Consider the following 132804-nt stretch of genomic DNA (forward strand, 5'->3'; position numbering starts at 1 on the left):
GCCCCAGCCTCTGGCCTGCTCCATCCTGAAACCGGATGCTGGGGCACAGGCTGGAGGGACGAGGCTGGGCAACCCTTGCCTCCCCGCTCCGCCCCGCCCCACCCCCCACTGCAGCCTCCAGGGACTCCCAGGCAGGCGTCGAGGGTGCCCCATGGGGCGGCTGGCGCTCCCGCCCGGCCCAGCCCCCAGCCCCATTTCCTCTCCGGGCCTGGGCGGCGCCCTTGGCAGAGAGGCTGCGATTGTTCTACGCTGGCGCTTCCCGCAGCAGCCTGCAGAAGGTCGGGCAGTCACCAGCCCAGCCCTGGAGCGCAGCTGCCAGAAACGCCCTAGGCGCATCCTGGGCCGGGGCTGGGAGTGCTGAGACCCGAAGGAGAGGAGGTGTGATGCAGAGACGCCAAGACCCCGGGAGAGCCCAGGGTCGGAGCGGGGCACACCCAGGCCCTGACACCCGCACACAGACACAGACGAGAGAGGGCAGCCCAAGCGGGCACCAGATGAGGGACCAGGGAGGCCTCAGTGCCCAGAGTAGGTGGGGTCTGCAACTGGGAGCCCGCTGCGTGCCGAGGGACCTAGGGGTGGTGAGGAGGCCCGGTCCAGAGGTGGCCACTGCCCCAGAGAGGCCTAGGGGTTCTGAGCCCCCAGACCCCTTCTGGGCCCCACCTCCTCCCCAGCCTGGCCAAGCCTCCTGGCCTCAGGTGCTATCTAGAGGCCTGGGCAGGCTCAGGGAAGCGCCCCTGGGGCCTGGAAGATGGGGCAGGCTCCTAGCTGCTTAGCAGCGCACACCCGGGTGGGCACACTGGCTTGGTGGGCCGCAGGCCCGTGCAGGGTGGCCGGGGCTTCTTCCCCCATCCTGGCCGGAGCCAAACCTTGACGGTCCCCAGAGCGGGGACAGCCTGCACACTGCCCGGCCCCTAGTTCCCGCCGCAGACAGGAGCGGGGGCTGCTGGGGTGGTGGCCAGAGGGACCTTTCCAGGGGAAGAGGGGGGCTGCTGCCAGGGCCGCCCTGGTCTCCAGCTCCCCTCGCCTCCCTCTGCCCGCGCCCCGCCTGGGGAGAGCGCCCAGCTGTGCTGGGGATTCCTCGCCCCGCAGCAGGTACCCTGGGACTCAGCTCCACCAGCACCGGCCGGGTAACCAGCTTGCACCTGTGACACCAGCAGGCAGGAGGGTGGCCGGTCCAGCCTCGGGGGTGCCTGCAGCCCTCGAAGCCTTCCTGAGCTCACTGCCCTGTCCAGCCACATGAGGGGCAACCCAGAGTCGGCCCCAGAGCCTGGGCCCCGTGCTCGGGCACAGCCCTCTCACCCCAGGACGCTGGCCTGAGGTCATGTTGTATGAAGACGCTACGCAGGGCCACTTCCAGCAGGAGGGCAGCCACGGAGCAGAGGGGAAGGGATGCACTTCCTCAAGGCCACAGGGGCCCAGAGCCACCCTGGGCGGTCACCTGTGACCACGGACTGGGCAGCATGCCACATCATGCCACGCATCTGCCATGCCACGTTACCTGCCACATCATGGCACAAAGTGCCACATCACTCTGCCAGCCAGGCCGCCCAGGGCTTGACACGGTGACAGAGCCTTGTCCCGGGGTGCCTGGCAGGAAGGGCCTTTCCTCTGGGCCTGCACCCTGTCCCGACTGCTCTGTGGTCTCTTCTCAAGTCCCACCCTGGAGGACTGTCCTTTCCAAAAAAAAGACCCCACCGTGCTGCCCCTCCCTGCGAGGGGGCAGGGACTCATTCTCACGACCAGAAGGCCAGGGTTCCCACCCGGGCCCCCGCTCAGCTTGGCCCGTGGGGTCTCCACCGGGAAGTCCCTCCGCGCAGGGCAGCCCACATTCCCTGTCAGAAGGGAGACGCCTCAAGAACTCCCAGTGACTCAAAGGTCCCCCCAGATAGGGTTCTGCCCCATGAACTACTCTTGGTTTTGAATCTTGGTAGAACACACCTAACGTGAAACTTACCGCTAAACCCTTTGGAAGTATACAGTTCGCGGCATTGAGTACGTTCACCTCACTGTGCAGCCACCACCTGCATCCGGCTCCAGAGCATCTTCATCACCTCAAAAGGAAACCCCGCCCCCATTAGGCAGTCACTCCCCATTCCCTCCCCTCAGCCCCGGCAACCACGAATCTGCTTTTTATCTCCAAGGATTTACCTGCCGTATGTACTTCGTCCAAGCAGAATCATACAGCATGTGTCCTTCTGGGTGCGGTTTCTCTCACTGAGCATCGTGTTCTCAAGGCTCATGCATGTTGCAGCAGGTGTCAGCACTTCATTCCTTTTTATGGCGGATAGTCCATTGTGTGTATACACCACCATTTGTTTATCCACTCATCCACTGACGGACAGTCGGGCTGTTTCTCCTTTTGGCTATTGTGAATAGCGCTGCTGTGAGCATTCGTGTACACGTTTTTGTTTGAACACCTGTTTTCAATTCTTCTGGGTATTTACCTGGGAGTGGGATTGCAGGGTCATACAGTGACTCTATGTTTAACCTGCAGAACCACCAAACTGCCTTCCACAGCCGCTGAGCTAGTTTACATTCCCACCGGCAGTGCTCAAGGCCTCCAGGAGCTCCATACCCACACCAAGGCTTGTCACTATCTGCCTGTTTGACTCTCGCCATCCTAGTGGGTGTGAAGTGGTATCTCATTGTGGTTTGATTTGCATTTCCCTGGTGACCAGGGACATCGAGCATCTCTTTATTTAAATTTTATTATTATTATTTTTAGCGTCTTTATTGGAGTATAATTGCTTTACACTGTTGTGTTAGTTGCTGTATAACAAAGTGAATCAGCTACACGTACACATATATCCCCACATCCCCTCCCGAGCATCTCTTCTTGCGCTAACTGGCCGTGTGTATGTCTTCTGTGGAGAAATGTCTATTCAAGTCCTCTGCCCTTTTTTGAACTTGTTTTTTGTTGTGGTGGTGGTGGTGGTTTTGAGTTGTAAGAGTTCTCTATATAATCTGGACATGAGACACTTATCAGATATGCAATTTTGCAAATATTTTCTCCCATTCTGTCAGTTGTTTTTTCACTCTGTTGTTAGTGTCCTTTGATGCACAAAAGTTTTTAATTTTAGTGAAGTCCAATTTATTTCTTTTTCCTTTCTTGCTTCTTTGTTGCTTGTGTTTTTGACATTGTATCTAAAAAGCTAGGGCTTCCCTGGTGGCGCAGTGGTTGAGAGTCCGTCTGCTGGTGCGGGCATGCGGGTTTGGGCCCTGGTTCGGGAGGATCCCACATGCTGCGGAGCGGCTGGACCTGTGCGCCACGGCTGCTGGGCCTGCGTTCTGGAGCCCGCGTGCCACGGCTGCTGAGCCCGTGCTCCTGGAGCCCGTGCTCCACGGCAGGAGTGGCCACTGCCCTGAGAAGCCCGCGCGCCACTGCAAGGAGTGGCCCCCGCTCACCGGGGCTGGAGAGGGCTCATGTGCAGTGGCGAGGACCCAGTGCAGCCAAAAATAAATAAATAAATATGTTTTAAAATGCAAAAATAAAAAAAAAAAACCCAAAACCAAAACAAAAAATAAAAAGCTATTGCCAAATCTATGTTATTGAAGATTTACTCCTATGATTTCTTCTAAGAGTTTTTAAGTTTTTTTGTTTGTTTGTTTTGGGTTTTGTTTTTTTTTTTTGCGGTACGCGGACCTCTCACTGTTGTGGCCTCTCCCGTTGCGGAGCACAGGCTCTGGTTGCGCAGGTTCAGCGGCCATGGCTCACGGGCCTAGCCGCTCCACGGCATGTGGGATCTTCCCGGACCAGGGCACGAACCCGTGTCCCCTGCATCGGCAGGTGGACTCTCAACCACTGCGCCACCAGGGAAGCCCAGTTTTATAGTTTAACCTTTAAATTTAGGTCTTATCCATTTTGAGTTGATATTTGTATATGGTGTGAGGTAGGTGGTTCAAATTCATTCTTTTTCATGTGAATATCCAGTTTTCCCAGTGCCATTTGTTGAAAAAGCTGTCCTTTCCGCACCAAATGGTCTTGACACCCTTGTTGAAAATCATCTGACCCTAAGTGTGAGGGTTTATTTCTGAGCTCTCTATTCTATTCCATTGGTGCATGTCTGTTTTTATACCAGTACCACGCTGTTTTGATCACTGTAACTTTGTAATAAGTTTTAAATTGGGAGTTTGAGTCCTCTGACTCTGGTCTTATTTTTTAAGATCGTTTTGACTATTCAGAGTCCTTTGCAATTCCGTATGAATTTGAGGAATGAATTTTCCTCAATGGCAAAAAAAAAAGGCCATTGGCATTTATCAGCTACTTCTTAAAAATGTAAGTTCTGGGAGGAGACTGTGGTGGTGGCTCAGTCCTTCTTACCTGGGCAGTGGTCAGCTTGCTCAGGTCCTGTGGCAGTGAGGAGGGCAGGTCCTGTTGGGAGGTGATGGGGACCACTGGGGGGTCTGAGCAGGGGTGAGACCCCCTCTGGTTGCCTGAGGGCGGGTGAGCCTGTGGAGGGCAGCGCAGTGCTGGCAGGCCTGACAGGGCCAGCTATCTGGAGTGATGGGGCTTGTGTTGGTTCAGGGGAGAAGGCACAGAGGAGTCAGGGGTGACATCAGGGTGTCTGTCCACACAGCTGAACTGTGAGCAAGCCGGGAGGATGGGAGGGGCAGCTGGGGAGGGCAGTTCCGGTGGGGTAGGGGGAGAATGTGCTGTGTCCTGGACCTTTCTAACCCAAGACGCTTGTAGATGCTGGCCGGGAAGCAGGCCTGCAATGGGCGTGGAGAGCCATGGGCCAGTGAGGGGCCATGGGGGAGCATGGGTAGCTGAGGATGTGCCCCCACTGGGGAAAGGGGTGAGGAGAGAGCGGCAGGAGAACCCCAGACAGAGGTGGGAACTTTGTAGACAACAGGTTTGTGTGGCCAGGGTGGCAGGGACCAGCATGGGGTGGGATCCCAGGCGGGGACCAAGGCACCTACAGGGTCCCAGAGGTGGCCTGGGGAATGGTACATGTGAAACAGCCAGGAGGCAGGAGAGGGCTACAGTGAAGGGGGAGGCCTTGACTGCTGGGCCTGGGGGCGCCTCAGAAGGATGGGGGCCCTTCCTGGCGCTGCCCCCCACCCCCACCCTCTCTTCCACTTCTTGACAGCACATTCTTATTTACTGGTTTTTCCCGGGCAGCAGAGGGCCCTCCTCAGCCAGGGCAGAGCCTGGAGCTGGCGGGAAGAAAGGCAGCACAGCCAGCAGTCAGCAGAATGGGCGGGGCTCTGGTTCCCTGGAGGCCCCCTTACTCCCATTGGGCACCTGGGGACACTGTTCAGCCTGGAGGGGGGCCCACCCCCATCCGGTCTCCCCTTCCTCCCCTTCCCATCCTCCTTCCCACAGAGTCTGGCTTCGCCTGGGCCAGCTGCCCCTTGCCCCAGGCATGAGTCCAGCCCGTCAGGCCGACGGAACTGCCAGGGAACAGCTTGCTGGGACCCAGGGGCATCTCCAGCACCTAGAGCCCCCAAGCTGACTTCTGAAGTGGTGGTGGGCCCCCGGGTGTCTGTGGGGGCAGCTCGGTGTGGACTGGGCCAGCAGGGACGGCAAGGGGGGTCACTGGGCCCTGTGCTTACACTCAGGCTGGGCACCACTGCTCGTGCCCAGGGGCAGGCACAGGGTGGGGGGATGGCATGCACCCTCTGCAGGGCCACCCAGGTCCCCGCGCCCCCTGCAGCACCCCACCTCCAGGCCCCCCGGCGTCTCAGTCCTGCAGTCCTCAGCCATGGGACCTTGATCCTGAGGACGCAGCTCTCCTCCCCTGGGGAGGGGCCCTGCCTGAGGGCTGTTTGTGAAGAGTCCTGTCCCTGAGGCCCAGCCCACCAGCCACCCGGGAGGTGATGCAAGTGGTGCCTGGAAGGGGCAATGAGAGGCAGGTACGAGGCCAGTGGGCCTGGAGCCGGTGGAGTCCCAGGGCGCGGTCTTGGAGGCTCGAAGGCTTGGGGTCAAGGAGGGGGAAGAGGAAGTGGTGCGCTGGGACCCCAGGCAGCAGGGGTGCAGGCCAAGCACGGAGCATGTGCTGGCCCCCAGCTGTCCCTCCTGGGGCAGCCAGGCCGGCAGGCACTGGGTGTTTTGGAAACCAGCAGGCCTGGCTGGGCACGTGGAGGGGTGCTGCCTGGAGCTGGGGCCCTGGAGCTCTCGCTGTGAGGTCCATCTGGGCCCCGCTGGGCCCCGATACATTCCCCTGGGCAGATGCCCCGCGCTCATGCCCAGGCCTGCTCTGGGGTTCCCGGGGGGTGGCTCAGCCTGCGAATCAGACTTCTAAGGGCCTGTCTGTCCTGTCCTATTGTCCCTCCAGCAGCCCCTGGGCACTGAGGTGTCCAGACCTTTGAGACAGATCATGGGGAGGAAGCCCCCACAGTCTGTGAGTATGAGGTGCCGTGGGTCAACCTCACTGGGCACCACTGTGGGCACTGCTGAGGCCAGGGCCATACGTGCCCCGCCCCTGCCCCGCCCCCAAACGGCCCTGTGCGAAGCCCATGGGTGCTGCCCCCAAGGCCAAGCTCTGCGGAGAGGCCAGCCAGGGGCGGGCTCAACTTCTCCAGTCTGTCCCCTTGGTGCAGGACAGACCTCCAGGCTCCTGCCGCCCTCTGGCTGCTGGGCCCACTGGAACCAGAGGGGTCTGAGGTCCTTGCTGCATCTTCGAAACCTCTTTTAGCTTTTGGACAAAATGACCTTGCTGGTGTCACATTCAAACAAGCCTGAAGAGGACAAGGGAGGAGGAGCCCCTGAGCCCTGCAGGGGAGCAGGGGGTTCAGGGATGCCAGGGTCAGCCTGGGGCCTGGCAGAGCAGGGGTCACACTGGGTCACACGGCAGCAGAGCAGAGCAGTGGGCCCGAGCTCCTGAGCACGGCTGGCCGGGGTCTCAGGACGACGAGGTTCAGGGCCCACATCTGCCCTTGTGTGTAAAGGCGGGGTGGGGGTCTGCCTGGTGCAAAGGGCTGCCTGGGGACGGGGGTGCTTCTCCGGGGGTCTGAACTCTCGGTCAGGGGTCGGCCCAAGGCGAGCGGTGGCTCCACTTTTCCCGGTCGGCACCCTGCCCCCCGCTCCCCTCCCCGCTACCCCTCGGCAGGCTGGCCCTTCGCCGCCTTACAGGTGAATACTTATGCCTATTTTTGTTCTAACAATTGAGGGAACCCAAGAATGAGGCTTCGAGGGCAGGGTTTTGAAAGGCGGGATGGAGAGTGGCCGGGCAGGAGGCTTGGGAAGACGACCCTGCCCAGCTCCAAGCCCAGGAGGGCCGCCCTCCAACGCTTGTGCCCATCCAGCAGCGATCCCCGTCTGAGCTCCGCGCGGCCCGCGAGCGCCGCCTGGTGCACACGCGCGGAGTGGCCGCCCGAAGCGGTGCTTCCGGGCCGGGGATGGGGCGGGGCCTAGGGCAGAGCTACGTGACGGTGAAGGGGCGGGGTCAAGTATCGGGGGCGGGGCCTGGAGATAGGCAGGGGCGGGGCCTAGTGGCTGGCCGGGGGCGGGACCGAGGGCAGAGCCGTGGGACAGGGCGGGGGCGGGGCCGAGCGTCGGGAACTGGGCCGGGGCTTGAGAGGCTCAGCTCCGGACTCCGCCCAACCGGGTGGGCGGGCGGGCTGGCACTCCGCACGAAGACCCCGGAGGGCCACGGCGACCTGTTCCCAGACAGGCTTGTGATTTTGCTAAAATCCATAGTTTTCAGGGCTGGTAACTCGCAGTACATCCCGCCCGCTCTTCGCGGAAACAAGCCTTTTCAGTTCTTAGTTGTTTCCTCTGGTCTTGATTTAGAAATTAATCGAAATCTCGGTAGTTGGAGAATGTGGTCAGTTTGAGGCTGATCTTTAGTGTTGAGATTTCTTTGTGGATCAATACATGATCTATTTTTAGAGCAATGCAGGGTTGCTAGAAAAGGATGTTCTGAGGCTGCTACCCCAGACCCAGCGAGCGCGTGGGGCGCTGGGCGCAGGGGGGCGGGGCTTCCGGGACGCGCCCGGCGTGGGGCTCAGGGGACCGGGAGGGCCAGCCTTTCTGTAGGCTGTGTCTGTGGACCGGGAGCGCCTGGACTTTGTTTTTATCCGTTTAGGCAATTCAATCGCTTTTAAAGTGGCGATTGTTTTAAATGGCATAATTTCGATTACTGGTGTATTTGGATTTCTTCTTCTTTTTAAAAAAATATTTATTTATTTATTTAGGCTGCGCTGGGTCTTAGTTGCAGCATGTGGGATCTAGTTCCCCGACCAGGGAACCCAGTCCCCCTGCATTGGAGGCGCGGAGTCTTAACCAATGGACCGCCAGGGAAGTCCCTGGATTTCTTTTTTAAAATAAACTTTATTTTTAGAATCGCTGTAGATTTTCAGAGAAATTGCTGCGACTTCCGGAGAGTTCCCATGCACTTCACTTCACGGTCGATTTCCTCTATTATGAGGAACTACGTTAGTACAGTACACTTGCTACAATTAATAACCCAATATTGACACATTATTAACTACAGTCCACACTTTATTCAGATCTACTTAGTTTTTACCTAACATCCTCTTTCTGTTCCAGGATCCCACAGTAAGTTTAATTGTTCTCCCTGGGCGCCTCCTGGCTGCGGCAGTTTCTCAGACTTTCCTTGTCTTCGGTGACCTTGATGGTTTTGAGTGCTGGTCAGGACATCCTGTAGCCTGTTCCTCTGTTGGGATTTGTCTGGTGGGGTTGTGGGTTTCAGAGAGGTACAGTGCCCTTCTCGTTGCAAGTGTCAAGGGTGAATGCCCTCAACATGGCTCACCACTGTGACCCTGGCCCTGATCACTGGGCGGTGAGCCTTTCCATTCTCTGCCCATTGGAAGGAAGTCAGCATTGGCCAACCACGATTAAGAAGTGGGGGGTTGTGCCCCCTTCCTTGAGGGTAAAACATCTACATAAATTATTTGGAATTCTTCTGTATGGAATATTTGACTCTTCCATTTATTTATTTATTCTGTCACTTGTATCAATATGGAGTCATGGGTACATATTTATTTTTATTGTGGTTATACACATAACATAAAATTTACCATTTTAATTGTTTTAAGTGCACAGCTCAGTGACATTAAGCACATTCACATTGTTGTGCAACCATCACTACTATCTGTCTCCAGAACTTTCTCATCTTGCAAAACTGAAACTCTGTCCCCATTAAACACTAACTCCCCACCCCCTACCCCAGCCCCTGGCAACAGCCATTCTACTTTCTGTCTCTATTAATTTGACTACTTTAGGGATGGTACATAAATGGAATCATTCGGTATTTGTCTTTTTATAACTGGCTTATTTCACTGAGCACGATGTCCTCAAGGTTCATCCATGTTGTATTAGGTGTTAGAATTTCCTTCCTTTTTAAGGCTGGCGAATAATAATTCTATTGTATATTGTATTAGGGTTCTCCAGAGAAATCAATTATATATATAATATAAAAAATGTATGTAGGGCTTCCCTGGTGGCACAGTGGTTAAGAATCCGCCTGCCAATGCAGGGGACACAGGTTCGATCCCTGGTCCGGGAAGATCCCACACGCCACAGAGCAACTAAGCCTGTGCACCACAACTACTGAGCCTGCGCTCTAGAGCCTGGAAGCCACAACTACTGAAGCCTGCACGCCCTAGGGACTGTGCTCTGCAACAAGAGAAGCCACCGCAATGAGAAGCCCGCGCACCGCAATGAAAAGTAGCCCCTGCTCGCTGCAACTAGAGAAAGCCTGCTCTCAACAACAAAGACCCAACTCAGCCAAAAATAAATAAATTAAAAAATATATATATGTAAAATATATAGAGATGAGGTTTTAATTATTTATTTATTTATTTATTGAGGTATAAGATGGGGAGTTTTTTTTTTTTTTTACAGTACACGGGCCTCTCACTGCTGTGGCCTCTCCCATTGCGGAGCACAGGCTCCGGACACGCAGGCTCATGGGCCCAGCTGCTCCGTGGCATGTGGGATCTTCCCGGACCGGGGTACCCGGCAGGCGGACCCTCAACCGCTGCGCCACCAGGGAAGCCCAAGATGGGGAGATTTATTATAGAAATTGACATGTGATTATGAAGGAGGAGGAGATCTGCCATCTGCAAGCTGCAGGCCCAGGAAGCCTGTGCTGTAATTCAGTCTGAGCGTGAAGGCTGAGAACCAGGAACGCTGATGTCCGAGGGTAGGAAAGGATGGATGTCCCAGGTCAGGCAAAGAGACAGCTTGTCCTCTACCTTTTTGTCCTGCCTGGGCCCTCAACAGATGGGATGATGCCCACCTGCATTGGGGAGGGCAACCTTTCTTACTTGTGTTCAGATTCAACACCAGTCTCCTCCAGACACACTATCCCAGTCACACCCAGCTGTCTGGGTGCCCTTAGCCTAGCCAAGTGGACACATAATATTAACCATCACACACACACACACACACACACACACACACACACACCATGTTTTGTTTATCCAACTCCGTCCATTGACGGACATTTGTTTATTTTTCCTACTTTTTAACACCTCTGAATAACACTGCTATGAACACGGGTATGCAAACACGTGTTTGAGGCCCTGTTTTCAATTCTTTGGGGAATAGGCCCAGAACTGCAGTTGCTGGGTCACATGGTAATTCTATGCCTACTTTTTCTAGGAAGCTCTGTGCTGTCTTCCACCAGCGTCTACATTCCCACCAGCAGTGCACGAGGGTTCCAATGTCTCCACATCCTCACCAACACTTCTTTTTTAAAAATATGGGATGCTTCACAAATTTGTGTGTCATCCTTGCGCAGGGGCCATGCTAATTTTCTCTGTATTGTTCCAATTTTAGTATCTGTGCTGCTGAAGTGAGCACTCACCAACACTTCTTGTTTTCTGTTTTGTTTTTTTTTTTTTTTTGCGGTATGTGGCCCTCTCACTGCTGTGGCCTCTCCCGTTGTGGAGCACAGGCTCCGGACGTGCAGGCTCAGCGGCCATGGCTCACGGGCCCAGCCGCTCCGCGGCATGTGGGATCTTCCCGGACCGGGGCACAAACCCGTGTCCCCTGCATCGGCAGGCGGACTCTCAACCACTGCGCCACCAGGGAAGCCCTGGTTTCTGTTTTTTGGTAGTGGCCATCCTGATGGGTGTGAGGTGGTGTCTCGCTGTGCTGTTGACTCGCACTCCCTGATGATCAGTGATGCTGAGCATCTTGTCATGTGCTTGTTGGCCATGTGCGTGTCTTCTCTGGAGAAAGGTCTATCAAGTTCCTTGCCCAGTTTTTGAATTAGGTTGTTTATTTATTTAAATAAACAAATTATTTATTTATTTATATTTTTGGCTGCGTTGCGTCTTTGTTTCTGTGCGAGGGCTTTCTCTAGTTGGGGCAAACGGGGGCCACTCTTCATCGCGGTGCGCGGGCCTCTCACTATCGCGGCCTCTCTTGTTGCGGAGCACAGGCTCCAGACGCGCAGGCTCAGTAGTTGTGGCTCACGGGCCTAGTTTCTCCGCGGCATGTGGGATCTTCCCAGACCAGGGCTCGAAGCCGTGTCCCCTGCATTGGCAGGCAGATTCTCAACCACTGCGCCACCAGGGAAGCCCTGGGTTGTTTATTTTTGGTGTTGAGTTGTAGGAGTTCTTTACATTTTCTGGGTATTAATCGCTTATCAGATATAAGATTTGCAAATATCTTCTCCCATCCTGTGGGTTGTTGATGGTGTGCTTTAATGCACAATGATATTTACCTTATACTTTGGTTATAACCCAATACGACTTGATTTATTTTCTTTTTCACATTGTTCCAGCTTTGGCTCCTGGAAACTCTGTCAGGTGGCTGGGTTTACTTTCTTTATTCTTCTCATTTTATTGAGGTATAACTCACATACAGCACTGTATAAGTTTAAGGTGTACAGCATAATGACTTGACGTACATACATCATGAACATGAACCACAAGTTTGGTGAACATCCATCATCTCATATAGGTACAAAATTAAAGAAATAGAAAAAAAAATTTTTCCTTGTGATGGGAACTCAGGATTTACCCTCTTAACGACTTTCATGTATAACATACAGTGTTAATTACATTTATCATGTTGTGCCTTACATCCATAGTACTTATTTTTCTTATAACTGGAAGTTTCTACCCTTTGACTGCCTTCCTCCAATTCCTCCTCCCCCTACCTGGGTTTACCTTTATTTTTTTTTTAATTAACAAAAAATTTATTGATTTATTTGGTTGCACTGGAGCTAAGGCTCCTTAGTTGCAGCTCGCCTGCTCGTTAGTTGTGGCATGTGGGCTCCTTAGTTGCGGCATGCAGACTTCTTAGTTGCAGCATGCATGTGGGATCTAGTTCCCTGACCAGGGATCCAACCAGGGCCCCCTGCATTGGGAGCGTGGAGTCTTAGTCACTGCACCACCAGGGAAGTCCCGGGTTTACCTTTATTATGTTACTTTCTGCTTCCTAGTTATGCTGCTTTATTTTAGTTTTTATTTTTAATTTTTGGCTGCACCATGCAGCTTGCTGGACCTTAGTTCCCTGACCAGGGATTGAACCCATGCCCTTGGCAGTGAGAGCACAGAGTCTTAACCACTGGACCTCCAGGGAATGCCCCCCTATGCTGCCTTTCTTATACTTCCTTCTCCCTTCCTATATTCTATTAGGTTCATTACGTTTTCTTTAGTCTTTTTTCCTTCCATAGATGTGGAAGTTATACAACCTATTTCTAGTCTTTTAGTGGTTATCTTAAGAGTTTCACATTACTTTTTTTAAAAAATAAATTTATTTAGTTATTTATTTGTGGCCGCGTTGGGTCTTCGTTGCTGCGCATGGGCTTTTTTCTCTAGTTGCGGCGAGCAGGGGCTACTCTTCGTTGCGGTGCGCAGGCTTCTCATTGCGGTGGCTTCTCTTGTTGAGGACCTCGGGCTCTAGGCGCTCAGGCTTCAGTAGTTGCAGCACGCGGGCTCAGTAGTTGTGACTTGCGGGCTCTAGAGCGCAGGCTCAGTAGCTGTGGCACATGGGCTTAGTTGCTCTGCGGCACGTGGGATCTTCCCCAGACCAGGGCTCGAACCCATGTCCCCTGCATTGGCAGGTGGATTCTTAACCACTGCGCCACCAGGGAAGCCCCCACATTACATTTTAATCTCAATCACTAGCCCTGGCCATTTCCTGAACACTACCGGATCTTACACTTGCATCCCTCCCCTCTTGCATGGTTGGTGGTCCAGGGTTTGGGTTTCTTTGACACCCCTTGTCCAGGGTAAGCTGCCCCCAAGCAAGCCCTGTGACAACGGCTCAAGATGGGGGCACGCAGCCTTTCTGTGGGCACAGGAAGTAAGACGGGACAGAAGGGGGCAGTCCCAGAGCTGGGCAGGGGGCTTTGGGCAGGGGGCTCAGTCCACCGGGACCTGGGAAGACTGTGTCACGTGCAGCCCTGTCACCCGCCAGCGAGGAGGCTGGGGGGCTGCGGCATAGCCCAGGTGCCAGCCCCCACGTGGCTGCCCCAGCTGGCCGAGTGAACCTCAGGCGGAGGCTGTGGAAAGAAGGGAGGGGTCTGAGAAGCTCCGTGCCTAGCCACCCCCCGCCCCGCTTTGCTCCAGCCCCTCGAGGGAGCCCCCGGCCCAGCCGTGCCTGCCTGATTCCTGCCAGCACTGCCACCAGGTCCCTCTGTCCACCCAAGTGAGGCTCAGCTTCATCTCAGCTGGGTCAGCTGCAGCCCTCCTGGGTTGTTGGCCTAGTGGCCACGTGGGAGGGGGGCCTGAGGGGGACAAATATTGGCTCCAGTTGGGGCGTGGCCTGTGCACTGTGCTCCCCTGGGGTGGCAGTTCTGAGCCCAGCCCTTCACAGGGAGAGCCGAGCAGGACCTGAAGGCCAGAATTCCAGAGGAGGGGGTGTCACCCACCCTGACGTCCCGCCTACATGTCAAGGCCCCTGCTGTCCCACCAGGGCTCGACTTTGATGGGCAACAGGTGTCATTGAAGGTCAGCCACTCTGACACTCAAGTCCTGGGCTTGGGACTGCGGTTCTCTGCCCTCCCTCCACTGCCTGGGGGAGCAGAGATCCGTAGGCAGCCAGAGACCCAGCGCTCAGCACAATGACAGCCGGCATTCACACCCACACCCACACCCGCTCCCACGTTCACACCCATGTTCACACCCACATGCAAGCTCACACCCACACCCAGGTTCACACTCACACCAATGTCCACACCCACACCCATGCTAACACCCACACCCACACCTGCACTCACGCTCACTCACACCCTCACTCACACCCACGCCCACGCTCACACCCACACTCACACCCACGCCCATGCTCACACCTACATTCACACCCGCACTCACACCCACACCCACGCTCACACCCGCACCCACACCCACGCCCACGCCCACACCCACACTCACGCTCACCCCGGCTTTCAAGTCCCCACTCCTGACCCACCCTCCACCTTGGTGACTGTGTGGAGTTTCATGTGTGGGCACCAGCCACTGGGCCTCTCATCCCCTTCCAGTGTGACCCACTGCAGGGACAATCCCCACGCCTGGCGCCTTGTGGCATCTGGGCAGCGAGGGACCCATCTCCAGAGCCCATCTGGTTGCACCCTGGGTTGTCCGGAAGCAGCCCCCAAGGTGGGGTGTGGGGTACAGGCCATGGGCTAGGGGTAAAGTCCCGCTGTCCTGCAGGAAGCCTCGGGCCAGCCAACAGGCTCTGGAATGAGCGCCCTTCAGAGTGTCCCACATGGGGCCACAGTGGTCGGTGAGCTGGGTCTGCACCTGAGGCCCCCCCGGAGGTGTGGGGCTTGCAGTGTCTTCTTACTGGGGACCCCCAGTGGCAGTGTCTGTGGGTCTCTTCTCTTCTCTGGGAGAGGATGACTGGTCTGCACCGTGTGTGTGTGGGGGCACTGAGGGAGGGGCTAGGGCCCCCCTGCTGCGCACATGAACTTTCCTCTCCCCCTGGCCTGGGGTTTCAGTCTGCGAGTTCAGCCGTTCTCTTAGGGGAGCCCATGGTTCCGTCCAGATCCGCCCAGAGAACACACCGTGTGCCCTGCCGTGGGGTAGGGTGGCCTTGGGGGCCTGTGCACAGATGCCCAGGTGCTGGGAGCACACTGCTCTGGCCTCCCTGGGTCCCCGCCCTTGGTCACCCTCTGACCTGATTATGTCTCTGCAGAGAAACAGACCAATGGGAGAGAGCGGGAGGGAGGGAGACAGACTTATTTTAAGGAACTGGCTCACGTGGTTGTGGCTTGTCCAGCAGCTAGAGACCCAGGGAGGAGCTGAGGCTGCAGCTCAGGGCCAGAGGTTGTGTACAGCAGGACTCCTTCTTCCGGGCGACCTCAGGCTTTTCTCTTAAGGCCTTCCACTCTTCGGATGAGACCCACCCACATTATCGGGGTCATCTGCTTTACTCAAATCTACAGATTTCCATGTTGATCACATGGAAAAAACCCTTCATGACCCCCACGTTCACTGCAGCATTATTCACAGTAGCCAAGAGGTGGAAGCAACCTGAATGTCCATAGATTGACGGATAAACAAAATGTGGTCTATTCATCCAATGAAATATTATTCAACCTTAAGAAAGAAATTCTGACACCTGCTAAAACGTGGATGCTCCTAGAGGACATGATGCTGAGTGAAATAAGCCAGACGCAGAAGGACAAATACCGTCTGATGCCGCTCATACGACGTCCCTAGGGGAGTCAAGTCCGTAGACAGAAAAGCAGGAGGGTGGGTGTCGGGCTGGGGCGTGAGTGTTTACTGGCGACAGAGTTTCGGTTTGGGAAGACGGAAAGTTCTGGAGATCTACTGCCTAACAAGGCCCGTATAGTTTACGCTACTGAACTGCACACTTAAAAATGGTTAAGATGGTTAATTTTATGTTTTGTGCTTTGTACCACAAACAATACAAAAAAGACCAAACGAAAAGATTGTGGTTCATGACAGAGGTTCAGTATATGTTAGTTCCCTTTTCTGAGTAATATTTTATGCTAATTTCACCACTGTAATCAATACATATATGAAAAAACACACCTTCACAGCAACACCTAGACTAGTGTTTGGGCAAACATCTGGGCTTGTAGCCTGGCCAACGGGATGCAAAACTGACCCTCACGCCCTCCTTCTCCGCAGGCCCTTGCTCTCCCCGCACCCCCTGCCCCACTGCCGTCGTGCGGCAGCCCCCACCAGCCTTCTTCTCCTCCAGCTGTGGTCCGGGTGTAGAGATGTGACTAGTTTCCTTGAAATGGTCTGGGGATTTTTGAGGGAAGGGGTGGGAAAATCTTTTCTCACCGTCAGGAAAATCTTTTCTCACCGTCACAAAGCCTGAAGCCACAGCCCGGAGCAGCCAGGACAAAGGTAGGGCGCCCAGAGCCGGCTTCTTCTTCCATCCTGGCCCGGGGCCGCTGGCCCGGTGCCCGCTGGAGCCATTTTGTCCCCGTCAGCACAGATCTTGCGGCCTCAGCAGCTGTCCTGGGCCTCAGCAGGAAATGGCCCTGTGGCTTCCATATTTTGGCCCGCGGAGGGCCAGCCAGGCCGGTGGGGTACAGGGCATACCTCGCCTGCTAGATTCGTCAGGTGGCCATGGGGCCGAGGCAGATGTGTGTCGGCGTGCGTGACCCTGGGGGCCATGCACGGGGGTGAAGGGAACTAGTGGGGGCCTGTCTGTGACCATCGCTGGGGGCAGGAGCTGGAGGGGGGATGGGAGGAGCCCCCTCAGCCCCAGCTTGTACTCACAGACCTCCGAGCGCCGTGGCCAGGCCAGCAGGTCACTGCCCGGACAGGAGCACAGGGACCTGGGCCCGGGGTCGGGAGCCAGAGCCACCACCCCACGTTGGGGTGGCGGCGGGTGTGTGTCCAAGGGCTGAGCGCACACAGGCAGGGGTGTGTGTGCTGCTGTGGCGTCTCGTTACTAAACAGCCAGGCCACGGGGCTCCCTCGGGAGCCAGCTTTGCTCTTCTGAGCGGAAGGGGGTCAGGTTTCCCTGAGAATAGCCCCGACCACCCAGAGGCACCTGGCTTGGCCTCCCCGTGGCCAGTCCAGCCCCCTGGCCCCATCCGCTCTGCATCCTCTCGCCCCTAGTTCGTGGCCAGCTGTCTTCTCCTGGGACTGTGGACCCCCAGCCCCTCCTGCACAGGGTGACCCGAGGGGGACCCCAGTGCATGTTTATTGAACCTGTCTTTAGAGGGTGTCTGCAAAGTGCTGGCACCGTGCTGGGCCCTGGGTCCTTGGGGATGTGAGGGCGACACCTGGCCAGGGAGGGCCGTCAACAAGAACCCTCACCAAGAAGTGATGACAGCCCGTGGGGCCTCCCGCTGCACAGTGGGGGGAAGGGGCTCACTGGGGAGAAGGGAACAGCCCCTCTCCTGCCCTGGCCCACGATGTCCATCCTTGCCGTGGCCCAGGGGGGCCTTGGCTGGGACCCAGGGTCAGAGAGGGAGCTCTGGGGTGAGGGGCTGCTCAGGCCAGGAAGGGCCACGTGGGGAAGGGCCAACCTGTCCCAAAATAGGGCTGACAGGATCTCCTGGCCATAAAAGGCTCTTGGAATCTGGACCCCAGGGACCCCGGGCAGCTGGATCCGCTAAAACTCAGCCGCCCCCTCTGCCCCTTGCACTCTGCCCACAGCAGCTCCAGCGCCACCGTGCAGTGTCCCCTCAGCCAGCCACAGACATGGTAAGGCTGCTCCCGGCACCCGGCAGAGCCCCCGGCGGGCTGGGCTGGGTGGTCCAGCAGGAGCTGGGCAGTGCCTGGGCGAGAGAGGACGGCGGGCAGGCCTCTGCACACACGGGGATCAGGCTGGGGCCGTGACCAAAGGTGGGAGGGTCTCTGGGGACCTGAGGAAGACGTCCAATAAGGCTGGGGGGAGAGCGCGGAGTGGGGGGCCCGAGGCCGGGCCCTGCCGGCCACTGGCGCTGCTCTTGCTCTGGGGCCCAGGCCGGAGCAGCCCTTTCGGAAAGCGGCCGGGGCGGTGGCAGGCAGGGTGGCCCGGCCCTGGACTATCACTCTGGGATGCCAGAACAGGCTGGGGCCTTCACCCTGGCCCCCAGGCCAGGCTCCTCCCCACGCTGGCCATGGTGTCCCTCCCCTGGCCTCACTGGCTGTCCAGCGCTGCCCCACTGCACTCTCACGTGGCTGTCCTGCCCCTGCCTCGAGCGCCGTCCCCCCTGAGTGGCCTCGCGGAGCCTTGCTCTCCCTTCAAGACCCATCCCTGTGCCGCCTGGCCTCAAGCCTGCTCTGGGCTGGGGCCTCCAGCCTCCCCTGGACCGAGGGGTGGAGGGGCTCCTGGCGAGCCTGGGCCCGTGTCCCCACAGACGGAGCGCCTGACGGCGGAGCAGATCGAGGAGTACAAGGGGGTCTTTGAGATGTTTGATGAGGAGGGCAACGGGGCGGTGAAGACGGACGAGCTGGAGCGGCTCATGAGTCTGATGGGCATCAACCCCACCAAGGGCGAGCTGGCCTCCATGGCCAAGGACGTGGACAGAGACAGTGAGGCCGCCAGGGGCAGCGGGAGGGGCGTCACCGGGGTGTGAGTGGGGAGGGGCTCGCCGCTCTCACTCGGGCACCTGCTGCTTGCTCCCGCAGAGAAAGGGTTCTTCAACTGCGACAGCTTCCTGGCGCTGATGGGGGTGTACTGGGAGAAGGCCCAGAACCAGGAGAGTGAGCTCAGGGCGGCCTTCCGCATCTTCGACAAGGAGGGCAAGGGCTACATTGACTGGGACACGCTCAAGTAGGGCCCCGGGCCGGCGCGGGGGCGGGGCCGGGGGGAGGGCCCGCTGGCTGCCGCTCAGCGCAGGCTCCTGCAGGTACGTGCTCATGAATGCGGGCGAGCCCCTCAGCGAGCTGGAGGCCGAGCAGATGATGAAGGAAGCCGACAAGGACGGGGACGGGACCATCGACTACGAGGGTGAGTGGGGGATGGGCCCCGGGAGCCCGGCGGCCGGGTCAGGCCAGGCTGCCTACTTGTCCCTCTGCTCTCAGAGTTCGTGGCCATGATGACTGGGGAGTCCTTCAAGCTGGTCCAGTAGGAGCAGCCACTGCGGCCGTGGGAAGCCCGCTGCCTGCTGCCATCACCCTGCCGCCCACCCTGTCATCCACCCCACGCCGGCTCCGTGGCCAATAAACACTCCAGCCAGACTCGTGTGTGCTTCACTGTCCCAAGGCTGGAAAAAGGGGCTGCAAAGCTGCGGGTCTGGAGGAGGGAGAGGGTTCTCCTGAGCTGCCCATCACACTTGGGCCATCACTTCTGTGGGACACCCGACACTGCCTACAGCCCAGCTCTGGGCTCCGGACACCAGCCGGAAGGCCAGGCTGGGCATAGGTTGAGGACCACGTACTCACGCTGCCTGCCTGCCCTGCGAGGCTGCTGCCCGAGGGCCCCTCCCGGAGCTCTTTCCTCCATATGGAGATCACTTAGATAGAAACTTTATTCTTTCTCTCTCCAAAAAGCTGCAGACATCACAGCAGGCTCTGAGTCCTGAGGCTTAGGTTTGTGGGGCCTCATCTGGACTGAGGGCCTGCTGGGCCTGAGCCAGGGGCCAGGGCTGAACGAGGCAGCGTGTGTGTGTGTGTGTGTGTGTGTGTGTGTGTGTGTGTGTGTGGCCAACACAGGGCCGGCTGGCTCAGATGCCCAGCGTTACATAGCAACGAGGCCAGGGCTGCAGCAATGTGCCGGACGGCTGGCCTTCCCGGGCGGGAAGGATGGTGAGGGTGGGCTGGGGTGCCCTTGCACAGTCCCCTGTGAGCACAGAGTGGCTGGTGGCATCGGGAGGCTCGGGAGAGCTTTCCTGCCCCCTCCGGGGGGGCACCAGGGCTACAGCCAGGGGTGTTGGGCATTGCGGCCCCACCCCTGGGGCCCTGGAGGGGTCTCTAGGCATGAGGCCTCAGGGAGGGGGCTGGGCTACTGGGAGGGGGGTGGCTCTTCCTGTCTGGTTTTAGCCATCTTGACGGCCTCATCGTAGGAGGGCGGCAGCTCAGGGGCATACAGGCTGTAGGCGGGAGGGGTCACAGAGTCGAGGTCCAGCTCCCCCAAGGGCAGGGGCAGCCGCATGCCCAGCGGGTACTGCACAGAGCTGTAGGCTGCAGGGAACCAGAATGGGTTTGTGGCGACGGGTGGCTCTGGCCCTCACCAGTCCCCTGCCGCCCCTCAGGCAGGTGGGCCGCCGGGCGAGGTCTGCCGGCACTCACATGACACAGTGCTGTGCATGGGGCTGTCGCTGTCCGCGGGGATGGCTGTCAGGTCGCAGGACTCAGGTGCTGATGGCAGGTGTGGCTGGGCGTGCGCCCGCTTCCGGAGACAGCAGAAGCGGACACAGCTGGCCGTGGCCCCACACAGCAGCAGCAGGAGCACAGCAAGCAGGAGGAGCCTGGGCGGGGGGGGCGACATCTGCCGCTGGACCGACCCCTGGCCGCTGGGCGCCTGCTCTCTGGGGGCAGTCACAGCCCGGTTGCCCAAGACAAGGCGACGGATAGGGTAAAAGACAACCAGGGACTCTGTCTCCAGGCCAGAGACCTCCTCCCAGCCCGGCCTGGCCTCCTGCTGCGGGCCTGCCCTGGCTGTCTCTCCAGGGCTGGCCACAACTGGCCTTGGGCTTACTCCCAGGACACGCTGTCCCAGACCGACTGCACAGTCCTGTGCCCAGACCAATGACCATGTTCACAGGGGCCTCCCACAGGGGCGGGGAGCGAGGGAGTGGGAGGTGGGCAAGCAGGCTACAAGGGAAGTCCTGCCCAGGGCCCCGGGGGTGTCCCTAGCCATGGGGGACTCAGGCAGGACCCACGCAGGAGGTCACCCCTGGTGCTGGGGGAGGAGGCTGGGGTCAGCATGCCAGGCTCTGAGGGCCCCAGCGCCGTCCCGCCAGCGGCCCAGGAGGGGGACAGTGCTGGCGACGCCTCGGCCGTGGAGTCAGGCGGGGTGGGGGTCTGGTGGGCCTGGCCCGGGGGAGAACCGTCGCACCCGGCTGCGCGCCGCGGCCTCCACTTACCCCACGTGCCACAGGCTGCTCCAGCGGGCCTGGGGCGGGCACCTGCGGGGACGGAGGCACTTGGAGCAGGCGAGGCAGGGCCCGGCCGACCGCCCTGCCCGAGCCTCCCCCAGGGTGGGGCCACCCCAGCTCCCTCCCCCCCGCCCCCACTTACTGATCCGAGGGGTCGCAGCTGCCTTCCGCGAAGCCCAGCGCCACCTGTGGGGACAGGGGTGAGCCCGGGCCAGGGCGCGCCGAGCGCAGACCCGCCCCGCGGTGCACGAGCCGAGCGCCCCGCTACCCACCTGAGGCAGCTGCAGGAGCGGCGGCAGCAGCAGGAGCCCGCGGTCAGCTAGGGCGCCAGCGAACATGCTCAGCGCCGACGGGAAGCGCGAGCCCACTAGCCTCGAGGCTTTATGGAGGCCCCGCCCCTAGGCCACCGCCCAGCGCAAACCCCGCCCCCCGAGACCGCGTCCATTGGAGGGCTCGCCCTGTAGCCGCGCACATGTGCCTCGCCCCTACCCTCCGCCCAAGGTTAGCCGCGCCCTTTAGCGGCCCCCACCCCCCCGCAGGCTCTGGGCAGGCCCTAGATTCCCCCGCTCCAGGGCCCCGCCCACACAAGCCACGCCCACAAGCCCCACCTCTTGGCCCTCCCATCAGGTCCGTTTTCTCTGTGTTTCCTCAGCCTAGGATCGCGGGGCGGGGGGCGGTCTCGCCCCGTTGGCTTCTTGCAGTCGGGCTTGGGGTGGACCGGGGCGCACCCTGAACAGCTGTGGCCCGGTCTGCACAGGGTGTGGCCTCGGAGGGTGGCGGCCAGGACACACGTGGCCACGCCTCGCACACACCCCGGTGCTCAAGGTAAGGGTTGCAGCAGTCAAGACGCTGGGGCGTTCCTAGCGCGCTGTTCAACTACATTTAGTGTGCCCGCTCGCTGCGGGCGCTCGCTGCCCCTCTGCCTTCCGCTCCGCCATCCGGGCGCTCAGGCTGAGGGAGGTGGTCAGCACGGCAAGGTGCAGGGTGGTGTGTCTTGTCTGGGGAGGGTGGGAGGAGAAGCTACCCTGCCGTGTTTTTCTTCATTGCACTCAGGACGTACTCCACAAGCATCTCCCCACTGGAGGGGAAGTGACTGCAGCTCCTTGAGGGCAGGGCCTCCTCGGCTTGGCTCTCTCATGCCTAGATCTGCCAGCTACCTGCTCCATGATCTCTGTCCTGCCTCTGTCCTGCAGCTGTCCAGCACCTCCTGGCTGTACCATGGCCCCCAAGGCCCCTCCTGACTACCCTCTTCCTCCATTCTGCTTCGGAGGCCCGGCTCAGGAGTGGGAGGGAGGGGGATGGGCACTGGTCCAGCCGGCAGGCAGGAGTGCAGGCAGGGCCTTGGGCTGTGAGTACCAGGGTCCGCTGGTTCTAAACCCTGAGAGCCAGGCCAGGGTTTAAAGGAGAGTGGCCTGCCCCTCCCACAGGCCAGCCTGAGGGGGAGGCAGGGGTAGTGCTCTGCAGGGAGGACCTCCTCCTGGGGCCTGGCCTGGGCTGCAGGACCCTGGCTTCTCTTCTCACCTAGTGAGAAAGCAGCCCCTGTGAGGGCTAGGAAAGGACCTGGGTCTGCCCACCAGACTGAAGTCCTGCAAAATGCTGCTCTGTGGACACCGTCACTGGCTCAAGGTTAGGGAGATGGCAGACTTTCAGGCACCGAGGAAGTGGGGTGAGGGCTCCAGGCTGGTGTCCTGAAGCCTGTGCCCAGGGAATTCCCCGGGTGCACCTTGCCCTCCACTCCTGCCAGGGAAGGCTGCGAGTGCTCGCCTGGGGGAGGCACGCGGGTGGCGTGGGCGGGCTGGGCGTGCTGGGGTGTACACAGGGGGCCCGGATGCGGGGGCTCTGTGGGGACAGTGTCTAACCTGCCACTCTCCAGAAGGCAGGGGCTGGGTGCAGGCACTATTCTGGGCTCCCAACAGGGTCTCATGGGCTGGGTGTCCCCCGGACCCTGGCTGGGCCGTGAGGGAGGACACAGTGAGGGCGTGTCCCCGACATTTGCTCGCTCCTTGCTTGGGGGCATCAGGGACCCTGGAACTTGGGAGGAGCAGGGAGGTCTAAGGGGCCGCCTGGGCTTTGGAGCCTGTCGCCCCCCTCCCTCCCCGCCGGCCTCTCTGGGTGTGGCGCCCCGCAAGCCGCCCCCCCCCCACGCCCAGCTGTTCCCCCAGGGCTCAGTCTTCCAGGCCGAGTTCACTGTTTTATGGACTGACTTGTGAGTGAGGGTGGGAAGCAGGGGCTGCCCCCCTGGGACTCTGTCCGCATCTCTCCTTCACAGCTCACCGCAGGGCTCACCGCAGGGCTCACCGTGGCCCACACTGCAGGCCTGGATGCACAGGTTCACACAGGGTTTATTGACACGTGGGCGGGCGCAGCTCTTCCCCCCACCAGGACCTTGAAAGGCTGTGCGGGTGCTGGTGGGGCTGGGGGCTCCGAGGGGCTCAGGCTGGGAGCAGGTTGTGGTCAGGACTGGCCTCATTGCTGGTTCTGAGTGTGGGGCTGGGACAGGAGCTCTTGGCCCCGGGCTCACTGGATACAGGGCAGCAGGAGGTGGCCGTGCCTGTGGAGCTGGGGTGCCCCGGCCATGGGGCCATGTGGGGGGCCACCCTTTTGAAGCTACCCAGCAGGGATGTCCAGGTCCCAGGCCCCTGGCTGGCTCTGCTGGGTCCACAGACCGGGAGAGGGCTTCAAATGCGGCAGGAAGATCCGAGGGGGCTCTGTGGAGAGACTCCTGTGGCCTCAGGGGCCCGTCACCACCCGCGCTACGAAGAGGACCTTGTAGGTCTCCTTCACATCCCCCCTGAGCTGCAGCAGCGCTGACACCATGAGTGGGTGGTCCGGCTGGAAGGGGACAGGTGGGGAAGGAGGGGGACCCTCGGTCAGCTGGCACAGCGGGCAGATGTTTTCTGGCCGCGGCGCTGCCCACCTCACCCGCCCAGGGCCCCCCTGCAGCCCCCTCCCTGGGCGGGGGCAGGGCTGTCATCCTGCCCAGGCTGTGGCTTTCGAAGGCTCCCTGGCCGCCGTCCGAGGCACCTACATCAAAGTCGATGGGTGGCATCCAGGAGATGCTGATGGTCTTGGTCTGGCCGCGCTCCACAGAGCCCTTGGAGGGCTCGATGGTGAAGCCCTTGTGCTGCAGGGACGCGATGCTGTCCAGGCTGAACTCGACAGTCTGCAGGCATTGGTGCTGTCAGCAGGTGGGCGGGCACAGCTCCCGGGAAGTGGCGGGACTGGGGATGAGGGAGCCCAGCACCTGCCCTCTCAGCCCTGACCAGCAGGCTGCCCACCCCACACCTATCGAGGGGCAAGGCCAGGAGGGGCCTGGGTTGCCCAGGCAGTGGTGGATGCAGAGGTGCCAGGCAAGCCAGGGAAGTGCTGTGGTCACCTTCTTTGGGGACGGCTGGGTGGTCCGGATGCAGCCCACCTGCAGTTCTCGGGTGGCAGGTGGGGCCGGCGTGTCCGTGTCCAACTGGACATAAGCCAGGGTTACCAGGATGGGCTTCAGCTCCTCAGCTTCTGGAGAGGGAGGGCCTGGCTGGGGGCTCAGGGCAGGGGGGGTACCACCAAGGGAGTGTGGGAGCTGGGTCCGGCAAGGGTAGTGGGCGGGGCTGGGTGAGGACAGCCGGCTTTGGGGGCTGGGCCGGGAATGCCGGCCCTACACGCAGGCCTCCGGTGCCAAGGGTGCGGTCAGAACAGGCCTGGTCCTCCTACTGCCGCCCCGGCCCTGTTGGGGCTCCCAGCACCTCAGAGGGCTCACCCTCTGTGCGCTCGGGGTCCAAGGCAGGGATCACGGTCAGGGACTCCACAGGCACATCCAGGGGGTCTCCGCCTTCCACAAACATCATGTGCTTGCGGGCCGAGCCCTTCAGGAGGATCTGGTGGGAGATTTTCTGGGGGCAGGAGCACAGCAGACTCGGTCCGTGACCCGCGAATGGGGCTCCGGGAGTAGGCAGTGCTGGGGTGCAGGCCTGTGGGACTCAGGACTCTGGTCTCTCCACCGCATGACCCCCAACCTGACGCAGAGCCCCCAGGCAACAGGACTCCAATGTGGGGCCGTTTGGGGGAGGGCGAGGGCCTCAGACACGCGGACGCGGGCGGGTTGGGTCCGGGCTGGGCTCCTGGAGCCGCACCTTTTCGAAGAGCACGACCTGAAGCCGGTCGGAGAAGTACAGGCTCTCATGGTCCGGGCTGAAGGTCACGGTGAAGTCCTGCGCCCTGCCCGGCTCCATGACGCCCTCCACCGGGACCACGCTGAACACGCTCTGGCCGCTGTAGTTCTGCGTGCCTGGGGGTAGGGTGGCCTGGCAGGTCCGGCTCCCCCCGCAGTGCCCAGCGCCCCCCAACCCCGCACCCCCACGCCCCGCACAGTCCCCTGCCAGCAGCGGTCACCCCCCCAGCCGGCCAAGCTCACCCACGACTTCCGTCCTCTGGGCCGGGGAGGCCAGGAACTGCGGCAGCCGGTGCTCGTCTCCGCTCCCGGTGGAGAGGCTGTCCAACTGCATGGAGAACTTGATGGGCAGCGGGGAATCGTTTTGCAGCTGCAAGGAGCAGGGCTCAGTCACTGGACCAGCTGGACTGGCCAACCGATGGACGGGCTGCTGCAACCAGGTTTCAGCTCCCTCTGCTGCCCCTGGGCCACACCCTGGGCAGTCAGGCTCAGGCTGGCCTTCAGCCGAACCAGCATCCCTGCCCAGGCTCTTCTCTGCCCTCACCCTCTTCCACTGAGAGCACCCCATCCCCCCAAAAAACACTCCCTGGAATCCCTGGCCTGGGCTGTGCTGTCAGGACCTGGACTAAACCGGGCAGGGAAGCAGGTGTCCTGTGGGCGGCTCCATCCTAAGGTTGCCACGTCCCTCAGGCCCTGGGGAGCAGCAAGAGGCAGGCGCGCCTCCCTGCCCGGGCTGCGGAGCCCACATGGCCCCTCCCCTGAGCCGCCCCTCAGCTGAGCTGCCCCCAATCCCAGGTGGGGCAGCCCACGCAAAAGCCCTGAGGCGGGAGGCCCGGGCAGCAGAGGCACCAGGGAGGTGGGGGAGGGGGGTGTGCATCCTCAGCTTCTCCTGCTAGAGAGGGCCGTGGAGGCGCTGCTGGCGGGTGGGGTGGGAGCGGCCTGCACACGCACCGGCTCCCTGACCAAGGCAGGGCTGACCCCCTCCTGAGGCACGACCCCTCCCAGGAGGCGGGGCAGGCGCCGTGTCCCTGCCACGCGCTTTACCTTGAAGCCCGCGGAGGTGGATTCTCCGGCGATCACGTAGCCCATGTTGAGGACGCCTCCTTCAATGGAGCACGTGGTCATGGACACCACGCCTGTGCCCACGAGGGCCAGGGAGAGCGTGCCTCTCTTGGTGATGACCTCCAGCATTTCCCGGGCCTGGGGAGACCACGTCCCTTAGCGTGGAGCAGACACGTGTCAGAGACAGGTGTGGGAGCTCCGTCTCGGAGCAGCTGACTCAGGATGTGCGGGACCTAAGATGGCTTGGAGCTCCCTGGCCTTCTCCTTCTCCTTCCAGCAAGAAGCCAGGGCCCAGGAGGGCCAGCGGCTCCCCAGGCCTGGCTGGACGACTACGGGCCTGGGCACTTGGCGGGTGTGCAGAGTGGAGACTGGGGCCGTGGAGCCCCAGGGCTGCAGCCCGGCTCAGGGTGGGCCTAGGACTCACCAGGACGCTCTCACGGGGGGAGAAGGACAGCTCCAGGACCTGGGTCTCTCCAGACACCAGCTTGCCGATGTGATTCAGCAGGACAAAGGGGCCGTTGGGGTTCAGCACGGAGTACTCCAGCTGATGGCCCAGTGTCAAGGATGGGTGACAAGTACGGGGCCGCAGCCCTTCACCAGACGCCCCTGTCCCCCTGCAGCAGGCTGCCTGGGCCGGGTATGGACAAGGATACGTCGAGACGCTCGGGGGAGATGTTCTGGATGGAGACTTTCTTTATGCCGCGTTGTCCTGAAACGGGGGAGTCAGGTCACTGCCCAGGCCTGGGGGTGGGGCATGGGAGCCCAGGCGGTGATGGGGTGCCTGGGTCCCTATGGGTGGGGGATGGCCGTGGGGGGCTGGGCCCGATCAGGACACACCTACAGCGATGTCGCCGAAGTCAGCGATGGTCTTGCCTTTGTCGGACGTCACCACGATGGATGGTGCTACCGCTGGACACCACAGCTCCAGGTACACGGTGCTGTGGGCACTGAGGTGGCGGGGAGCTGCTGAGGGCGGAGTGGGCGCCGCATGCCCCGCCCTCTCAGCCTGACCCCATGCCGGCCCCGCCCAGATCTGGGGGCTGCAGAGCCGGGACGGTGACTTCTTGGCCGACCATGCCCCACCCTGCCCAGAGCACCGCACCTGAAGCTCAGGGGTTCCGTCCCCTTCCTGTCTTTGGTGTCACCACTGGCAACAACACAGGGGACCACAAACTTGTCAAACTTGCCCTGGAAAGATCTGGTCAGGGTGGCCTGCGCAGCCTGGTACTCCTGGGAGCTGCAGTGGAACCGGCAAGGTGCTCTCACACCCCTATCCCTAGGCTGCCCCCAGCGGCCCAAGAGGCCCCGCGCTGCCCTCCATGGAGGGGTCCATAAGGCCATGCCTGCTCCCCAGGGCCCTGGGCTAGAGGGTATGAGGTGGCAGCCTTGGGGGGCCACGTTGTGGCCCAGGCTGTGGCTGTCCCAGTTTTGTCTGACCAGCTGGTTTTCTCACCCCTTCCCTGGTTGCTGTGGCGGCCTCCCCGCTCCCCCGGGGTCTGGTCAGGCACCTAAGCAGAACGCCATGTTCCTGGAGCCACAGGCAAGGGTCCAGGGCTGGCGAGTGGCTCAAGCCCATTGCAGTTCTCTGGGGAGGCTGGGGCTGCTGAGCTGGGAACATGGGAGTCAGGGGCTCAGCATCTCCCCAGCCGCTGGCCTGATGCTGTTCACAGGGACCCTGGGCCCTAGGGCCCCAGGGGAGGGAGGTGAGCAGGTGCCCAGGAAGGCAGAGCCTGAGGGGACTCTTGGTTCCAGCTGTATCTGAAGCCAGCCCCACCCTGGCCTTCCAGCCACAAGGTTCCAAACAGCTCTGCTCCAGGTAGAGGAAGTCTCTGTGGGGGGCAGCCTTCTCTCGGGCCCACCTGGACGTGAGGTCCTCTTTCTGCAGCTCCAGGGGCTGGGAGGCAGAGGCCTGGGACAGCCGGTCTCGGTTCTGCAGCCGCAGTATGGAGGACTGTCTCTGCTGGTCCTTCCTCTGGGTGGCCGTGTCCTTTTGGGAGCGTGAGGTGGGAGGCCAATTGTGGGGCTGCGCCGGGGACTCTGCTCCCGGCAGACCGCCCAGGGCAGGAGCCCAGGGGCCCAAACTCCAAGCGGCTCCCTGGGGGACACCGTCGGCAGGTGCGGAGACCCCAGTGTCTGTCTTTACCATCGGGGAGACCGAGGCCCGGGGTGGGGCAGGGCGGAGGGCTGGCCGAACTGGGGGTCCTGCTCCCTGTGCCCTGCCCCCAGCCTCACTGCCCTGCCAGCGGGCTGCAGGCCCTGCCCCTCCTCCTGCGCTTGCTGTGACAGCACGGGTGCTCAAGATCAGGCCCCAGAGGCCGCGGGGAGTCGCGGGGTCTCTGCGTCCCCGGGGCAGCAGCAGGCAGGCCCTGGGCTGTGACTGCCCAGCTCTGTTGGACGCCCTTTCCTGGCAGGAGCCCGGCGGTGGCTGCCTCTCCAGGCCTGAACTTGCTAGGATGCACAGGCCCCTTTGAGGTTCATCTGTTCCCCCTCCATTGTAAGGGCAAGCCCCCTGCTAACCAGTGCACAGGGGCCCGGCCCACCCTCCCAGGACCACCGTCTGGGGCTCCACCTCGCCTAGCGATGCTTTCAAGAGGGGAGGGAGGAGCCTTGCCGAGGAAAAGTGTTAACCTCTTGAAACAGTTCCACACACACGAGGCTGCAGAAAAGTCTGCCCAGGGCTCCTGACCCCCGGCCCCCCAGCCTCAAGGCCGGTGGGGCCTGTTCCCAAGCCTTTGTGCAGCGGCCTGGTGCACAGTGGGCAGCACCCCCGTCTCCCGCCCCAGGCTCCCCCCCCTGCCCCCCCATGTACCGATTTGGCCTCAGCTTCTTTGGTCAGGGCCTGTAAGGCTTCCTGGTGGATCAGCTCGCGGGTCAGCACGGGCCGGAAGGCCACCCGGACCAGGCACCTCTGTGAGGAGAGAGGCCGGAGGGCAGAGGGGCCCCTGTGGGTGCCCCCAGCACCCCGCTGCCGCCACCGCCAGGATTCCCTGGTCACGCTCTTGGACATCCTGGGGTGATACCCCATCTCTGCTTTGGGGTCTCAGCTTAGACGAGCCCTTCTGGAAGGTCCTTCCTGACCTTTGCCCCCGGAAGTTGGGGTGGCTGCAGACATGATCACCAAGCCCCTCTCACCACGCGGGGGGGCGGTCCTGAGATGGACCATCCCACTGCCCACGGGGCACGAGTGAGAAGGGGACGTTTGTGTTCAGCCACTGAGACTTGGGGGTGAGTCCCTGCACCCTCACCTGTCCCCCTTTCTGAAGCACGTCCACCTTGCAGTCCACCCCCTGGGACAGCCCCGGGTCCCAAAGGGGGTTCACTCATCACGGCCTGCCCCGTGCTCAGTGCAGCAAGGGAGCAGGGTGGGTAACGGCTGCAGTAACCCCCTTGGAGAGGGGAACCATGACTTAAGCTGAATTTGCTCAGTTTACTAAAATGCATTTCAATAATCACTGAGACACTGCCAGGGTCCAGGGCCTGCATGTGCCCCTTCCCACTGAGTCCCCTCACAGTGGCTGTCACCCCTGACTCGTCAAGGTAAGGAATTCAGCTCGGAGGGGCTGTGATGGCCCCAGGGAGTCTCTGCCTCCAGGCCCGGGCTCTTTCTGCTTTATCAGCAAAAGCAGTGGTGGGGAAACCTTTCGCCAATCAGCCGGTGGGCAGGCACCCTGTGCTCCTGGTGACCAGGCGCTGTGTGGTCTCTGTGCCCATCTGCTGTGAGATCCAAGGGCTGCACACCCTCCCTCCAGCCAGGGGCCCGTGGGGTCAGCTGCCCGTGGGTGCCCCGCCTCTGGGGCCAAGTTGGGCTGGCGGAGGGCACCGTGGCCTGCTTGGGTCTGATAAGAATCCAGGTTGATCTCCACGTCTGCTGTCTGGTTGAATCGCTGCGGTCCAGGGAGAGTAGAGACCGGCCCCTTGGGCTGGCCCCGCCCCAGCCCACCCGTGGGGCCCACACCCACCTTTCCTGGCCACACGGTGCCCACCGAGGGTGAGATGGTGATGGGGGAGTCTGGGGGCAGCAGGAACTCGAAAGATGTGGGCCCCACAGGGGATGTGTCCTCCAAGCCGATGCGGGGTACCAAGGGCGTCGGCGGGTTCATGCTCAGGCGGGAGTTGATGACGTACAGGGTGGCCACCGACGTGTTGTACAAGGAGGTGGCCGCAAACTTGACCTGGTAGTGGGACAGCTCCAGGAGCGGGTGGACACCCACAGCCCGGCACGTCAGCTTGAAGCACCTGGAAGTGACAGCGTGGGCAGTTCAGCTCAAAATTTTAGTAAATTTTGAAAATACTTTGTGCCCCTGTGCACATTTTAATAAGATAGTTAAAAATTTAATCACAAGTTTAAACATTTGCAAAGCAGGTGATTTCTGGCTTATTTCCTTAAATATTCACTGACATTTAAAAAATAAAACTGATAGGGGACTTCCCTGGTGGTCCAGTGGTTAAGACTCTGCGCTCCCAATGCAGGGGGCCTGGGTTTGATCCCTGGTCAGGGAACTAGATCCCACATGTTGCAACTAAAGTTCCTGCATGCCGCAACTAAGACCCGACACAGCCAAATACATAAATATTTTAAAAAACCTGATAACTTACTCCTTAAATATAAACATGGGAATCTATATACCATAGTGAATTGATTCTTTTTTTTTTTTTTTGGCTGTGTTGGGTCTTTGTTGCTGCACGCGGCTTTCTCTACTTTCGGCTAGCGGGAGCTACTCTTCGTTGTGGTGTTCAGGCTTCTCATTGTGGTGGCTTCTCTTATTGCGGAGCAAGGGCTCTAGGTGCGCAGGCTTCAGTAGTTGTGGCTTGTGGGCTCTAGAGCAGGCTCAGTAGTTGTGGTGCACGGGCTTAGTTACTCCGCAGCATGTGGGATCTTCCAGGACCAGGGCTCGAACCCATGTCCCCTGCATTGGCAGGCGGATTCCCAACCACTGCGCCACCAGGGAAACCCCGTGAATTGATTCTTGCCACCATCCGGTTTTAAGAAAAAAGAACAGATATTTGGGATTTTAACCAGTGGAAAATTTACAGTCCATGTTGCTTTGAACTCCTATTTCCATTGCACTCCTGCCATTGGATTTTATCCTAATTACATATGTTTTAATGCTTTATGAGGTGATGTCGATGGCCCTGTCATACTTGTCCGTAACAAAAATGTGTTCATAGGTTGAAATATTTCAATGTATATTTTTGTGTCCTGTGACCACAGGCTCTAAATGTTAAAAAAATTCCTTCTGGGTGGAGATGTCATTGAGGTTATTGTTACAAGTTAATTAGTTGAAATAGCACAAATGTATGGAATGTGATAATCATTACATATAAAAAGTAAGAGCTGCTTGGAGTCACTTCAGGAAGGTGATGGAGCTGTTTCCCAGCTGGTTCAAGGGACTGTGAGGGACGCGGCCTGTGGCCTTGCTCCGTTGACCTGGGAACTGGGGGTGGGGGGCCCACCCAAGTCCCCTCCAGCCCCTTCCTTTCCATTCTTGTGACCATGTGTCTTCCGATGTCCCTCTGAGGAGCCCCCCGTGGCTCTCTCAGGTCCTGCTCCACTTTGCTGCAGGGAAAGACCATCAGGTCCCATCACCCAGGCCCAGGCAGATGCTGCGACCTGCAGGCAGCGGGTTCACCCAGGACACCCAGGGCCACGTTTGCTGAAAAAATGCTTTTATCTCCGTGCACGCTATACATGTTTCTCTCCCCCTCAAAAACCACCGAGGTGAGATGAGCCCATCGGCGTGTGGGGAATGTTCTCCTGACCTCAGAGGCAAACATGCAACATGCCTGGCCTCCGTGCCTAGCTACGTGCGAGCCTCCAGCTTCTTTTATCTGGTCACACAGGCAGCTGGTGCCCGTCACAGGGGCCAGGCCAAGGGTACAATCAGCCCTGCTCTGGGGGTATGCCTGACCTCTGGAATGTCATCACCATCATCATCATCACCATCACCAGCATCATCATCATCACCATCATCACCATCACCACTATCATCATCACCATCATCACCACCATCATCACCATCATCACCGTCATCACCATCATCACCACCACCACCATCATCACCATCATCACCATCATCACCGTCATCACCGTTATCACCACCATCATCACCATCATCACCACCATCACCACCGTCATCACCATCACCACCGTCACCACCGTCATCACCATCACCATCACCATCATCACCATCATCACCACCATCTCACCATCATCATCACCATCATCATCACCGTCATCACCACCATCATCATCACCGTCATCACCACCATCATCATCACCATCACCACCATCATCACCATCACCATAATCACCGTCATCACCACCACCATCAACACCATCACCGTCATCACCGTCATCACCATCGTCATCACCATCATCATCACCATCACCATCATCATCACCACCATCATCATCATCACCATCATCATTGTCACCATCACCATCATAATCATCACCATCATCGTTACCATCACCACCATCATCATCGTCACCACCATCATCATCATCACCATCATCATAATCACCGTCGTCATTATCAACATCACCGTCATCACCACCTCCATCTCCATCAACATCATCATTATCATCATCATCACCATCAGCAGCAGCAGCAGTACTGGGCTGAGGGCAGCAAGATTTCCCATCTTCTCCTGTTCTCTCTGGAAAATTTGTGTCAAATTGGCATCATTTTTTCTTTAAATGTTTGGAAGAACTCATCAGTGAAGCCATCTGCCTCTTTCATTTTGGGAAGCTTTTAAACTTAAAAAAATTTTTTGCATTTAAAAATATATTTATTGGGCCCCACAGGGCCCCTTGGCTTGATCGGAAGCTCGGGAATCTCTCTCCATGCCAGCCTCCTTCAGGAGAGCGGAGGGTTGGAGGATATCTCTGAGTCCAGATCGCCACGGACTCCCTGCCACAGGGCTGTGTCTGACTTGGCTGCGGAACTCCGAGGCTGCGGTGGAGAACTGGGGAGAGGCTGACCTAGCGGCTGCGGAGGCTTCTTTTGCCTCAAGGACACCTTCTCTTCTCTTGCCCGTGCCGGCCTGGACTTCCACTCCGAGGAAACACTAAATATTGGAGGACCAGAAAGAGGGTGTACGGAAGTCGCGACGCACCCGTCAGCACCTACAAGCCTGGAAACTGTTGGGTCCCCAGCAGCTTTATCAGGTAAATTAGGAAGGCTACCTCACTAACAGGTACAGAAATCGCAAGGTATTTTCGGGAACTTGAAAAGGGAGGAATTCCCCTAGATCTGATCAGATGCCCCACGACCTACAACCAGGGCATTATGTACATACTGGAAAAGACGTAATTTAAAGGACTATCTCCAAACTGGATGGAAGGACGCTTATCAGATTACAATAGGTTTACATCAAGATAATGATGATGCAAAGATTCCAGCCATTTCTCAGAACAGATCCTGCCAAAACAACAGCAGAAGTCACCCTGGGGCCCTTAATTAGACAGGGTGAGAGCTCCGTGACCCCAGCTAAGCAGGGTCTACGAGCCCCTTGCCAGCCTGAAGAAGCTACAGAAGACAGGCCGTCATCCCTCATCCTCCCAATAAAGATTTCCTGGGGTTCATGTCTCTCGGCGGGGGGGAGGGGGATTGTAAATTGGAGATAGATGGGCCCCTGGGCCGCACAGCTGGTGTTTGTCAAGTGGAGCAAGACTGAAGTTTTGTCCTCGGCCAGACAAGAACGACGCCCGTTTCCCTTCCTCCATTGATACGGAGAGAATGAACTAGCAGTGGGGAATTAGTTTGCAGCAAAAATAGAAATGAAGTTTTCCCTCTCCTGAGAACAAGGAAAATAAAGGGAACAGCGAACAGGCTAGAGAAGAAACATAACCTGGCCTGAAAGAGTTCTTCACTCCCTGTTTTTTTTTAACTGTCACTAATCTGTAGTGTCTGTAACTAGATTTGTGCTTCACAAAGCTGACCTATTACTCTAAAACACTATGTGAGTTACATCCTGCACCCCCTTGTAGCAGATCACCCCTTGTAGCATTTGCATTTCAGAAAAGAAGTCGCAGGCCAATAACGCAGAGACAAAAAGACCCAATTATGGGGGCTGCCTGATGCCAGCTGTGACTGTTTTGCGAAGGAAGGGGGACACTGTTCTTGAGGCGCTAGCCTGCTGTGTCTTCCCTTCTGCCTGGCAGAAAAATAAAGCCTTCCTAGGGAAAAAAAAAAAGAAAGAAAAAAAATATTTATTTATTTATTGCCCATTTTTCTTTCCTTTTCTGTCATGTTTAAAAAAATTTGGGGGGGGGGCTTCCCTGGTGGCGCAGTGGTTGAGAGTCTGCCTGCCGATGCAGGGGACACGGGTTCGTGCCCCGGTCCGGGAAGAGCCCACATGCCGCGGAGCGGCTGGGCCCGTGAGCCATGGCCGCTGAGCCTGCGCGTCCGGAGCCTGTGCTCCGCAACGGGAGAGCCCACAGCAGTGAGAGGCCCGCGTACCGCAAAAAAAAAAATAAAAAATTGCCTAAATATTTATTTATTTATTTATCTATCTCCTCTGGGCTCCGCACGCCCTGCTTTAACCCCTGAGGTCTCACAGTTCGAGCTTTCCTATCCTCCCCAAGACGGCTCCTGGCTGAGTTTGGCAGTTTCAATTTATACGTAGATAGTTCTTGAAGAAACACTAAACGCACATTCAATCAGCAAACATCTACGGAGCTTCTACCATAGGTCCTGAGCACTGAGGTTATCTCACAATCCCCTCTTTTCCTGGGGTTTGTTTTCCAGAGGCTGAGAGCGTTGTGAACAAGCCCAGAAGGGTCCCAGCCCACGGACGGGTCACTAAGTCCGAGGGGAGGGGCGGGCAGTGGGACGCAGCAGGGTGGCAGAGTCTGGTGCCTGGTTTCCTCCACGGGTTCTAACTGCACTCTGCTCCCAAAGATCACGACCGTGAACCCCTTCCTGCTTTCCCTCAGGTGTGTCAGATCCTGGGCCCGCCTGTCCCGCCATGGCCACATGCCCGGCTGGAGGAGGGCATCAGCCCGACCTTACCCAGGGCTGCCCAGGCCCCCAGCCAGGACCAGACAGCAGCTCGGGCTGGATTGTGGGTGGGGACTGGAGAGGAAGGGAAGGAGAGGGGCAGGAGGGCTGGTTCCACGGGGGCGGGATGCCCACCACATTCCAGACCAGAGGCTGACGATCCCAAGTAGCGAGAGCCGGCCCTTGTGCCAGACCCCCTCCACGTCCAGTCCACTTCTCCCTCCCCAGCACCTTCTTAGCCCCAGTTCTCAGCGTAGACACGGAGGCCAGGGAGGTCCAGCGACTGGGCCATCACACGGTGCATGAGGGCAAGCGGGGCTCGTGCCCAGGGGATGCTCTGCACACTCACACACGCCCACAGGTGCACTCACACATGTGCATAGCACACACGCCTGCAAGGCAGCCTGGATCCCAAGCGTACGGACCTGGGTCTAAGCTTCCTGAGGCCGGCACTGTTGCCCAGCCCTGTGGTCAGCCTGGACGGCCAGGGGCGGCTCCTCCCAAGCTGGCTGCCAGGGCCCTCCATGCGCCCCCCTCCTGCCAAGCTTACCGGTTAATCTCTGACTTGCAGACGAGCTCGAAGTTGTACTCTTTGGCCTTGGTGGGCTGAAAGATTACGTCGAGTTGCAGAGTTTCCAGCGGCAGGATTGTCCCGAACCCATCATTGGGCTGGATGTCCACAAACTGGCAAACGGAAGACCATGGATGCCAAAGCGAAAACTCAGTGACCTGCTGGGGAGGGCTGCAGGGAGCCGGCACGGACATGCGTGTGGCCGGGGCGCGGCAGTGTGTGAGCGAGTGTGGACGTGTGTGTGGCTACATGCATGTAAGATGCATGTAAGTGCGCTACATGGGTGTGAGCCCCTGCGTATGTGATCATGTGTGCAGATGAGTGTGTGTGAGAGGGTGGTGTGCGTGCATGTCTGTGTGTGTCTGCCTGCATGTGAGCACTTGTGTGTATGTGAGTGTATGTGCGAGTGTGCGTCTGCAGGCACGTGAGCACGTGTGTGTGTGTGTCTGTGTGTGTGACTGTGTCCGCATATATGTGAGCGGGCAGCGGGGGCCCTGGAGGAGTGAGGACAGCCAGGCCTGGGCCTCGTCTTGGCCGCCCTGCAGGGCCAGGCCGTCAAGAGTCCTGGAAGGAAGGGTGGGGAGAGGACTCTGGATCCTGAGGGTGCAGCGGGCGGACAGAGGGCAAGAGAGGCAGCGTGAGGTGGGGATGGGGCCGCGGGCATGAGGAGAGGGACGGCCAGAGAGACGCCCCGGCCGAGGTGCCTGGAGGTGAGTGTGGAGTCCGGGAGTGGATCAGGCGCCTGGACCCTGGGCAGCAGCCCATGCCCCAAACCTCCCGCTCTGACCACACGAGGCACCTTGGGGAGCCTGACGAACCCAAACTCCTGGGGCAGGAGGGAGTGGTTGCAGAGGCTGACTTGGGTCCTGATGGCCTCGTAGATGGTGCAGTAGCCGAAGTCCACCCCCGAGGGGCTGAGCTCCAGGTCCGAGGTGGTGACTATGGCGTGGACAGTAAACCCCACGGGTTTGATCTGAAGTGCGGAGGGCAAGCGCATCCGGTCACCGAGGTCAGTTTACGCAAGTGTTTCCAAAAATGAGAACAGCACCATCCCGGCTGTGAGCTGATGGCCGACGGTGCACCTTTCAGGGACACAACCCCTTCCCTGTTGGCCCCTGGCTTGGGACGGGCAGCACGGGCGGGCAGGTGCAGGAGTGCACATGGGCACACACGTGTGCACCTGTGCGTCTACGTGTGCGGTGCATTGTGTGCTCACATGTGGCGTGTGTACGGAGGATGTGCACACTCCTGGGCACCTGGATCTGCGTGTGGGGTGGACTGTACACATGTGTGTGTTTGGGTGCCCTGGGGACAGCCCTGCCGGCCCTGGGCAGCACTCGGGGCCTCTCTCCGATCCACAAAGACCCTCCCTCCGTCTCCCCCGTGCCTTCTGCTCCCCAAGGGCGCCCGCGCTCCCAGAAGTACCCCACACAGACCTGGTCAGCCACCCAGATAGTCATCGGGGCCTCCAGGACTCTGCTTTCCTTGTCAAAATACTTCCCGGCATCTTCTGGGAGGGAGCGTCTGAAAGAGACAGGAGGCACTCGAATGTTCTTTTCTTCTTTATATTTGCGAAACGACAAAATGCTGAACTATGAGTGTGTTTTGAATTCAGACGAGAGCTAAAAATTACATAAAAGGTAAGAAACACAGGGCCACGACGTGGGCGTCGAGCCAGCTTCCGGCTCTCACCTAGAGTCCCCCCCACCGGGCGGAGGGACCCCGCCACGCCACGCACCTGGGCAGGAACTTGAGCCGCACCGAGTAGGACGACAGGGCCTGGATGCAGGCGGTCTTGGGCAGGAGCTCCAGGTGGCCCTGCAGCCCCTTGCACACCTCGAAGTGCAGGCGCAGGGCGGTCTTCGACCTGCAGCGCCCGAGGGCCGGGCGGGCGACGCCGCGTTTGGTCCCTGCGGGTTGGCCTGTACCCACCCCCCAGGGCCCAGGGCACACCCTCCCAGATGCCCCCCACCCCCCACTGTCGGGGAGTCTTCAGAGCCCTGCTCGCCAAGGGCAGGTTTTCCTGAAGTGACATCTGCTGAGGAATCCTTACAAATAAAAACATCGCAACTGAAAGGCGCCCAGTCGGTTCTCAGAAACCTAGTGTTTTCTGGGAAGACCCTCGCCGGGCAGGTGCTGGGTGCAGGGACCTGGGGCGTGGGCGCCGGCCCTCCCAGAGTCTTGCCCTCCCCGCCCAGGCGTGGGCACGTGCCAGCACGAGCCCTGCAGGACGCTCGGGAGGTCCCCAGACGGCCAGGCCTTGGCCAGTGACCGCAGTTTCCCCAATTTTTGTCCCTGTTTTCAACTCAGGGCCAGCCAGAGAAGCCAGATGTGCCCCCAACCAGCCACGTGGGGCGCCCCATCCTAGCCACCCCAGGCCACAGCCCCCATCGGTGCGCTGCCCCTCCCCTCCTGTCCAGTCTCCAGGAAGAAAGGTGATGGTCAAGCTGCCCCAGGCCTTCCTGGGCTGCCCGGGAACCCTGGGCCGTGGTCCAGAGCCTCCCAGGCCTTCCAGCCCCTCCTTAACTGCCTGGGGTGATTGTTGCCTGCCTCGTGGCTGCTGGGGCCTCACCCTGAGGGCTGAGCCCCTCTACAAGGAGAGCCCGCAGCCAGACAGAGACCCCTGGGAGATCCACGGGCTCCTGGGTGCTCCTGGCCGAGGAGGAGTAAAAGGGGGCCCTTTTGACCTCTGACCCCCAGTGTCACCAAGCCCCTCCCTTCAGTGACCTCTGGCCCCAGTGTCACCCAGCACTGGGTGTCCCCTGCCACGGAATGTGCCCAGACTGGCCCTCCCGCCCTCGGCAGGCAGCAGCCCCGCCCAGGTTCCCGTGCTGGCTGGGCTCCTCCTTGAGCAGCTGTTCATGTGACCAGGGTCATTGCGAACGAGCTCCTTTGCTACACCTGTGTCCGTAATCCCGGTAAATTAAACAAGTGAGTAATGCTGAATTCTAGAATCACTCAACAGGGACTTCCCTGGTGGTCCAGTGGTTAAGACTTTGCCTTCCAGCACAAGGGGTGAGGGTTTGATCCCTGGTCGGGGAGCTAGGATCCCACGTGCCTCGCAGCCAAAAAACCAAAACATTAAACAGAAGCAATATTGTAACAAATTCAATAAAGACTTTAAAGATGGTCCACGTCAAAAAAAATCTTAAAAAAAATATAATAAAATCACTCAACAAATGTACGCCGTCGAGCCTGTGCCTTGGGGAGGGGCTGAGAAAGCACAACTCCCCCCTGCCAGCTCCCCGTCACCACCCTGCCCGGGAGTGGACACGCTCTGTGTCCCGAGGTAAACTGGCCAGAGCCCTGCAAAACCTAGTTTCCTGAACAAATCCACCTGAGTCCTGTCCCGAGTTCCCAGCTCCCCGGTGAGAACAGGCCCCCTGACGTTTGCAGTGCTGAGGCCCAGGGACCCAGCGGCTGGCGCACGTGCCAGTCCGTTTCCACCCAGGCCGCCCATCGCCCCCCCCCCCCCGCCCCCAGGCTGGAAGCGGGGCCCCGTGTGTCAGCAGCCTGCCAGGTACGCAGGTGTGTTTGGTTAATGAAAACCCATTAAGCTCTAACTGTAGAATTTGCCTGCTTTTCTCCATGTAATTGAATTTCACTAAAAATTAAAAAGAGCGTAAAAAAGAAATGACAACTGTGGTGTCCGGACGCCCTTGCAAAACACTGCGAATGAAACATGCTTCTTGTCTCGGGGCTCCGTCCATGGTCCTTCAGAGGACACGCCTCCTTCCCTGTCTGTGTCCGAGAGGGGCCTGGCCCGGCCGTGTTGGGGGCGAGCTCCCCAGAGACGCAGGGGTGGCAACGCTGCCTTACTCTCGCGGTTCTGGAGGTCAGGACCGGACACAGTCTCCCGGGGCGGAGGCCCAGCCGCGGGCAGGGCTGGTCCCCTGGGAGGCTCCGTGGGGAACCGTTTCCTGGCTTTTCCAGCTTCTGGAGGCACCGTGTCCCTTGGCTCGTGGCCCCTGTCCCATCTTCAAGGCCAGCAGCCTAGCATCTGCCAACCTCTGTCTGACTCTGGCCCTCCAGCCTCCCTCCTGTGACAGCCCTGGGATTCCAGTGGGCCCTTGGGGTAACCCCAGGTGACCCCCACCCCGAGGACCGTGACCTCACCCCCGCCGAGGGCTCACCGTGTGTGGACGAGGATGGAGTCCTGATACAGCCGGTCGTACATGCAGATCTTCAGGTCTACGTTGGGCTTTGCCACCCAGACTGGCACGTCGATAGCAACACCGACGACTTTGAAACATAACTGAATTTGAACATGAAAATCCGACAACACGTATTTCCATCAGCAGAGCAGGCGGTGACCGTGAGTACTAACGCAGAGCTCAGCGGCAGTGTTTTGTGACTCTTACAAAAACTGGAAGGTTAATACTCAAACTGGCCATGTTTTGGGGATCATGGCACTTTTTACATCATATAATTTAAACAATCCTTCTTATTTTCAAATTTTTTAAACATAAAAAGATAGAATGGTACGATGGATTGTCACGTACCCACCACGCAGCTTCACAAATATCAACATTTTTAGCTGTTTAAAAAAACCTGGACTTCCCTGGTGGTGCAGTGGTTAAGAGTCCGCCTGCCAATGCCGGGGACATGGGTTCGAGCCCTGGTCCGGGAAGATCCCACATGCCGCGGAGCAACTAAGCCCGTGCGCCCCAACTACTGAGCCTGTGCTCTAGGGTCCGCGAGCCACAACTACTGAAGCCCTCACGCCTAGAGCCCGCGCACTGCAACGAAGAGTAGCTCCCGCTCGCCGCAACTAGAGGAAGCCGTGTGCAGCAACGAAGACCCAAAAATACGGCCAAAAATAAAAAAACAAATAAATTTATCGAAAAAACCAACAGCCGTTTTACTGCAGACTCATCATCACACAGGCAGTACACGCAGCTGATACAAACGGAAGCTCAGGGCTCGCGAAGGGCCCAGTAGGCACGTGCTTCTCCCCACCTCGGACCCTGGCGTCGGCTTCCTGCGGTCAGACCAGGATGTCCTGCAGAGAGAGCCTGTGCACAGCAGCCCCCCTCAGGCAGGAACAGTGACCACCAGCCCACACAACTGGGTGGAGGGCTTCCCTTTCTACCACCTGCAGGACTGTGACCTTAGAACACACCAGCGCCAGATCCGAGGCCACAGGGTCACTGAAACATACAACCCACCTCCAGGGCCAGAGACAAGATGGACGGAATAAAAGGAAAGCGCGGCCAGAGAGACGGGGCAGCCGGGAGAGGCCAGAGAGACGGAGCAGCCGGGAGAGGCCAGAGAGACGGAGCAGCCGGGAGAGGCCAGAGAGACGGAGCAGCCGGGAGAGTCAGGAGGGGGTCTGAGGAGAAGCACGGCCACCCCACTCAAAGGCAGTGGTGACAGCAGGTGAACGGTGGTCCACCGAGGGGGGCGGGGGGGCTGCTGCCGAGAGGCGCTGAGGCCCGGAGCAGCGTCCTGACCTCACGGCCAGGCAGGTCACAAAGACACTGGTCCCGCCGGCACCTGAATCAGGGCCAGGCGAGCAGGCGGACACGTGCGGTGACACGTGACACACAAGGCCGGGGGACAGGCGTCCGTGAAGCAGACGGGGTGGTCGGCACAGGAAGGCCCCGTCTACGGAGGAGCCAGCCAGGGAGGGTAAGAAAGGCACAGACACGGAAACGAAAGGCCAGCCTGCGCTGGGACCATCCTCACGCGGAGACAGTGGGCAGCGTCCTCACACCCCTGGAAGGGAGGGGTCCACAGGCCGGCAGAACCCAGCACATGTCACGAGGGACCCACCTCAGGAAAGCAGGCGGGCAGGATGGGAATCCAGACCCCGTTCACCCCTGGAGGCCGGGAGCCACCCCAGGGGCTGCGTGTGTACCACACCCGGGTGAGGAGGTGGGGTATAGGAGAGTGGTCAGGGCGTTCACTGCCCCGGCTCGCCTGGCAGGGCCCCCGTGGGCTGGAGCGTCCTTGACCCGAGGTCACAGCCCCAGCCAGGCCATCCTCTCCAAGTGCTCAGTTACCCAGGTCTGGTCCCTGTTCCTTCCTGACACCACAGCAGGGGCTCTGTGGGGACCTATGGGGCTACCGCGGGGAACTGTGGGACTCCATGGTTACTGTGGACATGTGGGAACAGTGTGAGTATTATGGTACATTGTGGGGTATTGTAGGGTATGGCCTATTCCTTGGGGTTTCCGTTACAAATAAATGAATACTGTGTCTCAAATCCCTGGCCCCTGACAGACTCATTCCTATATGGAAAACACACCAGAGCAGAGACTCCTGATGGCGAGAGGAGAGGAGAGTGTGGTGAGCACAGAATCATCAAACGGTCACACCTGGACATGGCCACCTGCCTGGAATCGTGGACCACGGAGTTGGGTCAGAACTCCTGAGGCAGTGGGGGCAGAGTCGGAGGAGATGCTAATAATTCTAATGACAGTTAAGTGAAACCGAGACATCGAGGGCCAAGAAAGAGGATAAATAAAAGGGACCCAAAATCGTGTCTTATTTTGGCCATAAGGAAGTGGTGGTGGAGTGAACTATCCGTCTTGGAGGATGGTCCTCTTGCACTTAAAAAATAGAAAGTCAGGGCTTCCCTGGTGGCACAGGGGTTAAGAATTTGCCTGCCTGCAGGGGACATGGGTTTGAGTCCTGGTCTGGGAAGATCCCACATGCCATGGATCAACTAAGCCCGTGTGCCACAACTACTGAGCCTGCACTCTAGAGCCCGTGAGCCACAGTTACTGAGCCTGTGTGCCACAACTGCTGAAGCCTGCACGCCTAGAGCCCGTGCTCCACAACAAGAGAAGCCACTGCAATGAGAAGCCCACGCACCGCAACAAAGAGTAGCCTCCGCTCGCCACAACTAGAGAAAGCCCGCAAAAGACCCAATGCAGCCAAAAAAAAAAAAAAAAATTATAAAAAAGAAATAGAAAGTCATGTGGGATTTAAGGGCTGGGAAAGGGGAGGGGACCGTTCATTGAATGAAAGTAGAATTTCCAAATAACAGGGAAAAAAGGAATAAGTAGCAACTTGATCAAACCAATGAAAACAAGAAAACTGAAAGTGAGGAAACAGTATGATAAAATGAATAGTAGACAAATCTAATGGAAGTAGTAAAACAAAGTGTGTCAATATTATGCTGCAAATGCACTGGATTCTCCCCCTAAAGGCAGACAACATTAGTCTGGGTCCACAGACAAAACCTGGCTCCTTAAAAGACACATGAAGTCATTAAAAAAGGATAAATAGCGGCCGGGGCCGGGGGGAGGACAAAGGGATATGAGGAGAAGGTGAAGCAGAGGAAAGCAGGAGTGGCCCTGTCGTTATTGTGGGATCAGCTGGAAATAGAGGTGCCAGGAGCAGCAGGATGAAGGGGGATGTTTGGTTCTGGTGAAAGGCACAATTCACGATAAGAAAACGACGATAAACCCTCATGCGTGAAACAATAAAGCAGCTGAACAGAGCCCTCTGTTAGAAGTGTAAGGAGCCCTCTCGCACGGCTGGTGGGAATGGGAATTGGTACAGCCACTATGGAGAACAGTATGGAGGTTCCTTAAAAAACTACAAAGAGAACTACCATACGACCCAGCAATCCCACTACTGGGCACATACCCTGAGAAAACCATAATTCAAAAAGAGCCATGTACCAAGATGTTCATTGCAGCTCTACTAACAATAGCCAGGAAATGGAAACAACCTAAGAGTCCATTGTCGGATGTATGCATAAAGATGATGCGGCACATGTATACAATGGAATATTACTCAGCCATAAAAAGGAACAAAACTGAGTTATTTGTAGTGAGGTGGATGGACCTAGAGACTGTCATACAGAGTGAATTAAGTCAGAAAGAGAAAAACAAATATCGTATGCTAACACATATTTATGGAATCTAAAAAAAAAAAAGGAAAGAAATGGATCTGAAGAACCTAGGGGCAGGACAGGAATAAAGACGCAGACTTAGAGAATGGACTTGAGGACACGGGGAGGGGGAAGGGTAAGCTAGGACGAAGTGAGAGAGTTGCATGGACATATATACACTACCAAATGTAAAATAGATAGCTAGTGGGAAGCAGCTGCATAGCACAGGGAGATCAGCTCGGTGCTTTGTGACTACCTAGAGGGGTGGGATAGGGAGGGTGGGAGGGAGACACAAGAGGGAGGAGATATGGGGATATATGTGTATGTATAGCTGATTCACTTTGTTATGAAGCAGAAACTAACACACCATTGTAAAGCAGTTATACTCCAATAAAGATGTTAAAAAAAAAAAAGTGTAAGGAGAACTTGTCAAAGATCGGGTCATAAGGGAAGATAGATGTGTGGAAGGAAAATGGAGGGAAGCCAAAGCATCTTGACAAAGAAGAACAAAGCTGGGGGAATCATCCTCCCTGAACTCCAGACTATACTGCAAAGCTACAAGCATCAAAACTGCATGGTACTGGCACAAAAACAGACACATAGATCAATGAAACAGGAAAGAGAGCCCAGAGATAAACCCATGCACTTATGGTTACCTAATCTATGACAAAGGATGAAAGAACATACAATGGAGAAAAGACAATCTCTTCAACAAGTGGTGCTGGGAAAACTGGACAGTTACATGTAAAAGAATGAAATTAGAACATTCTCTAACACCATACACAAAAATACACTCAAAATGTATTGAAGACCTAAATGTAAGACCGGAAGCTATAAAGCTCTTAGAAGAAAGTGTAGGCAGGACACTCTGTGACATAAATTGTAGCAGTATTTTTTTGGATCTGTCTCCCAAGGCAAAGGAAACAAAAGCAAAAATAAACAAATGGGACCTAATTAAACATAAAAGCTTTTGTGCAGCGAAAGAAACCACTGACAAAATTGAAAAGACAACCTACTGAATGGGAGAAAATATTTGCAAATGATATGAATGATAAGGGATTAATATCCAAAATATATATAACAGCTCATACAACCCAATATCAAAAAACAAACGACCTAATTAAAAAATGAGCAGAAGGGAATTCCCTGGTGCTCCAGTGGTTAGGAATCCACGCTTCCACTGCAGGGAGCCCGGGTTTGATCCCTGGTCAGGGAACTAAGATCCCGCATGCTGTGTGGCATGGCCAAAAAAATAAAAAATAAACAAGTTTAAAAAAATGAGTAGAAGACCTGAATAGACATGTTTCCAAAGAGGACATGCACATGGTCAACAGGCACATAAAAAGATCCTCAGCATTGACAACCATCAGGGAAATCCAAATCAAAGCCACAGTGAGATATCACCTCACACCTGTCAGAATGGCTTTCATCAAAAAGTCTACAAATAACAAGCATTGGAGAGGATGTGGAGAAAAGGGAGCCCTCAGGCACTGCTGGTGGGAATATAAACTGGTGCAACCACTGTGTAAAACAGCATGGAAATTCCTCAAAAAGCTAAAAATATAACTACCATATGACCCAGCAATTCCACTCTTGGGTATACATCTGCAAGAAACAAAAACACTAATTTGAAAAGATACATGCACCCCAATGTTCATGGCAGCATTATTTACAATAGCTAAGATATGGAAGCAACCTAGGTGTCCATCAACAGAGGAATGGATGAAGAAGACATGGTGCATATATACAACAGAATACTACTCAGCCATGAAAAGAATGAAACCCTGACGTTTGCAGCCACATGGATGGACCTAGAGGGTATCATGCTTAGTGAAGTAAGTCAGACAGAGAAAGACAAACACTGTATGTTATCACTTATATGTGGAATCTAGAAAATAAAACAACTGAATGAATATAACAAAACAGAAACAGACACACAGATATAAAGGACAAACTAGTGGGTACCAGTGGGGAGAAGGGTCGGGGAGGGGCAAGATAGGCGTACAGGATTAAGGGACACAAACTACTATGTATAAAATAGATAAGCTACAGGGACTTCCCTGGTGGTCCAGTGGCTAAGACTCTGCCCTCCCAATGCAGGGGGCCCAGATTCGATCCCTGGTCTGAGAACTAGATCCCGCATGCCGCAACTAAAAGATCCCGCACGGCACAACTAAGACCCGGCGCAGCCAAATAAATAAATAAATAAATATTTTAAAACATAGATAAGCTGCAAGGATATACGGGACAGCACGGGGACTATAACTGAACTGCATAACGATTTTCTTTTTTTTTGGCTGCGCTGCACGGCTTGGGGGATCTTAGTTCCCCGACCAGGGATTGAACCCAGGCCCACAGCAGTGAAAGTGCTGAGCCGTACCCTGGACCACCGGGGAACTCCCTATAATGGCTTTAAATGGAATATACTCTATAGAATTTTTGAATCACTATGCTGTACACCTGTAACTAAAAAAAATACCTCCACAAACTCAGAATCCTAGTAAGAAACAAAATACAATAGAAAAATTGGCAAATGACTTGGAAAAAAAAAAACCCACGGAGGGGTATGAATCATGTGACTAATCCAGCTAGTAAATCTGTTTACAGACACTAAATACACTTTCTTCATACGCACATTTCATACTTATAAAATCAATCTTGCCCTTGGTCACAAAGAAAACTAACAAATTAAAAAAAAGACTTTGCAGATTATATTGTCTGAGCATAATTCAACTTAATAAACTTATAAATAAATAAATCTAAAAAGTAATGATGACAAATTTTAATTACTGGGAAATTAAGAAAGACATCCCTAGTGATTAAGTGCAAGGTGTGTGTGTCTGTGTGTGTGTGTGTGTGTGTGTGTGTTCACAGGTGTGCATGTGTTGGCTATGTTGTTAGCCATGTGTGTCACTGACTAGCCATGCAAGCGTGGGCAGTGCGGGCAGCAGCCTCACGTGGTCGTGGTGGAGGGACGCAGAGGGCGGGGACCCCGTGCCCAGGGAGCAGCAGGATACTCACAGTTGGGCACTGCTGATTCTTAAACACGACCTTGAACCTGGTGGAGACCGTTCCTGGGACAATCGGGGTGAAGATGACGGGCACTTTGATGGTGCTGAAGGGGCCAATCTCCCCCTCTGTTATCTGCACGGCAAGAGAGGTAGGCAGGGCCGCTCAGCCTTCACGTTCCCGTCATGGTGTCTCCCGTGGCCTCACCACAGCCGGGTCACTGCGGGGGCGAGTGGTGGCAGCCCCCACGTGTGCACTCGCTCTCCTGATGACACGGTCCTTGCACACACATGCACAGCCCCCACGCTCTGGCTGGGAAGGCCCTGCATTGGTGTCTCCTCTGAGCTGGACTAGGGGTACCCAGGGCCCTGCCTCTGCGGCTCTGGACCCGCCCGGCCCCAGTCTGAGACGGGGCAGCCGGACACCGGCTGAGACAGCTAACTGCCCAGAGGAGGCGAGTCCAGCGGCCAGACTAGTCTAGTCCGGCTCTGGTCAGATGGACAGACCACCCTGGGGGCCGGAAGAAGGTGGGCCTGACCTCTCCCAGTGAGAACTCCGTCTGCTCCTCGTTGGGAGGTACAGTCACGATGGTGGTCGAGGTCACTCCCTCTGATTCTGGAAGAGAAAGGTCCAGGTGTGAGGCTGGCCAGGCATGGCTGGGCAGTTCCGCCACCCCCGGGGCGTGGCCACCCCCAACCTGGCCTCCCAGGGCCGTGAGGCCCGAGGGGGAGCTGGGGCGCTAGGGCACCATCCGGCCCCCTCCCTCGCCCAGACCAGGTGCTGTTCTGGGGCTCGTGGGGGCCACCCCAGCCCTCCTGCGCAGACAGCTCCTCCTGACAATACCATCTCCAGCAACCCCACCCTTTCCCAGGGCTAGGGGCCACAGGAGGCTATCATTGTGGCCCCAGGTTTGCATGGATGTGCCCCCGCAGACCCCCTCCCCCCGTGGCCATCTCCTGGTCAGGGACCTCGGGAACTCGGGGACCCCCAGCTCAAGCCCCAGGCCACTTGGACAGTGGGCACTGCGACCTCTGGAGCAGGAGGCTGGGGTGGCAGAGGGTCCCTAGTTGCCCGAAGCCCCAGCGCAGGGAAGGGGGTGGGGGAAGGATGCTGGCCCCAGGGCGGCCCGGTGGGTGCAGTGGCCTGAGAGCAGCGCACTGGAGAGGGGACGGCCGAGAAGTGGACCATCTGGGGCTTCACTTCAAAGCAGGAGGAGTGGAAAGTGGGCTCAAGGGGGTTTGTATGAAGAGGAGGAAACAGCAGGGTGCTGTGTCAGGGCTGGGCCAGGGTGGGGCGTGGGGAGGGGGTCAGCCATTTCCCAGGGACCCACCGGAGCCCGAGGGGCTGCTGGGCCCTGGAAATGTAACACAGTGTCCACTTTCAGGTGATGATAACATGTTCGCAGCCTCATTTTCACACTCATTTAGCCTTGTCTGTGTGCACGTTGCCTGCATGTTTTGAACATCTCTTCCCCACTGGTGGGCCATGGATCCCGGCCCGCCCCTCGGGATTTGGGGGGGCACCCCAAGAATGGCAGGCCATCCATCAGGAAGGGTAGACCCTGTTTCCTCTCATCTGAGAAGGTCTTCCTGTTGACTTTGCAAGTGAACAGACCCAGTTTGATAGGAGAGGTGAAGGTCAGCGTCCTTTCTGAGTCCTTCCCCAGCTGGGCTGCCAGCCTGGCCCTGTGGAGACCCCAGGTGCACTGCTGTGGCCTGCCCCAGGCTACCACAGGGCGGTATGCACCATTTCTGGGGCCTGGGGTCGTAAAGGCAGAGGCCCCCAGTTCTGGCTCCTCCAGTGTGGCAGACTTCTCATGCAGCCAGCAGCTGTGGCTGTCACCAGGTTGGGTGGGGGCGAGTGGGTCAGCTGGCTCCCACCACCCCACTGTTTACGTCCTTGTCTGCTTCAGGAGTTACCTCGGTGAGAGCCCAGACATGGGCCCACGGGGTCCTTCCCTACGCCCTGCGTCCAGGCCAGACCCTGGGGTCAGCTGCTTCATCTTGCATGGATGCTGGCTGGGGTCCCTTGGTGACCCAGGGTGGAATCGTGTTGGTCAGTTTGCTGGGAATATGGTGCGCTTCCACTAATTCTAGAATCAGGCTTGTTAACGATTAGGAAGACTTTCATTAATCATGTGTGCAGTGTATCTGCTCCACACGTCCATTCTGTTCTGTCAGTCACAGAGTGGATATTTACTCACTTCCTGGAGTTAGAGGCATTTCGACATTTTAGAACATTCTCAGCAAGTAGCTCTTTAAATACTGTCTTTTCCAGATTCCAACGGACAAGTCGCTCCTTACTCATCCTCAACAGTACACGTGTTGTACTGCTTCTTTCATGTTTCCATCTCTATCTTCTAGTTCCCTAATTGTCTCTTCAGCAGTGTCTAATCCACAGTTTAACCCAGTGATTGGGGTTTTGTTTGTTTTCAGTGATCATATTCTTACTGCTAGAAGTTTTATTTGGTTCATTTTCTTTATTTTTTTTAAAAAATAAACTTATTTATTTTGGGTTGTGTTGGGTCTTCGCTGCTGCGCGGGGGCTTTCTTTAGTTGTGGCAAGCAGGGCTACTCTTTGCTGCGGTGCGCGGGCATCTCATTGCGGTGGCTTCTCTTGTTGCAGAGCACAGGCTCTAGAGCACAGGCTCACTAGTTGTGGCGCACGGGCTTAGTTGCTCCGCGGCATGTGGGATCCTCCCGGACCAGGTCTCGAACCCATGTCCCCTGCATTGGCAGGCAGATTCTTAACCACTGCGCCACCAGGGAAGTCCCTCATTTCAATTCTATTTGATCTTATTCCTTTGTGATATTTTTCAAAGTATTAAGTGTGCTTGTTTTATTTTCAGTGTCTGATCATATATCTGAAGCATGCAAGATCGTAATGCTCTCTGTCGTTTGTGTTGAGGGATTTCTCTCCCATTTCTTTTTTTTAGTGTAAACTTCTGAAAGCTTTGACAAATGCATACAGGGTGTATCCCCCACCACAATCAAGATACAGAACGTTTCCATCACCTCCCAGCCCAGCTCTCCCTGTGCCCCTTAGTAGTCAATCCCTCCCTGGCTCCTGGCAACCACTGGTCCGTGTTCTGTCCCTACAGTTTTGCCTTTTCCAGAATGACACATAAATGGAATCACATGGTTTGCAGTTTTCTGCGTCTGACGTTTTTCATTAGTGTGATGTCGTGAGGTGCATCCGTGTTGCGTGTGGGTCCCCAGTTCATTCCTTTTCATTGCTGAGTAGCGCTGCAGAGCAGAGGGGTGCCAGGTTGTTTATCCACTCACCAGTCAGCAGACGTCGGCAATCCCAAAGAATTCACATGCAGGTTTCTGTTCGAATTTAGTTTTCATTTCTTTGGGTAAGTACCTAGGAGTGGGGTTTCTGGGTTGTACGGGGTTTGTTCGACTTTATAAGAAATTGCTGAACTGCTCTCCACAGTGGCTACACCGCTGCGCACTCCCAGCAGCAACGGACGAGAGTCACGGCAGCCCCTCACCAGCACTTGCTTCTGTCAGGGGCTGGGGTTTAATCTCGCCCTTCTAACAGGCGTGTAGTGACGGCCCATCGTGGTTCTAATTTGTTTTTCCGTCTGTCTACTGTTGTCGCGTCTTTTCATGTGCTTACTTGCCATCTACACATCTTCTTTGGTCAAGTGTCTGTTCAAGTCATTTGCCCATTTGAAAACTGGGTTATTTGTTTTCTAATTGAGGTTTCAAAGTTCTTTATACATTTTGGATCTGTTCTTTTTTTTTTTTTTTTTACATCTTTATTGGAGTATACTTGCTTTACGATGTGTGTTAGTTTCTGCTTTATAGCAAAGTGAATCAGTTATACATATACATATGTTCCCATATCCCCTCCCTCTTGCATCTCCCTCCCTCCCACCCTCCTTATCCCACCCCTCCAGGCGGTCACAAAGCACCGAGCTGATCTCCCTGTGCCATGCGACTGCTTCCCACTAGCTATCTACCTTACGTTTGGTAGTGTGTATATGTCCATGCCTCTCTCTCGCTTTGTCACAGCTTACCCTTCCCCCTCCCCATATCCTCAAGTCCATTCTCTAGTAGGTCTGTGTCTTTATTCCTGTCTTACCCTTAGGTTCTTCATGACATTTTTTTTTCTTAAATTCCGTATATGTGTGTCAGCATACAGTATTTGTCTTTCTCTTTCTGACTTACTTGGATCTGTTCTTTATCAGGTCAGTGATTTGCTAATATTTTCTGACAGTCAGCGGCTTATCTTTTTCTTTTTTTGCGGTACGCGGGCCTCTCACTGCTGTGGCCTCTCCCGTTGCAGAGCACAGGCTCCGGAAGCGCAGGCCCAGAGGCCATGGCTCACAGTCCCAGCCGCTCCGTGGCATGTGGGATCTTCCCAGACCGGGGCACGAACCCGTGTCCCCTGCATCAGCAGGCAGACTCTCAACCACTGCGCCACCAGGGAAGCCCTCAGTGGCTTGTCTTTCATTCTCTTAACAGTCTGTTTAGAAGAGCAGATAGTTTTAGCTTTGATGAAGTCCAGAGGTTTTTTTTTTTTTTTTTGGATGTACAGTTTATAGTTTAAACCGTACAGTTTAAAGAATGGCTCATGCTTTTGATGTCATACCTAAGAAATCTTTGCCCAAACCAAGGTTACACAGATTTTCTCCTGTGTTTCTTTTAGAAGTTTTATAATTTTAGGTTTTACATTTAGATCTATGATTTTGAGCAGTTTTTGTTTACAGCGAGAGGAATGGATGGAGGTTAATTTGGGAGCATATGTTTATCTAATTGTTAAGGTCTCATTTGAGGACAAGACTTTCTTTCTCCAAGGAATTACCTTTGCATATTTGTGTGGGTCTATTTTTGGACCCTTTATCCTGTCCCACTGAAACCCTGTGTCTCTCCCTCTGCCAATATCACGCTATGTGTTACTCCAGCTTTAGAGGAAGTCTTGAAATCAGGTAGTCTGAGTCTTCTAGCTTTGTTCTTTTTCAAAATTGTTTGTTATTTTAGGTCCTTTAGATTTCTATATAAATTTTATTTGTTTAAAAATTTTTATTTATTATTTATTTTGGCTGCACTGGGTCTTAGTTGCAGCACACAGGATCTTTAGTTGCGGCATGCATGCGGGATCTAGTTCCCCGACCAGGGATCGAACCCAGGCCCCCTGCATTGGGAGCTTGGAGTCTTACCCACTGGACCACCAGGGAAGTCCCTCCATATAAATTTTAGAATCAGCTTGTCAATTCCCATAAAAAGCCCTGCTAGATTTTGATTAGAATTGCATTCATCTATAGCCAGTTTTGGGAGAACCGACCTCTTAACAATATTGAGTCTTTCCATCCACAAGCTCCATGGATCTCCCAATTTATTGAGGCCTTTGATTTCTTTCATCAGAGTTTTGTAGTTTTCAGCATACAGACCCTGAACATTTTTTCTTAGCTTTATAACTTACTAGTTCATGTTTTCGGTGCTATTATAAATGATACTTATAAAAATTTAATTTCCAGTTGTTAATTTCTATCTAGAAATGTGCTTGATTTTTGTATATTGTATCCTGTGACCTTGCTAAACGCACTAGTTCTGTAACTTTTGGGGGATTCTTTGAGATATTCTAGATAGACAGTCATGTTGTCTGTGAATAAAGCTGATTTTATTTTTTTCTTTTCAAATTTTATTTCTTTTATTTCCTTTTCTTGCCTTATTGCACTGAATAGCTATGAGTGAATGAGCATCTTTGCTGTACTCCCAACCTTCAGGAGAAGCATTCAATCTTTCATCAAGTATGATGGTAACTGTTAGGTTTTTTTTTTTTTTTTTTTTTTGTGGTACGCGGGCCTCTCACTGTTGTGGCCTCTCCCATCGCGGAGCACAGGCTCCGGACGCGTAGGCTATGCGGCCATGGCTCACGGGCCCAGCCGCTCCGCGGCATGTGGGATCTTCCCGGACCGGGGCATGAACCCGTGTCCCCTGCATCGGCAGGCGGACTCTCAACCACTGTGCCACCAGGGAAGCCCAGGTTTAGTTTTTGTTTCTTGTTTTTCAAAGATGCCCATCATCAGGTTGAGGAAATTTTCTTCTACTCCTAGTTCACTGAGATCTTCCATCACAAATGGATGTGGAATTTTGTCAAAAGCTTTTTCTCCATCTGTTAAGACGATCATAATGTTTTTTCTTCTTTCTTCTGTTGATATGGTGAATAATATTGGATGATTTTTCTTTTTTTTTTTGCGGAGCACAGGCTCCAGACGCGCAGGCTCAGCGGCCATGGCTCACGGGCCCAGCCGCTCCGCGGCATGTGGGATCTTCCCGGACCGGGGCATGAACCCGTGTCCCCTGTATCGGCAGGCGGCCTCGCAACCACTGCGCCACCAGGGAAGCCCAATATTGGATGGTTTTTGAATGCTGAACCAGCCTTGTGTTCGGAGGACAGACCCCGCTTGCTTATGATGTATTATCCTTTCTCACATCCTGCTGGATCCATCTGCTAGTATCGTAATGAAGAGGCAGAGGAGGTTTTGACTGTGAGCACGTGCTTCCTGGCACTTTACCTGTGGAGCTCCTTGAGTTCTGAGCTGAAGCTGCACTTCTCCAGAGAGGGTTGGCCTTTGTGTGGCTGGGCCCCGAAGCTCTTCCAACCTGGGACCACTTTCCCCTAAAGTCTCGGCTGGAGACAGCACGGGGTCACAGGTCCAGGCTGCAGACCCACACGGAACTGGCTGATGGTTTTCTTCTCTTTTTTTAAAAAAATAAATTGATTTATTTATTTATTTTTGGCTGCACTGGGTCTTTGTTGCTGCGCGCGGGCTTTCTCTAGTTGCATCGAGTGGGGGCTACTCTTTGTTGCAGTGCGCGGGCTTCTCATTGCGGTGGCTTCTCTTGTTGCCGAGAACGGGATCTAGGCACGTGGGCTTCAGTAGTTGTGGCATGCAGGCTCAGTAGTTGTGGCTCGCTGGCTCTAGAGCGCAGGCTCAGTACTTGTGGCCCACAGGCTTAGTTGCTCTGTGGCATGTGGGATCTTCCCGGACCAGGGCTCGTACCCGTGTCCCCTGCACTGGCAGGCGGATTCTTAGCCGCTGCGCCACCAGGGACGTCCTGGCTGATGGTTTTCAACCAACAAGGTGACCCCCTCGCCACCTTTAAAGGGCAAGGGGCCCACGCTGCTGCTTCCTTGCTGCTCTGCTCTGGGGCAGCTCATACTCGTGATGTACTTGTCCGCCACGTGTGCAGCCCTCTGAGGCAGACCCTTTGCCCTGAGCACTCCTGCCACGCCCCATGCTGCAGCCGTGGGGAAGGTTCTGGGCCAGCAGGTCTCAGGGGCCCACGCTGGGAGCTGCACAGCTGATGTGAGGACCCCCACGAACCTCCCGTGGGGGGTGGCCCAAACTCCACTCGGAAGGTGGCCCCTCCTGACGTGTGGTGCTGGGGGTCAAGGCCAGCTGACCCCCTGAGCCAGCACAGGAGGCAGAGGAGGTGAGGAGGGAGCCCTACCCACTCACCCTCTGTCCCCCTGGGAACAGAACCATCTGTGTGCACCCCAGCGTCTCTCCTCTCTCCACGTTTTGTAATCTCTGTTCTGATCCGCTGATCCATGTGTCCTTATCTGGACCACACTGTCCTGATTACTGTAGATTTAAAGTACGTCTTGAAGCCACGTGTGAGTTTACAAAAACGGTCTTTTGAAAGATGCTTTCCTGGAGTATTAGAAAAATACCGAGGCAGGGGTCCCATGCACCCCTGCATCCCACGTTCACACCAACGTTTATCAACAGCCCCCCAGGGGCTTCCCTGGTGGCGCAGTGGTTAAGAATCCGCCTGCCAATGCAGGGGGACACGGGTTCAAGCCCTGGTCTGGGAAGATCCCACATGCCGCGGAGCAACTAAGCCTGCAAGCCACGACTGCTGAGCCCGAGTGCCACAACTACTGGAGCCTGCATGCCTAGAGCCCATGCTCTGCAACAAGAGAAGCCACTGCAATGAGAAGCCCGCACACTGCAACAAAGAGTAGCCCCCGCTCGACGCAACTAGAGAAAGCCCGCACGCAGCAACGAAGACCCAACGCAGCCGAAAATAAATTAAAAATAAAATAAACAAATTTATACATAAAGAAAACATATGGAAATGCAAGTACCTAAAATATCCAAAGCAAATACCTTGCCAAAAAAAAGAGCAAAGTTGGGTGACTTAACACTACGTGGCTTCAAGGCTAACCCTAGAGCTACAGTAATCCAGGTGGACAGTGCTGGTCAGGAGCGGTAAATGGGTCAACCGATCGCATACAGAGTCCAGAAGTACACCCACACTTTCAATCCATTTGCAACAAAGATAACAAATCAATCCACCAGGGAAAGGAAAGTATTTTCAACCTGTTTTGCAGGAACAATGGGACATACACGTGGGAAAAAGAAGAGCCTTGGCATCTACCTCACATCACACACAGAAATTAGCTGGACCACAGACCCAAACGTAAGAGCCATGTCTTATGTCCTTGGGATAGGGGAAAAGTTGCTATAAAGGCATAAAGCGCACACCTCAAAAGAAATGATGGGTAGATTTGCAAACATTAAAATTAAGAACTTCGGGACTTCCGGGACTTCCCCGGTGGTCCAGCGGTTAAGACTCTTTGCTCCCAATGCACGGGGCCTGGGTTCAATCCCTGGTCAGGGAACTAGATCCCGCACGCATGCCACAACTAAGAGTTAGCATGACGCAACTAAAGATCCCTCATGCCGCAACGAAGATCCTGCGTGCCGCACCTAAGACCCGGCGCAGCCAAATAAATAAATAAGTAGAACTTTGGGACTTCCCTGGCAGTCCAGCGGTTAACGCTCTGCACTTCCAATGCGAGGGGTGCGGGTTTGATCCCTGGTTGGGGAACTAAGATCCCACATGCCACGTGGCACGGCCAAAAAAATAAATAAATGAAAAATAAAATAAAATTAAGAACTCTGACTTAAGAAAAGAGATCATAAAGGGAGTAAAAGGACGAGCCACGACTTCGACTTGGAGGCAATCTTTGCAACCTCCTAACTGACAAAGGCTAAGTATACAGGATCTGGAAAGAACTCCTATGAATAAATAAGAAAGGACAAACAACCCCGTAGAAAAGTGGGTGAAAAGCTTGAACAGGCATTTCATACAAAAGAAAATACAAATGGTAAACAGGCACCTGGAAAGACAGGCAACCTCACCGGCGGCGTGAGCAGTGCAGACGGGAGCCTCCCTTCCCAGGCCTCCAGACCGACCCCGCGGAGCTGCCCAGTGGGACCCAGCCATGGGCCGCGGGTGGCTGTGAGCTCTTGAAATGTGGCTCCTGGGAAGGAGGAACGAAATTCTCCTATTACTTAATTTTGGTTAATTTAAATCTGAATAGCCAGATGTGACTAGCGGCAGCTGCACTGGGTAGTGCAGTCCCAGCTGCAGCCACGCGGGACAAGAACAGACGCAGTAATAAGAGTGAGGCCGCGCGTCCCCCGCGATGCGGCAAAGACACGCCCCAGGGAGACTCACACACTTGGAGACGCCGCCTGAGCCCCTGCGCGCACGGCCCGCGCCGTGAAGTCCCCCTGATGTGAGCCGGTGGGGGTGGCCTGTGACCGAGGCATGTTCGTGAGAGGAGCCGCTACGCAGAGGACCCCCGCCCAGTCCACGTGGACGCCCCACAGAGCTCAACGCTACACAGCCAGACAACTCAGGATGTGCTCCCGCGGCTCCGACGCTGGGGAAATGCAGCCCTTTCTGACCGTGAGCGGGGAGGGAAAAGGCAAAGGGAGGCAAGGGAACGCTGAAGACAACGCCAGAGGGACGCCCCTGGGGAGGCGGTGTGTCCGGTGAGCGCGGCCGCCTGGGCCCTCGTCCTCCTCAAGCTCCACCTGGGCTCGGGCTGCCGACTTCCTGGCTCTTCTTTAAACTGTCCTCACATGTTACATGCACTTGACTTCCAGACGGAGCCAGCCTGGGGCCTTCAGCGACCCCATCAGCAGAGCCCCCGGCCCCTTCCCCATCCCCTCCCTGCCTCCACCAGGCAGGGCTCCTCAGATGTCCCAACAAGGGCCACCAAGGGCAGGGAGGAGGGCAGTTCCCCTTGTGGCCAGCCTGGTGGTCCAAAGCTGTGCATTTCCTTTAAGCCTTCTGTTAGCTTAAATATGGATGCAAATTTTAATCCACTCCATAACCAGTATGTAGTTGAATACATAAATGCATATGAATATCTTCTTACTCACTTAAAACCGGAGCCTGGAAAAACTCTGCACCGCCCAGCCCCCGGTACCACACTGGCACAACCGGCCTTCGCCGGACGCAACCGTGCTTGGAGTGGCTCCCGGAATCTGTCCCTCTGGGGCCCTCCGACCCGGCCTGCCAGCCCCTCTGCCTGTCAAACGGCTGGGGCTCGGGGCCCTGCGGCCAAGGTGGCCCAGGGCTGCGTGCTGAGCGCAGGTCGCGGGCCCGGCTCACCTACGGGGCGCCCCTCCTCCTTCTCCTTTATGTCCAGTTTTCCAGACTCCTTCTGGCTCGGCACATCTGCGGGCACGGACTCATTGCCCGCCGTCAGCTGCTTGGAAAAACTGGTGGCGACGTTACTGTCAAAACCCTTGTCTTCATATGTGAAGTTACTGCTCTGAAAAAGAGAACGTGACACCTTTACTGGCAGTTTCCACTTGCCTTTCCCATCAACCGTCCGCACCCGCCATCTGGGGAGGGCCACGTTGAGAGCCTGGCCGTATCCGGGCTGGGGGCCGCGGGCTCCCACAGCACCCCTCAACCGCTCTCTGGCGACCCGTGCCGGGCTCGTCCGGGGCTCAGGGCCCCTCTCGCCCAGGCGGGCTCCGCCTTGGCCCTGTCCCAGAGCCTGCTGCATGCGTGCACGCAGCCGAGTTCCTCCAGGACACCTGCTCCTCCCCCACATGGGCTTGGCCCCCACAGGCTCCAGCCCCGAGCTCTCCTGGCTTCAGCTCAGATCCCAGCAGGCTGAGAGCGGCCCAACCCCACCTCTGCTCCTTTCCCAGAGGTCACTGGCCCCCAGTCCTTTCCCCTGGGCTCACAACAGACCAACGGAGTGCCTGCCGCGTGCAACTCAGGGGCCACGGGGGGACACACAGGGCACTGCCTGGGTGGAGCTGCCGTCCAGCCGGACAGACACCCACCAGGAGAGGGCTGGTGCCCGCGGGGAGCCCTGAGGGCCCAGGCAGTTGTCCTCACCCCCAAATAATCCCCCCCAGTGTCCATTGGCTGTGCTGGAAGTTGTCTCCACTGATGGGGTCCCACCTGTTTCCGCTTCCTCAGCAGCACACGTGCACAGCCTTCCCGTGAGAGGACCAGGGCCCCCCTCGCACCTTTGGGAGAGGTGCAGGTGCGGGGCAGGGTTTGCTGTGCTTTTCAGCCTGGGGTGTCTGGGCTGGACCGCCCGTCCCCACAGGCTGGGACTTTAGGGCCTGGAGCGCCTGGCCACCACCTTGCCAACACGTATGACGGGACAGCATCCTGCTGCCCTAGGTGCACTCCTTACGGAGACAGATCTCTTCTACCTAGACTGACCGGAGGCCGTCCTGCTTCTGGGCCTTCTCCCGCCCACATCGGCGTGGCCCCCTTTACACTCGTGGGACTGTGTCTCGGGGCGGGAGATGCCACATGCTGCCCTTGGCCGGGCAGTCACGGCACTGACCAGGAGCAGCAGCACACTCACCGTGCTGAAGACCGACGGGGACGTGTCCATCTCACAGCACTCTGATGCCAGGAGAAACCTGAACCCGGTGCCCAAGCCCCCGAGGTTGGTCAGCGTGACGGTCCGGGATGCAGTCTCACCCACCACGCAGCTGCCGAAGTCGATGAGCTCCTTGTCGAGGGACAGCTGCCCAAGGACCCCGAGTGAGCCAGGGTGACCACGCCAGGCTCACAGCAAGCTCTCCTCTCCCACCTGTCACCCTGCACCCCTGAGGGGACACAGGAGCGCCGGCTGCCTCTGGCTCATGGGGGGAGGCAGGGCCTCTGCACAGCCCAGGACACAGTCCACATCCCAGAAATCATAGACTGTGTACTGATCATAGCAGTTTGGGAGCGCCTGGGTGCAAGTTTTGAAAAGTCAGAGACTTCCCTGGCGGCGCAGGGGTTAACAATCTGTCTGCCAGTGCAGGAGACACGGGTTCGAGCCCTGGTCCAGGAAGATCCCACATGCTGAGGAGCAACTAAGCCTGCGTGGCACAACTACTGAGCCTGCGCTCTAGAGCCCACACGCCACAACTACTGAAGCCCGTGCTCCACAGCAAGAGAAGCCACCGCAATGAGAAGCCCGCGCACCGCAACGAAGAGTAGCCCCCGCTCAGCGCAACTAGAGAAAGCCTGTGCAGAGCAACGAAGACCCAACGTGGCCAAAAATAAATTAAATAAATAAATTTATTAAAGAAAAAACTGACATTACATTACATTACATTACACAGCTTACGTTAAAAAACAAGACAGGGAGTTCCCTGGCGGTCCAGCGGTTGGGACTCTGAACTTTCACTGTGGAGGGCCAGGGTTTGACTGCTGGTCGGGGAACTAGGATCCCGCGAGCCGCATGGTGCAGCCAAAAAACCAAAACCAAAACCAAAACCAAACATAAAACAAGACAGATCTCAAGTCAACAACTTATGTTCGCTACTGAAGAAATCAGGAAAAGAACAAACTAAATCCAAAACTAGCAGACAGAAGAAAATAATAAAGATCAGAGCAGAGACAAACAAAAGAGAGAATAGAAAAATAAAGAAAATCAATGAAATCAAAAGTTGGTTCTTCAAAAGATCAACAAAATTGACAAACTTCTGCTACATGGACTAAGAAAAGAAAGACTCAAATTACTAAAATCAGAAATGAAAGTGGGGACATTAATACTGATTCTACAGAAGTAAAAAGCATTGTAAGTGAGTACTATAAACACTCATACCAACAACCTGCAACAAACCCAGATGAAATGTACAAATTCCTAGAAAACAAAAACCTACCAACACTGAACCAGAAAGAAATCAGACAATTTGAAGAGACCTGTGACTAGTAAGAACATTGAATGTATCATAAAAAATCTCCTGACAAAGAAGAGCCCTGAACCTGATGGCGTCACTGATGAATTCTACCAAACAGTTAAAGAATACCAACCCTTCTCAAACTTTCCAAAAAACTGAAGAGGTAGAAACACTTCATAACTCATCTAGGAGGCTGGCATAACCCTGATACCAAAGCCAGATACCACAACAAAAGAAAAGTACAGACCAAAATGCCTTATGAATATTGATGCAAAAACCCTAAACAAAATATTAGCAAACAGAATATACACAATGACCAAGTGGAATTTATTCCTGGAATGTAAGGATGGTTGAATGTAAAAATATCAATCAATGAAGTATGTGACATCAGCAAAATGAAGGGGAAAAACCCACATGATTATCTCAATTGATGAAGAAAAAGCATCTGACAAAATTCAACACGCTTTTATAATAAAAGCACTCAACAAAATAGGAATAGAAAGAAACTACCTTAATATAATAAAAACCAAATATGAAAGCAACATAACATAATATTGCAATAAAACATAACATAATATTCAATGGTGAAAGACTGAAAGCTTTTACTTTAAGATGAGGAATGAGGGAAGGATGCCTGCTTTCCCCACTTCTATTCGACATAGTACTAGAAATTCTAGCCACAGCAATTAGTCAAGAAAAAAACGGTATCCAAGTTGGAAAGGAAGAAGTAAAATTATCTCTGTTTGCACATTACATGATCTTATATGCAGAAAATCCTAAAGACTCCACAAGAAAGCTGTTAGATCTAATAAACAAATTCAGCAAAGTAGCAAGATACAAAGTAAACACACAAGAATCAGTTGCATTTCTGTACATGAACAGTGAACAATCTGAAAAGGAAATTACAAAAACAAATCCATTTACAATGACATAAAAAAAGAATAAAATTTTTAGGAGTTATCTTAGCCAAGGAGGTGAAAGGCTTGTACCATAAAACTACAAAACATTGTTGAAAGAAGACATAAATAAATGGAAACACATCCCACATTCATGGACTGTAAGACTTACTATTGTTAAGAAATCAATATTACCCAAAGCAATCTACAGATTCAATGCAATCCCTATCAAAATTCAAATGACATTTTTTAAGGCAACAGGAAAATCCATTCTAATATTCATATGGAATCACAAGGGACCCAGAATAGCCCAAACAATCTTGAAAAGGAAGAACAAAACTGGAGGAGTCATTCTTCCTCATTTCAAAACTTACTGCAAAGCTACAGTGATCAAAACAGTGTGGCACTAGCATAAAGACAGACATACAGACCAATGGAGTAGAACAGAGAGCCTAGAAATAAACCCTCACATATATGGTCAAATAACTTTTGACAAGGGTGCCAAGACCATTCAATGGGGGAAAAGACAGTCTTTTCAACAAATGGCCCTGGGAAAAGTGGATGTCCACATGCAAAAGAATTACCTAATTCCATACACAAAAATTAACTTAAAATGGATCAAGGGCCTAAATATAAGACCTAAAACAATAAAACCCTTAGAAGAAAACAAAGGGTAAAATCTTCACAACACTGAATTTGGCAATAATTTCTTAGATACGACACCAAAGGTGCAGGCAATGAAAGAAAAAATGGACAAACTGGACTTCATGAAAGTTGAAAAAATTTTTATATCAAAAGACATTTTCTATAGAGTAAAATGACAGCCCAGAGAATGGGAGAAAATATTTGCAACTCATATATCTGATAAGGGGTTAATACCCAGAACGCACAGAGAACTCCTAAAACTCAACAACAACAAAACAAATGACAACCAAATTCAAAATGAGTAAAGGACTTGAATAGACATTTTTCCGAGGAAGACATACCCATGGCCAACAAGCACATGAAAAGATGCTCAACATCACTGATCATCAGGGAAATGCAAATCAAAGCTACAATGAGACACCACCTCACACCAATCAGGATGGCTCCTGTCAAAAAACCCCAGAAAACAACAAGTGCTGGTGAAGACGTGGAGAAATTGGAACTCTTGTGCACTGTTTGTGGGAAGGTAAGATGGTGCAGCTACGTAGAAAACAGTGTGGAGGTTCCTCAAATAGAACTACCATAGTTGCTGCTCCTGTCCCATTGTCACATGCCCCTCCCCCTCTCCTGAAGTGACTCCAGGGGACTTAAAGGGCCAGCACACTTTCTTTCCTCCCCTCCTTCATTTTTCTCTTTTTCCTCATTTGTGAGTCAGATATTAAAGTTTAGGACAGGGAAAACCAGGAAGTGACCAGGCACGCCTAGGGAAAGGCTCAGAAGAGACCTGGGAAGACAGTAAGGTTACATCTCAGGCTGACCCTCAGCACAGAGAGAGCTGACAGCAGTCAAAAGGCAAAGAAACAGAAACAATAACAAAACACAGCAAACCCTGGAAAAGGGGAAAACCTGATTTCCAGAGTTACCACATTATTAGATTCAAATGTCCAGTGCTCCACAATCATACAAGGAAACAGAAAGTATGATTCATTCAAAGAAAAAATAAATCAACAGAAACTGTCCCTGAAAAGGACTTGATGGCAGGTCTACTTGAGCAGGACTTTGACACAACTGTCTTAAAGATGCTCAAAGAGGGAAAGGAGGTAAAGGAAGGTGTGAAGGGAGTCAAGAAAATGATGTGTGAACAAAATGGAAATGCCAACGTTTCTAAAAAGAAACAACAACAAAAATCTGGAGCTGAAAAGTACCAGAACTGAAGTGAAAACTCAGTAGCAGGATTCAGAGGTGGATCTGATCAGGGAGAAGACAGGATCCGGGAACCTGGAGACGGGACAATGGGGTCATCGAGGCTGAGGAAGAGGAAGAAAAAAGGCTGAAGAAAAGTGAACAGAGCCTGAGGGGTCTGTGGGACACCATCAAGGGGCCACTATACGCATTGTGGGGTCCTAGGAGGAGGAGAGAAAAGGGCAGAGAGAGAATACTTCAAAAAATAATGGCCGAAAGGTTCCGGCATTCGATGAAAGGTATGATATAAACATCCAAGAAGTTCAACAAACCCCAAGTAGGATGAACTCAAAGAGACTCGTGTTGAGACACCTTCTAATCGGACTGTTAAAGGCCAGAGAAAGAGAGAAAATCTTGACAGCAGCAAGAGAGAAATGACCCGTCACACACAAGGAGCCTGAGGAACATCATGGGCAGGTTTCTCATCAGACTCTTTGGAGGCGAGGGCGCCGTGAGCCCATTTATTCAAAGTGCTCAAGGAAGAAAAATGTCAGTCGAGCATCCTACAACCTTTAAAAGTGAGGAAGAAATCAAGACAGTCCCGGATAGACAAAAGCTGCGGGAGTTCCTCACCACAGACTCGCCTGCAGGAAATGCCCCAGCGAGCCCCGCAGGTGAGAGGAAAGGGCCCCAGACAGTAACTCCAAGCTCTGCAGAGGGAAACACGTGGGCAATTATGGAAGCTGGTGTCACTGTCGCAATGGTTTGTAACTGCACTTTTAGTTCCTACATGGTTTAAAACACTAATACATTATTTTAAAAAGCAATTATTAGTCTAAAAGCTAGTGTTACCGTAACTTTGGTTTGTAACTCCACATTCTGTTTTCTATATAACTTAAGAAACTAATGCATTTAAAAATTTTAGTTCATGTTACTGGACACGCAAGTTATACAAATGTAATTCTGTGACATCAGTGACTGCGCAGAGTAGGAGCAAAGTTGTAAAGCAGCAGGGTTTTCGTAAGCTGTCGAAGTCGGCTAATACAAACCCAAGTCAGACTGTTATAACTCTAGGATGTTCAATGTAATCTCACGGGAACCGCAAAGAAAATACGTGAAAGGAGATGAGAAAGGAATTTAAACACTTCACTGCATAAAATCAACTAAACATAAAGAAGACAGTCGCGCAGGAAATGAGGGACAAAAGAGCTATGCGGCCATGAAAACAAACAGCAAAAGGACAGAAGCAAAGCCCTCCACAGCAATCAGCCTGAAAAGGGTGGACCTTGAGGGCACTGTGCTCAGTGAAACAAGCCAGTCACAAAGGGGACAATACTTGTGATTCCACTTGTAGAAGGCACTTAGCGTCATCGTGTTTGTAGAGACAGAAAGCAGAACGGAGGTCGCCAGGGGCTGGAGGGAGCGCTTAGTGGGGACAGAGCTTCGGTTTGGCAAAATGAAGAGCTCTGGTGAGGGCTGCGCAACAGCGTGAAATGCTTAGCACCCCTGCTGTGCACTAGAAATGGTTACGGCGGTATAAAAGAGAGACTTAAGAACCTAATAATCCCATGCAGTGTGTGAGCCTGACTGTACCCCAGCTTAAAAAATCACAGCTATAAAAGCTGGTTTGGGGACATCTCAGTACATTGGAATGTGCACTGGTGACAGGCGATAGCTAGGAGTGTGGTTAATTTTATTCTAGATGCTGACATTTTATAAGGGTGGGCGCTGAGTGCTGTGATATCGCTAAGTCACTTGGAAGTGGGCCAGCAAACACAGACAGGTGGACAGCTGAGGCAAGTGGGGCACATGCTGACAATGACTGGACTCTGGAAGTGGGTACATGGACATACATTGTACTCTTCTCTCTGCTCTTCATTACTTTGAAACTTTTCTTAATTAAAAGAAAAAATCCATTCTGCACAGCAAAGGAAATCACCAACAAAATGAAAAGGCAACCTATGGAATGGGAGAAATTATTTACAAATCACATACCTGATAAAGGGTTAATATCCAAAATATATGAAGAACTCACACAACTGAATAGCAAAAACAAACAAACAAAAAAACAAACAATCTGATTTACAAATGGGCAGAGGAACTGAGTAGATATTTTTCCAAAGAAGACATCCAAATGGCCAGCAGGTACATGAAAGGTGGTCAGTATCACTAGTCATCAGAGAAATGCAAAGCAAAACCACAGTGGGACATCACCTTATACTGCTGGAATAGCTATTATCAAAAAGAAAGAAATAACAAGTGTTGGAGAGGACGTGGAGAAAAGGGAACCCTCGTGCACTGTTGGTGGGAATGAAATTAGTGCAACCACTACGGAAAACAGTATGGGGGTTCCTCAAAAAATTAAAAGTAGAATTACCATATGATCCAGCAATTCCACTTCTGGGTATTTATCCAAAGGCAGGAAATTGGTATCATCAGAAGAGTTGTGTGCATGCCCATGTTCACTGAAGCACCATTTACAAAAGTCAAGACATGGAAGCAACCTAAGCGGCCATCGATGGATGGATGGATAAAGAAGATGTGGTGCATATGAAATGGAACGTTATTCAGCCATTAAAAAGGAAACCTTGCTATTTGCGACAACCTGGATGATACTGAGCTAAGTGAAATAAGTCAGGCAGAAAAGACAGATACTGTATGATCGCACTTATATGTGGAATCTAAAAAATGTGGAACTCACAGATACAAAAACAGATGGTGGTTCCCAGAGGCAGGGGTGGAGGTGGGCAAAATGGGTGAAGGGGTCCAAAGGCACAAACTTCAGTTATAAGGTCTGGGGATGTAAGATGCAGCGTGGCGACTATAGCTCAAAAAAAGAAAGGAATCAAAGGGACCCCACGGAGCTTTCAGGAGGAGCAGGGTCTCCTCTGACCCGGGGTTCCTGCAATCTGGGCTCCACCCAGCACAGGACTCGCCTGGACGTTTCCAGCGTTGCCACGGGTGCCCACCTCCCAGGCTGGACGCCTCAGGCCCCGGCCGCCCACCCTCCCAACCCGGACGCTTGGTGAGAACTCACGGAGCATTTCTTCGCTGAACATTTCAGTGGCACGGAAAACCTGCCCGTCTGAGCCAGAAACGAGACGTTTCCTTCCAGATCTTTGTTTACCTAGAAAGTAAAACCACCCAACCACGCACATGCTCGCAGCCCTCCGCGGGGACATGCGCTGTCCGCACAGGCACAGCCACCACCCCCCGCCCGAGGGAGGGGTCCATCCGCGGGGACATGCGCTGTCCACACAGGCATGGCCACCACCCCCGCCCGAGGGAGGGGTCCACGGAGCGCGCCCCCTCGGACCCGCTAGCATGAGTGCTCACACCTGGCAGCCAGCGGCACAGAGGAGCCGCCTTGTCACCCTGCTGGCATTGAGGGACATTCCAATACGTTTTGGGCATAAAACAGCCTAACGGGGGCCCGCGTGACCCCTTCTGAGGTGTGTCCCTCCTCCGTCACAGCACTCTGTGGAGACTGGGGGGCAGCGGAGACCCCGATTCCACCCACCACCCTCTTGCGACAGGGTGAGAAAACCCCCTTTTCCACGGCTTGGCCTCAACACTCACCGTGGGCTTGAAGGTGACAAGCACTTCACAGGACATGCCGGCTGGCATGGGACCAGGGGGGTCAAAGCTGCAGGTGCAATGAAGGCGGGAGGTGAGCGCCCTGTGCTCGTGCAGAAGCCACTGTCCAAACAGCTGGCGCCCCAGAGGGGCTTTGGGGCCCCCCTCTCGCCTGTCCTGGGTGCTGAGCCCCTGCTGCCTCGCCAGGACTCAATTCACAGGAGATGCTCGAGGAACACCTGAGAGTCAGTTGTGTGCGTGAAGGGCTGAGGGAAGGAAGGAAGGAAGCGGGGAGGGGAGGGGGGGAGGGAGGGAGGAGGAAGGGGGGAGGGAAGGGGGAGGAGGGAGGGAGGGAGGGAGGGAGGGAGGGGGAAGGAGGGGGGAGGGAAGGAGGGAGGGAAGGAGGGAGGGGGAGGGGGGAGGGAGGAAGGAGGCAAGTCCCCAGGGGCCAACTCCAGAGGGACAGATGCTCTGGGGTGAGCAGTGGTCACAGTCCCCCCAAGAACATGTGCGAGGCCTGAACCAAGGATCTAGGGTTTTAGGATCAAGGTCAGGTGTGTGAGACAGGTAGGGAGCTGGGACTGTGGGCCCTGCATTCAGCTGGAGCCCTCTGAGCTCCACTTTCAGTGAAAGACCCAGAAAAACAGCCCCACCTTCCTGGGGACACTTGGAGGGACTTGGTCTGGATCTGGGTGAGAAAAAGAAGCCCCTCACAAAGTTTCTAACACAAAGTCCATTTTCACAAGGTTGGATGTTACCTACTGTACTTTGTACAGAAATAACACAAGCTAAAAATTTAATATAAAAATCTGTCCCTGGCTGGCAGCATCCCAGTGGCAGCAGGAAGAAGCAAATCCAAACCTCCTCGGATCGGGAGGGAAGCATTGTGATGTCAGACTAACAGAGGCCCGAGGGTGGAGCCTCAGCCGTGGGAAGATTCGAACCCAGATTTCAACGTCCGCGCAGAGACCGGCACGAAACACGGCGAGGGGCAGGGCCAGACTCCAAGGATGTCAGGCAGTAGAAAGACGCAGAGAATTACAGACGTGAGAAAAGAACAAGAAATACCAGCTGATCTGAAAAAGAACTTAGAATTTTCAGAAATGAGAAATACGGCAACTGAAATTAGACACATAACAAGCAATTTCAACAGCCGATTAGATACGACCAAGGAGAGAAGTACTCAACGAGGGACGGACCCCGGGAAACACTGAGAAACCTGCTCAGGGAGATGACGGGGCCGGCGGGGTGGATGTGAGACAGGCGTCAGGAGGTGTGGGGGGCACAGAACAGACAGGGTTCAAATCGGAACACGGGGGCAGGTCTGTGAGGATGGGAGGCAGGCGACATCTGAAGGGACAGGGCGGAGAAATGCCCACAGCTGTTCAAAGAGCTGAATCCTCCCATCGGGAAGCACAGGGAGTTCTAAGCAGCCCTAGGAAAGGTCAGTCCACACCAGACACACTGCCGTAGACATGCAGGACCCCAAGGGGAGAGCAAGCTCACGGCAACCTGAGGAAAGAGCTCGATAACCTACAAAGACAGGGGATCGGACGGAACAGTAACAGCAGAAAACAGGAGACGGGGGAGTAAGATCCTCCGAGCGTGGAGAGGAAATGCTGCCAATAAAGAATTCTTGCTCCAGGCTTGGGGAGGGCGCCTCAGGGTGGCCTAGGTGACAGCGACCACCCGACTCTGGGCCTCTGCCGACTCCTCCAGAAACCCACAGCTCAACAGGAAGAACTAGCAACACAGGAAAGCCCCCGCCGTCAGCATGCCTGGAAGGCGGAGGACACGCGGGCGATAAACACGTGAGCCTCTGCAGACCCCGCGCCCGGCCACAGTTGGCACAGAACGGACAGCGCGTCCTTCGCGGGGAGGCTGACCAGAGCTGTGGACTCAGGGAGCAGCCCCAGGAAGCCCCTGGGGGCAGAGGGCAGGGCCTTGGAGGCTGCAGCACTCACAGCAGGAGCCCCCGGCACCTCCAAACCGAGGACAGAAGCTGGAGAAACCAGGGCGGGGAGGAGAAAAAACTTAACGGCAAAGGCAAAATGCTCAAGGAGCAGAAGAGAAGAGGGTCCCGCAGAAGACACAGCAACGGTGGTTACAAGAAAAACGAGGGGAAAGCAAAACAGGAAAGAAGCAAGGATTACAGGGACCAGAAAGAAAATCAGACACAAAAGAGGACCCAAGTCAGGTATCAGTGGGGTCTCAAAGGAAGAAACCTGAAACCCTGCAACAGAGGAAAAATTTAAATACATTGGACCCACCTCCTAGAGTAATGAAAATAACAGAAATAAACAAATGGGACCTAATGAAACTTCAAAGCTTTTGCACAGCAAAGGAAACCATAAACAAGACGACAAGACAACCCTCAGAATGGGAGAAAATATTTGCAAAGGAAGCAACGGACAAAGGATTCATCTCCAAAATATTCAAACAGCTCGTGGAGCTCAATACCAAAAAATACAAACAACCCAAATAAAAAATGGGTGGAAGACCTAAATAGACATTTCACCGAAGAAGACGTAACAGATGGCCAAGAGGTACATGAAAAGATTCTCAACATCACTAATTATTAGAGAAATGCAAATCAAAACTACAATGAGGTATCACCTCACACCAGTCAGAAGGGGCATCATCAGAAAATCTACAAACAACAAATGCTGGAGAGGGTGAGGAGAAAAGGGAACCCTATTGCACTGTCGGTGGGAATGTAAATTGATACAGCCACTATGGAAAACAGTATGGAAGTTTCTTAAAAAACTAAAAATAGAATTACCATATGACCTAGCAATCCCACTGCTGGGCATATATCCTGAGAAAACCATAATTCAAAAAGACACATGCACCCCAATGTTCATCGCAGCTCTATTTACAATAGCCAGGACATGGAACCAACCTAAATGTCCATAGACAGATGAATGGATAAAGAAGATGTGGTACATATATACAATGGAATATTACCCAGCCATAAAAAGGAACGAAATTGGGTCATTTGTAGAGATGTGGATGGACCTAGAGTCTGTCATACAGAGTGAAGCAAGTCAGAAAGAGAAAAACAAATACCGTATATTAACGCATATATGTGGAACCTAGAAAAATGGTACAGGTGAACCTATTTACACGGCAGGAATAGAGACGCAGACGTAGAGAACGGACATGTGGACACAGTGGAGGGAAGGGGAGGGTGGGACGAATTGGGATATTAGGTTTGACATAAGTACACTACCACGTGTAAAACAGATAGCTAGTGGGAACCTGCTGCGTAGCACAGGGAGCTCAGCTCGGCGCTCTGTGATGACCTAGATGGGTGGGATGGTGGGGGGTGGGAGGGAGGCTCAAGAGGGAGGGGATGTATGTAGACAAACGGCTGATTCACTAGAAACTAACACAACCTTGTAAAGCAATTTTACTCCAACAAAAAAAGGAATTATTGGATACAATTGGAAGAAAAGAAAAAAGTTTAAATACAGAGTTCAGTACACAGTCCCGAAATAAAGATGGCTTTTTTCTTCACCTTGAAAAGGCACAAGGCCCTCCAGGGAAATCTTACCCAGAGTGGTCAACCTCAAAACACAACGAAGGGGAAAACATCAAGCCATTTATCAGGGAAAACTGGGCTGGTCTCAGGAAGGCGGAGGAGCCACTTTACAAAATGCCCACGGGGACCCAAGCTGAAGGTTTTGTGCCCAAAATGTGGGTCAAATAAAAAGGCTCTGATAGCAGTTGCAGGGACTGAAGCACCCGCCCCGCACGCCGCCCGCCTCCCCCCACTGCCACCCGCGCGCCGCCCGCCTCCCCCCACTGCCACCCGCGCGCCGCCCGCCTCCCCCCCCACCCCCTAGTACTCGATGTGGATGAAGTCCCCGAGGCGCTCCTCCACGCCCACCAGCTTGCAGTAGTTAATCGTGTAGGTGGCGTTAATCAGCGTGATCTTTTTCTTGTACACTTTGCCGATATCAAAGTCCTAGGAAAAGCAGATAAAAAGTTACTGCTCCGAGTTTTCTGGCGGATGCTTCTCGGCACCTGACATTCCCGCCTGGGAGATGGGGACACCCTCCATGGTCTCGTAGGATCCCCGCCTCAGGCAGGAAGCGGCCTCCTGGGGACCAGCGGGTGGGGGTCCGCCAGCAAAGGGTCGGGTGGTGCCTGGGTCCTCCAGAGGGACCAGGAAGGTGTGACGTGCCAGCCCCCCAGGACAATCGCCCTCCTGGGGCTGGTGTCTGACCCCTCGTGTGAGACCGGGCCCTGTCCCCTCAGCCCCAGGCGAGGACCCTGGGCTCACCTTGAAGTGGACGAGCTTGGGCTTGCTGTGGAAGGGACACCCTCTGAACTCGCGCCTGGATGCCACCTGCTTGTGGGTCACCCCGCGGCACAGCTGCTGCGCAGTGCGTGCCAGGATGTCCTTGTCGGTCTTCGTTCCGCCCACGGACTTCTGGTCCACATCCTCCTTGGGCACCTGGGGTTTTGTGGGGACAGTGGTCAGCTCGGGAGCCCCCCCAGGGCTCCCTGAGGTCAGCTGGGGAGTAAAGGAAATGGACAGCCCGGAGCCGGGGGCCACCACGGCCGCATGGGGCCGGGGTGGGGTGGGCACCAGCAAGGCGGGGGAGGGGGTATGGCAGGGTCAGGGGAGAAACAAGGGGTCGAGCAGGGCCATCCAGGATCCGGCGGATTTCCAGGAAATAATGGCAGAGGGGTATTTTCTAGATTTTAAAATCAGGCCAAGAGAAAGTTCTTGAAAAACTCTACCGGAAGCAACATTTTTTCAGTGGCACAAATAAAGATGCCTCCCTGACCGGCTTAGTGACTTGAAGAAGGACCCTCTGGGGGCCTGGTTCCCGGTGCCCCTGCTGGCCCAGGGGCTGGCATCCTCCTGCCTCGCTCTCCTGGGTGGGAGCCGGCCTGCTGACCGGTGGTGCCCAGGGAGTGGCCGGGCCCGAGCAGAGCAGCGGCAGGCCTCCTCAGAACCAGCGGAACCAAAATGGCTTTGCCCTCAGAGCGATGGGAACCAACTTGTACACAGACCAAGGCCGGGCGATGTCCTCCAGGTGGCCGCGGGCCTCCGCTGGCCAGTGCAGAGACAGGGCCAGAGCCTGTGTCCTGTTGCGTGCAGTGGACACTCGCTAGCTTCTCAGCTCCCAGAGCTGTGCCTGCCCTTTTAGAGCCAGCACGACCCGTGCTCCTCGGCTCCCAGAGCCTGTGTCCTGCTGCGTGCAGTGGACACTCGCTAGCTTCTCGGCTCCCAGAGCTGTGCCTGCCCTCTTAGAGCCAGGACGATCAGTGCTCTGGATAGCATGTGTTCTGTGACAAGAGGCCGTCAAAGCAAGTGTGAGCTCATGCCTTTTTCTAGCGACACATTTCCCCAGTAGTAAGCTGGAGAGTTAGGACTCGGCCCCACCCCTCGAGCCCTCTGCCTCATCCCTCCACGTGTGGCCACCACCGGCCCTGTGGTTGTTTGGGAGGGAGGTGGCTGGGGGGGACCACAGAGCAGCCCCCGCGAGGGGGGCCGCCACGGTCGCCAGGACAGGGTGGAGACGTGGGAGACGGATGAAAAGATGTGGCCGCGTGTCCAAGGGGCTACCTGGTACGGCTTGCAGTCCTCCTTCCAGAGCCCGGGGATCTCCGGCTGAGCCAGCGTCCCCGCCTCCCGGCCAAGGCTCTCCCTGTCCGCCTGGACGGACTCGCTGGATGCAGCCTTCACCAGCAGAGAGGCTTGGGGTAACGCAGACCTGCCCTCCTGGAGTTGGGGAGAGGAACGCGACAGCCTATTCTAGAAAACAGAGATTGTACTGACCGGGAGGAAGAAAGTGCAAACCCTCGGGACTCCAGGGCCTTGGCAGACGACCCAGCCCCGCTCTGCACTCAGAGACCAGAGCACACATGGGTTTGCAACTTCTGTTTACAGCATGAGTGTCTTTACACATCGTGAAAGCCTGGTCTCCAACGCCCAGAAGAGCCACAAAACTCTAACTTATGGACACCCCGGAACCCCCTTCACGGACCCTCAGCTGCTCTAGGGCCAGACGGGGCCTCCCTCCAGGGACCTCAGGCTGGCACAGGGACAAGAATGGAGGGCGATGTTGCTGGAGGCGTGAGAAAGGCCCCACGTGGAGAAGGGCAGGAGCACGGCTGGGGGCGAGAGGACAGAGAGGCACAGCTTTGGGGGGCACCCACGAAGCAGCCTGGGGGTTCCGGCTGGCAGCGCTTTGCTGGAGCCAGTGACCTGGGCCTTCAGGCTGGGGGCACACAGAGCAGAAGCAGAAGGGCTGCCGGGCTCAGGATGGGGTCCCGACGTCCCTACCCCACACCCTCAGGGACAGGTAAGCAGGTCACCTGTGGGGTGACCGGCACAGGGCCGGCCCTCTATGTGAGGACTGAGTGCGGGAATGGAGGGAAGCGGCCCGGCTCCGGGGCGAACATGCGTGGGGGGTGGACGGGGGCACACGTCTCCCCTGGGCCGTGATGGGCCTTTGGTCACCAGCCTGGCTCTGGCATCTGGGGACGGGTAAGGTGGCCCAAGACAATCCTGTTCAGGGGACATGTGGCGATGGGGGTCTGCTTCCCCAGGCGGGCCAGGCGCCGGAGACCGGGGGGGGGGGGGGGGGGGGGGGAGCCGCGAGGGACATGGAACACGTGCACCAGGGCTGGGGCCGCCTGGCGACCGGAGGCTGTGCCTGCATCCGGCGAAGGGGCAGGAGCGCTCTCCGCGGTCCTGATCGGAGCTGGCCGGTGCGGTCCAGGGTAGCAGGGGCGTCCGCTCACCGGGGGGCAGCAGGGCGGCTCCGCCGGGCCCTTCCCGTCATGGAAAGCGGCCACGTAGCTCCAGGTCTGGTCCCTCAGGATCGGCCGGCCCGCGGGTCTGGCGGGCGAGGGCCGCTGCTTCCTCCTGGCCTCCTCGGCCTCCTCCTTCAAGATCCGACTCACAATCTCGTGCTTCCTGAGCTTCTGCTCCTCCTCGAAGGCGCTGTGGGGAAAACGCTAGCTGCACCCAGACCCCGAGAGGCTCGGCCCGCAGGAGCCGACGGAGGGAGCCCAGAAGGGCGGCCGGGCCAGAGACCTGGGACGCGAACCTCCGGCCCAGCGCCGTCCCCGCCACAAGCCTCGACCCCGTGAGCTGTTGCGTCCCCCACTCCGGGTTCCCAGGCGCCACTGGGCGCCCTGAGGCTCAGACCAGGGCAGTCTCAGGGCTGGAGGCCGGTCACTCAGTCAGTCATTCCCGCTGCTCCTTGCTGGTGCCTCCCACCTGCCAGGACTAAGGGCTCCGAGGCAGGAGGAGCTGCCCCCGGGACCCCTGCAGGCAGGCGATGACCCAACGCCGGGGCTGGCACCCAGGGCACCGCGACTCCCCAGTGACAGGACCGGGTGGCCACACCTGGGCAGGTGCTGACAGTGACCACGATGGGCGGGGCTGCTTGTGGGGGAAGGGACAGGCCCTCCAGGATGAAGAGGAAGTGACAGAACCTTGTGTGCAAGGCTGGGCTGAGGCAGGAGAGTTGGCCACCTCACCCTTGCATCTTGGGAAGCCCCCGGGCGGACCCCTGTGTCTCAGGTCGGGTGCAGCCTGGGGAGCTGAGAATGGGGGACTTGCAGGCCGAGGGGTTCTTAGGGGATGACGGTGCAGCGTGGACTGAGGCAGCACTGAGCCCCGGTTTGGGGGAGCCCAGAAAGTGAGCCCCGGCTGCCCGCAGCCTTTGGGAGGGAGGAGGCCATGGGCGGGGGATGCCCGGGGCAGCAGGGGCAGTGGGGGCTGTGCCTGAGGCCCAGGAGACATCCTGCCTGCTGGGGGCTGGAGAGCAGGATGCGGGGGGTGGGGGGGTGGGAGGGGGAGGCCCAGGGAGAGAGGCAGCCTCGCCGCAGGTTGTGACAGACACACCCGCCCACCACTCTGGGATGCCGCCCCACCAGGCCCTCACCGGTTCTGGGCCTCCAGCTCCTGGCGCCGGCGTTGATGGCAAAAGTGCTTGAAAGCGTCCCCACCTTGGGCCAGAATCACCTCCTTCTCGGCCTGGGCCCTCTGTTCCGCCAGCTCTGCCTTGGCCTGGCCCCATGCTTGAAATTTCCGGAGCGTCTCCTTGGGAATAGAGAACATGGACGTGCCGGCATCCCAGGTGTGCGCGTGCGCAGTGGGGCTTTCTGTGGGCTGGGTGCCCTCAAGTCGTACCCGAGGCGCTGGAGGCCAACGTTTGTGGAAATCACCGCTGCTCCCGCCTGCACGCGCCTCCTGAAGCTGCCCCCCCAAATCCTCAGGGGCTTCCCGAGGCCAGAGCCCCGCTGTCTCCACTGGACTGGCGGCTCACTGTGCATCCCTCCCCGCTTCCCTGGTCTAACTGCCCCCCAGGCCCCGGGGGGTATCACTTCCCCTGGGAAGGCCCGGGGCTCCAGCACTCCCCTCGCCGAGCCCGGGTCCCCCTGGAGCGCGGGAGCCTGTCCAAGGGCAGGTGAGCGCATCCTGAGGGCGTCGGGAGGTGGGGCCAGTCCTACCCGGTTGGCGGAGATGCTGTTCTTCAGGGCCAGCACTGCGTCCATGCGCCTGCGCGCGTGCTCGCGGCTCTCCAGCTCCTCTCTCTGCTCCTGCTTGCGGATCCTGGCGGGGAGGACCTGCTCATGGCGCAGTGGCCACCGGGGGGAGGAGCCCCAAGGAAGCAGCCAAGCGCCATGATGTTAAAGGCAAGTGGGAAAGAGCTGGGCTGCGCGTGGACCATGAGGAAACGTCAAAGCCGTTTCTCTAGACTGGAGTCCTCGTCTGAAACTAACGGCCGTCAGCTCAAAGCTGGAAACACACACTTATTCTTTCTGGGTGATGAGGTGACGGCTCAATGATAAAATCGGAGGATTTCAAAACGAAGGCAATTGATCCCCTTTCTCAGGCTTCCCTGTGTGGGCGGGGGTGGGGTGAGGGGAGGGACAGGAGGAGAGGCGCGGAGAGAAGAGAGCCGCAGTACCTCCCCAGGGAGGCCTTCAGGAACTTCACGGCCTTCCGATGGTTCTTCTGGGCGTCTTCCACCAGCTTCTGGTGCCTGAGCCCGTGCTCCTTCTGCAGGTACACGGACCTCCTGCAGGGACACGGGGCAGCGGGAACAGGGACACGTCCTGTGCAGGCTTGGCCGCAGAGGGCCCGGGACCAGGGCCAAGTGCATGAGGCGGGAGGTCCCTGCGCTGTGCCTGGTAGGGGGCGGGGCCGTGGGGACCCTGTGGGTGTCCACAGGCTCGGATCCCACGGAAGCAGCAGGAAGATCTGGCAACGGGCTGGACAAGGTGGGGGGTGGGAGAGCCGGAGGACCTGTGAGGACCCCGTGCCGGGGCGAGGGCGGGGGGCCCCTGGGGGGGGCTGCGTCCCCCGGCCTGCAGCACACCTACTCCACTGGCCCCACCCTCAGAAGCAGCTGCCCGCGGGGCACGGGCAGTGTCGGGGCCTCAGGAGGACGGGCCACAAGGAGTGGCCAGGGCCGGGAAGAGGGTAGGGCGTCCAGGAGGGAGGCAGCCATCAGGTCAGGGAGCGAGCGTGGCCCAAGTCACTCTGCCCAGGCTGGGGCTGGGTGGGCAGGGGCGCAGGCGTGGGGCGGGGGGGGGGGGCGCGCAGGCCTGGGCCTGTGGGGAGGTTGCAGGTGTGGGGCGGGGGGGGGGCGCAGGCCTGGGCCGGGGGTGGGTCGCAGGCGTGGGCCGGGGGCGGTTGCAGGCGTGGGCAGGGGGGCCGCAGGCGTGGGCCGGGGGGGGTCACAGGCGTGGGCAGGGTGGCTGCAGGCGTGGGCAAGGGGGCCGCAGGCGTGGGCCGGAGGGGTGTTGCAGGCGTGGGGCGGGGGGGGGGGGGCGCAGGCGTGGGCCGGGGGGGCACAGGCGTGGGCCTGGTGAGGGGCACAGGCATGGGCCTGGCGGGGGGCACAGGCGTGGGCCTGGGGGGGTGCGCCCCAGGCCTGGACCTACCGCACCCGCAGCAGCCGGTTCCGCTCTGCCTTCCCCGAGGCCCCCCTCTCCCGGAGGCATTTCCTGGCAGCCGGGGCCTCCGCTTGGGCCGACTCGCGGGCGTCCTCCAGCTGCCTCTCCTGGATCTCCATGTGCCACACGGCGCTCCTTGCAAACAGGAGGCGCTTCTGTTTACGCTGGCAAAGGGGTTTGAGAGCCGGGCCACGCCCCCCGCACAGCGTCCACTCCAGGGCTCCGCCACCGAGTCTGACCAACACCCAGGCCCCTTGTCTCCTGCAACACCGCCCTGCTCTGTCCCTGAAGCCCTGCTCTCTGGGCCCAGGGACGCAGCGACCGTGCCACGTGGCACCGCCGCGAGCTTCTTGCTTTGCTTATGTGCCTCTCATTCCCGTGAAAGCAGGCAGGGACTCCAAGTGTTTTCCTCACTGCTGACCCTACGTGCTTACGTCGGGGTCTGACACTCAGCAGGTGCTCAGTGACCGTGAGTGACGCCGTCTAGGCCACGAGCCCCAAGTTCACACGTGCCCCTGAAGGAAGCCCTTGGGGACAGCAGACACCTGCTGCGTGGGCTGCCTGCCCTCAGCCCACACTTGGGGGGACTCATCAACGTCCCTGCGGCCTGGGGTGCCCTTGAGCCTGGGCACACAGACCGGCAGCAACACAGGAGGGCCCTGAAGTCACGTCCCCCCAAGAATAGGTTCAAGGGGTCACTACGTGGTCCAAGGGGATGCTGACCAGGAAGGGAAACCAGGTGGGCTTCCAACGGGAGCCCTGCTCAGTGGTGAAGCAGACAGCAGTGGACTCTACGGCCATGAAGGGACACACCGGCCATGCACGAGGACATGAATGCCTCTCATGGCTGCTGTGTGGCATGGAGGAGACGGGCACGGGGAGTAGACACTGCAGGGTCTCACCCACTTAACACTAAGGGGCAGAGGACACCCGCGGTCACCTGGGGTCAGCACTGCTGACGGACAGGATGCACAAGGGACGTTTGACGTACATTTGCCTGCATATAAATTAGACCTAAATAAAGCTGATTAAAAAGAAAGGAAATGGGCAGCAGCCACGCCCACATGAGGAGGGGCAGGCAGGTGGGCTATGGGGGGTCAGGGCCAGCCACAGCGGGGCAGGGTCAGCAGACTGGTACTTGGTGGGAGGAGAAGTGAGCAAAAACACTGAAGGTAATGACAGACAGGTTCCATCTGTCAGAGAAGAAGTGTCCCATCAGACAGGGGAGATGAGGGCGCACCTCTGGTTCTGTTGGAGCTGGAATCACGGGTGTCAACTCCTGGTTCTAACGCAGACACACAGAGACATGCACATGCTTCCCAGTGGGGCCACCTGGTGCCCAGCCCTAGGTCCCTAAACACCACTCCCCCCTGTGAGAAAGCCCAAGGCTCTGGCTTGGTCCGGACAACCGGCTAGGTCTAGGACTAGGGCGGACAGGAAACAAGTGGGCTACGAACATGTCGTTACCCCAGAAAGCACTCGAAGAACGACAGGGAGCCTGCTTGAAAGAGGTGCTAACTGGCCCAACTGGGGGTGACTGGAGCATCAAAATAAATAATGATGATGGGACTTCCCTGGTGGCACAGTGGTTAAGAATCCGCCTGCCAATGCAGGGGACACGGGTTCGAGCCCTGGTCTGGGAATGTCCCACATGCCGCGGAGCAACTAAGCCCGTGCGCCACAACTACTGAGCCTGAGCTCTAGAGCCCACGAGCCACGACTACTGAGCCCACGCACCTAGAGCCCGTGCTCCGCAACAAGAGAAGCCACCACAATGGGAAGCCCACGCACCACAACAAAGGGTAGCTCCCGCTCGCAGCAACTAGAGAAAGCCCGTGCACAGCAACGGAGACCCAATGCAGCCAAAAATAAATAAATTAATTAATTAAAAAAAAAAGATAGAGCAGGTTATAACCCACTGCATAGAACAGAAGTCGAAGAGTCTACACTGACACATAAAGAAACATGGGGAAGAGAACGCTGTTCCTTACAGCGGAACGCTAACTCGTACATCTAGAAGGAATTACGGAATTAGAAAATCGCCCTTTGGCAACCATCATCACAACTGATTCAAGCGAGAAGCATCAATAAATGCAAACACCGAGCGTGAAAGGGATGAGGATGGGGTTTTCCAGTCTCACAGTATGTACCACCAATTCCATGTTAGTTTCCAAAGGAAAAGCGTGACTCTGCATTGAAGAAACCCTGCGTGGCACTTCCCTGGTGGTCCAATGGGTAAGATGCTGCACTCCCAATGCAGGGGGCCCGGGTTCGATCCCTGGTCAGGGAACTAGACCCCGCATGCATGCTGCAACTAAAGATCTCACATGCTGCAACTTAGACCTGGTGCAGCCTAAATAAATAAATAAAATAAATATTAAAAAAAAGTGTAAACTTTAGGGACTTCCCTGGTGGTCCAGTGGTTAAGACTCCATGCTCCCAATGCAGGGGGCCTGTGTTCGATCCCTGGTCGGGGAACTAGATCCCGCATGCTGCAACTAAGACCCAGCACAGCCAAATAAATAAATAAATATTTTTTTTAAATGTGTAAACTTTAAAACCAAAAAAGAAACCCTGCACACCCCATCTCGATCAAGTGACCAAAGTTCCCCCACTGGAAATGGGACCGGTGGCCATCGTACGCCTTGTTGGCGGGGGGGGGGGGGCGCGGGGGGCAGCACCTGGGGGATTCTAGACCACCGCCCCGAGGAAACATCACACAAAGGCAACTTGGGGGACAGTTCCTGGCCCGGATGCTTCAAAACCATCAAGGTCACGAGCGTCACGGGAAGACTGAGGGTCTTTCCTACTGGAGGTGGGGCGACGCCATGCAACCCTCCAAGTGTGAAGTGTCACCGGGACGGTGGGGAGAGCAAGGGAACACCAGGGGTTCTTGGTGCTATTTCTGCAACTCTTCTGTGAATTTGAAATTGTTTCAAAATTTAGAAGTTTTTTAAAAAACTAAATGGACCATACAGTGATCCGACACAGGCAGGGCCCCGGGGGCTCCGCGGCGCTGGTGGGGACCAGCCCGGTGCCGGCTGGTGCAGGGAGGAAGCTGCCGTGTACAGGATTTGACACAGCACAGCCGTCTCCTCGCCGGGTGGGGGGAGTGCTCTCAGAAAAGGTGTAAAGCTCTTTTAAAAATCATGCTGGTCGTTCTTTGGAGGCTCAAAGAGCAGGAAAAAAGGAAAAAGAAGCTGATTTCACAGGTCCTGAGAACTCAGACAAACATGGAGGATGCGCAAAACACTTAAACGATGGAAAGTCTCAGCTACCTTTCAATCTTTAGGCAGCTTGAAAGTCAAACACAAAATGTCATTCTTCATCTTCAAACCCGTCCCTGCTCGACGGCCTGGACTTACACGCTGTCCTGCAGCACGGCCGTCATCTTCGCCTGCAGGTCCCCCTCGTTCCCCAGCTCTGAGCACGGGCGCTGGGACGCTGCCTCGAGGCGACCCACGGCTGCCCAGCAGAGGGCGAGTGGGTCGGGGCCTCAGGGGCTGCGGGCCTTCAGGCTCAGCGATGCCTTCGCCTGACCTTTCCTCTAAACTGGCCGACTCGAGGGCAGGGCTGCGGCCGAAGGAAGGCTTCTCCTGGGCCCACTCCGTTGATCTGAGCCCGCTCCTGCCCCCTCCCGCCCCCTCTCCACTGGCCTCTCATCCTTCCAAGGATGGGGAGCCAGCCCCCTGGTTGCCAGCCCCTCAGGAAGGACCCGCACACTCACCTAACGACTAGAGGCATCTCGGGGGCCAAAAAGCCACTGAGAGGCCCTCCTGGCCGAGCCCACTCTGAGACCTCCTACTTCACCTCCCTCTGCCCTCCCGGTCACCCAAGCCCAGTCACACTCTGAGGTGTAGCCACTTCGCGGGGGCACTCAGATGAACAGGGTGGGTGGGCGGGCGCAGGACAGAGAGGTGCACCGCCCCGCAAGACACCCCACTACGGTCAGGAGAGGGCGGGGGCATCTCTTGGAGGGCGGCCTGGAGGGACACTGACCAGAGGGCTCTGGTCCGCGGGCACGTGACCTGGCGTCCTCGCCTGCTGCCCCGGGCCCTGCACTCGCCGCCCACCCCAGCCATTGTGCCGCTGTCCCTACCACTCACCTCCCAGCCTGCAGGTCCCCTCCTCAGGGAGGCCTCCCCTGGCCACCTGCCTCAAAGTGACCGCCCCTCCTGACTCGTGGCCACCTGACTCCTGATGTCCACTTGGGTTGCCCGATTCCCACACGGCCGGGAAGTGGGTCCGCCCCCACTCCCGTGCCCACCGGCCCCAGGGCCCCACCTCCGACCTACCTGTTGCCGGCGGCTCTCTCCGCGGCCGGGCCAGCTGCCACGCTCTCCTGCTGCTTGGCGAGGAGCCCCATCCTCCAGCGGCAAGCACGCAGCTCCTCCCTGAAAGTTGGAACCGGCGTCGGTAAGCGGCTCCCTGCACCCCAGGCGCTCCGGCCGGGGCGGGGCCGGCAGCTGGCACAGGCTCTCCTGCGGGCATCTCGAGCATTTAGGAGTAAAGTTTCATGATGTCATCAATTTGCCTTCAAGTTTCAACTTTTCTGTGTTTGAAATTTTTCTTCGCAGACACTGGAGAACACACTGCAGCGTCGCCGTCAATCGGACAGGAGTGGAGGGCGGCAAACGCCGCACAGATGGGCCCCGGCCAGAGCCCGGCCCGCCCCGCTCACCTCGTGTTCTGAATGAAAAGGTCTTTCTCTTCATGCAGCTGGTCTAGGTGGCTCAAATCCCTCCGCAGGAGTGAGGCCTGCATTCTGTCCTGGACGGCTGGTCTCTGCTTCCTCTTGTCTGCATTCTGCTCTTTCCCTGGACTTAACATGGAAAGGACGCCCGCTGCCATCCCGTGGGGAGTGCGTCCTGCCCCTCCCCCTCCCCCTGCCCCGGGTTAATTACCAGGAGCTTCCTGGGTCCGCCTCGTTCTCAGCCTCCCCAGGGACAGGGCCCAGCACAAACTCCGGATCCTCCGGTTCATCTGTTTCTAGAAATAGAGTGAGAGTTAAAACAACAGAACGCAGATGGAGACCTTCAAGCCTGAAGTTCCAGGGTAAATCCTGACACACGCAAACTGGGCAATGATGGGATGGAGCAGTGGTTCTTAAAGTGTGGCCCAGGGAACCCTTCCAAGGGGTCTGCAAAGTCAAAACTATTTTCATAATAATAGCAAAACACTATTGTCTTTCCCACCCTTGTTTCATGAGCGTAGAGTGGAGTTTTCTAACGGCCACGTGACAAGATCTCAGAGTAGACTAGTCAAAGGCAGACGTGAAATGCAGCTGCTGCTCTGAAACCAGGCTCTTCAGGTTACATACAGCAGGTTCCTTATTGCCATTTGAAGCAATAACAAAAGACTGGGAAGCTACCGTCGGCCACTGAACTTCAAGGTCTCAGCCACGTGGACCTTTCTTCTGATTAAACAGAATAATACAAGCTACCTTTTTGAGAAAAAATATGAGTTTAAAAGATGTGGTCTCTCTGAAAAAAGGAAATTAAAGGGCAACTATTAAGCACATCGTTTGTCTTCCGTGTGTTGAAACGTGTCTTATTTGTGAAAAGACCTTTCTTGATTACCATCCTCCACAAGGGGGGCGTCGTCCAAAAGCTTCTTAGGGAACAGGCTGGCATCTTCTTCCATCTTGGGAGGCAGAAATTAGCTACAAAAATTTTTACAAAACATAGATGACACATTAAAAAAAACCTAAAAAACCGGATTTCATAAGCGTTAACAATTTCTCTTGTAAAAAGACATTAGGGCTTCCCTGGTGGTGCAGTGGTTGAGAATCTGCCTGCTAATGCAGGGGACACGGGTTTGAGCCCTGGTCTGGGAGGATCCCACATGCCGTGGAGCAACTAGGTCCGTGAGCCACAACTACTGAGCCTGCGCGTCTGGAGCCTGTGCTCCACAACAAGAGAGGCCGTGATAGTGAGAGGCCCGCGCACCGCGATGAAGAGTGGCCTCCGCTTGCCACAACTAGAGAAAGCCCTCGCACAGAAACAAAGACCCAACACAGCAAAACTAAATAAATAAATTACTAAAACTCCTACCCCCAACATCTTAGAAAAAACAAAAAAAAACACAAAACAAACAAACAAACAAAACAGCAAAGCATATTTTTTAAAAAAAGACATTAAGATAATGAAGAGAGGCCACAGAATCTGAAAAAATATTTGCAGCACATACATGTAACAGAGGTCTGGTACTCAGATTATACATAAGGAACTCCTAAAAAACAGCAATAGCAAGTCCAAACCCCAACTGAAAAGGGACAAAAATTTTAGAACAGACACGACAAAAGAAGATGCACGATGACCATAGGCTCATGGAACTTTGTAAACATCATTAGTCACTAGGGAATCAAATCAAAACCATAACCAGACACCACTACACACCTGTTAGAACGCCCCAAATCAAAAATACCCAATATGAAACCGTAACACTAGATGCTATCAACATATACTCACCAGAGGACCCAGAAACCCTACTGCGAGGTATTTACCCAAGAGAAACAGAAGTATGTCCACAAAAACACTTGTACAGGAACGCTCACAGCGACCTTATTCACAACAGCCGCAAACTGGAAACAATCCAAATGTCGATCGTGATGAGAACGGATTCTGAGAAGCAGATTCTGGTACATTCATACAGAGGAATAACAGTGATAAAGAGAACGCAGCCTGATGCACAGAGCACCACGGATGAATCTCAGACACACCGTGCTAAGTGCAGGAAGCCAGACACAGAAGAGCACGTGTGAAGCCCCAGAACACGCAGGACTAAAGGGCGATGATAGAAATGAGACGCAGCTTCTGGGTTAGAGGCAGGGGATGGGGACGGCGGGGGCTACGAGGGACTGGGGGGAGGACGGAAACGGTCTGCATCTTGTTTTGGGTGGTGGCTACACAGGTGTACACAAGTGTCAAACTCACACTAGTGAACATTTAATTTGCGCGCTCGTTACAGCGTGTACACGTTATCTCAATAAAACGCAGGCACAGAGTCCAGAGACAACTCCTAAGGGGTTTCACAATATTCATTACAGTTTGATAGTCATTTCGGGAACATTGGGAGATGCCTGTGTAGAGCTTGGTACAGATGTTGATATTAGACGTTGATATTAAATGTTGATATTATGGACGAGGTGCTGAAACTGTAGACCAGTTTGTTTTCATTGCTGAATTTAGCAACTGCTCCAGAATAAGTCACTGAAAAATATTTTCAAAGCCTAATAATGTTTCCTTGATAAGTCATTAATAAATCAATGCCAGTCATTTATTTTTTAAATGCTACAAAAAACCCCTCTGTGCATTAAAGCCCTGAGAGGCAGAATTTCGAGGCATCTTGTAAAATACCAACAATATTCCTCCCAACTGAAGACAGCTCTTAGTCTACCAGCCTGCAGAGCGTGGATGCGGGGCTTTCAGAAGATGCTTGCAAAGTGGTCCAGCCTGTGCTGCCCTGGGCTTGTGAGTTCCATGTGCTCATCACATCGCGTATAAAACACAGTGTAACCAACGCCCCCCGAGGGTGACACTCTGCTAAGAGGAGGGACGTCTCACACAGCTCCACCTGCAGTGACATCAAACCACACACGCTCTGAATGTCCAGCTAAAGACGGTGGTTCCAGACAGGGGGTCCCTAATCCCCTTCAAATCCTCACTAGGACAACCGTGGCAGGATTCAGTGTTTTCAGGACATGAGTCTACAAGGATGAGGCAGACGTGAGAGGAACGGTGGGAACACAACAGGAGCCAGCGTGCGGAAGGGCACGTGGTGAGGGGCCCCAAGGCCCCGCGGGCATCGCACAACCTGGGGGTCAGGAGCCGGGCGCCTCTGACGTGCGGGTGAAGTGGGATCACACACAGAGATGTGCCAAAATGTGCTTACGAAGCGCGTGGACCTTCTGTTTGAGAGCTGGCTGGCCAGCCCGCAAATAACCAAAATGCTGGGAAAATTGTATTTTAATTGTCTTAAGGGGCTTGAAGAATTGACATGACGAAATTATCAGGTCAAAACCTAAGTGAAGACAAGAATACAAATAGATGAAGTGACCAAGCTAAAGAAAAGTGTCTTATCAACCACCAAAAACAACAAAAATCTAACTTTTTACTATTTTTTAATTTTTTAAAATTTATTTATTTTTGGCTGCACTGGGTCTTCGTTGCTGCCCGTGGGCTTTCTCTAGTTGCGGAGTGCAGGGGCTACTCTTCATTGAGGTGCGCAGGCTTCTCATTGCAGTGGATTCTCTTGTTGTGGAGCACGGCCTCTAGGCACGTGGACTTCAGTAGTTGTGGCGCATGGGTTAGTTTCTCTGCGGCACGTGGGATCTTCCCAGACCAGGGCTCAAACCCGTGTCCCCTGCATTGGCAGGCGGATTTTTTTTTTCTTTCTTTTTTTTGGTACGCGGGCCTCTCACTGTTGTGGCCTCTCCCGCTGTGGAGCACAGGCTCCGGATGCGCAGGCTCAGTGGCCATGGCTCACGGGCCCAGCCGCTCCGCGGCACGTGGGATCCTCCCGGACCGGGGCACGAACCCGCGTCCCCTGCATCGGCAGGCGGACTCTCAACCACTGCGCCACCAGGGAAGCCCACTTTTTACTATTTAAAAGAGAATTCTAAAGCAATAACATACAAAAGCACTGCATTTTCAAAGTCAGACAAAGATGCCCTATATAGAAACTGTAACAGGAAGCTGGTGGCGTTGTCTAGAAACAGACAAAAATACTTCAGGCAAAAAGCAGTAACAGCAGTAAGAGGGTCAGGTCATCACCAGAGGCTCAGCTCACCAGGAAGATACAACAGTGGTAAATCCACGTGTATTCAAACGCATAGCCACTAAATAAACAAAGCAAAGACTGGCAGAACAAGGAGAAAGGGTCAAAAGTACAAACTCTAGTGGGAGGTTTTAACACGCCTCTCTCAGGAACTGACAACAAAACCAGATAAAATAAGTCATTAATGACACACATTTAAACAACATCATTAACAAACTGAACCCCACAGACATACATGGAACAGAAACAACTATGGAAATTCAAGTGTTCCCCTAAACCATCACACAGAATATTTACAAAACCTATCTACCGGCCCCAAAGCAGGACTCAACACATTTCAAAGAACTAAAATCATACGAAGCTTATTCTCTGAGCAAATTAATCAGCCCAAATCAGTAACAGGTAGAGAAAAGCAAAGCAGATGGGGAGCAGGAAGAGCCCTGAGCTCACCTTCGCCCGCGGACACAGAGAGAATCACCCTATCACAGAGCAGCTAGTGACGAGAAAGAGCAGGAGCTTAGAAGAAAAGACCGTCTACACCTGAAGCTGTACAGGAGGACTCCCAACAGGCGGGGCAGGAGGGGCAGAGCCGCGGTGCGGTCAAGACCCAAAGCCCCAGGTGGGTGAGCTGAGCACGGGAGGATAATCACAACCGCAGAGGGGCGCCCCAAGGAGTCAGGGTCCCCAGCCTGGGGGCCCTGCACCATGAAGTCGAGCCGGAAGAACATCTGGCTCTGAAGGTGAGCGGGGCTTCCTTCCAGGGGAGCCAGAGCGCCGTGCGAAATAGAGACGCCGCTCTTAAAGGACACAAAATCTCACGTGCTCAGGGCCCAGGACAAAAGCAGGAAATGGAGAGGAGCCTGGGTCAGACCCACCTGCTGATCCTGGCAGGGCAGCTCATCCTGGGGACACAGACACTGGTGGCAGCTCTAACACAAGGACACTGGTGCTGCCAGTGCCACTTCAGAACCCTCCCTCTGGCTTATTAGTGCCGGGACCTGCCCTGCATGCCAGCCTGCAGGCACCAGTATGGGGACGCCTCAGGCCAAGCGGTGAGCTGGGCAGGGGCATAGCCCCACCTGCCAGTAGGCTGGCTGCCTTAAGACTCCCTGAGCCCACAGCCACCCCAGGACCTCGCGCTGTCCACCCGAGGGCCCAGGGCCCAGTCCCACTCACCACTGCCCAGCACCAGCCCCGGGACCAGCGTCACCCACTAGCAGGCAGCACAGCCCCAGGACGCCCTGGCCCCTGGCCCTGCCCACCAGTGGGCTGATACTGCTACTCCAGGACTCCCAGGCCACTTACATCAATGGACAGGTTGTCCACACAGAAAATCAATCAGGAAACACTGGCCTTAAGTGACACATTAGACCCAATGAACTTAATTGATCTATCTGGAACATTCCTTCCCCAAACAGCAAATACACATTCTTTTCAAGTATACGCGAAACATTCTCCAGGACAGATCACATGCTAGGCCACAAAACAAGTCTCAATAAACTTAAGACAGTTGAAATCATATCAGGCATCTTTTATGATCACAATGCTATGAGACTAAAAATCAACTACAAGAAAAAGACTGCAAGAAACACAAACATGTGGAGGCTGAACAACATGCTGGTATGCAACCAATGGATCACTGAAGAAATCAAAGAAGAAATCAGAAGAATTCCTGGACACAAATGAAAATGAAAAGCGGATAATCCAAAATCTGTGGGAGGCAGCAAAATCAGTTATAAGCAGGAAGTTTATAGCAATACAAGCTTCCCTCGGGAAACAAGAAAAATCTCAAACAAACAACCTAACCGTACACCTAAAGCCTAACCCTAAGTAGAGACAGCAGAACAAACGAAACTCAAAGTTAGTAGGACAGAAATCATAAAGATCAGAGCAGAAATAAATGAAATAGAGACTTTAAAAAACAATCAGAAAAATCAATGAAACTAAGAGCTGGTTCTTTGAAAAGATAAACAAAATTGATAAACCTTTAGCCCAACTCATGAAGAGAAAAAGAGAGAGGGCCCAAATACAGAAAATCAGAAGGGAAAAAGAAGTCACAACCAGAAATATAGATCAATGGAACAGGACAGAAAGCCCAGAAATAAGTCCACATGCTTACAGTCAATTAATCTACAACAAAGGAGGCAAGAATATACCATGCAGAAAAGACAGTGTCTTTAATAAGTGGTGCTGCTAAAACTGAACAGTTACATGTAAAATAATGAAATTAGAACATTCTCTAATACCACACACAAAAATACACTCAAAATGGATTAAAGACCTAAATGTAAGACCAGATACTATAAAACTCTTAGAGGAAAACATAGGCAGGATACACTTTGACATAAATTGTAGCAATATCTTTTTGCTTCCACCTCCTACAGTAATGAAAATAAAAACGAAATAAACAGATGGAACCTAGTTAAACTTCAAAGCTTTTGCACAACAAAGGAAATCACAAACAAAATGAAAAGACAAGCCAGAGAATGGGAGAAAATATTTGCAAATGAAGTGACCAACAAGGGATTAATCTCTAAAATATACAAACAGCTCATGCAGCTCAATATCAAAAAAACAAACAACCTAATCAAAAAAATGGACAGAAGATCTAAATAGACATCTCTCCAAAGAAGACATAAAGATGGCCAAAAAGCACATGAAAAGACGCTTGACACTACTAATTATTAGAGAAATGAAAATCAAAACTACAATGAGGTTATCACCTCACACCAGTCAGAATGGCCATCATCAAAAAGTCTACAAACAATAAATGCTGGAGAGGGTGTGGAGAAAAGGGAACCCTCTTGCACTGTAGGTGGCAATGTAAATTGGTACAACCACTATGGAGAACAGTATGGAGGTTCCATAAAAAACTAAAAATAGAACTACCATACGGCCCAGCAATCCCACTCCTGGGCATACACCTGGAGAACACCATAATTTGAAAAGATACACGCACCCCCAATGTTCATTGCAGCACTATTTAAAATAGCCAAGACATGGAAGCAACCTAAATGTCCATCAACATATGAATGGGAAAAGAAGATGTGGTACATATATACAATGGAATATTACTCAGCCATAAAAAGGAATGAAATAATGCCATTTGCAGCAACATGGCAGGACCTAGAGATTATCGTACTAAGTGAAGTAAGTCAGACAAAGACAAATGTCATATAATATCACTTATATGTGGAATCTAAAAAAAAATGGTACAAATGAACTTATTTACAAAATAGAAACAGACTCACAGACTTCGAAAACAAACTCAAGGTTACCAAAGGGGAAAGGTGGGGGGAGGGAAAAATGAGGAGTTTGGGATTAACATATACGCACTACTATATATATACAATAGATAATCAACAAGGACCTACTGTACAGCACAGGGAACTCTACTCAATACTCTGTAGTAACCTATATGGGAAAAGAGTTGAAAAAGAATGGATATATGTATACATATACCTGAGTCACTTTGTTGTACACCTGAAACTAACACAATATTGTAAATCAACTATACTCCAATATAAAATAAAAATTAAACTAAAAAAAAGAAGTTACAACTGACACCACAGATATACAAAGCATCATAAGAGATTACCACAAAAAATTATTTAAAAAAAAACTCCAAACAAACAGAAGTCCAGCATCAGATGGCTTCACAGGTGATTTCTACCAAACATTTACAGAAGAGTGAACACCTAGCCTTCTCAAACTATTCCAGAAATTTGCAGAGGAAGGAATGCTTCTGAACTCTTTCTACAAGGCCAGCATCACTCTGATACTAAAACCAGACAACAATATCACAAAAAAAGAAAATTATAGGCCAATATCACTGATGAACATAGACGTAAAAATCCTCAATAAAATATTAGCAAACTGAATCCAACAATACATTAAGAGGATCATACACCACGATAAAGTGGGATTTATACCAGGGATGCAAGGATGTTTCAATATCCACAAATCAATCAATGTGATACATGACGTTAACAAATTGAAGAATAAAAATCATATGATCGGGACTGCCTCGGTGGTGCAGTGGTTAAGAATCCACCTGCCAATGCAGGGGACACGGGTTCGAGCCCTGGCCAGGAAGATCCCACATGCCATGGAGCAACTAAACCTGTGCGCCACAACTACTGAGCCTGCGCTCCAGAGCCCATGAGCCACAAGTACTGAGCCCGTGTGCCACAACTACTGAAGCCCGCGCGCCTAGAGCCCATGCTCCACAACAATGAGAAGCCTGCGCACCATGACGAAGAGTAGCCCCTGCTCACTGCAACTAGAGAAAGCCCGCGCGCAGCAATGAAGACCCAATGCAGCCAAAAATAAATAAATAAATAAATGGATTTTTTAAAAGGCCATCGACTGAGCGGCAGATGATGTTTGCAAATATATCCAATAAGCTGTTAATATCCAAGATATATACAAACTCATACAACTCAACATCGACAAACTGAACAACCTGATTAAAAAATGGGCAGAGGATCTGAATAGATGTTTTTCCAAAGAAGATATAAAAACGCTGGCCGAATACGGAGGAAAGGGAGCCTTCCTGCACTGCTGGTGGGAATGTAAAGTGGTGCAGCCACTGTGGAAAACAGTATGGAAATTCCTCAAAAACTTAAAAATAGAACTACCATATGATCCATCAATTTTACTCCTGGGTATTTATCAAGGAAAAAAAACCCAAAACACTAATTAGAAAAGATATATGCACCCTTATATTCATTGCAGTACTATTTACAATAGCCAAGATGCGTAAGCAACGTAAGTGCCCATCAACACGTGAATGGATAAAGAAGATGTGGTATATATACACAAGGGAGTACTCCTCAGCCATAAAGAGAATGAAATCTTGTCATCTGCAAAAATATGGATGGACCTCGAGGGTATTATGCTAAGTGAAATAAGTCAGATAGAGAAAGACAAATAATGTATGATTTCACTTATATTTAGAATCTAAAAAAACAAAACAAATGGACAAACATCATAAAACAGAAACAGAGTCATAGATACAGAGAACAAACAGGTGGTTGCCAGAGGGGGTGGGAGTGAGAGGGGGAGAGAAATAGCTAAGAGATATTGGAAGGTACAAACTTCCTGCTGAAAAATAAACGAGTCACAGGGATGAAATGTACAGTGCGGGGAATATAACAATAACTATATAGTATCTTTGTATGGTGGCCTATCATAACGAGACACACCCTGTGATCACTTCGAAATGTATAGAAATATCGAATTATTATGTTGTGTAACAGGAACTAACATAGTGTTGTAGGCTAATTATATTTCAAAAACAAACAAAATCATAGAAAAAGAGGTCAGGTTTGTAGTTACCAGAGGCGGGGGATTGGGGAAGGGGGAATTGGATGAGGGCATAAAAACGTACAAACTTCCAGTTATAAGATAAATAGGTACTAATGATGTAATGTACAACATGGTAAATGTAATTACCACTGTGTATGTTACATACGAAAGTTGTTAAGAGGGTAAATCCTAAGAGTTCTCATCACGAGGAAGAAGTTTTTTCTGTTTCTTTAATTTTGTACCTATATGAGATGATGGATGTTCACTAAACTTATTTTGGTGATCAGTTCATGATGTTTGTATGTCAAATCATTATGCTGTACGCCTTAAACTTATACAGTGCTGTATGTCAATTATATTCCAATGAAACTGGAAGAAAAAAATCAAATCAAAAACTATAAATTCACCTTATATTTTGAAAATAAGAAACATACTTCTAAATAACCCGTGGGCCAAAGACAAAAATCATAATGAAAATTATAAAATGTTTTTAACTGAGTTATAATGAAAATATCATACATCAAACTGAGTGTAGCCAAGGTAGAACAGAGTGAAGTTGTGATCCTAAATGCTCATATCAGGAACAAGACAGGCTAAGTATTAACTGCTAAACATGCAACTCAAGGGGTTATAAAGAAAGCTGCGATATAAACCCAGAGAAAGCAGAAGAAAACAAACAGATTAGAGATTAATGCTGCAAGACAAACATGTGATAGAGACGTTCCTCAAAGCCAAAAGTTCGTACTTTTAGAAGATTTATAAAACTGACAAACCTCTAATGAAACTGATAAATAAAAAGAGAAAGAACAAATCATCCATATAAGAAGGAAAGGGTCTCTAACTACAGAGACTACAGACATGAAGAAGGTAAAAATGTCACGAGCCACTCTACACCAATAAATTTGAAAATTTAGACAATGGACAAATTATTAGAAAAATATTACTAACCAAAATTGCTTCAAGAACAAAAAACAGAAAACTTGAACATTCCCACAGGCGTAAAAGAAATCCAATCAAGAGTGAAATATGGGGACTCCCGGAGGGCTCACACCAAGGAGAACCTGGGGAGACACAGCCACCCCCCGCCTCTGCAGGAGACCCTGCAACACTAGCAGCTTCCATGGACCCCTGACTGCTGCTTGAGGAGAATTGCCCTGGATTTGACTGACCAACGATTGTGATATAAGCAGTTTCAGGTGACTGGCCCAGCAGGAGTGAGAAGAATTTATCTTCAGTATAAACTTCATTATTCCACAGCGTCTCTTCATTTGCCTGGGAGGTAAGAATAATGAGACTCAAGGAGATTAAGCAATGGAGTATTTTCACTGCTCAAATGTAATGATGCCATGATTTTGATGGAGTGTTGACCACCCCTCACACACTGCTTTCTTCACCCAAGTGCTAATTCCATCTTATGAGACGCTGTGTCCTTTCTTGGCTGAGGAAAAGAGGATCTACAGTGCAGGCAGACAGAAGAAGCAAGAAGAACTACAGTCCTGAAGCCTGTGGAACAAAAACCACACTCACAGAAAGATAGACAAGATGAAAAGGCAGAGGGCTATGTACCAGATGAAGGAACAAGATAAAACCCCAGAAAAACAACTAAATGAAATGGAGATAGGCAACCTACCAGAAAAAGAATTCAGAATAATGATAGTGAAGATGATCCAGAACCTCAGGAAAAGGATGGAGGCAAAGATCGAGAAGATGCAAGAAATGTTTAACAAAGACCTAGAAGAATTAAAGAACAAACAGAGAGGAACAATACAATAACTGAAACGAAAACTACGCTAGAAGGAATCAATAGCAGAATAACTGAGGCAGAAGAACGGATAAGTGACCTGGAAGACAGAATGGTGGAATTCACTGCTGTGGAACAGAATAAAGAAAAAAGAATGAAAAGAAATGAAGACAGCCTGAGAGACCTCTGGGACAACATTAAACGCAACAACATTCGCATTATAGCGGTCCCAGAAGGAAAAGAGAGAGAGAAAGGACCAGAGAAAATATTTGAAGAGATTATAGTCGAAAACTTCCCTAACATAGGAAAGGAAATAGCCACCCAAGTCCAGGAAGCGCAGAAAGTCCCATACAGGATAAACCCAAGGGGAAACACGCTGAGACACATAGTAAGCAAATTGGCAAAAATTAAAGACAAAGACAAATTATTGAAAGCAGCAAGGGAAAACGACAAATAACATACAAGGGAACTCCCGTAAGGTTAACAGCTGATTTCTCAGCAGAAACTCTACAAGCCAGAAGGGAGTGGCAAGATATACTTGAAGTGATGAAAGGGAAGAAACTACAGCCAAGATTACTCTACCCGGCAAGGATCTCATTCAGATTCAAAGGAGAAATCAAAAGCTTTACAGACAAGCAAAAGCTAAGAGAATTCAGCACCACCAAACCAGCTCTACAACAAATGCTAAAGGAACTTCTCTAAGTGGGAAACACAAGAGAAGAAAAGGACCTACAAAAACAAACCCCCCAAAATTAAGAAAATGGTAATAGGAACATAAATATCGATAATTACCTTAAACGTGAATGGATTAAATGCTCCAACCAAAAGACACAGGCTTGCTGACTGGATACAAAAACAAGACCCATATATATGCTGTCTACAAAAGACCCACTTCAGACCTAGGGACACATACAGACTGAAAGTGAGGGGATGGAAAAAGATATCCCATGCAAATGGAAATCAAAAGAAAGCTGGAGTAGCAAGACTCATATCAGATAAAATAGACTTTAAAATAAAGCATGTTACAGGAGACAAGGAAGGACACTACGTAATGATAAAGGGATCAATCTAAGAAGAAGATATAACAATTATAAATATATATGCACCCAACATAGGAGCACCTCAATACATAAGGCAACTGCTAACAGCTATAAAAGAAGAAATCGACAGTAACACAATAATAGTGGGGGACTTTAACACCTCACTTACACCAATGGACAGGTCATCCAAACAGAAAATTAATAAGGAAACACAAGCTTTAAATGACACAATAGACCAGAAAGATTTAATTGATATTTATAGGATATTCCATCCAAAAACAGCAGATTACATGTTCTTCTCAAGTGTGCATGGAACATTCTCCAGGATAGATCACATCTTGGGTCACAAATCATGACTCAGTAAATTTAGGAAAATTGAAATCATATCAAGCATCTTTTCTGACCACAACGCTATGAGATTAGAAATCAATTACAGGGAAAATAACATAAAAAACACAAACCCATGGAGGCGAAACAATACATTACTAAATAACCAAGAGATCACTGAAGAAATCAAGAAATACCTAGAGACAAATGACAATGAAAACACGATGATCCAAAACCTATGGGATGCAGCAAAAGCAGTTCTAAGAGGGAAGTTTATAGCTATACAAGTCTACCTCAAGAAACAAGAAATATCTCAAATAAACAGTCTAACGTTACACCTAAAGGAACTAGAGAAAGAAGAACAAACAAAACCCAAAGTTAGCAGAAGGAAAGAAATCATAAAGATCACAGCAGAAATAAATGAAATAGAAACAAAGAAAACAATAGCAAAGATCAATAAAACTAAAAGCTGGTTCTTTGAGAAGATACACAAAATTGACAAACCATTAGCCAGACTCATCAAGAAAAAGAGGGAGAGGACTCAAATCAATAAAATTAGAAATGAAAAAGGAGAAGTTACAGCAGATACCGCAGAAATACAAAGCATCCTAAGAGACTACTACAAGCAACTCTATGCCAATAAAATGGACAACCTGGAAGAAATGGACAAATTCTTACAAAGGTGTAACCTTCCAAGACTGAACCAGGAAGAAATAGAAAATATGAACAGACCAATCACAAGTAATGAAATTGAAACTGTGATTAAAAATCTTCCAACAAACAAAAGTCCAGGACCAGATGGCTTCACAGGTGAATTCTATCAAATATTTAGAGAAGAGCTAACACCCATCCTTCTCAAACTCTTCCAAAAAATTTCAGAGGAAGGAACACTCCCAAACTCATTCTACGAGGCCACCATCACCCTGATACCAAAACCAGACAAAGATACTACAAAAAAAGAAAATTACAGACCAATATCACTGGTGAATATAGATGCAAAAATCCTCAACAAAATACTAGCAAACAGAATCCAGCAACACATTAAAAGGATCAAACACCATGATCAAGTGGGATTTATCCCAGGGGTGCAAGGATTCTTCAATATATGCAAATCAGTCAATGTACTACACCATGTTAACAAACTGAAGGAGAAAAAACATATGATCATCTCAATATAGGCAGAAAAAGCTTTTGACAAAATTCAACACCCATTTATGATAAAAACTCTCCAGAAGGTGGGCATAGAGGGAACCTACTTCAATATAATAAAGGCCATACACGACAAACCCACAGTAAACATCATTCTCAATGGTGAAAAACTGAAACCATTTCCACTAAGATCAGGAACAAGACAAGGTTGCGCACTCTCTCCACTATTATTCAACATTTGGAAGTCCTAGCCACGGCAATCAGAGAAGAAAAAGAAATAAAAGGAATACAAATCGGAAAAGAAAAAGTAAAACTGTCACTGTTTGCAGATGACATGATACTATACATAGAGAATCCTAAAGATGCCACCAGAAAACTACTAGAGCTAATCAATTAATTTGGTAAAGTTGCAGGATACAAAATCAATGCACAGAAATCTCTTGCATTCTTATTCACTAATGATGAAAAATCTGAAAGAGAAATTAAAGAAACACTCTCATTTACCATTGCAACAAAAAGAATAAAATACCTAGGAATAAACCTACCTAGGGAGACCAAAGACCTGTACGCAGAAGACTATAAGACACTGATGAAAGAAATTAAAGTTGATAACAACAGATGGGGAGATATACCATGTTCTTGGATTGGAAGAATCAATATTGTGAAAATGACTATGCTACCCAAAGCAATCTACAGATTCAATGCAATCCCTATCAACTTACCAATGGCATTTTTTACAGAACTAGAACAAAAAATCTTAAAATTTGTATGGAGTCACAAAAGACCCCGAATAGCCAAAGCAGTCTTGGGGGAAAAAAACGGAGCTGGTGGAATCAGACTCCCTGACTTCAGACTATACTACAAAGCTACAGTAATCAAGACAACATGGTACTGGCACAAAAACTGAAATACAGATCAATGGAACAGGATAGAAAGCCCAGAGATAAACGCACGCACCTGTGGTCAACTAATCTATGACGAAGGAGGCAAGGATATACAGTGGAGAAAAGACAGTCTCTTCAATAAGTGGTGCTGGGAAAACTGGACAGCTACATGTAAAAGAATGAAATTAGAACACTCCCTAACACCATACACAAAAATAAACTCAAAATGGATTAGAGATCTAAATGTAAGACTTAGCACTATAAAACTCTTAGAGGAAAACAAAGGAAGAACACTCTTTGACATAAATCATAGCAAGATCTTTTTTGATCCACCTCCTAGAGTAATGGGAATAAAACCAAAAATAAACAAATGGGACCTAATGAAACTTCAAAGCTTTTGCACAGCAAAGGAAACCATAAACAAGATGAAAAGACAACCCCCACAATGGGAGAAAATATTTGCAAATAAATCATCGGCCAAAGGATTCATCTCCAAAATATATAAACAGTTCATGCAGCTCAATATTAAAAAAAACAACCCAATCCAAAAATGGGCAGAAGACCTAAATAGACATTTCTCCAAAGAGGACATACAGATGGCCAAGAAGCACATGAAAAGCTGCTCAACATCAACTATTAGAGAAATGCAAATCAAAACTACAGTGAGGTATCACCTCACACCAGTTAGAATGGGCATCATCAGAAAATCGACAAACAACAAATGCTGGAGAGGGTGTGGAGAAAAGGGAACCCTCTTGCACTGTTGGTGGGAATGTAAATTGATACAGCCACTATGGAGAACAGTATGGAGGTTCCTTAAAAAACTAAAAATAGAATTACCATATGACCCAGCAATCCCACTCCTGGGCATATACCCAGAGAAACCCATAATTCAAAAAGACACATGCACCCCAGTGTTCACTGCAGCACTATTTACAATAGCCAGGTCATGGAAGCAACCTAAATGCCCATCGACAGACGAATGGATAAAGAAGTTGTGGTACGTATATATGATGGAATATTACTCAGCCATAAAAACGAACGAAATTGGGTCATTTGTAGAGACGTGGATGCATCTAGAGACTGTCATACAGAGTGAAGTAAGTCAGAAAGAGAAAAACAAATACTGTATATTGACGCATATATGTGGAACCTAGAAAAGTGGTACAGATGAACCAGTTTGCAGGGCAGAAATTGAGACACAGATGTAGAGAACAATCGTATGGACACCAAGGGGGGAAAGCGGCGGGGGTGGCGGTGTGATGAATTGGGAGATTGGGATTGACATGTATACATTAATGTGTATAAAATGGATGACTAATAAGAAAAATAAACATTTTTTAAAAAATTTTTTTAAAAAGTCAAATATGTTCCCACCAAGAAAACTCTAGGCTCTGAGGCTTCCCTATCAAGTTCCATGAAACATTTGAGGTTCAAAATATTCCAGTTTCACACACTTTCTTCCAGGAAAGAGAACCAGAAGGTCCACTCCCTGGTTTGTTTCGTGGAATCACTTAACTTTTGCTACGAGAGCCTGGCGGTGACAACAGGGAAAGGAAAACCACAGACCAGCCTCACTCTTGAGGTGAAGTACCACCAGGCTAAAGCCAGCAACACATAGACAGGATGACACATCACGACGAAGACGGACTTGCTTAGCATTAGAAATCAAGTCAACTCACCACACGAGCAGACCAGAGAAGAGAAATATACGATTGACTCAATGCAGGAAAAGACATTGATGAAATTCAACATCCCACTTACACTTTTTAAAAATGTAGCAAACTGGCGTTAGACTTCTTTAATGTGATAAAGAATGTTTGCCAACAATAATCCACAGGAAGCGTCATACTTAATCATAACATTATTAAGACTTCCCTGGCGGTCCAGCGGTTAAGACTCCGTGCTTCCACTGCAGGGGGCGTGGCTTGGATCGTCCCCGCAAGCCGCTCGGAGTGGCCAAAAGAAAAAAAATCATAAACGTTAAAAGCATTTCCTTTAAGACTGAGAACAAAACAAGGGTGCTCTCTGAAGCCACTGGGCCTCCTGACTGGAACAAGGAGAGAAGAAAGAAGTACAAGGCATGAGGAGCGGAAGGGGAGACAGTTGTTTTCAGATAACACGATTGTGCATGTAGAAAGTCCAAATGAGTACAGAGATAAATTGTTAATGTTATCGAGACAATTTAGTAATGTTGCTAGATATAAATTCGGTAATAAAAATCAATGATATTCCTGTTTATCAGAACAAATAATGAGAAAGCAAGATTTGGAAAACTTATTTACAATTACACCAATACATATGAAGTACTTGGGAATAAATACAAGAAGAAGGGAGTAGGACCCCCGATGAGAAATGATGAAGCCCCGTCCCCGTCAGGCGACGTGAAGTGAGACCTAAAGAAAGGATAAGTGGAGTCAATGACCCAGGTTCTTCAACAAATGGATGCCGTGGGGGGAAAGGGAAGCGGAGCTGTTCTGAATGTAAAAGCCGTGAGAGACAAGTCAACCGCATGCAAGGGGGGGTTCTGGTTTGGAACCTGAGTCAAGCGAGAAACTGTAGAAGACATTTCTGAGGTAACGTGGGAAAATGAACACCAAGTGGTGTTAGATTTTATTAAGAAATCAATGTTAACTCGGCTGGGGTTGATAATGAATTTGTGGTTATGCTAAAAATAAGTTCTTTATCAGTTAGAATTGTGTACTAAACAGTTTACGGGTGGGGCTTCCCTGGTGGCGCAGTGGTTGAGAGTCCGCCTGCCGATGCAGGGGACACAGGTTCGTGCCCTGGTCTGGGAAGATCCCACATGCCGCAGAGCGGCTGGGCCCGTGAGCCATGGCCGCTGAGCCTGCGTGTCCGGAGCCTGTGCTCCGCAACGGGAGGGGCCACAACAGTGAGAGGCCCACGTACCGCAAAAAAAAACAAAAAAAAGAGTTTATGGGTGAACTATTACACCTGGGGTTTTCTCTGAAATACATCAGCCAAGCGCTACAAGTGAGAAGCAGTAGAAGCTCCAGGATTGACTCGATTCGGGTGACCACTGAAGGGGCGCTGGGCGCCCGACAGTTCATAGGACCACTACGTGGTGAGTTTGAAATTGTCCATAACAAAAACCTGAAAAAGAATAAAACCAATATAAATAAATCAATGGAGAGGTGCATGTTCACGTAATGGACGCTCAATGCTGTCAGGATGCCAGTTCTCTCCAAATTGCTCCACAGAGGCATTAAAACCCCCCCAAACTCCGACAGGGCAGCGTGTGCACGCGTGTGCAAGCGGCGGGCAGGGAATGCACATCTCAGTCCACATGCTAAGAAGCTGCGTGTCCACCCTGGAAATCAGTTCCTTGGGGGCCAAAGACTCACAGGTGAAGAGCAAAGCTGCTACGGTGAAGGCGGAGGGGCCTTCATGCCTTCAGGTTTCCTAAACAAGACATCAAAAACATTAAGCCACAGGAGGAAAAGCTGGCAGAGTCTCGTACACTTAAAACCTTTGGTTCAGGTGACACCCTAAGGAGAGTTTAAGAAACACTACAGATTAGAAGATAAACGCAACACATTTCCCAAAAGGTTTACCATCAAGACATGTAAGGAACATCGTCGGCTCAACAGAGAAGGTGGGCAGCCCAACAGCAAAACGGCGAGACCATAACAGGCGGGTTACAATAAAGGACGTTCAGATGGCTGGATTCATGCCTGTTTTCCTGGCATTATTAATAGTGCTCCCTGTAACTCTTAACAGAGTCCGGGCCAGATGATGAACTGTTTCTTGGTGATCAACCTCATTTGTAATCAGGGAAATGCAGAGTAAAGCCACATACTGTTATTACACAGCCATCAGACTCGGTAACATATTCCGAGCCTGAGTATACCAGGTGGCACAAAGGACACGGAGCAGTGGGGAGGCGCACGCCCTAACAGTGGGAGGGAAAACCAGGACAGGTGCTTTGAAAAGAGCTCAGCACTGTATCGTAGTTAAATATATACACGCCCTCTGCACTGGTATCCTATTGCTGCCACAGGAAATTGCCGCACACTCAGGGACTTAGCACAGGTGTATCATCTTACAGTTCCGGAGGTCAGAAGTCTGAAATGAGCCCCACTGGGCTAAAATCAAGGTGTCGGCAGGGCTGCCTTCCTTTCCGGAGGCTCTGGGGGCGGGTCCATTTTCTTGCCTTTTCCAGTTTCTAGAGGTCACCCACATGCCTCGGTCAAGGCCCCATCCTACCAACTTCAAAGCCACTACCGTCAGGTGGTCTTTCTCGGGCTGCTTTCTTTCTGGCTCCCCTCCGCCTCCCTCTCCCACTAGGAGGGCCCTTCTAGGTGCGCTGGGCTCACCGGGATAACCCAGCACAATCTCCCATCTCAGAGTCAGCTGACTAACAGCCTACATTCCCAGTGCCTGTAACCTAACACATTCACGGGTTCCCAGGGTCAGGACACGGTGGTCTCCGGGGGCCATTATTCTGTCTACCACGCCCTCTGACTCAGCAATTCCTCTCCCAGGCGTTTACCCTACAGAAACTCAGATGCTGTGTTAGTTTCCTGGGGATGCCGCAACAAAGTACCACAAACTGGCTGTCTCAGAACAACACAGAAGTATTTTCTCATAGTTCCGGAGGCCAGAAATCTGAAATCAAGGTGCCAACTCCCACTGAAGTGCTAGGGAAGGATCTATTCCAGACTTCTCTGCTAGCTTCTGGTTCCCGGGCTTGTGGCAGCGTAACTCCAATCCATGTGACAGTCTCCCTGTGTGCGTGTCTATGTCCAAATTCCCGTTTATAAAGATGTCTGTCATACTGGAGGAGGGGCCACCTTCCTCCAGTATGACATCGTCTTAACCAATTACATCCCCAATGACCCAATTTCCAAATGAGGTCATATTCTGAGATACGGGGGGTTAGGATGTCAACATATCTCTTTTTTGAGGAGACACAATTCCACTCCTAACACACATAGATACCAGGAGCCACAACGAGACCCCAGAGAGCAGTGTTCGTAAGAGCAGTAACTACGGAAACAACCCACAGCCATCGGCAGCAGAACGACTGTGAGATCCGCACCGTGGCGAGCCAGCTGTGATGGAGGTGACGACCCACAGCTCGTGCAGCAGTGTGGATAAGGCTCTTACACACAACCGAGAGGGAGGAAGACACAAGCACAGGCTGCCTTTCTTCTTCCCCTTCCGCCCCAGGTGGGCCTGTGAAACAGGGTCCACAGTGGCCCAGACTGGGTGACAGAGCCTGAGTGGAGGAAGGCAGTCAGTCCAGTGTCGGGTATGAGAGCCCGAGCGGGGGGCGGGGGGAGGGGGTAGGTGTCCACTGTGTGCGCCACTGGCTCAAGCCCGGGAGGGATGACGTAGCTTCAGAGCCTCAAAGTACTGCCCAACAAAATACTCGTCAGTTACAAAGGGCAAGGCAACTTCCCAGGCGAGACGCTGGCAGATACCACCTTCATCAAGTGATCAAAGCAAACTCGTCACTAATGTGACAAATGGACCACTGTGAGCCACCTGACGGGATGGAACGAGCAGAGAGTGACACGTGGCCTCACTTCTGTGGCTTCCCTGCCAAAGACGCATAATGGGAATCTGATCACGAGGAAACGTCAGACAAACCCAAACAGGGGGGCTTTCTACAAAGTCACTGGCCTAAACCTTCAAAAGTGTCAGGGTCACGAAGCCAAGGAAAGCCTGGTGAATGTTCTGGAATGAAGGAGACTAAAGCACCACGATGACTGCTCAGTGCAGTGGGGGGGTCCCAGACCGGACCCTCTCGGGTTTGTGACTTTATGGGTCTTTGATGGTCGTGTGTGGTTATGCTGGAGATTGTCCTTATGTGTAGGAAATGCACACGAAAGTATCTGGAGGTGACAGCGCATCACGCAGGCAACTTATCCTCAACTGCTCCAGGAAACACGTTTTTTATGTTGAACTTGCAACTTCTACATAAATTTGGGATTGTTTCAAAAATTAAAAAAGAATATATACAGCATTTTCCCATTTATATAAGGTTTAAAAACAGGTGAAACAATATTGTTTACAAACGGTAAAACTAAAGAAAATCAAGGAAATTAGAATCAGAAAGTCAGGCTATGGTCACCGGGGAAGGGTCTGCGTGGGGCATGGGCGGGGTAGGTTGACTTGGGGTGCCGACCAGGTTCAATTTCTGGACTTGGGTAGTGACTAGTGATGCTGGCTTTATAACCAGTCCTTCAGCAGTACCTGTGAGTGTACTCGCCATCGGTCTGCAGGGATAACCCATCAGGGAATTCTTTGGACTGTGGGTACCAGAGCCGGTCCGCCCATCACCTGCTTCAGTACTTGGCTCACGGCAGATGGTCAAGGAGTGTTTGTCAGATACATAATGTGAGCACGTAAAACGACGGAAACAAATAATAGAGATTTCCAGAAACAGGTAACCATTAAAAACCAAACTGAGATGACCTCGGAATTCCTTTCCTCTGCCCGGACCCTCAGCGTCCCCTCTTCTTACCAGCCGGGCTGAGCCCTCGAGTTTTGCTCAACGGTGTCCTAGATGTGAAAGGACAACATCGCAACGTCCGCGCGGAGCCGGAGCAGAGCTCAGAACCCAAGCTTCACGGCCCGCTGGGGTCCCTGAGAGCGGCCAGGGGCGACCCCCACTCCCCGCACTAGCACTTATTTCTTGGGCAGAACTTCCACGATGAAGGCGCTGATTTGTGCCTGAGGGGGCGGCTAAAGTCCTCGACCCAGCCCCAGGCTCCGGGGCCAACGGACCCACCTCTCCTCAGACCCGCCGGGGTACGAAGGGCGCGCGCTCCGGGCGGAGAAGCTGCTCGGCTGCGGCTGGCTGCGCGGTTTGGAGCGGGCAGCTCCATGGCAACGGACGGCTCCACCGCGGTGTGGGGGTGCCCGCGCCCCCCTTCCCCGCTCGCGCGATGGCTCGGTCCGGCGGCGCGCCCCCTGCGCAGGCGCAGTGAGGCCGAGGCGGCCACTTGCGCCTGGAGCGCGGGAGGGAGGCGGGGGCGCGCAGCTCCGGGTCGCCGGGACCCGGGCGCTGGCCGAGGCCGAGGCCGCGAGCGGAGGGTCGCGGGGGCACCCAGGCCGTGGCGGAGGAGACCAGCGCTGCTCGGTGGACCGAACGGCGCGCCAGGCTGCCTCCCCTGGTTTGGGCCAAGCCGGTCGAATTTCGGATTAGTTGTCAATTTTAAAAACAGGAGAGTTCACATAAAATCGGGGTTCCTCACTTTTCTTTTCGAGATGAGAGACTTGGCACAATATGGCACACTGGGCTGGAGCTGAACTGAGCTTTCCCCGCGCATTCTCCAGTCCCCAGCCCTGCCCGGGCCCAGAGGGGCGTGTGTTCGCGGCTGAGATGCAGGGATGTGAAGAAGGGTCCTTCTCGCCAGTGCACTCAGTGCCGGGCCCTGGGTCCCCGAGTGAGTCCGCGTATCCCCCGTCCTTGCAGGGCCCCGCGCCTTCCAGCATCCCACCTGCATGTGACTTGCAGGGCCGCTGGCCCTGCTGGCCACTGGCTGGCTTTGACTAGTGTTTCCTGATGCCACAGTGGGGCCCAGGAAGTCCCTTAGTTTCATCCTGGGATGGTGAGATCCATCAGAGCCATCAAGCCTCGTGAAAAGCGCAGCATCTCTGAGAGCTGTGGACTTTACCCAGGTGACAGCAGTTACCTCTGCCTTCATTCCCCTGCAACGGTGCCCAGGCCTTTCCCTTCTGGACCGAGGAACAGACCTGAGTCACCATACGAGCCCAGGGCAGTTTTTCTAAGAGAAATTATTCTTCTCTTCCCCACCCCACCCGAATTACGGAGCTTCTTCTTGTCAGCTTTGCTTCTCTGAGCCTGTCCATAGGAATGATTAAGGCGCTTTCTACTAAAGAAAAGGGCAGCGGAAGACTGAAAAGAGCCCCGTGTCCACCAGTGAGAGCTGGGTGAGGTGCGGCCGCACAGCGGAAGGGCTGGGAAAGGACTGTTTCTATGTTCTGCCCTGGAGTGATTGCCGGAACATACCGTTAAGGGAAAAACATCAAGATGCAGGACAGTGGGTACAGTATTTTATCTAAGAAGGGGCAGGTGCAATAAGAATACACTTGCTTATTTTCTTACATTATAAAGTAACGTAAAAATGGTTACTGACCAGGGGCAGGAGGGTCAGTAGTAGAAACCAGATTTCTCTAAATGTGCTTGTACAGTTGGCTGTGGAACTGTGTAATTATAAAACCCAAAATAAGACAGAAGACAAAAAACAAAGAAAAGAGTTGAAGACAAAATAATAATAAAAATAAGAACCTAACTCTATGTCAGTTTGGTGGCTTAACCAACAGAAAAGGATAATTTCAAGTGGCTTTAAAACCCAACAGTTTGCGCATACCTAGTAGACTATAAACTATACAATTGTTTGCAGTAATCCTGGTCTTTGTTATAACATTGATATTGTTATTCTGGAATTATCCAAAGTGGGGTAAAACAAAAAAGTAGTATAGTAATATTAGGAACCAATATTTTCATTTGGGCAAAGAGATAGAAACATAAAAAGTGGAAAAACCAGTAATATTGGATTTGGATGTGAAATATTAGTATGAATTAATATAAATTTTTCTTTTAAAATACATTTCTTAGCTCTGTCCACTGAGAAGGTCTAGAACTATCAATATGGTAGCCACTGGACACATGTGGCTATTTAAATTAATTAAAATTAAATACCTGAACGCATATTCGTACACCCATGTTCACAGCAGCACTATTCACAACAGCCAGGCGGAAACAACCAAAATGTTCATCAGTGGATGAGTGGATAAACAAAATGTGATGGATACGTATAGTCGAGTACTATTGTGCCTTTGAAAGGGATGACATTCTGACACCTGCTACAAAATGCATGAACCTTGAAGACATGATACTGAGTGAAATAAGGCAGTCACAAAAGAACAAATATTTGATTTCACTCACATGAGGTACATAGTCAAATCTATAGAGGCAGAAGGTAGACTGGTGGTTGCCAGGAGCTGGGGCTGGTGTGGTGAAATCTGGGGTGAGTGTTTAGTGGGGACAGAGCTTCAGTCTGGGAAGATAAAGGAGTTCTGGAGATGGAGGGTGGTGCCCGTCGCACAGCAATGTGAACGTGTCTAACGCTGCTGAACTGTGCACTTAAAAATGGTTACGATGGTAAAATTTAACTTCTGTGTATTTTACCACAGTAAAAACATTTTAATTAGGTAAAATTAAAAATTCCATTCCTCAGCGGCAGAAGCCCTGTGCGGCTCACAGCTGCTGTATCAGGTGCCACGGGTTTAGAAAGTGCCCATCACCGTCCTGGACAGCGCTGGTCTCAACACAATCACCAGTCCAGCAGGGGTGAGCGCTCTTGGCACCCAGGCTGTTGTCCCTACACGCCGTTTCCCACGAAGAAAGAAAACGGAGCTTCCTAGGAAAAAACGGCTGATTCCAGATCTGAGGCAGAAAACGTCCAAGACGATCCTGGAGCATCTTTACCGACAGAAAGTGAGGAAATTATCGACGATCCTGGTGCTGTGTCGGAGGATTCATTAGCCAACTTGCAGGGCTCCCGCCGGTCAAAGTAGGGACAATTTTGAGTATCCAAGTGTAGGGGAGATCCCGCAGCAATCCAAGGCCAAAAAAGAAAAGAAAAGAAACTGTTTACAAAGGATTGAAGCACATCAAATACGCTAATATCCATGAGCTCATTCTAAACATAGAGTCCTCATCGGTCATCTTTGGAGGATGCTAGGATACTAAGTTACTATTCTGACAACTTCCTAGCAGCCATGGGGGAGCCCCCTGTGATCTCCCTTCCAGAAAGGAGGTGCATGTAGCTGTGAAGAGTGGCAGCTGGCGACCCACCTCCAGTTGCAGTGCTGTAGTTGGACGGGGTTTGAGCAGATCCCACTCTCTCTCTGGCTGGCATCTGGGCCCGACCACCTCCCCCGGCATGAGACTCTCTAACGCACAGCCTCTGCTCCAGAGCCCTTCCATACCCCCTCTGCGCTGGCCAAAACCTTGTCAGGTTTACATTAGAGTTCAGTTCTCCTGCTCAGTCTTGCTTTCCCCCTCTTTCCATCCACAGGTGTCAGATCAGGATTGCGGAATGAAGGCCTTCTCGGCCCAATCCCACTTCCTCCCCTTGATCTTTCATAGGCATGAGCCTCCAATAAATCTTTTGCATTCCTAATTCCCTCTCACGGTCTGCTTACGGGAGGACCCAGACGGACACAGCTGGCACCAGGAATGGTCTCAGAAAGCAGATGGCATGATGGGGATTTGTAACCTGATCACTCACTGTCCAGCTGGCAAGGAGGAGCCCATCCTGGGTAACATGTGGATGCCCGGAACAAGGTGGCAGTCTGCTGGTAAACTTCCACCAATAACAAATTGGGAGAAGGTGGCTGGTACAATGATTGAGGAGAGTGTGTGTTTGTGGGGGGCAACAGTACAATGATCTGGCTGTTACTGCGTTGCGTTGACGGGGTAGGAAAAGCTGGAGACGCTTAACCAGCAATTGAAACTAAGTGTGTTCACACCAAAAGCAAAGGCAACAAAAGCAAAATTAAACAAAGGGGCTACATCAAACTAAAAAGCTTCTGCACAGCAAAGGAAACTGTCAACAAAAGGAAAGGCAGCCTGTGGAACAGGAAAAAATATTTGTAAATCATACATTTGATAAGGGGTTAATAACCCAAAATATATAAAGAACTCATACAACTCAGTAGTAAAAAGAACCCCAGACAATCCAATTAAAAAATGGGGGGCTTCCCTGGTGGCTCAGTGGCTGAGAGTCCGCCTGCCGATGCAGGGGACATGGGTTCGTGCCCCGGTCCGGGAGGATCCCACGTGCCACGGAGCAGCTGGGCCCGTGAGCCATGGCCGCTGAGCCTGCACGTCCGGAGCCTGTGCTCCGCAACGGGAGAGGCCACAGCAGTGAGGGGCCCGCGTACCGCAACAACAACAACAAAAAAAGGGCAGAGGATCTGAATAGACGTTTTTCCAAAGAAGACACACAATAGGCACATGAAAAGCTGCTCCACATCGATAATAATCACGGAAATGCAAATCACACCTGTTAGAATGACTGGTCTCCAAAAGACAAGAAATAACAAGTGCTACTGAAGATGTGGAGAATAGGGAACCCTCGTGCACTGTTGGTGGGAATGTAAATTGAAACAGCTGCTGTGGAAAACAACATGGAGTTTCCTCAAAAGATTAAAAATAGAACTACCATGTGATCCAGCAATTCCACTTCTGGGTATTTACCCAAAGAAAATGAAAACACTAACCCAAAAAGACATCTGCACCCCCATGTTCACTGCAGCATTATTCACAAGAGCTAAGACATGGAACCAACCTAAGTGTCCATCAGTGGATGAATGGATAAAGAAGATGTGATGGGGGGCTTCCCTGGTGGCGCAGTGGTTAAGAAACTGCCTGCCAATGCAGGGGACACGGGTTCGGGCCCTGGTCTGGGAAGATCCCACATGCTGCAGAGCAACTAAGCCCGTGCGCCACAACTACTGAGCCTGCGCTCTAGAGCCCGCGAGCCACAACTACTGAGCCCACGTGCCTAGACCGTGCTCCGCAACAAGAGAAGCCACCGCAATGAGAAGCCCGCGCATCACAATGGAAAGTAACTCCCACTCGCTGCAACTAGAGAAAGCCCGCGTGCAGCAACGAAGACCCAACTCAGCAAAAAACAAATAAATTAAAATAAATAAATTAAAAAATAGTAAAAAAAAAGTTTTAAAGTGAAATCTTGCCATCTGCGACAACCTGGAGGAGCCTTGAGGGCATTATGCTAAGTGAAATAAGTCAGACAGAGAAAGACAAATAGTGTATAATCTCACGTGTGGTAGCTAAAAAAAAACCCCAAAAAGCAGAAAAACCCACCACCACCAACAATAAAAAACCCAAAAAACAAAACAAAAAGCAAACAAACAACAACAACAAAACCCAAAAGACAAAGAAGGAAGCAAACAAAACATCCAAACTCATAGATACGGAGAACAGATGGGTGGCTTCCAGGGGCGGGGGCGGGGGCTGGGTGAAACGCATGAAAGAATCAAAAGGTACAGACGTCTAGTTATAAGAGAAATAAATCGTGCGGATGTGATGCACAGCACGGCGACTATAGTTAATAACAGCGTGTTGCATATGTGAAAGCTGCTAAGAGAGTAGGTCTTTGAACTTCTCATCAGAAGAAAAAAATTCCCATAACTATGCTGTGATGGTGGTTACCTAGGTATTGTGGTGATGATTCTGCAGTACAGGCGCCCCTTGAGCAACGTGGGTTTGGAGCGTTTGGCCACTCATGCATGGATTTTTTTTCAGTAAATACCTGCACTCCAGTACTGCAGGATCCGCGGAGCCGCGGCTGAGGTGGGGCAGCTGCAAGTTAACCCGGGGTTTCCGAGCCCCACGTTGTTCAAGGGTCTGCTGTACACACAAACACGGAATCATTATGTCGTACACCTGAAATATGTACGTGTGTCAGTCATACCTCAATAAAAAATTTCAAATTGAAAGCAAAACAGTATCTAAACCATGATGATCATAACACATAATTGTATTATTTGACAGAAAAGAACTTCCCAAATTAAAAATAATGAAAAAGGAAAAAAAAACCCAAAAAACTAAGAGTGAAGACCAGAGCTGCTTGGTAGTTTATCAAGAGGCTCTTGCCTCCTTCTCTGGAGAAAAGGAGGTGATGGAAGCAGGACGAGGACAGACTAGAGATGCTGAGATTCAGAGGTGTTGGAGTCCAAGCCAAGGTAGCTTCGCTGTGCCAAGATCAGGTCCTGGGACCAAGGGCAGGTCCACGGGCCAAGGGCAGGGTCCCGGGTTCAAGGGCGGGTCCGGGGGCCAAGGGCAGGTTCTGGGACCAAGGGCAGGTGGGCAATCTTGACACATAGGGCGGGATATCTGGGTGGAGGCCCCAGGGTTTTTGGCTTCCCAGGCTGCTCTGAAACTTCAGAGGCGGCAAAGGTGGCTCACGTCTCCCTAAGGGGAGCCAGCACTCCCCGCATCTGGAAGGACACCCTGGAGGTCTCCCCAGCAAGGCATCAGGGCCCTGCTCAGCCTCTGTCCCACGCCTCCCCTGGCTGCCAGGCTGGTGACTAGGGGTAAGTTGCAGCCTCATCGGGTACACGTGAGCCTGGGAGGAGAGGAAGGGGCTAAATGCCAAGGACTTGCACGAGTGAGCACCTCGACCCGGCCATGGGGAGGGGTGGCTGAGCAACGGGGCCAAACCCGAGCCTGTGACAGGGAGAGGCTACGAGGGCCTTTCTCTTGGGATGTGGGGTTTAATGCCTTGAGGAGCCAGAGGAGGCTGAAACGCACGTGAAAGCGGCTGCAAATCTTCTAAATTTGATGAAAACTCTAAGCCCACAGACCCTAGATGCTCAAGCAGAATAAATACGAGACAATTTACACCAAGACTCAAACTAATCAAATGGATGCAAATGAGAAACAGAGAAACGCTCTTCAAACCCCCAGAGAAAGACACACTTTCCCTACAGAGCAGCGGAGAAACGCCACCCAGCTTCCTGTGACAAACCAAAGACAGAGGAACTTGAAAATAAAGGAAGGAAAGAAAGAAAACTAACCCAAACCTTGTTGACCTGAACGAGTTGGAGCAAGTCTCGAGGGGCAGAGCACGTGCGGCTAGGGGGCTGCGGCAGGGGGCAGGGGTCACTGGATGGGAAGTGAGAAGGCGTCTGCACCAGCATCACCCTGTGAGACTCCAGAAAAGGCAAAACTGTAGGGCTAGGAAGCAGACACCTGTGGTCACCTGGGCCCAGGGCTGGGGTGCAGTCACCTCCTCGGGGGACTGCAAAGGGGCAGGAGGGAACTTTTAAGGTGGAGCAAATGGGCAATGTCGTGGTTTCAGTGGTGGTTATACAACGCTCCATGTATATCAAAGCCATCAAATTGTATAGTTAAATTAGTGAATTTCATTGTATGTAAACTGTATTTCTATAAAGCTCATTAAAAATAAGCTGGTGGCTTCCCTGGTGGCGCAGTGGTTAAGAGTCCACCTGCCAAAGCCGGGGACATGGGTTCGAGCCCTGGTCCAGCAAGATCCCACATGCCGTGGAGCAACTAAACCTGTGCGCCACAACTACTGAGCCCACATGCTGCAACTACTGAAGCCCGCGCACCTAGAGCCCGTGCTCCGCAACAAGAGAAGCCACCGCGACGAGAAGCCTGCGTACCACGAAGAAGAGTAGCCCCACTCGCCGCAGCTAGAGAAAGCCTGTGTGCAGCAACGACGACCCAACACAGCCAATTAATTAATTAAAAATAAGCTGAACACAGACATCAGTCCGCACCTACTGGACCACACGTGACCTGGCTTCTGCCTGCCTCACTCTGCTGCCCTCCCTCCCTCCCTCACGGCCACTCGGGCCTGGCCTTGCTCCTGTCTGGACTGGCCAGTTCACTCCTGCCTCAGGGCCTTTGCACATTCCGTTCTCTGCCCTGAACACTTACCTGGCTCTTGGTGGGGCTGGCTTTTCCTCCAGAAGGGATAGAATGGAATCCAAACCTCAGCTCAGATGTTGCCCCTCACAAAGGTCTTCCCGCCCACCCTGTGTACAGTGCCCGTCCCCACAGGTATTCCCCATGATTGTTGTCTTGCTGAGGTTACACTTGAAATGGTCTCTTTTGTTTGTTTACCCACTGATTGTCCAGGATCTTCCTCCCAGAAGTTGAGGCCACTGGGGACGGGAACCTTTTATATCTTATTCACGCCCAACGTCTGGACCAGTACTTGGCACAGAGTAGGATGAATAATTCCATACATATTGGTTAAACGAATATTGACCTGTGTCGGGGCCTTTCTTAAGGAAGTTTAATCAAAGTATCCAAATATCGAACGTGAAAAAGATTACAGCAAATCTCCTGCTTTTACTACTCCAGCATCCTGCCCAGAGGATCAGCTCATCAGACCAGAGAGAGTCTTGGGGAGCCGTGGGAGCAGGGCCGCCCGACCACCATGGGGACCCTGTGCCAGCAGCCCCTTCAGGACTTTCACGTCAGTCAATTCAGTCATGCTGGCACCTAAAGGAGAGTCTTTTTCACTTGATAGGCAGCCCTTTGTTAGGTATGTTAATCTGCGTGTAGCATTTTCCGTCACATGAAAGAATTCAAATTGTCGCTTTAAAAAACATAAAATACGAGAATAGAATTCTGTCTTCTCCTCATTACACGTGAGCAATTGTACTTGGACGTCTATCTACCTCATGGAGAAAAAATTCTCTAAGTGGCCAAGTTCGGGTGTTTATTGGTTCTCAGGGCCTTGATTACCAAAACCAGCCTCGAGACGCAGCCCCATTTCCAGCGCATCCTTTGTTTGAGCAGACAGTTGATCTCGGCCCGCTGCAGGGATTTTGCATGTGACCCTTTCTGCTAAGTTGCCTCTGCTTCTCCAAATGAATGGATTCCATCTGGAAATCATGGGATTAATAATTACACTCTAATAAGCTAAAGAAGATTTTTCTGTGTCGCTGCCATTTTCTCTGTTTGGTGCATTTTCCCAGGAAATAATAAAACAACCTCACAAGTATATGAAGCAGGGATTTTAAAATTAGCTGGTGCAGTTTCCCCTCCCGAGTCCCTGTGACTCACCTGTACCTCCTGGGGCCCGTCCTCCTGCTGCAATGGATTCAGGCCAGCTCTCTGCCCAAGCTTTGGACTCGGTGCCGTCCCTTCCCCTATGTCGTGAGCATGCGGCAAAGCATTACCCAAAGGAAACAGGCAGAAAAGACAGCAGGCTGATGATCTCAAGAGTCCAGTACACGCACCAACCACACCTTGCAGCTCCCTAGGTTCTGCCTAGGGCGTTGTTACCCAGGGAAGTGTTGAGGTGGTGACTCCGGGGGACAACCACAGAAGTAGAGTGTCTGTACCTTCCAGGGCTAAATGTGCGATGGCCCTGCTCAGTGCCACGTGGGGAGAGCATAATGCCTTCCTGCACTAAACAGGAGGAAGGTACAGCAGCCGCTGCCCTGAGCCCGTAACCAGAGGGCTCTGCATGGATCGTCCGCCGGAGAAGCCGTGTTACCCGTGAAATAAGAGGAAGGGGAGCGAGTGGACGAGTTAACTAGACCTCCAGGGACCAAACGCCCCAGGGTGGAATTTCGGGCTTCCTGTTCATCCCTGTACCCAGGCTCTAGCGCCAGGTCCCCTGGCCCGTGCTCTCAGTGCCAGGCCAGCGGGGTGGGGCTGTCTGTATCTGGGTGAAGAGCACAGACCTCACCTGAAATGGACAGAGGCCCTTCATCTGATTGATTTGGAAAGTTTCAGCAAAGTCACACTTGGAGGGTGGGGTTCTGCCTTCCCCCCAAAAAAATCACAGGTGTGGAATAAAGATGGGGAATCACCTACACTGTTTTCCACAGAAGGGGGGGACCTGAGCACCTACAAGTTAGACTGTTGTCTTCAGTGAAGACAGCCCATGAGATCCTCTGTAATGGGCTTCAGCCTTGGGGACTTCCGGTACCCAGGAAACCCATCACTCCTCAGCTTCTCCTCTGGCAAATGCATAAAACAAAGTCAGGAGAAATTACTTCCCTGAGGCCACACGGCCAGTTAGGAGCAAGACAGGGACTGGTACCAGAGCTCTGACTCTGGGGGCATTTCCTGAGTTATCAAAGGGAGGGGAGAAGTGGACCTTCGGTGGGGCTGCCCCGCATAGGCTTCTCCCCATCCTGGGACGGCTGGAGCTTGTCTGGGTGGAGCGGAAGATGAGGGCCCCGAGACCGACTAGTGACACATCAGGGGAATGAGACCGAGGCTCGGGAGTGCGACAAGCTAATTCTCAAAACACTCGAGGAAGGAAAAAGGAAAATGCCCATTCTTGAGATCCAAACTGAAGCCAACTAGCAACAAAACAGAACTAAAATAAAGCTTGCAGACTCTGGGGAAGAAATTAAGCATTTTGATTTGAGGTCAGTGAACAGCCGGGCATCCTAGAGGGAGCTGTGAAGGATGGGCGGTATCACGGGTCCCCCGGGCGTGCAGGTCGCTTCCTTACCTCTTTCTCTGTCCTGGCTTTGAAACGTGCTTCTCTCCAGGGCTCGAGGAAGGAAAGGTGATTCGATGGTACGCAGCGCCCAGGGCTGCGGCTGAGAGGCCTGTATGGGAGTCCTCCAGCGAAGCTCAGTACTAATGCTGGGCCTCAGATAGCAGACGAGGGTGTGGAAAATGGCAATAATCTGGTTCACCCTGAACCAACTGAATCAAGTGATTCAAGGTCGGCAGTATTTCTCAGAGGCTATCAGCACCTGGATCTTCTCAGATCCAAGAAAAGAGTGTGACAGTGAACCCAGAGAAAGCGCTGGAGCCTGGACCAGCACAGAGACCAGAGCTTGGGCCTGAAACACAGGAGAGCGAGCGCTGTGCGTGCTCCCGAGCGCTTCGGGGTCTGACCACACCAGCTGTGCCGGCTTTTGGTGGCTCTGAGCCTAATTTCCCTGCATTTATTAAGCATCTATCGTACACCAGAGGCTGTTAGACACGAGGGCTGCTCTAGAGAAGCAGACAGACTAGATCCTAATCTAGCAGAAGAATAATGAACACAACCCTCGTGAGGCTCCGGGCCCTCACGCCGTGCCAGGCCCCACTCTCCGCACTTTCTTGTGGGTTAACTCCTCAACCTCCCATCAAGCCTGCGCAGGAGGACAAATGGGAATGTGTCCGGAGACACGCCCAGAGCACACGCTCACACACACAGCAGGACAGTGCTTCCACGTACCCAGAGGACGCACCCGAGGGGCCAGGGGACCCTCCAGGGGGGCATTTTTGCTGGGACCTGCCTGACTGTCTTAGAGCTCATTGCTGGCTCTAGGAAAGAAGGCTGAGACCCAGCCCCCTTGATCTGTGGCCCTCAGGATTGGGCTAGAAATTCCCAGCAGCAAAGCCCTTTCTTTCTTTTCTTTTCCTTTTTTTAGTATATTTATTTATTTATTTATTTATTTATTTTGCGGTACGCGGGCCTTTCACTGTTGTGGCCTCTCCCATTGCAGAGCACAGGCTCCGGACGCGCAGGCTCAGCGGCCATGGCTCACGGGCCCAGCCGCTCCGGCATGTGGGATCTTCCCGGACCGGGGCACGAACCCGTGTCCCCTGCATTGGCAGGCGGACTCTCAACCACTGCGCCACCAGGGAAGCCCTATTTGTTTATTTATTTATGGCTGCGTTGGGTCTTTGTTGCTGCGCGCGGGCTTTCTCTCTAGTTGTGGCGAGCGGGGGCTTCTCTTGTTGCGGAGCACGGGCTCTAGGTACACAGGCTTCAGTAGTTGTGGCACATGGGCTCAGTAGTTGTGGCTCGCGGGCCTAGTTGCTCCACGGCATGTGGGATCTTCCCGGACCAGGACTCGACCCCGTGTCCCCCGCACTGGCAGGTGGATTCTTAACCACTGCGCCACCAGGGAAGCCCCAGCAAAGCTCTTTCTACACTCCCCATCGCCTGCCCCGCACCTGCTCTGGCCAGTGTCAACAGTCACGCACAGGACTCAACCCACTCCAGGACCAGTTTGCCCATTTTTAAGTGTTTTCATGAGACGTTCGTTTTCGGTCGTGAACTGGTACCGAGTCCAGAAGTGAATGAATGAGACCAAACGAGAAGAGTTTGTGGTCAGCTTTTTTGGGGAAACTGTGTAGAGTTTTATGTTCAGAGGAGTCACAGTAGAGAATACGGAGACCTTGGCTTTCTTGGTGGTTCGCTGGGGGTGGCGGTGGGGTGAGGTAGGGGTGTCGTCTCGTCAGAGCCCAGCCGTCGGCCTGCGGGCAGGTGTGATGGAGCCTGACCCGCCAGGCAGAGAAGTCACTGCGCCCCGCGACCAGAGCGGGGTTTGACCACGGACCTGCGGGCAGCGAAGCGACCACGCCTGCTCTCACCGCCCACCCGACGGAGGGTGGGCGAGGCGCAAGCGCCAGGGTCTTGGAAGGAGCTGCCGGTGCTGGGGGGGGGGGTCTCGCCCGGTAGAAGCTGAAGGCTTCTGGGGCGCTGGCACCCTCCTCCCCCCGAACCAGCTCCCGAGGACCCGTGACCCCCACAAATAGCCCATCGCAGACTCCGCCCCAGGGACGAGGTTCTGGCGCGCCCGTCGGTCCGCAGGCGCCTGGCCGGCAGCGAGAGGCCGCGTCCACGCGGGTCCTGCGCCTGAGTCGCCTCCCGGATAGACGCGCGGAGGGACCCTTTACGGCTGGCAAGGGCAGCGGCGCTGGGACGGGGAGTGCCGGACCCCCGGCCGGGGGCGCGGGGGTGTGGCGGAGGCGGGAGGGGAGCTGCAGGCGGGGCGGCCGGAGCTGGAGGGGGAGGGCGGGAGGGGGCCGTGCCGCGCGGCGCGGGGCGGGGCGGCTCCGGGCTCGCCGCTCCGTCCGCCCTCGCGCCCGCGCCGCGCGCCCTCCCGCTCCCGCCCTCTTGTGCCGCCGCCGCCGCGGCCGCCGGCTAAGCAACTTCTCGAGCTCCCGCGACCGGCCGGACCCCGCGCCGCCCCCGGCCCAGCGCTCAGCCGGCCGAGGCCATGGACGCGCTGGCCTGGCTGCTGCCCCCGCTTCTGCTGCTCTGCGCGCAGCAGCACCGCGGCACCAGGTGAGCGAGCGCCGGGTCCGCGCTGCGCCGGGCCGCCCTCGGTGGGGAGTCCCGCGCCGGCCAAGCCCCGGCTGCCGGGATGGAGCCCCGTGCGAACCCATGCTCTTCAGGGGCCCGCGTCTTCCCGCACCCACAGGCTCCCACCGTGTCTGTCCCCCATCCCCCCATGACTCCCCCACCCCGTCTCCCCCGCGGGCCCTCCCCTCCGAACTCGCCGCGGAGATGCCCTTGGGCGCGGGCAGCGGCGATGTTCTAGGTTCTGGCAGCCCCGCCGCCCCGGTGCTGTCCGCCGTCCCGGTGCTGAACCCGCGCCGCAGGGCCGGTCGAGGGCGTCAGAGCCGCTCGCAGTTTGCCCCAGTGCCCGGGCTCGCCTGCTGAGCTCGGGTTCCTCGCCCCAGCCGGCACTTGGCCGATCCCTGGCTGGCTGGTGCCCTTCCAGGCGCGGTCTGAGCTCTCAGCAGGGCCCCAGCTTCAGGCAGGAAGAAAGGAGGGGTCCGGAGAACACGGGAGAGGAGGCTGCTCCCCTCCCTCGGGCACCAGCTTCCGTTGCCTTTAGCAGTCTGGGGTGGACACGAAGGCGCGTCCTCATGGCAGGTGTGGCTGTGGACCTCCCTTCTGGGACCATTTCTAATGCCATCCGACTGCAGGGTATGCGAGTGGGGGAGCCAGGTGCCCCTGGCAGGGGACAGACTCCGGATTTCTTTTTAACTGTCAGGAGAGGGGATGAGGTGCCCGGTCTTCCCCCGCGAAGGCAGAGGCTAAGAAGAAAGGTGCCTGTGCCGAGGCTCCCTCGCTCTGGCTCCCAGGGGCCAGCGTGGTCCCAGCTCGCTTTTCACGTCTCTGCAGACTGGACTTGAGGTGGGCCCCGGGCTGCCCAGCATCCTGACCACTGAGTCTGGTTACCAGCCATAGGAGTTGTGAGGGGCCTTTTAGAAAATCATCTTGGTGCCAGGGCTGCAGGAAAAAACAGAGCAAAAACATCTCTCCCTGCCCCTTCCCCCCAGCATTCCAGACTTTGTGGTCAACCAACTGAGGTCGAAGACTTTAAAAGCCAGAAATCGTTGAACACTGGCCTGTGTTTTGGCTGTAGTCACTTGGACAATACGTAACGCGGCTCTGTGTGTGTGTGGTCGGAGCTTACTTGCTGGTGGTGGAGGGCAGAGTCTGGCTTTGGTTGTAGACCTGGCTGTCATGCCACAGTCACAGGCGGTGCCCGTGTGGCCCCTGTCCCGGGGCCTTGTCCTGTATCAAGCCCAATGGGCTGTTCTCCTCTCTCCTCTTCCTGCTTCATGGTCCCAGAAAGGGCGAAGCGTTGAGGTGTGGCTGTGGAGGGATGTGCTGGGGGCCGGGGGTCAGCCGCCGGCTCAGGCCCACAGCTGCGCGCCGCAGTTCTGAAATCCAAGTTGCTCTGAGCCCCAAGTGTTTGTCCAAGTTTGACACCAACACTCAGTTGGCGGCAAAGCCTGCCTTGCTTGTTTTGTCTGTATCCACGCTACTCATGAGGCATATTTATACATTTCCTGCTGGAAAATTCTCCAGACACACCCCTCCCCAAGTCCATGAGTGCGTTATATGGCCTTTCTAAAATCAGCAGTGTTTTGAACTCCTGCCCCATCTGGCTCCTGGGTTGTTGGGCGAGGGGCGAGCCTGTCTGCCTGTGTAGGAAGGCCGAGGCCCCGGTTGGGACGAGCGCCTCTGGGCTTTGGGGGCCTTCGGGGCCTCTTTTCCCATCTGCTCTGCGTCCCTCCGCTCAGATACCAGGGCGACAGCGGCTTCCCTTCCCTCGTGCCCACCCCGGGGCGGTGTGAGGGGACATCGGGGCGAATGGAAGGGCCTCTTTGTTGCCGCCCCTCAGCCCAGGTCCCGGGGCTGCTGGTGGGATGAGAAGGGAGTGGGCCGTGCAGCGTTTGTGGGTCGGGTCACGGCCACGCTTCCCCGAGCCTGAACATCCGCTCACGCAGCGGCCGCCCGAGCTCGCCGGCTGCCTCCCGAGTGGGTGGCCTTCCGGGGCTGCCGGCACCCCCGTCTCCCTGGAGAAGCTGTGCCCGCGGCTCCTGCCTCGCCCTCACCTCCCGTGAGCACGATCGTCGTGGTGTTCGCCTTGGTAACTGAGGTGCCGGCGCTGCAGCGGCTGCTCTAAAAGCAGAGCTGTCAGGGATCCGTGGGCTTCGTGCGCGCAGGGTCCGGGGTGGGGGGTGGGAGGATCCTGGGGCTGGTGCCTGCTGCCTCGTTCAGCTACACCCACCTTCCCTTCCCATCCCCAGGGGCACAGGCAAGTGACAGGGGTGGGGCTTCTCTCAGGGGGGCCTGACGGCACCCAGGAGCAGCCCCGGGAGGGCGGAAGCTGCCTGTGATTTCACGGCACCTGCTTTGCCCCACGAGCTTGAGCCTGGTGTGTCTCTGAGCTGCTGTTCCTCTAGTGAAACCCCAACCCTAGACCACCGCCGGCTTCCAGGGCCATCAGAGGAGTTAGACGCTCCCTCCCAGAACGCGGGTCAGAGTCCCAACATTCTGACCCCATGCAGAGCTCCCCATGGACCAGGTACCCCGCCTGCCCCACTGACTCTACCTGAACCAGTGGCGGAGGGTAGGGCCCTCCAGGACCCAGAGCACCATATGGCCCCGCCTCCAGCCCCCGCATCCCTTCGCAGCTGCAGAAGCGGCCACCTTGTCCCAGGTGAGATGTGGCACTGCAGGAGGCTGTTCCCTTCTCACCCCTGGAGACGGCAGAGCTGAGAACCCACCGGTGTCCTGACACTTTCAGGCGAGCTTCATGGTGGGCGCTGCCCTTGCCCTTGCGTCTGTGCCCCTGAGCGTGTGTGAGGCCCTGGCCCAGGACAGGTGTGCTCACCTGTGCCACCAGCCCAAGGCCGGGAAGGGTGGTGTCTCCTGACGGCCTGGCTCCAAGCAGGCCAGCGGCTGGGCCGGTCCGAAAGTAAAGCCTCATTCCAGTCCCTGTGTGTCTGACCTTCAGGGTGAGCTCTGTTTGCGTTTCTAATTGTGCTTTACGTGGGGCCAGGGCTGCATTTAATTCCTTCTTTGACTTTGTTACCAAAGCACCTGCCCTGTCTACACGCTCTACCCAGCCTTCACCTGGAGGGACCCCGTGGGCCCGCGGGGAGAGCGGGTTTTGCAGGCCTCACCAGCTGAGGACTTCCTGGGTCACGTTCAGCCTTCCTCATGGGCCAGTATGTGGAACAGACGAGGGGCCCAGGTGCCCTTGCCGGCGTTTCCCAAGCCCCGGCGGCCCGAGGCCTTCTTGAAGCCCCTGAGAGGACGGCGTCCCGGGGCCAGGCCAGCTGGATGCCGAGCTCCACCAACTCAGCAGCAGAACTTGCTCCTGGCCCCTCCCTTCACTGACCCTCCCTCGTCTGGACCAGGCCCCTTTCTGTCTCCATGGCCCGTCCAGCCCATCATCCCCCCAACCTCCACGATGGCCCCCAGTTTATCCCCCCATTCCCTCAGGACACTTCCCATGCCCCTCCCTCACAGGCATCCAGGTTTAATCTAATTAATCGAGCAGCTCCTTGTTCGGAGTGCCGGTTCCCCTTGACCCCGGAGGAGCCCCACGGTCCCCCCTCCACACCCTCTGCCCCATGCCTGCCACCGCCCTGTGGGCCCCTCCCAGACCCCACCGCGTGGAGCCCTCGGCTGCCTCCTGCCTCTTGCCTCGGCCCAGACTCACTTTGTCTCTCTTTGGGCTGTGATGTCACTTTCTCGGGGAGGCTGTCCCTTTCTCCCCAGCCAGAGGGCTCCTGACCTCCCCTTCCTGTGACCGTCTTCATGCTCAAAGCCCCTCGCTTTGCCACCCCTTGCAGACGCTGACCTCTGGCCGCGGCTGTCCTGGCCCGGCTCGGTCACATCTCTGGAACAGGGCAGCACCAAGGGTCGCACTAGCCAGATGGAGGCGTGGCCAAATAAATGTGTGATTAGGGCAGCTTCCTTCAGGGCCCGGGGCAGGGCCGGGGGGGGGGGGGGGGGGGGGGGAGGGGGCCCGGGGCAGGGCCGGGGGGGGGGGAGGGGGCCCGGGGCAGGGCCAGGGGAGGTGGGGGGACCCGGGGCAGGGCGGGGGGGGAGGGGGCCCGGGGCAGGGCCAGGGGAGGGAGGGGGCCCGGGGCAGGGCCAGGGGAGGGAGGGGGGTTCAGGGGAGGGGGGGGATCAGCGCGGGGACATGGGGGGCAGAGTGAGCGCTGCAGCAAGAGGTGGGACAGATGGCAGAGGGTCTGGAGGGTCAAGTGGGCGTCTAAGAGGGCGAGGCTGGAGTGCAGGAGTCGGGGGCAGTAGCAGCTGGAGGCAGGCAGGAGGCTGGGGCCATGGCGGCGGGGGACGCGGTCTGCGGTGGCCCAAGTGGGGGGTGGTGGGGGGGCGGGGCACAGGCTGCGCCGACAGGCTCAGCGGTAGCCGGTCCCACGTCCGGAGGGGAGGGGTGGGGTGGCCAGCGGCAGCACCGCGGGAGCCCAGAGGGGTCAGCGGTCTCGTCACGGTGGCCAAAACGGCCCAGAGTGGGGCGCCTGGGCACGCGGCCACGCCGGACTCTGGGGAGAGGAAGGAATGGCCTCAGAGCTCCCGGCTGCTCTGCACCCACACCCTGGCGCATCGGCTCCCCTGCAGGCTCTGGATGGGCTCGGGCCCCAGGTGCCCTGGAGGCCTTCTCTGCCCACTGGGGACAGCAGTGATTCAGAGGAAAACAAGAGGCTTCCTCCTGAAAGTCCCTCCTTGTTCCCTGCTGTCAGGTTTAGGAGAAATCTTGCCCGCCCCCCCCCCACCTGCCGTGGCCTGGAGGAGCAAGGGTGTGTGAGGTTCCCAGGGCTGCTGTAACAAGCGACCACAAGCTGGGGGGCTTGAAACAGGGGGGATTTATTCTCTCGTAATTCTGGAGGCCAAGGTGTCGGGAGGGTCCATGCCTCTCTGCAGCCTCTGGTGCTGCCAGAGTCCCTGGTGTCCCTCGGCTTGTGGCCGCATCACTCCGATCCCTGCCTCCGTGGTCACGTGGCTTCTCCCCGTGTGTCCATTTCCTTTTCTTCTAAGGACACCAGTCATGGATTTAGGGCCCACCCTAGTCTAGCATTTCATCTTAACTAATTACATCTGCAAAGCCCCTGTCTCCCAATAAGGTTCCATTCTGGGGTTCTGGGTGGACATGAATTTGGGGGTGCTGTTTCCCAGAGGGCGAGCAGAAGAAGGGGGATGGGCAGAGCCACTGGGGGGCTTCCAGCAGTCGGTGTGTGCAGGCCACGAGACGCCTGTGTCGTTGGGTCCCCGTGCAGCCCCACCAGGGACAAACACAACCAGCACAGGCTGTCAGTGAGGTTAATCTGAAACCAGGGCGCATGGCCCCCAGCTGCTCTGGGGTCAGGCTAAGCCCCCGAGGCACGTGGCAATTTGGGGAGATCTGGAGACTGCCTGGGAAGGGACAGAGAGCAGGAGGCCGGCCTGCAGCCTCCCCACGGGCCCTCGGCCTGGACCTGGGTCCCGGGTTTGGGACCTCACCCTCTGTCTCCCTCTCCCCAGCCTTCAGCCTCCTGGTCACACGTCTTTTCTCCCAAGTCACCTCCTACAGGACACATTGCCCTCAGAAGCTGAAAGGGAGGCCATGTGCTCTCATTGGGGGACCCCAGGGGTGGGGATGCTGGGTGGTTATGGAGGGAGCCGGGGGCCTCTGCCTGACCTGGGTGGCCTCCCTCAGGGCCGAGTGAGTGGGATGTAAGCTGAGCATAGAGGCCAGTGGAAGACGCCCAGGAGTCCTGGGCTCTGCACCTCCCGGGGGCTCCCTGTGTCCGGCGTGAGTTCCTGGGACTGGTCAGGTCCAGCCCGCAGGGCCTCCCCCTGTCCACCCCTGGCCTAGGTGCCCAGGACAGGCTCTGTCCCTGGCACCCTGCCTGTGACCAGAGGGCCTTGCGTTTCCAGGGCAATGAATGACATTGGCGACTATGTCGGCTCCAACCTGGAAATATCCTGGCTCCCCAACCTGGACGGCTTGATAGAGGGCTACGCCCGCAACTTCCGGCCTGGCATCGGAGGTGAGAGTGGCCGTCGGGCTCGGGCAGACCCTGGGTCCAGTGTGGGTGTGAGCCCTGCTTGGCTCTGGGCTGGCGCAGAGGCCTGCTCCCCTGAGGGGCGTGCCCGAGCTCCTGCACCAGCCCCCAGGGAAACGGCTAGGAAGGTGGATCTGCTCAGGCCGCAGGCTGGCCTTCCCTGCAAAGCCCCTGGCTGTTCCCTGTCCCGCCTTCTGGGGCACTCGCTGGCCTGGCTGAGCGGCCGGGGGTGCCGGGCCCTGGCCTCAGCCCCACGTGCCTCGGGCCTGGCTCCTTCCTCTCAGGCCCCCCTGTGAACGTGGCACTCGCCATCGAGGTGGCCAGCATCGACCACATCTCTGAGGCGAACATGGTAGGTCCCACCGGCCTCCGCCCCGCCCCCGGCCGCGTGCCCCAGGAGCGAGCGGAGGGGCTGACGGCCGGGCCTCTGCGTCCCCCACCCCCGCAGGAGTACACCATGACGGTGTTTCTGCATCAGAGCTGGCGTGACAGCAGGCTGTCCTACAACCACACCAATGAGACTCTGGGCCTGGACAGCCGCTTCGTGGACAAGCTGTGGCTCCCTGACACCTTCATCGTGAACGCCAAGTCCGCCTGGTTCCACGATGTGACGGTGGAGAACAAGCTCATCCGGCTGCAGCCCGACGGGGTGATTCTCTACAGCATCCGGTGAGCCCAGCCGGCTGCCTGCCCACCCACCCCCAACGGAGCGCTCCGCTGGGAGCTGGGGGGATGGGGTGGGGGGTGGCGGTATTTATATCCCCCGGCAACCAGCAGCTGCGCAGGAAGCCGAGGCTGCTGGCCGGAAGCCAGCAGAGGCCGCTATTTGGCTAACGCGTGCCCTTGTCTTTTTAAATTGAGGTGAAGTTCACGTAACATCAAATCAAGCATTAAAAGTGAACAATTCCGTGATACTTAGCACACTCCCCTTGTTGTGCAAACATCACCTCTACCCACTTGCAATGTATTTCGCCCGAAAGGAGACCCCGTGCCCGTTAGCAGTCACTCCCCATCTCCCCTCTCCAGCTCTGCAAACTGCCAAGCGGCTTTCTAGCTTCGTGGATTTGCCTACTCAGCACGTTTCACACAAAAGTAATCATACGCTACGTGACCCTCTGAGTCTCCTTTTTTTCACTTAGCATAGGGTTTTCGAGATTCATCCATGCTGTGACATTTATCAGAATTTCCTGCCTTTTGATGGCAGAGTGACATTCCATTGCATGGATACGCCAGTTTTGTGTATCCGCTCCTCCACGGATGGACAGCTGTGCTGGTTCCACATTTGACTGTTGTGAGCTGTGCTGCTGTGAACACACGTGTACGTGTATTGGTTTGAATGTGTGTTTTCTGACACATGCCTTTTAAAAGTGGACTTAATTGCCAACACTTTAAAGATCAGGAGATTTACATAAGAATCTAAATTCTCTTGGAAAACCAGCACACTCAGCAACACCAGCCTTTTCCCAGGCTGCATGGTCAGTGGGGACGCCTAGAGGCCGTCCCCAGGGGCAGACCAGGGGGCTCAGGCTGGACCCGCCTTCTTGGCCGCCGGCTTAGCCAGCCAGCTGTTCTGAAGGACGAGGAAAGTGAATGAAATCCGGTTCTTGATCCCTGAAGACTCACAGATATCTGTAACGTGGCCACAGTTTCCAGTTTCCACCCAAATGCCAGCAGCTTGCCGGCAAGACCAAAGGCAGCCTGCTGCCGCCTCGTGAGGAGGCCATGCTGGCCGGTGCAGGAGCGTCTCGGCCATGTTGGGCCAGAGAGACGCCGGCTGCCGGGGGCTGGCCTCATCCTGGGGACCCACCGGTGTGTTGTCTGGGCAGAATCACCTCCACGGTGGCCTGCGACATGGACCTGGCCAAGTACCCCATGGACGAGCAGGACTGCATGCTACACCTGGAGAGCTGTGAGTGCGGGGTGGCGCGGGGCGGGGCGGCGGGGCGGGGGCGGGGCGGAAACAGAAGGAAGAGAAGGAAGAGAGGGGGCCGGAAGGCCCTCCTGCTGCGGGTCAGCGCCCTGCCCAGGACAGCCGGCCCTGGAGCCCAGACAAGACACGTGCCTGTGTCACTGGGCCAGCATGGTGGCCCCTGCGGGTCACCCTGGCAAGGGCGACCTGCCCTTTGGCCAGCTCCTCTGGCCTTGCCCACCTTTCCGAGGTGCCAGGCGCGGGCCCAGGCCTCCTTGCTCCCTGCCTCTGTGTATCGGGCTCCCAGCACAGGCAGGGCAGTCCTGCGAGGGCTGCCAGGGGCTGGGGAGGGGGCGCCAGGCTCTGCGGCCCATGTGGGCTCTCCTGCAGACGGCTACTCATCCGAGGACATCGTCTACTACTGGTCTGAGAACCAGGGGCAGATCCACGGGCTGGACCGGCTGCAGCTGGCCCAGTTCACCATCACCAGCTACCACTTCACCACGGAGCTGATGAACTTCAAATCGGGTAACGCGGCCTCTCGCGGCCTCTTCCCTGTGAGCCCCGCTGGTGGCTTTCTAGCGCTTTCTGCAGAGCCACTAGCCAGCCCCGAGGGCCCCCGGAGGCTGCAACTGGAAAACCGCTGGTCGGCGCAGCCTGTGCCTGGCTGAGCCGCTCGGGACGAGCCCTAGTGCGGGCCCGGATCAGGTTTCCTCCGCCTTACTCCTCGCTTCTTCATTGCTTCCCGGGGTTTGAGGGGTGCTGGGGGGCTCCAGGGCCAAGCCTGTGTTGTCTCCCGGCCCCTCCCGCCCCTGCTGCCCGGTCATCGGAGCCAGCGAGCCCAGGCTGGCTCTTCCCTCGAGCTGGGCTGTGCACAAGCAGGGCAGGAGAGGGGTGCACTGCGCTCTGGGAGGGGCCCACGGGCCAGCAGCAAGGCCGGAATCTTTCTCCTCTCCCTCCTCTGGTGGCCCTGCCGCAGGGCCGGCCCCTCTCCTGACCCATCAGGCTGTGGGGGGAGGTGGGCACAAGGGTCTTCCTCTCTTTGGAGGCCGGCAGTGGCCCCAGTTCCTGCTCAGCGCCCCTCTCCCCGAGCACTGCCCTGGGTGGTGGGCCTGGTGCTAACGGGGGTCTCCGGCAGCCGGCCAGTTCCCCCGGCTCAGCCTGCACGTCCACCTCCGGAGGAACCGGGGCGTCTACATCATCCAGTCCTACATGCCCTCCATCCTCCTGGTCGCCATGTCCTGGGTCTCCTTCTGGATTAGCCAGGCCGCAGTGCCCGCCAGGGTGTCTCTAGGTACGGGGCCCTGGCCTCTCCCCCGCGGGAGCTGGTGGAAGCAGGGAGTCTGGGAGCAGGGCCCTAACCCCACTTGTCCTGAGCACAGGCCTTGCCTTGCAGTCCCTCGGGCCCACTGTCCTGGGGCAGTGCCTGGTGACAGGAGCCTGACCTGCACCGGGTGGGTTCCAGTAGTGACGCCACCTGTCCCCACAGGCATCACCACGGTGCTGACCATGACCACGCTGATGGTCAGTGCCCGCTCCTCCCTGCCGCGGGCGTCGGCCATCAAGGCGCTGGACGTGTACTTCTGGATCTGCTATGTCTTTGTGTTTGCCGCCCTGGTGGAGTACGCCTTCGCCCACTTCAACGCGGACTACCGGAAGAAGCAAAAGGCCAAGGTCAAGGTCAAGGAGCGGAGGGTCGAGGTGAGGCTGGGGGTGGGGTGGGGTTCTCACGTTCAGGACGAAGGACAGCGCCCCCGCCCAGCACCAGGAAGGGTCAGCATTGCCGGCGGGGCAGGGGGCACTTTTTCCTGTGCTCAGCCTGGGACCCTCTGCCACCTGCTCTACCAATAGAGCCGCTGGCCTGGGCTGGGGGTCCTGCCCCTCGCTCGCCAGCCACTCAGCCTGCCCCTCCCCCTCCCCACACAGATGGACGTGAAGAATGCCATCGTGCTCTTCTCCCTTTCGGCCGCGGGTGTCACCCAGGAGCTGGCCGCGTCCCGCCGGCAGTGCCGCGCGCCCGGGAACCTCATGGGTTCCTACAGGTCGGTGGAGGTGGAGACAGAGGAGACGAAGAAACAGGGGGCCCCGGGGGGCCTCCGTGCGCTTTTCAAGCCCATCGACGCGGACACCATTGACATCTACGCCCGTGCCGTGTTCCCCGCGGCCTTCGCCGCCGTCAACGTCATCTACTGGGCCGCGTACGCCATGTGAGGCCGGCTTCGCGGGTCCCATGCCCGGGACCTCCTGGGGGAAGGACCCCCGGGGGGCTCTGCGTGTTTCACAGGGGGGAGGACCACGGGCCACATAAAAGGAGAGGAAGCCCTCAGCCTCGCTCAGCACCCCCAGGCTCTGTCCCCACCCTCACCCGGACCCCTGGTCTGCAGAAGACGGCCCAGCAGCCCAGCCTCCTGACCTGGGAGCCAGGCAGGCACCGGGCCCCAGGGAGCTTTGCGTCTGACTCGGGAAAGGATCCTGATTCTGGGACTTAGCTCTGTGGGTTTGGACCACGGAGGGGGAGGAGGCCGGGCATGGAAGGTGCGCACCTTCTCGGTGAGAAAGCGGGAAGGCCTTTGGTCCCAGCATGAAATAAAACGGAGCCTTTGGCCGCTGCTTAAATTCACTGTGGCCTCCTCTGCTGGAGCCTGGAAGGCTCTCCTCCCACTAGCTCGACGGGCTCAGGACAGAGGGACTTGGGGACCGAGACTTGAGGACAGAGGGGCTGGGGGGAGGCACGGGGGCTGGAAGAGTCACTCACCCCCAGTCCCTTGGGTGCATGGCCAGGGGTGCCACCTCAGTGCCTTCTGTACGTGGTGATGGGAGAACAGAGACCACCAAGTCCCCATGAACACCCAGCCCCCTCCCACATCTGCTGCCACCACAGGGTGGTGGCACAGGGTGACGGCACAGGGTGACAGGGTCGCAGCTCTCAGCAAGGGGCCTGGGTCACCCCTGCACCAGAGCAGGGCAGGTCCTCGCACTCAGAGGGGACAGAGGCGACTAGAGGGGCGGCTGTGCAGCCGAGCTGGGTCGGGAATGCCAGGCCCAGTGCCCTGCTGTGATCAGCCAGGCCACGACCCCGCTGGCCCTGAGGTGCCCCCGCGAACCACCTCGAGGGGCGTGTGACGGTGACGTTGTGGGAATCAGAAAGTGTGCCCTGCTGGGCCACCTGCCCAGGGTGTGCTCTGTCCCCAGGCCACGGGAGCGGGCGCGGGGGCTGCTCACCCACTGCAGGGCTTAGCTGGCAGAGTGACCCCTGAGGCCAGCTGGTCCAGCCAGGGCTGCAGGGCCCAGCGGCCCCCCACGGGAGCAGCCGTGTCCGAGGCCTGCCTCCCACCCAGGGCTCACACCTCGAGCTCTAAGGCCCCTTACCTCCTGAGGACGCCTCCTCGCGTCAGGCTGCTCCTTGGGCCCCTGCTCTAAAGGACTAGGCTGCAGGGCTGGGCAGGCTCATCCCAGGGGGCAGGACCGCCCAGGGAGCGGGGCCTCCGGGCCCCAGAGTGAGTGACGTGGGAGCAGCAGGAAGCAGGTGGCCGAGAGGCGCAGAGCCTGGCTCTGGGTCGGCCAGGGCCCCAGGCCATGCCTGGCCAGCTCTGACAAGAGGCCAGTGACGCCTCTTTCTCCCCTTCCCAGATGGGCGCCCTCTGGCCTGTGTGTCTCCAGCAGCGTCCCTGCTCCCTCCTCCTGGAACATGGAGAGTGGCCCGGGGATGGGACGTCCAGGCCCCGACAGTGTCCTGAGGCTACTGGGCTGGGCCCGAGACCACCCACAGCACCCCCCGCCCCTGGCACCCGGGGTCCTGCCCTAAGGCCTGCCTTCCACTGGGGCCTCTGGCGGATGCGCGGGTGGGTTCAAGGTTCCCGGAACTGCTGTGCTCACCTGGGTCCGCTGCCAGGACCCTGCCCACCCCGGGGCCCGCCTCCCCCCGCCTTCTTCACGGCTCGCAGGCTGCCCTCCTTCTGCCGCACGGTACCCACAGGGAGCTATTTCAAGCTGGGCTTTGTGGCCGCCTTGGGCACCCACGCAGCGAGGCCCGCCCGGGCAGGAGCCTTCGCTCGGTTCTGCAAGCGGCAGTCACTCCCTCTAGCCGGCAGCTGCTATTTCTGCCCGCATGTTTCCAGGGCCAGGAAGAGGGGCGGGAAGGGCTGACGCTCTTTAAATGCGAGTTCTGTTCCGGTGCTGATGGCACGAGCAGATTGAAGGCCAGGGCGGATCAAGGTTTGCAGCTGAGAGGAGCTGGCTTGGGCAGGGGTGGCAGCGCTTCCTGAGCCGGGGCATCTGGGCCAGGTGGCCGGGTGGGGCGGTGGCCTGGGCTCTGCGTGCGCCTCATCCCAGCAGGGACGGTCTTTGGCGGCTGGCAGCTTCCTTGTCTGTGTTCTCCCGTGGAGGCCGGGCTGCGTGTGCTGCCCACGTAGACTCCTAAATGCTCCCCTGAGCCTGGGACAGCTTCTTCCCCGAGGCTGGAGGGGACAGGGCCCCAGGTCCCTTCCGTCCGCTGTAGCAGGGGGAAGACCAGCACGGACCCCTCCCCCTTCCAGTGAGGCACAAGGCTCACCGTGCGCAGCCCACACCTGGGGGCGCCGTTTGGGTTCCCTCAAAAGCAGAGCTCGAGACAAGGACCTGGTAGAGGGAGTTTATTTGGGGGGAAATTAGTTTCCTGGAGTGGCCGTAGCAAAGTGCCACAGACTGGGAGGCTTAAAGCAACAGAGATTCAGGGAATTCCCTGGCGGTCCAGTGGTTAGGACTCTGCACTTTCACTGCTGTGGCCCGGGTTTGATCCCTGGTTGGGGAACTAAGATCCCACAAGCCACACAGCACGGCCAAAAAAGAAAAGAAAAAGAAAAACTCATGCTCTTACAGTTCTGGAGGCCAGGAGTCCAAGATGCAGTGTGGGAAGGCTGGGCTCCTGGAGGCTCTGACGGCAAGCCTGCCCCTGGCCTCTCCCCAGTTCCTGGCACTGTTGGCAATTCCGGGCGCCCCTCGGCTTGATGGATGCATCACCCCATCTCTGCCTCTGTCATCACGTGGCTTCTCTCTGTGTGTCCCTCCTCTTCTCATAGAGGTACCTGTCATCGGATTTGGGGCTCCGTAATCCAGGGTGACTTCACCTTAACTAATTATAGCTGCAAAGACCCTATTTCCAAATAAGGTCACATTCTGAGGTTCTGGGTGGACATGAATTGGGGGGGACACCGTTTAACCCAGTACGGAGGGTGACACCCCAGATGCAGGAGCAGGGTGTGGGGAGCACGGAGGAGGGAGGGAAAGTCCACAATGGGCCACCAAGTCCCATTCCACTGGGGACCCCTGCAGAGCCCTGGGGAGTGGGCCCCGAATAGTCCTTTCTTTAAAATATTTATTTATTTATTTGTCTGAGCCGGCTCTCAGTTGTGGCACGCGGGACCTTTAGTTGCTGCATGCGGACTCTTAGTTGCAGCATGTGGGATCTAGTTCCCTGACCAGGGATCGAATCCAGGCGCCCTGCATTGGGGGTGTGGAGTCTTAGCCACTGGACCACCAGGGAAGTCCCCCAAATTGTCCTTTTGAAGAAGAAGGGTCTGGAGCTTTACCACCAACTCCCACCCCTGCCTGACGCTCTGGAGGGCACTGGAGACGCTGCACCTTACACTGGGGACAGCTGCCAGCAGTCACCCCGCGGCGCTCACGCCTGCTCAGGGTGGCACTGGTCCTTCAAGGTGGCAGCTGTCACAGCAACAGCAACAAATGACAAGGACGTTTAGTGGAACGAGCCACAGTCGGTGCCACAGCTGTGGCCAGCCTGGGGCCATGATAAGAGGCCTCCTCCCCCTGCCCCGCACCATCCCTCGCCGGCCTTCTGCTCGCTAAGGTCACCTCTTGGTGCAGTGACCCACGCTGTATGAGGGCTGGTGCCACCTGTCTCAGACGGTCCACCCCTAGTCACAGGTGAGCTCCCACATCAATAAACTGTCCCCTGTCCAGCCTTACGTCCACCCCCGCCCCCCAATCCAACACCTTCCAGAGCGGCTCCCACACGGCCAAGCACGTGTGAGCCGCGGGCCACAGGTTCTCCATATATACGCCCGCTCAGGCTGTTGCGACTCGGTCCCGGCTGTCGGTCTGGATGCAGTGAGGGAGGCAGTGGGGGGTGGGGAAGAGTCTGAAGAGCGTGGGGTTGGGGGGGGGGGGTGGATCGTGTCCCCCGGGAGATGTGTTAAGTCCTCCTTTCTGGTACCTGTGAGTGTGATATTGGATATAGGGTCCTTGAAGATGCAGTTAAGATGTGGGTTTAGATGAAGTCCTATGGGTTCAGGGTGGGCCTTAGATCCAACCCCTAGTGTCCTTATTTACAAAGAGGACACAGTGAGACAGGGAGACACCTTGTGGAGACAGAGGCAGAGAGGCGTCTACAAGCCAAGGAGCCCGAGGATGGCCAGGAAAGCAGCGGAGTCTAGGGCAGAGGCTGGCAGGGATCCTCCCCGCTGCCTGGAGAAGGAACCCGCCCTGCCCACACCCTCGTCGTGGGTTCTGGCCTCCAGACTCTGGGAAGAGATTTCTGCTGTCTGAAGCGCCCCCTCCGGTTGTGGTCCTTCGTTACAGCGTCCACAGGAAACGCATCCAACAAGCAGCCTTTGGCGAAGGCATCCGCCTCAGATGTATTCTTAGGGACCCCTGACAAGGGAAGCCTCTCTCCCACAAACAAGCGGGATACAATTCGGGGGTACGAGACCCTCAGGTGAACTCAGGCCTAAGGACCCCGCACCTCAGGCACTATTCCCCCCATCAGGGTCCTGATCTCAACTAGAGAGGCCTGGCGAGGTGCGCGGGCCGTCCTCGGGGGGGTCTGTCGCCTCACCTAGGATTGGACCTGGGGCCTGACGGTCAGCACCCGCTGCCATCTTGCTGCAGGAGCCAGGGTGGCCTGGAGAACTTTCCGGCTCTCCCCGCCTGCCCTGAGGCCACAGTCGGCTCCAGAGGCAGCAGAGGGAGGTGTGCAGGCCTCCCCTCACCTCCCATGTTCCACCAGCGAAGCCAGGCTGTTCATGACACCACTGAGTGGCAACCCCACGACTCTTCCAAGACCCGAAAGCAGCATCTGTGCAAGGACTTCAGTGCCTGGGGCGACCTTGGGAAGGGACCCCAGAACGCAGGAGCAAGCAAGGTGGGGACATGGAGGAGGAAAAGCCAGTGGAGTGTGGTTACTGAGCTGTCTCTGCAGGGTGGGGTTTCCATCCCCGGAGCCCCTCTGAGGGGCCCCTCGCCACGGTCCCCTGAGGATGGATAAGCCGGGTCCCCTCCCCCCACACCCACCCCCGGCCGAGGGCTGCCCCCCCACCCCGGGACATTAAGCCTCCACCCTTTCGGGCTGCCCCACCCCAGGCTGAGCAGGTCAGAGGAAGTCCCAGGCGGGACAGCGGTGGAGATGGAACGCTGGCCGTGAGCTCGGGGACTGTCCCCCTGCTGCTCTGAGGTTGGAAGTGAGCTGAGGGGACCTGGCCCAGGTGTCAAGAGCCGCTACAAGGAGGTTCTGGATTCCCAGGGTAACCGGGTGATCGTTTGGGGGAAAATGAGCGCGTTCTGCCTCCCCAGGTATGGCCCCTTGGGTGAGAAGCCCTGTACACGCAGCGGCTGAGAGCGTGGGCTCCGGACGTGAACGCTTGTCCTGTGACCCACCTGCCCCGGGGACCGTCACCTGTGAAATGGGGAGACGATGGTGTAAGGTTGTCGTGAACATTAACTGCTATGATAATAAAAGGCACCCACAGCGTGTCTGTACCTTGTCCCACTCAGTAGGTGCTATTGGATGGCCCAAGGCACACGTCTTCCTGGGCTGCGAGGCGATTAGCCTGGTACAGGAGACACACAAAAGGTTAGTGTTTGGGTTTAGGTACTCGAAGTAGGATTTGCAGCGAAGACAGTACACTTGCAATCCGGGCTGTGGCTTGAAAATTCCCTGCAGTCTCTTAGGTCTCATTGAGCACAGCAAGGGCACTTCTAGGAGACGCTGGGGGTGGGGAAGGGCGTGCTGCCCTGCGGAGGAGAGTCCGTCCTGAGAAATGCGAGAGCCCCCCTCTCCCAGCCCAGGGGGCTGCAGGAAGGAGAAGAGGATGGGGGAGGAGGAGGGGGCTCCCCCAGGCTCACGGGAGCTGATGTGTACACGTCTCCCTGACGCCAAGTTCAGTGAATTCACGCCGTGGAACTGGGCAAACACTATACCCGGGGCTTTGATTTTCGGGGAGCTGGTGTACCAGCACGGCAAGTGGCGTGTGACACACGGGAGAAGGGACACCCCTGTCCCCATTCTGGACTCAACACCATTTAGAGGTGGAGTGGCGAGGCCAGACAGGGAGATCAGACCAGGCGGGTGGTCCAGCCTCTGGGCTGCCTGCCCTGGTCCACTGAGGCTGAGTGAGGGGACCCTCGAGAGAGGCTGGGGCTCCACTGAGGCCAAGGAGCTGAAGGACAGCAAGGCAGAGGCCTGGAAGGGTCGCCAGCCGGGACACCGAGGGCAGGACACCCCTCCTGGGAGGCCTGCTGGGTCCGCCAAGTCAGGAAGCCATGTCCCAACTTCCTGCTGGGAGACTGCTCTCCACGGGACTCTGGGTCTCTGCACATCTTATGAGCAAGGCGCTACCTGCCTTTTGTCCTGCACTGTCTCTCCAAGGAGGTCTGTTGCGCGCACAGCTTGGACTTGTCCCCGCAGGGAAGGGGCAGGGTTTTCTGCCTGGTATAAAATACTTGGTGACTGGACCTCAAGTTCATCTCCTATAGCAGAACCTGCTGTGCACGCGGCGTCCACCTGGGCTGCCTCCCTTAAGGTGGCCCCTCCCTGGGTGGGCCCAGGTGCCCGAGCACCTGGATGGGGTAGCTGTGGGTTTAGTGTCCTTGGCTTGGGGTGCCCGCAGCCCCCCTCTCCCAGGTACCAAGGGCCCCACGCCCCAGGCCCGGCCTTCGAGCAGTCCCGGGAACCGTCTGGCCAGGCTGGGTGGCTTCCCCCCAGGGCGACCTTGAAGGCACACTCCCCTGAGGCACCGTGCGGATGGGGGGCAGATGGGGCACGGAGGGGCCTGCCCTGGGATCTGCGCTGGACCCTGGAAGGTGCTGCATCTCCCAGGGCTGCAGAGCCTCAGCCACCTCCCCACCTGGGTGGGAGCTGCAGAGGTGAAGTGAACTCCCATCCTGAAAGCAAGCGTTAACCCCACCTGCTCTTCCACGGCGAGGGTCATCGGGGGCAGAGAGGGCGGAGGGCTGCCTCTGGGTGCAGCTCGGTTTCCCTTGGGGACGGCAGCCAGGGCCCTGTGTCCACAGGAGGCTCCCGACCCTGGGTGACAAGGTCCCGGTGACCTTCTCCCTGCGCGGGGAAGCAGGGACGTTTTCCTCAGGCAGAGGCGCCTGAACACAGCCTCCCGCTGGACGGGGCCCTGCTTGTCCATCTGCTGGCTTCTGGGGCCACCCAGCAGGGGTCCTGGCAGAGCTGCTCCCGCCTGGCCTGGGTGAGCACAAGCTCAGGTGTGCGCACGTGTCTGCACACGCATGGACTTGTGTGTTGTGTTGCTTGTGTATGTGCCTATGAGTGTGCAACTTTCCATCTAAAGGTCATGCGGAGCCCGTGGCTGGGCAGGTCACCTCCCACGTTTGAGCCTGCAGCTGACACGGGGACAGCTGGTTTGCAAACGTTTGCATTTCCAGTTCTTTTCTTAAAGCAGATCCCCAGAAGTGGAATGATTGGACCCAATGATGCAGACGTGTTTTGTGCACTTGTCTCTGAAAGGTGGTCCCAGCTGCACCTTCCCTGCTGGACGGGGGCCTTCTGCGCGCCCTCCACCCCCAGGCTGGGGTTAAAGACAAGCAGTTTAGAAGCAATGCTGGGCTTCAGGCCGCGCCCACCTGGGGCCGCAGCCTCACGCTCTGATGGGCGGGCTCAGTGAGGCGGTGGCATCTCAGCCCGGTGGGTCCTGATGCAGGTGGCCTGGTGTGGACAGGCGAGGATGGGCGAGGAGCTCGGGCGGAGGGTGGGAGACCTGTCTCGGCTCCGCCACCGTGTCTCCCTGGGATGCCTCGTGTGGCTAAGACAGCGCTTGCTCCGTATTGCCATGGTGACCGTTCTTTGGGTGCTGCCGGCGCGGCAGGCTCGGTTTGGGTTGTAAACACAATCCCAGGCCGACTTGGGGACAGGAAAGCGGGACAGACTCCATTTCCCAGCGGCCTCAGGACAGGAAGCGCCCCTCCCTCCACGGTGCTCCGACCTGCTTGTCCTAGGCCCTGCTCTGTGGGCACGCCTGGCCTGAGAGGAGAGATGTGCGCCTGT

At 54.9% G+C, this 132804-nt stretch overlaps 4 protein-coding genes and 1 non-coding gene across 5 annotated transcripts; 2 read left to right on the plus strand and 3 right to left on the minus strand.

Annotated features, from left to right (window-relative positions):
* Positions 1 to 10667: 10667 nt before the first annotated feature.
* On the minus strand, positions 10668 to 10774 carry LOC132416777 (U6 spliceosomal RNA). The gene has a single exon (XR_009517722.1). It is a non-coding gene; the product is annotated as a U6 spliceosomal RNA (small nuclear RNA).
* A 4813-nt stretch (positions 10775 to 15587) lies between these two features.
* On the plus strand, positions 15588 to 19168 carry CALML6 (calmodulin like 6). Its single transcript, XM_060025903.2, has 3 exons — positions 15588 to 18378; positions 18475 to 18619; positions 18696 to 19168. The coding sequence occupies exons 1-3, from the start codon at positions 17964 to 17966 to the stop codon at positions 18883 to 18885; spliced, it is 750 nt and encodes a 249-aa protein (XP_059881886.2). The 5' UTR covers positions 15588 to 17963; the 3' UTR covers positions 18886 to 19168.
* Positions 19169 to 19314: 146 nt separating this feature from the next.
* Positions 19315 to 21223, minus strand: TMEM52 (transmembrane protein 52). The gene is made up of 5 exons (XM_060025962.1): positions 21158 to 21223; positions 21028 to 21071; positions 20874 to 20915; positions 20077 to 20255; positions 19315 to 19968 (listed from the first exon to the last, which is right to left on the minus strand). Exons 1-5 carry the CDS (start codon positions 21221 to 21223, stop codon positions 19790 to 19792), a joined length of 510 nt encoding a protein of 169 aa, XP_059881945.1. The 3' UTR covers positions 19315 to 19789.
* A 2127-nt stretch (positions 21224 to 23350) lies between these two features.
* CFAP74 (cilia and flagella associated protein 74) lies at positions 23351 to 81388 on the minus strand. The gene is given in 38 exon segments (XM_060012071.1): positions 23351 to 23717; positions 23914 to 24048; positions 24262 to 24418; positions 24630 to 24766; positions 25007 to 25161; positions 25288 to 25414; positions 26089 to 26244; positions 26531 to 26650; positions 26760 to 26815; positions 26944 to 27053; positions 27209 to 27343; positions 27966 to 28104; positions 28912 to 29014; positions 30066 to 30342; positions 35662 to 35795; positions 36482 to 36655; positions 37119 to 37206; positions 37421 to 37549; positions 39816 to 39937; positions 46550 to 46672; positions 47076 to 47152; positions 56971 to 57133; positions 58199 to 58363; positions 65271 to 65360; positions 65813 to 65879; positions 69661 to 69779; positions 70098 to 70271; positions 71394 to 71549; positions 72575 to 72776; positions 73726 to 73883; positions 74294 to 74396; positions 74755 to 74865; positions 75734 to 75880; positions 79111 to 79210; positions 80030 to 80139; positions 80427 to 80567; positions 80650 to 80734; positions 81325 to 81388. Coding segments are annotated over 38 exon segments (4911 nt in total). The 3' UTR covers positions 23351 to 23615.
* A 32997-nt stretch (positions 81389 to 114385) lies between these two features.
* On the plus strand, positions 114386 to 125124 carry GABRD (gamma-aminobutyric acid type A receptor subunit delta). The gene is made up of 9 exons (XM_060026038.1): positions 114386 to 114575; positions 120483 to 120595; positions 120895 to 120962; positions 121059 to 121279; positions 122437 to 122519; positions 122910 to 123047; positions 123658 to 123813; positions 124009 to 124220; positions 124446 to 125124. Exons 1-9 carry the CDS (start codon positions 114508 to 114510, stop codon positions 124728 to 124730), a joined length of 1344 nt encoding a protein of 447 aa, XP_059882021.1. The 5' UTR covers positions 114386 to 114507; the 3' UTR covers positions 124731 to 125124.
* The last annotated feature ends 7680 nt before the right edge of the window (positions 125125 to 132804 follow it).

The sequence above is a fragment of the Delphinus delphis genome, chromosome 1 (assembly GCF_949987515.2).
Source record: "Delphinus delphis chromosome 1, mDelDel1.2, whole genome shotgun sequence".
Classification (NCBI taxonomy): domain Eukaryota; kingdom Metazoa; phylum Chordata; class Mammalia; order Artiodactyla; family Delphinidae; genus Delphinus; species Delphinus delphis.

Excerpts from the sequence above, each read along its gene's own strand:
- GABRD (XM_060026038.1), top strand. The coding sequence starts at position 114,508 with ATGGACGCGCTGGCCTGGCTGCTGCCCCCGCTTCTGCTGCTCTGCGCG. Across the intron at positions 123,048-123,657 it reads GCTGATGAACTTCAAATCGG|CCGGCCAGTTCCCCCGGCTC; the intron begins GTAACGCGGCCT and ends GGTCTCCGGCAG. Across the intron at positions 123,814-124,008 it reads GCCCGCCAGGGTGTCTCTAG|GCATCACCACGGTGCTGACC; the intron begins GTACGGGGCCCT and ends CTGTCCCCACAG.
- TMEM52 (XM_060025962.1), bottom strand. The coding sequence starts at position 21,223 with ATGTTCGCTGGCGCCCTAGCTGACCGCGGGCTCCTGCTGCTGCCGCCG. Across the intron at positions 20,916-21,027 it reads AGCTGCGACCCCTCGGATCA|GTGCCCGCCCCAGGCCCGCT; the intron begins GTAAGTGGGGGC and ends CCGTCCCCGCAG. Across the intron at positions 20,256-20,873 it reads AGCAGCCTGTGGCACGTGGG|GCTCCTCCTGCTTGCTGTGC; the intron begins GTAAGTGGAGGC and ends CCCCCCGCCCAG.
- CALML6 (XM_060025903.2), top strand. The coding sequence starts at position 17,964 with ATGGTGTCCCTCCCCTGGCCTCACTGGCTGTCCAGCGCTGCCCCACTG. Across the intron at positions 18,379-18,474 it reads CAAGGACGTGGACAGAGACA|AGAAAGGGTTCTTCAACTGC; the intron begins GTGAGGCCGCCA and ends TTGCTCCCGCAG. Across the intron at positions 18,620-18,695 it reads ATTGACTGGGACACGCTCAA|GTACGTGCTCATGAATGCGG; the intron begins GTAGGGCCCCGG and ends AGGCTCCTGCAG.